This window comes from Bufo bufo, chromosome 6 (assembly GCF_905171765.1).
Source record: "Bufo bufo chromosome 6, aBufBuf1.1, whole genome shotgun sequence".
Lineage (NCBI taxonomy): Eukaryota > Metazoa > Chordata > Amphibia > Anura > Bufonidae > Bufo > Bufo bufo.
In genome coordinates, this window is record NC_053394.1 from 36,620,164 (window position 1) to 36,764,342 (window position 144,179).

The 144,179-nt window shown below is 46.4% G+C and overlaps 4 protein-coding genes across 6 annotated transcripts; 2 read left to right on the plus strand and 2 right to left on the minus strand.

Annotated features, from left to right (window-relative positions):
- The first annotated feature begins 23,295 nt into the window (after positions 1–23,295).
- ENTPD7 (ectonucleoside triphosphate diphosphohydrolase 7) lies at positions 23,296–51,344 on the plus strand. Its single transcript, XM_040438682.1, has 13 exons — positions 23,296–23,464; positions 25,210–25,369; positions 27,028–27,210; positions 39,486–39,691; positions 42,420–42,570; positions 42,648–42,751; positions 42,851–42,910; positions 43,305–43,453; positions 45,039–45,205; positions 47,557–47,881; positions 47,959–48,044; positions 48,814–48,975; positions 50,476–51,344. Exons 2-13 carry the CDS (start codon positions 25,362–25,364, stop codon positions 50,705–50,707), a joined length of 1,833 nt encoding a protein of 610 aa, XP_040294616.1. The 5' UTR covers positions 23,296–23,464; positions 25,210–25,361; the 3' UTR covers positions 50,708–51,344.
- A 6,578-nt stretch (positions 51,345–57,922) lies between these two features.
- Positions 57,923–65,340, minus strand: LOC121005877 (V-type proton ATPase subunit e 2). The gene is made up of 4 exons (XM_040438683.1): positions 65,164–65,340; positions 63,974–64,021; positions 62,327–62,446; positions 57,923–58,617 (listed from the first exon to the last, which is right to left on the minus strand). The coding sequence occupies exons 1-3, from the start codon at positions 65,265–65,267 to the stop codon at positions 62,353–62,355; spliced, it is 246 nt and encodes an 81-aa protein (XP_040294617.1). The 5' UTR covers positions 65,268–65,340; the 3' UTR covers positions 57,923–58,617; positions 62,327–62,352.
- Positions 65,341–77,808: 12,468 nt separating this feature from the next.
- Positions 77,809–100,678, minus strand: LOC121005878 (cytochrome c oxidase assembly protein COX15 homolog). The gene is made up of 10 exons (XM_040438684.1): positions 100,592–100,678; positions 86,566–86,708; positions 86,023–86,213; positions 84,500–84,622; positions 84,061–84,247; positions 83,791–83,958; positions 82,468–82,549; positions 80,997–81,151; positions 78,381–78,494; positions 77,809–78,243 (listed from the first exon to the last, which is right to left on the minus strand). Exons 2-10 carry the CDS (start codon positions 86,644–86,646, stop codon positions 78,112–78,114), a joined length of 1,233 nt encoding a protein of 410 aa, XP_040294618.1. The 5' UTR covers positions 86,647–86,708; positions 100,592–100,678; the 3' UTR covers positions 77,809–78,111.
- A 386-nt stretch (positions 100,679–101,064) lies between these two features.
- On the plus strand, positions 101,065–111,418 carry CUTC (cutC copper transporter). 3 transcript variants are annotated; one of them, XM_040438686.1, is made up of 9 exons: positions 101,065–101,107; positions 101,552–101,628; positions 102,392–102,451; positions 104,978–105,187; positions 106,424–106,459; positions 106,605–106,738; positions 108,327–108,354; positions 110,731–110,836; positions 110,916–111,418. In XM_040438686.1, exons 2-9 carry the CDS (start codon positions 101,556–101,558, stop codon positions 111,025–111,027), a joined length of 759 nt encoding a protein of 252 aa, XP_040294620.1. In that variant the 5' UTR covers positions 101,065–101,107; positions 101,552–101,555; the 3' UTR covers positions 111,028–111,418. The 3 variants fall into 3 exon arrangements, with proteins under 3 accessions (XP_040294620.1, XP_040294619.1, XP_040294621.1); XM_040438685.1 differs by lacking the exon at positions 101,065–101,107 and adding an exon at positions 101,125–101,149; XM_040438687.1 differs by lacking the exon at positions 101,065–101,107 and adding an exon at positions 101,146–101,164.
- Positions 111,419–144,179: the final 32,761 nt, after the last annotated feature.

Genomic DNA, 144,179 nt, shown 5'->3' on the forward strand with positions numbered 1-144,179 from the left:
CATGGCGTGGGCATGTATGGCTGCCAATGGTACTGCTTATCTTGTATTTATTGATGATGTGACTGCTGACAAAAGCAGCAGGATGAATTCTGAAGTGTTTTGGGCAACATTATCTGCTCATATTCAGCCAAATGCTTCAGAACTCATTGGACGGCGCTTCACAGTGCAGATGGACAATGACCCAAAGCATACTGAAAAAGCAACCAAAGAGTTTTTTAAGGGAAAGAAGTGGAATGTTATGCAATGGCCAAGTCAATCACCTGACCTGAATCCGATTGAGCATGCATTTCACTTGCTGAAGACAAAACTGAAGGGGAAATGCCCCAAGAACAAGCAGGAACTGAAGACAGTTGCAGTAGAGGCCTGGCAGAGCATCACCAGGGATGAAACCCAGCGTCTGGTGATGTCTATGTGTTCCAGACTTCAGGCTGTAATTGACTGCAAAGGATTTGCAACCAAGTATTAAAAAGTGAAAGTTTGATTTATGATTATTATTCTGTCCCATTACTTTTGGTCCCTTAACAAGTGGGAGGCACATATTCCTACACCGTTCACCTGATTTGGATGTAAATACCCTCAAATTAAAGCTGACAGTCTGCAGGTAAAGCACATCTTGTTTGTTTCATTTCAAATCCATTGTGGTGGTGTATAGAGCCAAACATGTTAGAATTGTGTCGATGTCCCAATATTTATAGACCTGACTGTATGTTGGGTTCATGTATATTTTATAATAAGTTCTATGTATTTGTTCTCTAGAAACAAAGGTTAGCAAAGCGATCCATGCCCAATTAACTCAATTACATACACCTCAATTTCCACCTTCCCTTTTTCTGATAGGAGGGTGGAAATAAATCTTTATATATGTGAGTCATGGTGCTGGTTCGTCAGTCATGAGTAAGAACAGGTTTGGCTGTGTAGGCTGGCTGCAGGCTCTCTTGCGTACTGGCTGCAGGCTGACTCCTGTGCATGCTGGTTGCTTGGGACTGTGTGCTGGCTGCGGTGGTGTGTGTGAACTGTGGCCTGTGTTTGTGGCTTCCGTGTCTGCATCTCTGTGGTTACTGTCGCCGGTGCCCTGCAGGCTGGCTGCATGCGCTTTGTGTACTGGCTGTGGCTAACCCCATGTATGCTGGTTCTGTGATGCGTGCTGGCTGCGGCCTTGTGTGTGCACATGGCCTTAGTATGGATGCATTTATGTTTGTGTCATGGGTTGTTTGTGCTCTGGCGTACTGGCTGCGGTGGACTCCGTGTATGCTGGTTGCCACGGGCAATGTCATGTCCTGCAGCCTGTGTGTTCTCTTCTCTGTTTGGTTCTGGGGGGCCTGTGTGTGGCTTATCAGATGCCCTCGTTTATCAGCTATATCTATCTGTGAGCTGTGGGACTTGGGGTCAGTCTGTCTTGCGTCTTGCTGGGTGAAGCACCTTGCTGCTGACCCAGGGGGTTTTGCCATTTGCCCTTGTTTGTGGTGTCGCCTGGTAACACATTGTTGTTGTTACCTGTTCTATGATGTTGTTGTTGCTTTGTCTGTACCTGTCCTGTGATGTTATCCTTGCCTTGCCTGTTCTTCTGTACCTGTTCTTTGTCTGGGTCCACTCTGTTCCATGTCTAGCCTAGCAGTGCTCTAACTGCGTCTGATAGCTTCACAGTGCTAAACTGCTTCCGATCCTGCCTGTTTCATGTCCGGCCTGGCAGTGCCTACTGCTTCTGATCCAGTCCGTCCCTTGTCTGTCCTGTAGTGCCTTACTGCTTCTGTTCCTGTGTTTGTCCTGCCTTTGTGAAAGGGCCCCTGGGTTCTTCGGCAAGAGGATCTCTAGTCTGTGTGCAGCTCTGCCTGAGACCACCATGCTTCCATTCTGCTTGGGGTCCAGGCATCTGCTTCCGTGCTGATTCCTGTTTATCTTGTTGTCTCTTCCATGTCCTGTGTTTGCTTGGGTTCCAGTCCTGTTGTCTGCTCCGCTGGTGCTTGCACCAGCGTGGTTCCTTGCAGGTAGGGGCCACCTTGCCAAGTGTACTGGGACCTTCCCTGGAGGTGGGACCAGTGAGTCCTCAGCCCAGTTCATCCCCACCACCAGGGGCTCTGTGAAGAACGGGGCTCACTTGCTCTTCGCCCTCTGGTCTTCCGGTGCACTTGGTTCTGCTGTACTGTCATGTTCTTTTATTACATCTGTAATAAAGTATTCTGTTGGTACCTGGTCTGAATCTTGCCTGTGTCCTGTTTGCAAGATGTCCCGGAGGTCTGCCTTGGGCCTCCGGCAATCCACATTGAGGAGCTATCCAGAGGATCAGTCATGGGTTAAAAAACTCTGAAAACCCCTTTAACCTCCTAAGTGCTCATTCACAAGACCATATCCGTTTTTGCACAGCAGCAAAGCACGGATCCTGGCCGTGCAGGTTCTGCATTTTGCGGATTGGAAGGTCCTGCTGCAGTACGCAGACCTGCAGGGTATTGCGATGTGAGGTCACGGTTACTTAGGCAAACGAGGGTGGCTCTGGGTTACTCACAGTTTGGAGGGAGACCCTGGGCAGGCGTACGGCAGTGATGGAGAGGCTGGCACAGGGGTCCTCTGGGGCACTCTCTGTATTTAGGGACCAGGCCTGATGGTGGGTGAGGTGCCCTGGATGTTGCCGGTGTTTAATGTGCCAGGGGCAAGGTCCCTTTAAGATTCGTGACGCCAGTGCCTGTAACGGTGGTACACCGATTGATAGTGGTAATAAGTGAGGAACACGTTGTTGTGGTGAACAAAAACTTTCTTTACTGGAAACAGTTAACTTTATATAGTCTTTTGTAAGTTCCAGGTACAGCAGTAATAAGCAGGCTTTATATATATATATATATATATGGCAGGCACAATGTTCTTGCAAGATACACAGAGGGTAGAAACACTTACAGACCAGGCTGCACTTTCCTTCAGAAATCCTGTGCACTATTCCTCAGAACTCCTGGCTGTCTCAATCCCAAGGCCCGTATGCCCTAATGTTGGCTTTATCCTTGGTAGAAAACTTCCTCAGATATATATCCTTGCTTTGAGTAAAATCCTTCAGCTCTCCTGTCTGGCTGGTATACTGGCTCTGCTCTGCTTATGGTTATGGGAACTTGGTTTCTCAGGAGGAAAACCCTTCTCCTGGTGTTAATCTTGTGAACTAACTCTGGCTCATGAACTTGAGGCAGGCTAGACTGCACTTACTAGCCTCCTGGACTACACTACTCTTTTCCTGTCTGGGCCTAACTATTTATATTAGGGGTTCCCTAGCTCCCTCTACTGCCTAGGAGGAGGAACTACACCTTAACAGGCCTGATACCCAGATAACACAGGGAAAACACACATAAAACATCATATCCATTACAATGATCATATTAACCCTTGTGTAGTGCCCACATATACCTAGTGGGACACTACATACCCCGTTGCTGTGACGTTGCCAGTCCTCGGCGCAACATAAGGGGCCCGCCCAGCTGGAAACTGCAACCTGAAAGGCAAAAATGAGAAGCAGGCATACACAATAATCACCACTTTTGCAGTACTAATATATCACGCAGTTCCACTGAATAGTATAGGGAACAGGGGGCGCTGACCTGGTACAGCGTATCAAGGATAACCAGGATAGTTCATAATGATAGAAAATACAAACATAACATAAGTTCCTGGAGGCTCAAAGAACAACATGAGTCCGTACCCGGGTCTTGTAAACAGTTAAACAGGGGTTTCCCGGGAGGGGCTACCTTGGCCCATAATGTAGTCTCCAAATCTCACAGGTGGGTGCCCCTTAGTAGACCGCGTGGACCTTCTTACTGGCGGAGATTCTTCCTGCCTTGGTTCAGGAGGGTTGAAGGAGTCCACAGGCTCTGGAGCTCTTTCAGGTACACTCTGGGACAGGTCATCCTGGGGTTGAGGACTAGCAGGAACTGAAGCTGGTTCATCCTGGGGTTGAGGACTAGCAGGAACTGGAGCTGGTACCACCAAGTTCAACCAGGGTGTGAGGAACCAATGAAGTGGCTCTTTGTCATGTATCAGGTTCTCAACAGCCTGCATAGGATCAGCAGGTTGGGCTGGCAACTCGGGCTCAGGAGACTCCGGCTCAATGTCCTCTGCTGCAATTTCTCCTTCTATGCAGGGTTTTAAACGATTCCTGTGTACAATTTGGGAGCCTTTAAATTCTCTGGAAATTTGATAAATGTGGGCCTCAGCATTAGGAATAGCAGAAATGACGTAGGGAGTCCTTTCCCACCTACTGTCCAATTTACTGGTTCGGTGGTTATTTTTCAACCACACCATGTCTCCTATAGCTAGAGGCTCTGCATGAGCAGCCAGGTCATAGTCTCTCTGCTGTCGCTCTCGGGCATTTTCCATGCGTTCCTGAACAATCTCCTTAGCATTGAGGAGACGCCTTTGATGCTCCACTACCCAATCAGTCTTTGGTAGTGGATTGATGACATCAAGCACCTGTACATCCAGGGAGTGGTCCGCAGGTAACCTCCCTTGACGGCCGAACATCAGATAGAAGGGCGTGTACCCGGTGGAGCAGTGAATTGTATTGTTATAGGTATACATGAGTTGTGGCAGCAGAGTAGGCCAATTACTGCTTTGTCTCAGGGGGTACTGCTCTCAGCATTTCAATGAGAGTTTGATTCATCTTTTCACAGAGTCCGTTACCTTGCGGATGATAAGCGGTGGTCCGGACTTTCTGGCAATTATGTAGCAGGCACATCTCTTGGAACAACTGTGATTCAAACGGAGACCCCTGGTCGGTGAGGATCCTCTCTGGGCAGCCGTAGGGCAGGAGGAAATGCTTCCAGAACGTCTCCGCCGCAGTCTTGGCTGTCAGGTGTTTCATAGGCACTGCTATGACAAACTTAGTGATGTGATCAATAATGATCATGGCATAAGTATACCCTGAGCGACTTGGCTCCAATTTCACATGATCAATGGCAACAAGTTCTAAGGGGGTTTTACTCACGATAGGATGGAGAGGCGCCCTCTGGTCATGGCGTTCACTTCTCCCCACAGCACAGGCAGTACATTCCCGGCACCATTTCTCAATGTCTTCTCTCATCCCGATCCAATAGAACCTCCTGCGAATAGTGGCCTCAGTTTTCTGCCCGCCGAAGTGTCCGGACTGGTTATGATACATCTCCAACACCAGACTGGCGTCTCGACGTGGTATGAGGATCTGGTACACCCTATCGCAGGACACTGGGTCCAGGCTCCTTCTAAGCAACAGGCCTTTTTGAAGGAAGAGTTGGTGGCGATGTCTCCACAGTCTCAATAGTTCTGGGTCTGCACTCTTCCTGCGGACTCTCTCAGGAGTTCTCCCACTAGTAAGGAAGTCGAGCAGTTCACCGAGGATTCTACTTTCTGACTGGAGCTTAATCCACCTTTCTTGTTCGCCCCTGGACTCAGGAATGTTTGATGAAGAGGGATCAGCAGCTAAGTGATTTTCAGTGCGAACATTATCTTGTTGAGCAAATTTGTTGTAAAACGCCGGCATCTCCACTTCTTCCCAGGCATCCTTTGGTTCATCTGGTGTTTCTGTAGTGGGGAGCCGAGACAGGGCATCAGCATTATCATTGGAGCGGCCTGCTCGGTATTTCACAGTGAAGTTATAGTTAGCAAGGCGGGAGGCCCATCTTTGCTCCAGCGCCCCTAACTTGGCTGTATTCAGATGCGCCAGGGGGTTATTGTCTGTGAAGGCAACAAACGGAGTGGCAGCAAGATAGTCTTTGAATTTTTCAGTCACAGCCCACACTAAGGCAAGGAACTCCAGCTTGAAGGAACTATAATTCTGATTGTTTTTCTCAGCTCCCCTCAGGGATCTGCTGGCGTAGGCAATCACCCTCTCTTTGTTGTCTTGCACCTGAGCCAACACGGCTCCCAGGCCTCTTTTAGTGGCATCCGTGTAGAGGTGAAACGGCTTCTGATAATCCGGGTAACCCAGGATAGGGGGTTCAGTCAGCTTCTTCTTTAGGAGCTGGAAGGCAATCTCCCGTTCTTCATTCCATTCAACAGGGATAGGAGTCTTTGGACTCTTCTTGGGATGCCCCCTTAGGAGTTCCTGGATCGGATCCGCAATTTGTGCAAAATGCGGGATGAAGCGTCTATAGTATCCTGCAAAGCTGAGGAAACTTCTCACCTCTTTCACGGTGGTGGGAGTCAGTGGCGTACCTACCATATAGGCAGACCACGCAGCTGCTATGGGGCCCGTGAGGAAGAGGGGCCCGCAGTGGAGGAGAGGCCCCGCCCCCTAATTGCTCCGGTCTATCTTTCTAAAGCTAAAGGACCTTTGATGATGTCATCACAGGTCCTGTAAGGGAACTGCACAGTGTAAAGTGTAGTTCCCAGGTTAGAACAGTGCATCTGCCAGGACCTGTGATGACATCATCTTCAACATCACAGGTCCTGCAGGATCTAGCAAAGGAACTGCACCAAAAATGGTGTAGTTCCTAGGTTTGAAAGGTACATCTGCCAGGACCTGTGATGACATCATCACAGGTCCTTCAACCCCTAACAGTAAGTATTAGAAGTTCACAATCAGCTCTGCATTGATCTATACGGACTGGAATGGAGTGGTAAGAGGAGGTCCTCCACTTCTTGTCATTTACCCCCCCCCTCCATGCCCTGTTTTTACTCATTGCTCACTCATGTATAATACTTCAGACAGGTACAGTGACCACTACCTCATGTACCTCCCACACAGTGACCATAATGCATAACTGACCACATATTTCTATAGACAATGCATCTACAGTATTATACCTTGTATGCCTCACATCTATATATATATATACACACACACACACACACTGCATATATTAAACAGTATTATAGATGCAATATATACAGATATATAATATATATTGCAGTGTACTGATATGTGAGGTACGAGGTATAATATATGCAGTGTGTATAGATATATTGTATATACAGCAGTGTACTGATATGTTAGGTACGAGGTATAATAGATGAAGTGTGTACAGGTATATTGTATATACAGTATTGGATTGATATGTGAGGTACGAGCTGTAATTTATACCTCACATATCAGTACACTGCTATATTTACTATATACCTGTACACACTGCATCTATTATACCTAGTACCTCACATATCAGTACACTGCTGTATATACTATATATCTGTACACACTGCATCTATTATACCTCGTACCTCACATTACACTACTGTATATACTATATATCTGTACAGACTGCATATAATATACCCTGTACTGCACATATCAATACACTGCTGTATATACTATATACCTGTACACACTGCATATATTATACCATGTTACTCACATATCAGTACACTGCTGTATACACTATACATCTGTACACACTGCATCTATTATACCTCTTTTGTCTGCCAGGCCTGTTTTGTAATCCCAATCCGGCCCTGATGCATAAATTATAAAACGCAGCAGCAAGAATAGTTCATGGAACAAAGAGAGAGGCCTGGAATGGGTAGTGGGAGGGGCTATAAAAGGGGAATGGGGGCCCAATTTAGATTCTTGCTATGGGGCCCAGTGATTTCTATGTACGCCCCTGGTGGGAGTAGGCCAATTACGGACAGCAGCAAGTTTATCAGGATCAGGCTGGACTCCTTCGGTACTAACAACGTGCCCTAGATACTTTACTGCTGGTTTCAGCAGGTGGCACTTGGACGGCTTGATTTTAAGGCCATATTTAACAAGGACTTGAAACACTTCAGCCAGGTGTTTTAAATGGTCCTCATACGTCTTGGAGTAGATAATGACGTCATCCAGGTATAGGAGTACAGTCTCAAAGTTCCTATGGCCTAAACAACGCTCCATCAACCGCTGGAACGTCCCTGGAGCGTTACACAATCCGAAAGGCATATAATTAAATTCAAATAGGCCCATAGGCGTAGTGAAAGCAATCTTCTCTCGATCTTCTGGAGCCATGGGTACCTGCCAGTACCCACTAGTTAAGTCCAGAGTGGAGAAGTAGGCTGATAACCCCAGGACAGTCAAGGACTCCTCAATGCGTGGCAACGGATAAGCGTCTTTATGAGTGATTTGATCGATTTTTCTATAGTCCACGCAGAACCTAATGCTGCCATCTTTTTTTCGGACAAGAACTAGGGGCGTAGCCCAGGGACTATGACTGTCCCGGATTATATTAGAGTCCTTCATTTCCTGTATCATCTCTTTTACGGACTGATAGGTAGTAGGCGGTATGGGTCTGTATCTCTCCTTGATAGGATGAGAGCCAGTGGGTATGGTGTGTTTGATTACACTGACCTCTCCGTAGTCCGTGGAGTGCTTGCCAAAGGCCTTGTGGTGCTCTTTCACCAGATTCAGGACTCCCTCTATTTGCTCCTTCGGGGTGGATTCGTTCCCCATGAAGTTCTTCCCACCAGGTTACTGAAGAGGCGCTGGCCGGGGCGCTGCTGCTCTGTGCGGTCTGGAACGTCTCCGTGGCAGGCAGACGGATCACATCCTGGAAGGACACCTGGAAAAGCTGAGCAACGGGGCAGTGCTTAAAAAGCATAACGGGGTAATCACCAAAATTAATCAAGCGGACAGGCACTTTACCTTGAGACACGGTCACCAGACTCTTGGCTGTTCGCACGAAGGGATGATTCTCAATTTGAATAGGTTCCACTAGGGCTTGATAGTCCTGGTGTCACGGAACCATGAACCAGACGTACAACCAGAGATAAGTGAAAATAAGAAGGCTTTATTGAAAATAAAGCTGTAAAGCAAAAGTCCAAACGGATGGTGAAACCGAAGCAGAGTCTTTGAGAGGCCAGAGGTCAGGAACCAGAAGGGTAGTCAGACGGAACCAGGATCAGGAACCAGCAGGGTAGTCAGACGAGGCCAGGATCAGGAACCAGCAGGGTAGTCAGACGAAGCCAGGATCAGGAACCAGAAGCAGCAGCAGTCTTAGAAGCATGTGAACACAGGAGGACCAAGCAAGGAACTGAAGCCACAGACCTCCTATATATATGAGCTAGGCATCCAGCTCCTCCCAGTGGGAAGGAGGAGCCGCCGGGTGGAAGGCTACAAGAAACCCAGAAACCAAGATGGCCGCCAGCACATGTCAAACGAAGGAGAACAGCAAGAAGGTAAGACCATGACAGTACCTCCCCCTCAAGGGCCCCTCCTCCGCGGAGCAAAAAACGGTTTCTGAGGGAAGCGTGCGTGGAAGGCTCGGAGCAAGGCAGGAGCATGAACATCTGCGGAGGGAACCCAGGAACGCTCCTCTGGACCATAACCACGCCAATGGACCAAAAACTGCACCCGACCGCGGACCAGGCGTGAGTCCAGGATATTGCTCACCTCATACTCCTCACGATTGCCCACTCGGACCGGACGAGGCCGAGGAACCGAGGAAGTGAAATGATTACACACCAGTGGCTTCAACAGGGAGACATGAAACATGTTAGAGATCCGCATGCCAGGAGGAAGCGCAAGGGCATAGGCTACCGGGTTTACCCTGCGAAGCACTCGGAAAGGACCAACAAAGCGAGGCGCCAGCTTGGGAGTGGGCACTCGAAGGTTGAGGTTGCGGGTGGACAACCATACACGGTCTCCGACCTGGTAGGAAGGAGCAGGCGCTCGTCTGCGATCAGCCTGGAGTCTCTGGCGCTGCGCAGAGACCTCAAGGGACTTCTGGATCTGTACCCAAGAAGCACGTAGGACGGAAAGGTGATCCTCCACAGCCGGAATATCCTGGGGAGAGAATACCTCCGGTAACACGGCAGGTTGGAACCCATAATTGGCCATGAAGGGAGACGTCCCAGAGGAAGAGTTCACCGCCGTGTTCCTGGCAAACTCAGCCCAGGGCAGGAGGTCAACCCAATTGTCTTGGTGATCGGAGACATAGCAACGAAGGAATTGCTCCAAGGCCTGATTGGATCGTTCTGCGGCCCCATTGGACTGAGGGTGGTAGGCCGAGGAGAAGGAGAGATGAATCCCCAACTGGGAGCAAAAGGCGCGCCAGAACCTGGACACAAACTGACTCCCCCGATCCGACACAATCTCCTTGGGCAAACCGTGCAACCGGAAGACCTCCCTGGCAAAAATCGTGGCCAACTCTTGTGCAGAGGGTAACTTCTTGAGAGGAACACAGTGGCACATTTTGGAAAACCGATCCACAATCATGAGAATGACCGTATGGCCTCGGGATGCAGGAAGGTCCACAATGAAATCCATCCCCAGGTGTGACCATGGGCGCTCCCCGGTGGCTATGGGTTGCAGAAGACCCAACGGAAGGTGCCGAGGGGACTTACTCTGGGCACAAACGGAGCATGCCGCTACATATGCGGCGATGTCGGAACGTAGGGAAGGCCACCAGAACAGACGTGAAACAGCCCAGGACAGCTGATTCTTTCCAGGATGCCCCGCGGTCTTGGAGTTATGGTAGGTTCGCAACAACCGAATGCGCAACTCCTCAGGCACAAAACATCTGCCGTTGGGTCTCCCAGAGGGAGCACCAGATTGAGCCGCCAAAATCTGCTCACCCAGGGGAGAGGTCAGGCTGGTGCGAATGGCGGCCAGGATCTGATTCGGAGGTATGACCGAAGTCGGAATCGACTCCTCCCTGGACAGCTCGGAGTACTGCCGTGATAAGGCATCCGCCCTGATGTTCTTGGAACCGGGTAGGTAGGAGACCACGTAATTAAAACGTGACAAGAACAGAGCCCATCTGGCCTGACGTGGTGTCAATCTCTTGGCCTCCGAAAGGTAGGTCAGATTCTTATGGTCCGTCAGGATGAGAACCGGAACCACCGAACCCTCGAGCAAGTGCCTCCATTCTTTAAGGGCCTGCACGATGGCCAATAACTCCCTGTCACCAATCTGATAGTTGCACTCCGCGGAAGACAGTTTCCGGGAGTAAAACCCACAAGGAAGCAGAGGACCCTCTGGTGTTCTACGCTGAGACAGAAGGGCGCCTACTCCCGTCTCAGACGCGTCCACCTCGAGGACAAAGGGCAACCCAGGGTTGGGATGCGACAGAATCGGAGCCGACACAAAAGCGGACTTTAGGGCCTCAAAAGCTCGGATGGCCTCGAGCGGCCAGACCTGGGAATTACTGCCCTTCCTGGTCAGATCCGTGAGAGGCTTGGCCAGCCTGGAAAAGTCCCTGATGAACTTCCGATAATAATTGGCGAAGCCCAAAAAGCGCTGCAGGGAACGAAGACCACTGGGCTGGGGCCACTGTAAGACAGCCGAAACCTTCTCAGGATCCATGGAGAACCCCTCAGCGGAAATGATGTAACCTAAGAAGGTTACCTGGGATCGGTGAAATTCGCATTTCTCAAGCTTACCGAACAGCTTGTTCTCTCGTAACCGTTGCAACACTCGTCTGACATCCAGAATGTGGGCCTCCATGGATTCAGAATATACCAAGATGTCATCCAAATAGACCACCACACACTGCTGCAACAGGTCACGGAAAACATCGTTGATGAATTCCTGAAAGACTGCGGGCGCATTGCACAACCCAAAGGGCATAACCAAGGATTCATAATGACCGGTCCTGGTGTTAAACGCGGTCTTCCACTCATCGCCCGCCTTGATCCTTACCAGGTTATATGCCGCCCTCAGGTCGAGTTTGGTAAAGACCGTGGCCCCTTTAAGGCGATCGAACAGCTCGGAAATCAAGGGTATCGGGTAAGCGTTCTTGATCGTGATGCGATTGAGACCCCTGTAATCGATGCAAGGCCTCAACTCACCGCCCTTCTTTTTCACAAAGAAAAATCCAGCCCCTGCCGGGGACGAGGATTTGCGAATATGTCCGCGTGAAAGCGCCTCCCTCACGTACTCCTCCATGGCCTCATTCTCCGCTACCGACAGTGGATAGACTTTGCCACGAGGAGGAACGGCACCAGGTTGTAACTCTATGGCACAATCGTATGGGCGGTGCGGAGGTAGGGCAACCGCGCGCACCTTATCGAATACATCCTGGTACTCCTCGTATTCAGGAGGCAACAGAGAGTCCGAGGAAGTACACAGCAACTTGACAGACCCATGGATGCAACTAGCCCCACACTGCGGTGACCACGAGAGGATCTCGACCGATCTCCAATCGAAAGTCGGATTATGCTTCTGGAGCCAGGGGTACCCCAAGACCACCGAGTAGTGTGGAGACGAAATAACCTGGAAGCAGACCGACTCTCTGTGAACGGCACCAATGGCTATCCCCACTGGAAGGGTCTCATGAGTCACGTGTGGCGGCAGAAGGGGTCTGCCGTCTATCGCCTCAAGAGCCAGTGGGGAACCTCGAGCCTGCAGAGGAATGGAATTGGCGGCAGCGAACACACTATCAATGAACAAACCACCAGCACCAGAGTCCACCAACGCCTGGGTCGTCACCGAGCCCCCGACCCAGGAGAGGACAACAGTGATCAGTGGTTTGTCAACACGGGAAACCGGGGACGAGGAGACTCCACCCAAGATCTGCCCCCGACAGGATCTCAGGTACGAGCGTTTCCCGGACGGTTCGGACATGCCAACCGAAAATGCCCACCGAGACCACAGTACATGCATCGGCCCTCGCGTCTCCGGAGTACCCTCTCCCCCTCGGACAGGCGAGCAAACCCCAGCTGCATGGGTTCACCCCCAGACAAGTCATCCCCAGGAGGCGTGGGAGGAGAGGGAGGCACGGGTGGGACAGCAAACGTAGACGCCAATCTGTTAGAAGACCTCCGCAGGCTCTGCTTAAAGGAAGGTCTCTCCCTGAGTCTGGTGTCAATCAAAATCAGGAAAGAAATAAGAGACTCGAGCTCCACTGGTAGGTCCTTAGCTGCAACCTCATCCTTCAAGGCATCCGAGAGACCATGAGAGAAAGCAGCGACCAGAGCCTCATTATTCCAGCCCACCTCTGCTGCCAGGGTACGAAACTCAATGGCGTATTCAGCTACGGATCGTGAACCCTGTCTGATGGACATAAGGAGCTTCGCAGCAGAGGCAGCACGAGCCGGCACATCGAATACCTTCCGAAGGGAAGCAACAAAACCGGAAAACTCGGCAACCACCGGATTGTTGTTCTCCCATAAAGGGCTGGCCCAGGCCAAGGCCTTGTCCGAGAGCAGCGAGATCAAGAAGCCCACCTTTGATCTCTCAGTAGGAAAGGCATGTGGCAGCAACTCGAAATAAATGCCCACCTGGTTAAGGAAACCTCGGCACTGAGTTGGCTCTCCCCCAAAGCGCTGTGGAAGAGGGGCAGAACCGGTCATACCCCGAAACACCGCAGGCGCAACAACAGGTGTCGGGGTAGACTCTGGCGCAACAACCGGAGCGGCAGTAGGAGCGACAACCGATCCATCGGCAACGGGAGCGAAATGAGCCGTGCGTTCAAGCAGGGTTTGCAACGCCACAGCGAACCGACCCAACAGGTGATCCTGCTGATCAAGTCTGGCAACCAGCATGGGTAGCGAGGATGGCCCTGTACCGTCAGAATTCATGGCTTGGTCCTAATGTCACGGAACCATGAACCAGACGTACAACCAGAGATAAGTGAAAATAAGAAGGCTTTATTGAAAATAAAGCTGTAAAGCAAAAGTCCAAACGGATGGTGAAACCGAAGCAGAGTCTTTGAGAGGCCAGAGGTCAGGAACCAGAAGGGTAGTCAGACGGAACCAGGATCAGGAACCAGCAGGGTAGTCAGACGAGGCCAGGATCAGGAACCAGCAGGGTAGTCAGACGAAGCCAGGATCAGGAACCAGAAGCAGCAGCAGTCTTAGAAGCATGTGAACACAGGAGGACCAAGCAAGGAACTGAAGCCACAGACCTCCTATATATATGAGCTAGGCATCCAGCTCCTCCCAGTGGGAAGGAGGAGCCGCCGGGTGGAAGGCTACAAGAAACCCAGAAACCAAGATGGCCGCCAGCACATGTCAAACGAAGGAGAACAGCAAGAAGGTAAGACCATGACACCTGGCCCTGGATCCCTAGCACAGCACGGCACCACAGGATGATCTGTGAATTTGGAGGCAGAATTACCGGCCAGTTATCCCGGATCCGGACAGTACAGATTTCTCCTTTACCATTTGTGAACCTTTGCTCAGCACACAGCACACTGATAGTCTTTTGAATGACTTTTTTTGAAGCAGGTGAAGCTGAGGGTATGGACTGATTCAATGCTTCAAGCACCTCGGAGTAACAATTTTTAAAGACATTAGTTCCTAGGATCACAGGGTGTCCCCCTTTATCTCCGGCTTGTACCACGATCACACCTTGCTGTGGTAAGGTGGCTTCTCCCACCTGAAGGGTGGGTTCCCAATACCCATGGACTTTCACTGGCTTACCGTTGCTGGCAATGATATCCAACCAGGATTCTGGCGGCTGGGTGAGGAGACTTGAATCCCAGAATTTGTCAAAGGCGGGTCGTTGGATGGTGGTGACCTGAGACCCAGTATCCAGCAGGGCTTCAAAAGGTATCCTGTTGATGCATATGCAAATTTTTGGGCGAGATTCTACATATCTGGGCATCCAGCTTGGATCCTTTGGACCTATTGTTCTACCTCCCGAGGGGCGGTCCTTGGCCTCGGGGGTGGCCCGTTTAACTGCCAACACGTTGATTCAGTATGTCCATACTTTTTGCAATATTGGCAGACAGGCTGCTTGCGAATCTTAGACAGGTAACTCTGTCGCCCATCCGGTTCTTTGGGGTATACCTCTTTATATGCAGGCGGGAGCCTTGGAGGCAGGAGGCTTTCATCTTCCAGTAACAATGGTCTCTCCCATTCCTCTATTTTCCTGCACACCTTCTCCAGGCTCTTAGTGCGATGGTTTACCTGCTCCATTAGTGCTGCCACCACATCTGTTACTGGAGCCTGCGTGGCTTGACTCCAGGCGGCCTCACATTGACAGTTTTTAGCTGACAGGCCTGAGGTTCAATGGAGGCTGCTGGCCCCGTGGGTAGGTTTTGACCTAGGATACTGATGGCCAGCTCTTTAAAGTCCAAAAACGCACAATTGGGGTGTTGGGCTGACAGCATCCTCAGCTGGCCCTTTAAGTGTTCAGCGTTTACACCCGCAATGAACTGCTCTCTCAGAGTCCGGTCCTGGTCCTCAGCCTCCCGGGGGTCCACCTGGACCACAGCCCTCAGGGTCTCTTGCAGGGACAATGCAAAGTCACGGAGTGACTCACCAGGCTGTTGCTTCCTGCTGAAAAATCGCATCTTAACTTCGGACACCGTTCTGGCCTCAAACGTGGTGCCGAGGCGATCAAAAATCTGTTCTAGGCTACTCTTTTCAGAATGGGGCCATGACATGACTTCCCTGCGGGCGTCCCCTTCTAACTGAGCTAAGAGGATTTCCATTTGTTGCTCAGCAGAGATAGGGTATAGTCAGAATAGGGCCAGGATCTGGTCTCTAAAGTCCTTCAATTTATGGGCTTCCCCGGAATATCGCGGGAACCAGGGGGCCCCAAAATAATATGGCATGGTCAGTGGCATCAGGCTGGAGGCTGCCGCAGCGGCAGGCGCCCTATTATCAGCTGCATGCGCTTCAGAGGGCACATCGGGGGCCGACTGCCTCGCTTCTTCCGGTGCGGACATAGCGTTGCTAAGGGGGCTATGGAATGAGTATGGCCCTTTAAGAAACAACGGAGCGGGCCGGATCTAAGGTGGACGTAATTTCCCCCGAGTTAAGTCTCTTATCACTAGTGGGGGACCCTCCCCGGTCTCTTTGCAGGGATCGGAAACCCCCCCCCGGTGCGGATATATGAAGGGGCCGGTGAATACGAAAGTTTTTACTTACTCCGGCGATGCTCGGTCCAAATCTCGCGAGGTACGTGGTTATGTAGTACGGGAGTCCCACGCTCAGCGTCAGAAGGTAGGCGCAGCCTCTTGGAGCTCCGAGATTCAAGGTAGGCGGTATCTTCTTTACCGACAGGGCGGTGTCTTTCCTTCTTGCAGGCTGGGCGGTACCTTCGTTTTGTCTTTTTCGTGCCAAACAGACACAACGAGGCGCACAAATAGTCCAAACCCCTTAGGCGGCCATCTTTGAGTATAACGCTGTCTATTCACTGACAGCAAGCGGTGACTCAGAAGCGGCAAACCAGTCCACAGCAATACAATCTTCGCACCACGATTATTACAGTTCTTTGGCCCAGCAATTTTTCAAATAAACAGTTAGGGCTTTTCACTTTATGGGCAAATAACGGCACACAGTTTATAATCCACAATGGCGCAGGAATGATCGGATCCTGTTCGTGATGCCAAAATATGCAGTACGCAGACCGATGTGAGGTCACGGTTACTTAGGCAAACGAGGGTGGCTCTGGGTTACTCACAGTTTGGAGGGAGACCCTGGGCAGGCGTACGGCAGTGATGGAGAGGCTGGCACAGGGGTCCTCTGGGGCACTCTCTGTATTTATGGACCAGGCCTGATGGTGGGTGAGGTGCCCTGGATGTTGCAGGTGTTTAATGTGCCAGGGGCAAGGTCCCTTTAAGATTCGTGACGCCAGTGCCTGTAACGGTGGCACACCGATTGATAGTGGTAATAAGTGAGGAACACGTTGTTGTGGTGAACCAAAACTTTCTTTACTGGAAACAGTTAACTTTATACAGTCTTTTGTAAGTTTCAGGTACAGCAGCAGTAATAAGCAGGCTTTATATATATACACTGCTCAAAAAAAATAAAGGGAACACAAAAATAACACATCCTAGATCTGAATTAATTAAATATTCTTCTGAAATACTTTGTTCTTTACATAGTTGAATGTGCTGACAACAAAATCACACAAAAATAAAAAAATGGAAATCAAATTTTTCAACCCATGGAGGTCTGGATTTGGAGTCACCCTCAAAATTAAAGTGGAAAAACACACTACAGGCTGATCCAACTTTGAAGTAATGTCCTTAAAACGAGTCAAAATGAGGCTCAGTAGTGTGTGTGGCCTCCATGTGCCTGTATGACCTCCCTACAACGCCTGTGCATGCTCCTGATGAGGTGGCGGACGGTCTCCTGAGGGATCTCCTCCCAGACCTGGACTAAAGCATCTGCCAACTCCTGGACAGTCTGTGGTGCAACGTGACGTTGGTGGATAGAGCGAGACATGATGTCCCAGATGTGCTCAATTGGATTAAGGTCTGGGGAACGGGCGGGCCAGTCCATAGCATCAATGCCTTCGTCTTGCATGAACTGCTGACACACTCCAGCCACATGAGGTCTAGCATTGTCTTGCATTAGGAGGAACCCAGGGCCAACCGCACCAGCATATGGTCTCACAAGGGGTCTGAGGATCTCATCTCGGTACCTAATGGCAGTCAGGCTACCTCTGGTGAGCACATGGAGGGCTGTGCGGCCCTCCAAAGAAATGCCACCCCACACCATTACTGACCCAATGCCAAACCGGTCATGCTGGAGGATGTTGAAGGCAACAGAACGTTCTCCACAGCGTCTCAAGACTCTGTCACGTGTGCTCAGTGTGAACCTGCTTTCATCTGTGAAGAGCACAGGGCGCCAGTGGCGAATTTGCCAATCTTGGTGTTCTCTGGCAAATGCCAAACGTCCTGCACGGTGTTGGGTTGTAAGCACAACCCCCATCTGTGGACGTCGGGCCCTCATATCACCCTCATGGAGTCTGTTTCTGACCGTTTGAGCAGACACATGCACATTTGTGGCCTGCTGGAGGTCATTTTGCAGGGCTCTGGCAGTGCTCCTCCTGTTCCTCTTGGCACAAAGGCGGAGGTAGCGGTCCTGCTGCTGGGTTGTTGCCCTCCTACGGCCTCCTCCACGTCTCCTGATGTACTGGCTTGTCTCCTGGTAGCGCCTCCATGCTCTGGACACTACGCTGACAGACACAGCAAACCTTCTTGCCACAGCTCGCATTGATGTGCCATCCTGGATAAGCTGCACTACCTGAGCCGCTTGTGTGGGTTGTAGACTCCGTCTCATGCTACCACTAGAGTGAAAGCACCGCCAGCATTCAAAAGTGACCAAAACATCAGCCAGGAAGCATAGGAACTGAGAAGTGGTCTGTGATCGCCACCTGCAGAACCACTCCTTTATTGGGGGTGTCTTGCTAATTGCCTATAATTTCCACCTGTTGTCTATTCCATTTGCACAACAGCATGTGAAATTGATTGTCACTCAGTGTTGCTTCCTAAGTGGACAGTTTGATTTCACAGAAGTGTGATTGACTTGGAGTTACATTGTGTTGTTTAAGTGTTCCCTTTATTTTTTTGAGCAGTGTATATGGCAGGCACAATGTTCTTGCAAGATACACAGAGGGTAGAAACACTTACAGACCAGGCTGCACTTTCCTTCAGAAATCCTGTGCACTATTCCTCAGAACTCCTGGCTGTCTCAATCCCAAGGCCCGTATGCCCTAATGTTGGCTTTATCCTTGGTAGAAAACTTCCTCAGGTATATATCCTTGCTTTGAGTAAAATCCTTCTGCCCTTCAGCTCTCCTGTCTGGCTGGTATACTGGCTCTGCTTATGGTTATGGGAACTTGGTTTCTCAGGAGGAAAACCCTTCTCCTGGTGTTAATCTTCTGAGCTAACTCTGGCTCAAGAACTTCAGGCAGGCTAGACTGCACTCACTAGCCTCCTGGACAACACTACTCTTTTCCTGTCTGGGCCTAACTATTTATATTAGGGGTTCCCTAGCTCCCTCTACTGCCTAGGAGGAGGAACTACACCCTAACAGGCCTGATACCCAGATAACACAGGGAAAACACACATAAAACATCATATCCATTACAATGATCAATTCATATTAACCCTTGTGTAGTGCCCACATTTACCTAGTGGGACACTACACTGCCCTATAATAGAAATTATGGACAAGAATAGGACATGTTCTATCCTTTTTGCGGGGCTGCAGAACGGTGTGCTGTCCACATCTTTTGTGGCCTTGTTGAAATGAATAGGTCCGCATATGATCTGCAAGAAAAATACGGTTGTGTGAATGGGCCCTTACAGTCACATTAAAATTGGAAAAACCCTCCTGAAAATGTCACTTCTTATTGTAGATTTTGAATATATGTCTCACGTAAATCTTGTTGGCACACAACTCGGGGGACACTATGGGATTTTTAACCCCCTAGTGACATAACTTATTTTAGTCTTAAGGACCACTAACGATTTCCACCTCTGTGTCCAGCAGTCATAACTTTTACATTTTTTCGTCTAAACATTTTTCTGTATTTTTCAGGATGAGTTGTAGTTTTTATTTAGGAACCATTTTGGGGTACATACAGTGTATTAAATAACTTTAAATAAATATTTTTAGGGGGATAAGATAAATAAAACTGCAATTTAACATTATTTTGTGGAATTTATTTACGGCGTTCACCATGTGGTATAAGTAACATGATAACTTTATTCTATGGGTCAAGTCAGCTTTAGCTGCTCATATCTCAGGCTTAGTAGCAGCTAGACATTCCAAGCTTTCAAACATGACCAGAATTGCAGCATTATCTCCAATACGTTTGAAGATGTAGCTGTTAGAAATTGTGATGGCAGTGAATGCAGTATGGGCCCCGCGAAAATAGCTGAGCGCTGGTTTGGCTATTTCCGTCGGCCTCATAGGAATGAATGGGAGCGGGGGCCGCGCATGCGCGGTACGCTCCAATTCACTTCTATGGGGAGCCGGCTTGGTGGTGGCCGGACTGGAGTCCTCCAGCCACCACCTTGCTGGGCTCTGTTCTCGATATAGGTGTGGGTCCTGCACCTATTAGACAATGGGGGTATATCCTAGCGATATGCCCTCATTGTTCATGATGAGACAAGCCCTTTAATTATTGCGGCTGTTAATTTCTTACATTAGGTGGTTAGGGTCTCATCTTATTTTGCTATGAGGGGGCCCTATGATATATAGTTACACTCCTGCTGTAGATGGTCTCTTTTATTTCTATGGCTGGCCACGTGGATCTTGTTGGCCACACTCTTGTTTATATCAGTAATATCTATTGATTCCATTGTTATAAAGCCCCATTATCTGCAGAATGTTTACTTTTCCTCAGATTGCAAACATTTAATCTAGAGTCTTTGACCTTTGCTCCAAGAGTAACATCATGAAAGCTTTCATTTCCAACACAATTTGGTCATAACTGACTGTATGCTGCAGGATAAGCCTGTAATCACACCAGCAGTTTTTTGAGCCAAAGCCAAAAAGTGGATTCATAAGGAATGGGAAATATAACGGAAGGAGTTCTTCTTCTCCTTCCGGCCGGATCCACTTCTGGCTTTGGCTCAAAAAAACTGCATGTGTGTCTCTGGCCTAAGGGTATGTTCATATGGCTTAGGCTCCATTCTCACGACTATATCCGTTTTCTGTTCTGCACAGTGTGCACCCACAAAATGTGGATACCGGCTGCGTACATCCAGCACTTTCTGCGGCACCTAGAGCCTATTCTTGAATGCAAAACGGACAGGGATAGGACACATTCTATAATTTGAAGGAATGGCCGCGCAGAGGCGGACAGCACATGGATGACATCTGTCTGCATATTTTGCGGACTCACAGAAATTAATGGTTTCGTATGTGATCCATAAAAAAAGCTGACTGGACGCGGACCAAAACTATGGTCGTGTAAATGTAGGACATTTCTCCGTGTATTACGTGTGCAGCAAATCTGAATCGCATTGTTTTCCATTGGAATCTGGACTGCCGTTCATATGGCAGCTGATCTTTTCCGTGCGGATATGCCACTTCTTGGCGCAGGTTCTACTCCAAATGCGGAATTTGCACGTGGATTTGCAGCGAATCTGAGCTAATATGTGGCAGGACAGATTGAAAATCTGCAGCAGAAATCCAAGGGTCAGTCCCAGATTTTTGGCAATTACGCATCAGATTTTTCATAACCTAAGGCTAGTTTGACAGCATTAAAGCCATCCGGCAGAGGAACAGCCAGCCGGAGCTCATCGTATCCGGTATAGCCAGGAACAGCTGGAGCACTGCCAGGCCCCACTGACTATAAAGGCAGCGACCCAACCTAAGTGACCGCCGTAAAAGGTGAATTGGTGGTCACTAAGGGGTTAAAATGCATGTTGTAAAAGTCTGATGTGTTTGCACTGGAATCCATGGCAGATCCTTTGGGTTTATGCTGCAGATTTGGAGTTTGAATGCCACGGATCCGGCAGCACATTCCACGTGTGGCCCTGCCATGGATTCCATGTAGAAACCAAGCATTCAAGAGATTTTAATATTTCACCAGCCATATGAAAAAATGGGATGCGGATCTGTCCCGGTTTTAATATGTGTAGAATTAAAATCATGTGAATATATCCTTGGGGTATGTTCAGACGCAGGATTTTGGAATCTGGCTTCAGCGCGGATTTGATGCCGAAAATCAAGACCGGGTTCACGGCAAAGTGAAAAAACTGTGGAAGCAACCTGGATTTTGACAGTGTTAAAACCCATATCTCCCAACCATCGCGGATCCAGCGGGACAGTCCAGGATTTCGGTGGCTGTCCCGCGGACATTGAGCGGCTGAGGTATGTCCCGCTCTCAGCTGATTGTAATGGTGAAGCAGGGGGCTGTTCCCCATTCAGCTCAGCAGGGTCTGCCTGAATCAGCCTCTGCTCCTCCTACACAGACCAGGAGCACGCTGGGTAACAGTATCCTGCCTGCTGGGGAGCGCCAGCATCGGAGGAGCTGGGTGAGTACTTACTGTTTGTTTTTTAGTGTGTTTCCTGTGAAGGGGCACATATCTGGGCCTCACTACTGTGAAAGGGTGCAGCTGGGGATAGCAACTGTGAGGGGGCACATACCTGGGCATATTACTGTGAGGGGGCACATATCTGGGCATAGGTACTGTGAGGGGGCACATATCTGGGCATAGGTACTGTGAGGGGGCACATATCTGGGCATATTACTGTGAGGGGCATATATCTGGGCATGACTACTGTGAGGGGGCACATATCTGGGTATAACTACAGTAAGGGGGCACATATCTGGGCATAGGTACTGTGAGGGGGCACATATCTGGGCATAGGTAGTATGAGGGGGCACATATCTGGGCATAGGTACTATGAGGGGGCACATATCTGGGCATAGGTACTGTGAGTGGGCACATACCTGGGCATGACTACTGTGAGGGGGCACATATCTGGGTATAACTACAGTGAGGGGGCACATATCTGGGCATAGATACTATGAGGGGGCATATATCTGGGCATAGGTACTGTGAGGGGGCACATATCTGGGCATAGGTACTATGAGGGGGCACATATCTGGGCATAGGTACTGTGAGGGGGCACATATCTGGGCATAGGTACTATGAGGGGGCACATATCTGGGCATAGGTACTGTGAGAGGGCACATATCTGGGCAAAGGTACTGTGAGGGGGCACATATCTGGGCAAAGGTACTGTGAGGGGGCACATATCTGGGCAAAGGTACTGAGGGGCATATATTTGGGCATATTACTGTGAGGGGGCATACATTTGGGCATATTACTGTGAGGGGGCACATATCTGGGCATAGGTAGTATGAGGGGGCACATATCTGGGCATAGGTACTATGAGGGGGCACATATCTGGGCATAGGTACTGTGAGGGGGCACATATCTGGGCATGACTACTGTGAGGGGGCACATATCTGGGCATGACTACTGTGAGGGGGAACATATCTGGGTCTAACTACAGTGAGGGGGCACTTATCTGGGCATAGGTACTGTGAGGGGGCACATATCTGGGCATAGGTACTATGAGGGGGCACATATCTGGGCATAGGTACTGTAAGGGGGCACATATCTGGGCATAGGTACTGTGAGAGGAACAAAGGTGGGCATAACTGCTGTGAGGGGGCACATATCTGGGCAAAGGTACTGTGAGGGGGCACATATCTGGGCAAAGGTACTGTGAGGGGCATATATTTGGGCATATTACTGTGAGGGAGGCTCTCCCCCCCAATGTTTTGATACACACGACGAGGAGATGCAGCAGCTGCGGCCGTGCAGGCATCAGAGGTGACGCGGGTGCAGCGGAGCGGGGTAAGTACAATCTGTATGAGGGGCCTAGGCATCAGGGGGTGGGGAATTTTTGGGGTTAGATAACCCCTTTAAGGGGACTGGGTAGGTAAAGCTAAGCTTTGGTCGGAGTTAGAGTCTTGTCCTGTTATAAAAAAAATATGCCACCTAATAGATGCAAAGGAAGCAAACGCTTTCAGCCTGTGAATAGATTATGTAGACTAGTGGTCAAGGAGGCTCCAGTCTGCAGGGGTCCTACGCCTCAGCTCTCTACCCAAGCACTGTCTCCTGACAGCCACTGCCTGTCACGTGATGTAAATGTTCACGCGCAATCCTGTGTAGTCAATAAAGTTATCCTGGAAAAAAAGAGAGCTGAAGACGTGGTACCACAGGCACGCAATACCGGCTTCCCACTTCCGGGTGTTCAGGTCGGGGGCATGTTTGTAGATGGCTGTGTGGGCACCGTCTCCATACCCCTGATATGAGGAGAGTGGCGCTTGTGTTGTGGCTGTAAAGTGGAGGCGATCGGACTGTGATAGTCTGTGGAAGGACGTCTGACACGTTGACAGGTAGATTATAATAGCTGTAGAACTACAAGTCACAGCACACATTGCCAGTCTCCTATTCTATTATAGACAAGACCATACTAGTAAGTAAAGGAAAAAACCACACAAAAGGTACAAGGGGTGCCTCTCTACAGTGTAATAGCCCCGAGGCGCAGGCAGCTCCCCCGTGATAGCCCCGAGGCGCAGTCGGCTCCCCCGTGATAGCCCCGAGGCGCAGGCGCCTCCCCCGTGATAGCCCCGAGGCGCAGGCGCCTCCACCGTGATAGCCCCGAGGCGCAGGCGCCTCCCCCGTGATAGCCCCGAGGCGCAGGTGCCTCCCCCGTGATAGCCCCGAGGCGCAGGCGCCTCCCCCGTGATGGCCCCGAGGCGCAGGCGCCTCCCCCGTGAAGGCCCCGAGGCGCAGGCGCCTCCCCCGTGAAGGCCCCGAGGCGCAGGCGCCTCCCCCGTCAAGGCCCCGAGGCGCAGGCGCCTCCCCCGTGCGGACCAAATCTACGGCCGTGTGCATGAGCCCAGAGACGTAGGTGATGCTCCATAAAAGCATTGTGACATTATCCCATTCAACAAAGTAGGGAAAAATAGACGCAGTGTTTTCCCCGGGGTTACTACCGATCAGACGTTTCTAGCATATCAATCATAATATCATACATCTCTATGCTGCAGTCAGTTCGGGGAAAGCTGGAAGAAGCGGCCGACGCGTTTCCTAGGCCAAACGTGTATCCTATTTTTAGGATCAGTGTGGGTCCGACAACTGCCACCTCCACCGATCAGCTCTTTTGAAGAGGTGTGCTGCGGACTCATCATACTGTACCAAGCACAGCGCCATTCTTTGTATAGTGGCTGTGCTTGATATCGCAGCCCCGGCCAGTTCACTTGATAGGAACATGTCACCGATGAATGTGACATCACTGCCCTAGGCAGAGGCCACATTGCTTACCAGAGCCGTGCGTCCTGTTCAAACAGCTGATCGGTTGAGATGTTGGGAATCGGACCCCTCACCCATCAGACACTGATGACTTAGGGCTCACGCACACGACCGTATGTATTTTGCGGTCTGCAGAAAACGGATCCGCAAAAAATACAGATGATGTCCAAGTACATTCCATATTTTGCGGAACTCGAACAGCCGGCCCCTAATAGAACAGTCCTATCCTTGTCCGTAATGCGGACAATAATACCGTAGGACATATTCTATTTTTTTCAGATACGGAATGCGCATGGAGTAATTTCATATATTTATTTTTTGCTGACCCATTAAAATGAATGGTTTCGCATACGGTCCACAAAAAAACCCCAGAACGGACATGGAAAAATACGTTCGTGTGCATGAGCCCTTATCCTGAGGATATTGTACTCCCGGAAAACCTCTTTAAAGGGATCCTGCAAGTTATGAGCACGAGTAATGATTTGACCGGTAGGTCTACAATTATGGTCGTGTATTTTCCTAAAGATTTCTCTGTCCCCCTCTTAGTCTATGATCGCTATGTAATTGTAAAAGAAGTCATGTGATCCCTGTATGACGGGTTCTATGATATCTTGTAGTGGTGCCCCTTTAATGTCTGGCCTACCATTACTGGTCACATAATGGACATATAGACCTGTGTGTTGACGTTGCAGTTGAATATCCACTTTCCTTAATGTTAGTAACGCCCCATCCCCCGCCTCCCCGTTGAATTGTTGTCTCGCTCCGACGTGTCAGCTGCATGTTATCTGGTCGGTTAATGTCCAGCACTTTTGTCACGTCACATTAGGAAGCCTGAGCAAGATGACGGCGGTGATCCAGGTGTAACTCTCCCGCACAGGAGGAGGCGATGCTCGTATATGTGACTCCACTTTCCAGCGGCAGATTGCGTAGGAGGTGACATGTGGACAGCCGACACGAGGAGCAGCTGACTAGGATCCTATGGCCAGGTAATTAAAACAAAGGCAAAACTGATTTTGTCTGGGGAACACAGAGGGTTAGGGGAAGGGTACAAAGTGGTTACACCCATCCTTGGAGAGTTTCACGTGAATATCTGCCTAGAAAACTTTTGATCAGTCTGCACACATCACCGTAGACCAGTTTTCACCACCCTGTGGCTTGGCAGCTGTTGGAAAACTACAACTCCCCAGCATGCCCTGACAGCTGCAGTTGAGATGCTGAGAGTGGTAGTTTTGTCCTATCTGGAGAGCCACAGATTGGCGACCACCACTGTAGTTCTGTGTTCTTTATGACTCTCCAGCTGTTGCAAAGCTATAACCTCCAACGGTAGGCTGTGAGGGGAAGCTGGGGGTAGTAGTTTTGCAAGAGCTGAAGAGGCACAGGTTGGGGAACCCTGCTGTGAGACATTGGTAGACTGTACTTTTGAGGTTAGGTAAGAGCAACTTCCATCGACATCAGTGTAGACCAAAATGTAATGCTCCAGAAGCGTATTTCCGTTTGCTACGTGGCTCCTCGGACTTTTCCAGCCATACTAAATTATTTCTGCCGCTTTCTGTTGTCGGCCCTCTTTTTAAAAATCTAAAATGTTCTAAACCTAGAGACTCTGCTGTGGCACTGCCGCCGCGCCACACATGGGATCAAGGACAACTGTTTGGCTTTACTATACATAGGAAGATTAGAGGATTATTTTAGGTGAATGTCTTTGGATGAGCCAAATATATTGTGTTACAAAAGCGGAATGATGACTGTGACTTTTTGCCAGTTTTTCTTTTTTTTTTTCAGGACCAATCAGAAATCAAATAATGCATCTTTAAAGGGCATCTGTCAGCAGTTTTGTCCCTATGACACTGGCTGACCTGTTACATGTGCACTTGGTAGCTGAAGGCGTCTGTGTTGGTCCCATGTTCATATGGTGTGAACACTTTTACACTGTCTGGTCCTGTCAATCACAGTGCAGAGAGAGCAGAGCCTCTAGGTGCAATGGTAACACCCCCGTTGCACCTAGAGGCTCATTTGCATATAATAAAATATGATTTTTCTCAGCAATGCGGGCACATATGAACATGGGACCAACACAGATGTTTTCGGCTGCCAAGCGCATATATAAGGCTATTTTATCATCTGTGCTTTCCGTCATAGGATCTCAATAGTGGGGGGGGGAGGGGGAGAGAAACGCTACCGTTTTGTCCCCATTCATTGTCAATGGGAACAAAACGGAGAGCTCCAGAATGCATTCCGTTCCGTTTGGTTGCGTCCCCATCGTGGACAGAATAATGCTGCAAGCAGCGCTTTTCTGTCCGCAATGTGGTGCGGAGCAAGACGGATCCGTCCTGACACACAATGTAAGTCAATGGGGACGGATCTCTTTTCTCAGACACAATAGAAAACGGATCCGTCCCCCATTGACTTTCAGTGGAGTGTTAAAAATAATACAACCGGATCTGTTCATAACAGATGCAGATGGTTGTATTATCAGTAACGGAAGCGTTTTTGCTGATCCAGCAAAAACGCTGGTGTGAAAGTAGCCTAACAGGTCAGCCGGTTTCATAGGTACAAATCTGCTGACAGATGCCCTTTAAGAATTCATTCAGGAAGCGGGCGCAAGTGTTGTTTACTTATGATCCAGTTTTTCTTTTGTCTTTTTCAGGATTAGTTTCTCCTGCTTGTTTCCCGTGTCCTGGCACTGCAGCCTGCCCTCGGTCACACAGTTTTCCCGGCAGCGAGTGGCTCTCCTGGTGATTTTTATTGTGATCTTCCTCGTTATTTTGGTGGCTGTTGTAGACCCCACAATCTGGAGCAGCAGAGCTGGGGGTGATCACCAGTTTAGGAGGTCAGTAAAATGTATCATCATTTCATGTGTCAGTCATTTAGCCTGGTACGTCAGTCCAGGCCATTCTATTGCCTTCTTACCCTAAGTTCACACTTGCGCGTTTTACAGCGCGTTCGAACGCGCTGAAAAACGCCCGACGCATAAACAAGTTCTTGAGCTTCTTTGGGACGTTTTGTCGCGTGTTTGCGGCCATAGGACACTGCTGTCAATCACACAAACGCGCGTAATACACGCGTTGACTATGGACAAAATTGCGCGACAAAAATGCGCGTTAAACGCGCATATCAAATACACTCAGGTCTGAACCCAGTGTTAAGGAAAGTTATTTGCAAGTCAGTTGTTTAAAGGGGTTGTCTCTCACTTCAGCAAATGGCATTTATCATGTAGAGAAAATTAATACAAGGCACTTACTAATGTATTGTGATTCTCCATATTGCCTCCTTTACTGGCTTGATTACATTTTCCATCGCATTATACACTGCCTGTTTCCAGGGGTTATGACCACCCTGCAATCCAGCAGCTGTGGCCATGCGTGCATTCTATCAGAAAAAGCGCCAGCCTCTGTGGTTGTTGGGAGCGCACATAGGCACGTATACGCACAGCAGCTCCCATCTTGGCCACCTTGTATCGCCGCTGCAGGGTGGTCGTAACCCCTGGAAACAAGCAGTGTATAATATGATGGAAAAATTAATCCAGCCAGCAAAGGAGGCAATATGAACAATCACAATACATTAATAAGTGCCTTGTATTAGAAACATAGAAACATAGAATGTGTCGGCAGATAAGAACCATTTGGCCCATCTAGTCTGCCCAATATATCTGAATCCTATTAATAGTCCCTGGCCCTATCTTATATGAAGGATGGCCTTATGCTACCATGTCTACATGGTAAATGTTATTTACTGAAGTGAGAGACAACCCCTTTAACTTGAATCGCCAGGCTTTACTTGTCAGTATTAACTGCGTAGGTTACAGATTCACATGAATGAGGTTAAACCCTCCACTTCTCCATAATAAGTTAAAGGGTAACTGTCATATTTTTATTTATTTTTTCTCTAGTTTATTAGAGCTAGGCATGTATACCTGAGTTAGTCTGTCAATGATTGTCAAAAGATCTATAATTACCCTATAATAACAGCTTTCATTAATGTCCTCTGTCCCTTTCCACTGCTCCGTAAAAAAAACTTTGCTATGGCTCATCTGTCTCCGGCTAGGAAGACGGAGGGGCGGTCCTTCACACTGCAGGCCTGCATTAGGCTTCAGAGTGAGGAGGCGTGTCTCTCAGTAATCCAATCTGATTGGCTGGCAGGAAGTGTGTATGGGAAGTGAGGGAAAGCAGTTTTGGCCTCGGAGAACTGGCAGAGGAGCCATCTTGAGAAGGTCCGCATATTGTAAATGTTTAAACAGCCGTAACTAAGGGAAAAACTCAAGGAAAACAGTGGTATGTGAAGAAACTAAAGATTACTTTATGCATAATGCTGCTGCAGCAGTAACATATGCTAAAATTTATTTTTTGATGAAAACATGACAGTTACCCTTTAAAGACTTGGACACCTTTTTTGCAATTTTTTTAAATTTTTATTCATTTGCTTTCTAAATTCAACGCTGAGCAACTTTCTATTATCTTACTCACTTATATAGTGCTGACATATTCTGAAGCGCTTTACAGACATTATCATTGCTTACTGTCTCCAAATAAACTCACAACCTAAGGCTAGTTTCACACTATTGATTTTAGATCCAGCAGGTGTTCTGGCAGGGAACAGCCTGCCAGATCTCTCTACATTCTGGCATTACCGCATAGATATCCGGCCGCATTCACTATAATGGGGGCTGGTGGAGATCCAGCCCCAACCCGGCAAATGTGCCGAGTATCGGCCACACGAAAACTGCTGAGCACAGCTGTTTTCGTGCACCGCATTCTTGCCATGTTTGTCGGGTTGTGGCTGGTTACTCTGCTGGTCGCCATTATAGTTAATGGGGCTGGCGGGTGTCAGGTAGTGTCCAGCAGTGCCGAATCCAGACATCTCCAGCAGGCGGCTCCTTGCTGGAACAGCCTGCCAGAGATGTCTAAGGCAAGTGTGAAACTAGCCTAGTTCCCTATCAGTATGTCTTTAGAGTTAGAAAATCCAGATGACGACGCTCCTTCCCTTCTGAGCCCTGTCGTGCGCCCATACAGCAGTTTACTGTAAACTGCAAATCGTCGTAATAAATATTTAGGTTTGTTTTGTTAACTAGGGATGAGTGAATCGACTTTGGATGAAACATCCAAAGTCGATTCGCATAAAACTTTGTTCTAATACTGTACGGAGCAGGAGCTACAGTATTAGAATGTATTGGCTTCGATGAGACTTAGGTATTGCTTCGTGAAGTCTCATGAGTCTCCGTGCAATAACTTCATAAATTAATTTGTACTGTAAAAAAAACATTTCCCGAACTCGAAGCAATAACTTCGGCTCATCGGAGCCAATACATTCTAATACTGTACGGAGCAGTACAGTATTAGAACTACGTTTTTCGCGAATCGACTTAGAATGTTTCATCCAAAGTCGATTCGCTCATCCCTATTGTTAACCCTTGCTGTGTTGCAGGGAATAAAAATGGATTAAAATGGAAAATCTGCACAAAAAAATGACATTTTTAAATTTCAACTCCATTTTGCTTTAATATCTGTGGAACACCTAAAGGGTTAACAAAGTTTCTAAAATCAGCTTTGAATAATTAGAGGGGTGTAGCTTAAATTTAGTTGTAAGCCCCTCAAAGCGACAAAGAACTGAATTTGTCCCTAAACTTCTGTTTTTAGAAACTTTCTTGAAAATGTGAAAAATAGTTTTATAAAATTCTTAGACTTCTGACATCCTAAAAATTTTACATGAAATTTACAAAATGATGCCGACATAAAGTAGACATATGGTGAATGTTAATAAACATTTTATGAGGTGTCACTATCGGTCTTAAAAGCAGAGAAATTGCTTATTTTTCCAAATTTTCCGTAAATTACTTGCGAGTGCTCATTTGCATATAAATTAAACTTCGTTTTTCCAGCTTCTGCAAGTGTAAAGAAAAAGAGAAAGGTACCATTACATTCCTGTCTAGGTGTGCTATAGGACAATGTAAGCGCTGTATATGGCCATATGGAGGTGACAGACTCCGTTTAACGAGCAGCCGATTGTCGGGAAGTAGCTCTTCCTTCCTGACAATCAGCTCCTCCTCCCAGAGTCTAAATGCACCACTCTGCTCTATAAGGGCAAGGTATATTATACTGCGGGCTCCTATTACATATTGATGCACAGTCCTGTAAACCACTGCCCTGCAGTGTAATGAGCCCCGGGCCGGATCCCTCCCGCCAGCTGCTGCCGTTCCCACCGCCTCCTCACAGCGGTCTCCAGGGTCAGACCTGGCTGGGAAGTCCCATATGCCCAGTTCCTTGAGACTTGTTGAAGTGATTCCCAGTTCAGCAGCTGCTTTTCGGAGGCTTAAAAACTTTGCAGATGATTAAAGTCTTTTGGTAATTACTTTGTCTAACTGTTCACTCATTAGACGTCTTTCCTCTTTGTGGAAGATAATTTTGGAGAAAAACGTAATCTGGGTCATATCCTGGAGCAGACATCAAAGGGCGATGCCAGGCAATGAAATCTTGTGAGGAATTACCATTGTACTTAATGTGCACCTGTCGTCGAGGGTTGATCTGATTTACAGGAGGGGATGCAATTTTAAGGGGTTGTCTCATCAGGTCCTATATATGGATGTCATATGGGAATGGGGGGTCGTAACCCAATTGGGACCCCTGGTACTGGCATGGAAAGTTGTTGCAGATATATTTATATAATCAGAGAGCGAGAGAGAGAATAAAATATAAAATAGTGCCCCATAAGAATGCATTATCTATAAAGATTGCAGTGTTGCATTTAATGAGTGTTGGTGTGGATGCGTTGCGGTACACGACCTAACACGACTTTTGGAGAAAAAATAAAACCTGTTACTGATGGATTTTTGGTTGCATGTGACTTCGTCATCATGAGCTGCAGTGTAGTTCACGTGCTTGTATGAGATTTGGTTGTGTTGATATGTGCAAAATCAGATCTCTGAGGGCCCTTGCACACGACCGTATGCCCTCTGAGATATACGGTCCGTGAGCGGGCCATATGTCCCGTAGCGGCATTGATCGTGCACACGGAAGCACACAGCATCATAGATTACAATGATGCTGTGCACATCGGGCCGCCCGCGAGGCTATTGTCCCGCACTCATAAGATCATATGAATGTAGTCTAAATGTTGCATAATATACAAGTGTATCGCCACTGCAATTTGGAACTGGCAGCAGGAGGAACAGACTAGCGGTGCAGATAAGGGTCCATTCACACGTCTGCAGAATGGGTTCGCAATTTGCGGAACAGGTGCAGACCCATTCATTCTATATGGGGCAGGAATGGATGCGGACACAGTGTGCTGTCCGCATCCTCCTTTCCGGAGCGCGCCCCCCGAGCTTCCGGTCCGCGGCTCCGGAAAAATATAGAACATGTCCTATTTTTGTCCGCAATTGCGGACAAGAATAGGCAGTTCTATGGGGGTGCCGGCCGGGTGTATTGCAGATCCGCAATGCACTACGGACGTCTGAATGGACCCTTAAAGGGATTGTTTGGTTTCAGCAGGATACCAGACAACCACCAGCATTTGCCTGAAATAAAGAACAGACAAGTAACAGATCTCACACCGTGGCTCCGTTATTTTTGCCCGGGCACTATTTACCTGGCTGCAGCAGTGACGTTATGTCGACAACATGTGATCGCTGCAGACCATCACTAGCCACCGAGGGTTACCAAACACTGCTGTCGACATGACATCGCCGCAGCGGCCAGGTAAATAGAGGCCATCTTGGAGAACCAGAGCAGCAGCGGCGTGATCTGTTTGGTAACTACTTACCTGTAATTTATGTCCGCATTATTAAATCTCTGCATTAAGGTCATTCCTGTGAATCACCGTACTGATGGCATTGGCAGTGGAGCTGTGCATGCACCATCATCGGCAGGATGCAGTTACAAATGGCAGACCATATGCTGCTGTCTCAGCGTAGATCTGGGACGACTAGAATCCCAGCCGGTTAATCTCAATATTAAGAGTGGTACCTAAGTTCCCCCATAGAGTGCCAATGGGCTACACCTCATCTTACTGACAGCCGGCCTTCCAATTCAGAATGAACACTATTGATTCTAAAGCAGTCAAGCCAGAAACCGTGCATTGTGGAGTGGATCTAGATGATGGAAGGCCTTGTGAAAATGAAGCGCGATCCACATCTTGCGTGCATCAGACTAGCCCTTGTCGTATGAAAGCAACTTACCTGTAACGTATACGTCTAAGAAGAGTTGGTCTAGACCAGGGATGCTCAACCTGCGGTCCTCCAGCTGTTGCAAAACTACAATGCCCAGCACTCCTGGACAGCATACAGTTATCAGCCTACAGCAGGGCATGGTGGGAGTTGTAGTTCTACAACAGCTGGAGGGCCACAGGTTGAGCATTCCTGGTCTAGATCATGATGTATGAAGGGCACTAGGGTAATGACCTAATCCTAAACAATCAGTCATCACTTCGAAGCCCAGAGCCTCAGCACCACAAACGTGTTTTCATTTACATCATGTGGACATCAAGGTCACGGTGCATGTGGGCTGATAACGGGATTCGCTATCGACGAATCCTGTTATCAAATAATCGGGCCGATTCGTTGCTATGCGGGCAGGAGCGGGCGGTCAGGGGCTATGCCTGCGGGTCCTTAATCGGCAGTAACTTTTACTTGAACTTTAAATCAGCGCATCTTTATTACCTTACAATGAAGCTCCGGTAACAGGCAGAGCGGGCGGCGGCGTAACGTCACTAACTCACGTGACGCGCCTGCTCCACCTTCTTCATTCATAAAGTGGGCGGAGCAGGCGCGTCACGTGAGTAAGTGACGTTACGCCGCCGCCCGCTCTGCCTGTTACCGGAGCTTCATTGTATTTGTAAGTTAATAGAGATCATAGATCTGATTTAAAGTTCAAGTAAAAGTTACTGCCAGTTAAGAAATAGTCTACTGCTGTGAGCGGCGGGGCCGGGCTGTTATGGGGAGGGAGATCTGTGGATGGCGCTGTTATATATGGGGGGCCCCCCCCCCCCTCCATAACAGCGCAATCCACAGATCCCCCCCTCCTCCATAACAGCGCCATCCACAGATCCCCCCCCTCCATAACAGCGCCATCCACAGATCCCCCCCCTCCATAACAGTTCCATCCACAGATCCCCCTCCCCATAACAGTGCCATCCACAGATCCCCCCCCTCCCTAGAACAGTGCCATCCATAGATCCCCCCCCCTCCATAACAGCGCCATCCACAGATCCCCCCCCCCTCCATAACAGCGCCATCCACAGATCCCCCCCCCCTCCATAACAGCGCCATCCACAGATCCCCCCCCTCCATAACAGCGCCATCCACAGATCTCTCCCCCCCCTCCATAACAGCGCCATCCACAGATCCCCCCCCCTCCATAACAGCGCCATCCACAGATCCCCCCCTCCCCATAACAGTGCCATCCACAGACCCCCCCCCCCTCCATAACAGCGCCATCCACATATCCCCCCCTCCATAACAGCGCCATCCACAGATCCCCCCCCCCCTCCATAACAGCGGCATCCATAGATCCCCCATAAGTGTCATCCATAATTTGTTTTAATATGGCCTTTGAACATAAATTTTCAAGTAAAATCATATAAACCCCTTTTTTTGTCATTTTGGTGGTTATTCCCAATTAATCAATGAAATTATCGACAACTGATTGATTATTCAAATAATCGTTAGCCGCAGCCCTAAGAAAAAAAGTAATAAATGAAAAGCACAATTGTTATAAAAAAATACACAAAACCCAGTTTTTTTTAATTAGACCAAAATCATTTAAAGGTAACCTGTCCTTTTTTTTTTTTTTTTGTGCTGTCTGAATCATGGGCAGTATAACATCTCTACCGGATCCCTGATTACATGGAGCTGTGTTTTTCTGAAGTATTTCAGAGATAATGTAGGGAAGGATTGAAATCTCCTGGGCTGAGGGAGGATGTGATTAATTTATGACGAGGTGCAGTCCTCGTCATATATTAGGTGCCTCCTCCGGCAGTCCGTGCTCCAGGATGAGCTACAGAACCTCCGAGCTGATTGAGCAGTCTTCATTTGTCCCTGAAAGCGGGTGCAAATAAAGATAACTGTGGTGGAACCACCGGCCCTGTCTTTGTCATTCCCCCTTTTCAGAGGGCAGCGCAGGAACGACGCAGTTTGCGACTTTTATTCACCAAAAAAGAGGTGCAGGGCAGGGTGGATGATAAATCTCCCCCAAAGTTTTTTATAAACTGGTAAGGAATGGGGAGAATAGTCATCTGTATGGTGTTTCCCCATCCTGCTTGCCTTGACTAAATAACTAAATAACTAAATTAAAAACAAAGGACGGAAGGTATGTAGAAGAGAATAAAGGGCTAGCCGACTGCCTTAATGAATACTTCTGTTCAGTTTTTACAAAAGAAAAAGGAGAAGGACCTCCACTAGAAAGAATGACTAATAAATCGTTTGATGCATGTATCTTTACAGAGGAAGATGTTCTAAGTTTGCTGTCTAAGGTGAAGACAAATAAGTCACAGGGGCCTGATGAGATACACCCAAAATTATTAAAAGAGCTTAGTGGTGAGCTGGCAAAACCGTTAACAGATTTATTTAACCAATCATTAGTAACAGGAGTCGTCCCGGAAGATTGGAAATTGGCAAATGTCGTGCCCATTCACAAGAAAGGTAGTAGGGAGGAATCGAGCAACTATAGACCAGTGAGTCTGACATCAATAGTAGGCAAATTAATGGAAACCCCATTAAAGGATAGGATTGTGGAACATCTAAAATCCCATGGATTGCAAGATGAAAAACAACATGGGTTTACTTCAGGGAGATCTTATAGATTCTTTTGACTGGGTGAATAAAATAATAGACGGTGGAGGTGCAGTAGACATCGCTTATCTAGATTTTAGTAAGGCTTTTGACACTGTCCCATATAGAAGACTTATCAATAAACTGCAGTCATTGAGCATGGACTCCCATATTGTTGAGTGGATTAGGCAGTGGCTGAGTGACAGACAACAGAGGGTTGTAGTCAATGGAGAACATTCAAAACAAGGTCATGTTACCAGTGGGGTTCCACAGGGATCTGTACTGGGACCGATTTTGTTTAATATCTTCATAAGTGATATTGCAAAAGGCCTCGCTGGTAAGGTTTGTCTTTTTGCTGATGACACAAAGATATGTAACAGGGTTGATGTTCCTGGAGGGAAACGCCAAATGGAAAAGGATTTAGGAAAACTAGAAGAATGGTCAGAACTCTGGAAACTGAAATTTAATGTAGATAAGTGCAAGATAATGCACCTGGGGCGTAAAAACCCAAGGGCAGAATATAGAATATTTGACACAGTCCTGACCTCAGTATCTGAGGAAAGGGATTTAGGAGTAATTATTTCAGAAGACTTAAAGGTGGGAAGACAATGTAATAGAGCAGCACGAAATGCCAGCAGAATGCTTGGATGTATAGGGAGAGGTATAAGCAGTAGAAAGAGTGAAGTGCTTATGCCGCTGTACAGAACACTGGTGAGACCTCACTTGGAGTATTGTGCGCAGTACTGGAGGCCATATCTCCAGAAGGATATAGATACTCTAGAAAGAGTTCAGAGAAGAGCTACTAAACTAGTACATGGATTGCAGGATAAAACTTACCAGGAAAGGTTAAAGGACCTTAATATGTATAGCTTGGAAGAAAGAAGAGACAGAGGGGATATGATAGAAACTTTTAAATACATAAAGGGAATCAACTCGGTAAAGGAGGAGAGCATATTTAAAAGAAGAAAAACTGCTACAAGAGGACATAGTTTTAAATTAGAGGGGCAAAGGTTTAAAAGTAATATAAGGAAGTATTACTTTACTGAGAGAGTAGTGGATGCATGGAATAGCCTTCCTGCAGAAGTGGTAGCTGCAAATACAGTGAAGGGGTTTAAGCATGCATGGGATAGGCATAAGGCCATCCTTCATATAAGATAGGGCCGGGGGCTATCCATAGTACTCAGTATATTGGGCAGACTAGATGGGCCAAATGGTTCTTATCTGCCGACACATTCTATGTTTCTATGTTGATTAGCTAATATCTTCCTGCATGAAAATAGACTTGTCAATAAAGCCGAGCCGGAGGATAGGGGCCCTTTAAAAACACGTATTCACTAAGCTAACCCCCCTAACTGTCACAACCTATAATATCAAGATATGCACTTGGCCATTGATGAACATGGCGAAAAAACAAGTGTCAGAATGGTGTTTGTTTTTTGCGTAAAAATGAAATTCAACCATGCCAGCATATATGTACCCCTCGCAATGGTACCGCTAGACCCTGCCACTTTATTCTTGCCTTAATACAACATTAAAAACCTCAGTTTTGATTTAAAAAAATCTAAATTTCCCTGGTCCTGAATGTTCCTAAAGGGGTAACTATTCCACAAACATAATATGGGGCACCCACGACCATGATGACACATTCTCCACCCCATCATGATGATCCAGATTTCCATCATATTCTAACACAAGGATTACGTCCTCTTGGCGATGCTTCTAGGCACAAGTGTCAGCTGCCACGAGATGAAAAGCAAAGGCTTGTCGGGGATCATAGCAAAGCGGATTAAAGGCTAAAATATTAGAAAATACCTTTAACCCCCGGCTGTAGAGGGAGACCCAGATCGCAGCAGTTTTGACGACCGCGTTTCCAGACGTGTTAATGCCCTCATTAACCGTCGAAGGGGGCCCTAACGATGTGCGCTTCCAACAAAGGGATTAGAAAAGCAGCAGCCGTATCCTTCCAAGACCACCGCAAAGGAAGCCAAGACATGATGTAACCACAGTGTAACATCAGACGGAGAAGTGACCAGCCAGATGGGGTCCTGCTCTAATTCCATCAGAGGAGCCATCGCCTTCAGCGCTGTGGTCTGGTTTTTCTTTTCCGCTCACAGGAACAAGTTCTGTTACAGCGTAACCTGATTGAGGTTTTACTTACCAGCTACAACCCGGATCGGTCAATTTCAGTATGGTCACCCCAGAATGCTGGTACAATTGGGTTGAAACGGCCCGGCGCGGGTCCCCAGGCGGCGGGCCCGGGAACATGATGCTCCTGTGGATTCCTAACGACGTTATGTTTATCCTAATGAGCATTGTAGTCTATTATCTCTCCGCCGCGACTTGTTTAACTGGTGGCTCCATTTTAATTTCTGCTCACTAAGCAAGTCCGAGCGCCCCCCCGTATTTTTTTTTTCAGCCAGATGATTTCATATAATAGATGAGCTCGTTGCAGCAGACTGACACAGTGTAGATGTAAGCAGAATATAATCTCGTCTATTGGGATCCCCAGCGGAGTGTTTGGGCCTTCGTCAATAGTTTTCGTGTGCATTAGACCCATTAGCCGATCTATACGACCTCCTCCCAGGACGAAAGGTGGAATCGGATTAGGTGACTTGTCAGTGTATTATTGCATCCATGCGTGCTGTGAGTAGTAGTAGTAGTAGTAATAATTGTTTTACAAACCCCAGTTGATCCAGAAGAAGGCAAAAAACACTATTAAAGGCAGAGATCCAGTTTGCCATAAAGTGGGAAACGTTCTTTTCTGCCCCCTGCTGGCCATCGGACAGATCCCTGCACCAACTTCCTATATAACGTCAGCTGCTGTGAAACTACAACTCCGAGCGTGCACACTAAATTGGCTAGTCTTGTAACTCCCATAGAAATGAATGGGAATTTTTGTTTCGGAGCGGCTGGAGTGCCAGAGGTTGCTGATACCTGTCCTATATTAAAGGGGTTTTTCTGGGAGTAGAATATTGATGACCTATCCTCCTGGATAGGTTGTCAATATCAGATCGGCAATGCCCCCCGATCAGCATCCTAAGCACAGCTCCGTACATTGTATAGTGGCCGTGCTTGGTATTGCAGTTTAGGCCCATTCACTTGAATAGAAATAAGCTGTAACTAGGCCAAGTGGAAGGTGAACATCACATCAGTGGCCTAAGGAGAGGCTGTTTTCAATCAGTAGGGGGCGCTGGAAGTCGGCTACCACCAATCAGGTATTGATGATCTATCCTGAAGATAGGTCTTCAATATTTTACTCCTGGAAAACCCCCTTTCATTTTGTTGTCCGTTTTTTACTTCTCTCTAGCTCTCTGATATCTTGGCTTTTTTATGAACTGGTGCCCAAAAACTGGACTGCATACGCAAGATGTGGTCGCACCAGGGCATTATAACGGGTTAAAATAACACTTTTTCTAATACAGGACGATATCTTGTTGGCTTTTGATGCAGCAGATTGGCATTGAGTTGTGTAACTCAGTTTATCATCATCATCAATTACCCCAATCCTTTTCATTGTCTGTCCTGGCCTAGAACACCGTTGTGTATTATAAAACTGCAACAGCAAATAAGTCTCAATTTTTGTTTTTTTCAGTCGGGACTTGGTCTGGAATTTTTAATTTGCAGAAGTGTCGGGAAGGAATTTACTGTGAAGTTGTACCTTTTCAGGGTCACTTTAATTTATTAAGCGTATCGCATAGAGGTAGGATATGTTGTAACAGTCTGATTGGTTGGGTTCAGAGGAATCGGTCTGGGTTGTATTTTCCGGCACGGTAGACAGCTGGGAGCCTCGCTTTGGGGTGTAATGCTGTGAAGGAGCAAGCACTGCAGCGCTCTCATCCTGTGGATCGGTGGTGCGCCTAGCAGTCACACTCGCAGTAGGCCATCATAGTTGGACAAACCCTTGAAGGACTTGTGTTACCCACAAATCAGTGTTCCCCTCTTTTCTGTTGATGGTTCTGACCATTGTACAAAGACCCAAACTCCTGACCAGGTGGTCTAGTTGGGTTCACATCACCGTTCAGCCGGATTCGGCACATAACTGAGCCGAACGGAACCTAAGGACCTCATAGACTATAATGGGGTCCGTTAGGTTTCCGCTCAGAAGATGATTTTGGAGCGGAGATAAAAGTTGTGCGCGCAGGACTTTTGTCTCCGCTTCAAAAATCTTCCTCTGAGCGGAAACCTAACGGACCCCATTATAGTCTATAGGGTACGTAGGCTCCGTTCGGCTCAGTTATGTGCCGAATCCGTCCTAAACGGAGCAGGAGAACGGAAAGGCTTGAACGCTGATGTGAACGAAGCCTTAGTGGTTCTCCTCCAAGTGACCTGTTCTTCTTCTCTTGCAGATATTTGGATCAGATCGAGGACCTGGAAGCCACAGACACAAAAGACACGAAGCTAAACTATGGCATTGTCATTGACTGCGGGAGCAGCGGCTCGCGGGTGTTTGTCTACTTCTGGCCGCCACACAACGGCAATCCACACGACCTCCTGGATATTAAGCAGATGAGGGACCGCAGCAGCAAACCTGTGGTGAAGAAGATCAAACCAGGTGCGTCTGTAATCCCAGTAATCTGACAGATGTTTCCAGGACAGAACTTCTTTATTATCCAGGATTTCATCTTGAAGCCGGAACTGTCTACATTCCACGGATTGTCACAGACGTGTCAGTTCATAGGTTTATTTCTCCAGGGTTTGCTCAGTTATCTGGCACGTGGCCAAAATAGTAATGTTTAGGAGTTGCCTTAGCGTTACTTCATCCTATGGAAGCACAAGGCGACAACAGACTGCTTAGAACTGCAAGGCGACTCCTAATAGTCGTATCGTTGATAGTAAAAGCCACAATCCTTATAATGCGCCCCAGCTGCTGTAGAACCTCTTCTTGAAGATAAATGGAAACCATTCTGGTCCACGCTATATTAATTGATGTGAAACACCTTTATCTATTCATTAGAGGGGTGTTATATTCGCCTCTTTCTCCCGTGCCGTTCCCTGTGCCTCTTGTCTGGTCCTCCTGTCACTGCTTGTTTACAAACTGCAAAGGTGACTGGCAGCGCCAGGAAGACGGGACCAGAGTACGGCGCTGGAGAAAGGGGCGAATATAACACCGTTTTTTATTTTAGACCTTTCAGGGGGCTTGTCAGAGATTTTTAATTATCTCAGACAAGCCTTTTAAGAAGGTCTACACTAGCGGAGAGTTTTACCATGTTCTGCAGCAGCTGAGGTGTGTATTACCATGTTCTGCAGCAGCTGAGGTGTGTATTACCATGTTCTGCAGTAACTGAGGTGTGTATCACCATGTTCTGCAGCAGCTGAGGTGTGTATTACCATGTTCTGCAGTAACAGGTGTGTATCACCATGTTCTGCAGCAGCTGAGGTGTGTATTACCATGTTCTGCAGCAGCTGAGGTGTGTATCACCATGTTCTGCAGCAGCTGAGGTGTGTATCACCATGTTCTGCAGCAGCTGAGGTGTGTATCACCATGTTCTGCAGCAGCTGAGGTGTGTATCACCATGTTCTGCAGCAACTGAGGTGTGTATCACCATGTTCTGCAGCAGCTGAGGTGTGTATCACCATGTTCTGCAGCAGCTGAGGTGTGTATCACCATGTTCTGCAGCAGCTGAGGTGTGTATCACCATGTTCTGCAGCAGCTGAGGTGTGTATCACCATGTTCTGCAGCAACTGAGGTGTGTATCACCATGTTCTGCAGCAGCTGAGGTGTGTATCACCATGTTCTGCAGCAACTGAGGTGTGTATCACCATGTTCTGCAGCAGCTGAGGTGTGTATCACCATGTTCTGCAGCAACTGAGGTGTGTATCACCATGTTCTGCAGCAGCTGAGGTGTGTATCACCATGTTCTGCAGCAGCTGAGGTGTGTATCACCATGTTCTGCAGCAGCTGAGGTGTGTATCACCATGTTCTGCAGCAGCTGAGGTGTGTATCACCATGTTCTGCAGCAGCTGAGGTGTGTATCACCATGTTCTGCAGCAGCTGAGGTGTGTATCACCATGTTCTGCAGCAGCTGAGGTGTGTATCACCATGTTCTGCAGCAGCTGAGGTGTGTATCACCATGTTCTGCAGCAGCTGAGGTGTGTATCACCATGTTCTGCAGCAGCTGAGGTGGTTCTGCAGCAGCTGAGGTGGTTCTGCAGCAGCTGAGGTGGTTCTGCAGCAGCTGAGGTGGTTCTGCAGCAGCTGAGGTGGTTCTGCAGCAGCTGAGGTGGTTCTGCAGCAGCTGAGGTGGTTCTGCAGCAGCTGAGGTGGTTCTGCAGCAGCTGAGGTGGGTATTACCATGTTCTGCAGCAACTGAGGTGTGTATTACCATGTTCTGCAGCAACTGAGGTGTGTATTACCATGTTCTGCAGCAACTGAGGTGTGTATTACCATGTTCTGCAGTAACTGAGGTGTGTATTACCATGTTCTGCAGTAACTGAGGTGTGTATTACCATGTTCTGCAGTAACTGAGGTGTGTATTAGGAGGTTTTTCAGCAGCTGAGGTGTGTACTACCATGTTCTGCAGCAGCTGAGGTGCGTATTATGTGGTTCTGCAGCAGCTGAGGTGCGTATTATGAGGTTCTGCGGTAGCTGAGGTGTGTACTACCATGTTCTGCAGCAGCTGAGGTGTGTATCACCATGTTCTGCAGCAGCTGAGGTGTGTACTACCATGTTCTGCAGCAGCTGAGGTGTGTACTACCATGTTCTGCAGCAGCTGAGGTGTGTACTACCATGTTCTGCAGCAGCTGAGGTGTGTATCACCATGTTCTGCAGCAGCTGAGGTGTGTATCACCATGTTCTGCAGCAGCTGAACAACTTGATAAAGAGAGGGGGTGCAGTACTTGTTAGTCAATCAGTAGTTAGCACAGGGAGAGGAACTCCTTAAGAAAGTGATCTGTGACTGACCAGTCATGCAGGTAGAGACGAGCAGCGCCTATAGTGCCACTCATCTCTGCCTAATCACCTGCTTCTGATGTCATCACATGATTTGTATACAAATATTACTAACAATACATAATATAATAGTATAACAATGTGTATTATATTGTTATTCTACCTGTTTTGTGCTGTGGAGTTGACCTTGTTGTATAACTCAGTCTGTGCTGCCCCCTAGTGACTATTTTGTGATATTGCAAACAGTGGCAATATAATGTTATCTGCCGTCACATTGGGGTTAGGACTTGCACCCACCGCTGTGACAGCAATATTCTTTTTGCTATGCCCTGAGTAGTAATATCTCCTGTATCAGACGCCTTGTTATGTTCATTTGTCTCCGTTCCTATAGGTATTTCTACAATGGCAGCTACACCGGAGAAAACGAGTGATTACATGAAGCCTCTCCTGACGTACGCAGCATTGTACATCCCCAAAGCCAAGCACAAGGAGACTCCTCTCTACATTCTGTGCACGGCGGGCATGAGGGTCCTGCCGGAGAGGTGAGAGCGCTCTGCTCCCGTCATTACTATGATATTATATACGTTATGACTGCCCATGTAACACGTGTTCTGGTCAGTCAGCAGACCGCCATCCTCCAGGACCTGGTGAAGGACGTCCCCCAGGAATTTGACTTTCTTTTCTCAGAAGCTCACGCTGAGGTCATCTCGGGAAAACAAGAAGGTATCGGATCATGTCTCTGGTATACAGTGCGGTACTTCTGAAGCTTGTCACTATGGACCCCCCCTTGTATATGTGCTTATTATAATTTTTTCTCTACAGGTGTTTATGCATGGATCAGCATTAATTTTGTGCTTGGACGGTTCGACCATGTGGTGGACGGTGAGTGGAGATTCGTCCGCAGGTCTTATATGCAACAAATGTATATTTCTATAATTAAAATCAATGTATAAGCTTGTCACATGTTTGCATGTCTGTCCGCCAGAAATGCAAATTTATGCCAGCTGTGGGGTATCGTAGCGTTGCAAATAGTAGTATCTGTCGGGCCCCTAAGCCCCGAACACTTTCTAAAATGCCCCCAATAGACAATCTATAGTGTATCCATCATGTGTGAACATGGCCTATTGGTTATAGCTCACAGGCTCTGATGTATTCATGAGCTGTGAGCTTCACCCGCTGATTGACAACTTTCTCCCTATGCACACTTATGTTGACATGTCCTTTGGGATACGTGCACTTCAGGTGTAATGGTTCTGTCACTCCTCTGTTTCCATAGAGGAAGATGCAGTGGTTGCGGTGACTGTAGGGACACAAGAGGACACCATTATCCGCAAAAGAACGGTGGGCATTATGGATATGGGTGGCGGTTCACTGCAGATTGCCTATGAGGTTCCGAAAACGATGACATTCCCCTCTGCGGAACATGTAAGTATGGGTCTAGCCTCAAAGCCAGACGCAATGAGATTTATAATCGGTCACATTTCTCATCACCTTCATATTCCGCAGCGCTGTACAGAGGTTGTGATCCCTCGCATCAGTCCCTGAGGCCAGAACGGCTCACATTGCAATGTCATTTCCCCATCTTCCTCACCAAGGCCAATTTCAATCTATCGTGTTTTGGAGGCTTATCTTAAAATGTTACAGCTTGTAGTATACTTCAGTGTGGCATTCACAATTCTGCCGGCTTCTGCATTCCTTTCCGATTTAATGTCTGTACAGAGTTTAATCTGCTGATTTACCTTCTGAGAGAGACACCATACAGAAGCCAGTTAAAGGAAAAAATATCTTCCAGCAACATAGGAGCTCAGCTAAACTATTATGGTTTATACAACAACAAGCTTATCAACTGTTTCCAGTGACAGCGAGCAGAATAGTGAGTGCAGCTCGGGAGACTATAGTACTAGATGTAAATCAGGATCAGTACAGGGTAAGTAATATAATGTACACAGTGACTCCACCAGCAGAATAGTGAGTGCAGCTCTGGAGTATAATACAGGATGTAACTCAGGATCAGTACAGGATAAGGCCTCTTTCACACTTGCGTTGTCCGGATCCGTCGTGTACTCCATTTGCCGGAGGTGCCCGCCGGATCCGTAACACCGCAAGTGAACTGAAAGCATTTGAAGACTGATCCGTCTTCAAAATGTGTTCAGTGTTACTATGGCAGCCAGGACGCTATTAAAGTCCTGGTTGCCATAGTAGTAGTGGGGAGCGGGGGAGGAGTATACTTACCGTCCGTGCGGCTCCCGGGGCGCTCCAGAATGACGTCAGAGCGCCCCATGCGCATGGATGATGTGATCCATGCGATCACGTCATCCATGCGCGTGGGGCGCCCTGACGTCACTCTGAAGCGCCCCGGGAGCCGCACGGACGGTAAGTATACTGCTCCCCCGCTCCCCACTACACTTTACCATGGCTGCCAGGACTTTAGCGTCCTGGCAGCCATGGTAACCATTCAGAAAAAGCTAAACGTCGGATCCGGTAATGCGCCGAAACGACGTTTAGCTTAAGGCCGGATCCGGACTAATGCCTTTCAATGGGCATTAATTCCGGATCCGGCCTTGCGGCAAGTGTTCAGGATTTTTGGCCGGAGCAAAAAGCGCAGCATGCTGCGGTATTTTCTCCGGCCAAAAAACGTTCCGGTCCGGAACTGAAGACATCCTGATGCATCCTGAACGGATTTCTCTCCATTCAGAATGTATTGGGATAATCCTGATCAGGATTCTTCCGGCATAGAGCCCCGACGACGGAACTCTATGCCGGAAGAAAAGAACGCAAGTGTGAAAGAGCCCTAAGTAATGTAAGTACACAGTGATTCCTCCAGCAGAATAGTGAGTGCAGCTCTGGAGTATAATACAGGATGTAACTCAGGATCAGTACAGGATAAGTAATGTATGTACACAGTGACTCCATCTACAAAGTTACTTGACTTTTTTTGCAGATAAAATCTTTATAAACTCTAAAATGGTGCTTATACCCTTTTATATGACTTAAATTCTGTTCGTTTCAGGAGGAAGTTGCAAAAATGATGCTGGCAGAGTTCAACCTGGGTTGTGATCTTCAGCACACTGAGCATGTCTACAGGGTGTATGTCACAACATTCCTGGGCTTCGGAGGGAACTTTGCCCGCCAACGCTACGAAGACATGGTGTTTAATGAGACTGTGACCAAAAATAGGTATGTCGTGCTGAGTCATTGGAGTTTTGGGAATCGGTATATAAGGGAAGGATTGGGGGGGGGGGGGGTTGGGTGCGGAAACTAATTCCAGGGTTTATTAACTTGATTGCAGCCAGTATTGATGATAACATTGCTGACTCCTCAGTGAATAATGTGTCAGTCCACAGTCTCATCTGTAACTCTCATAGACTAGAATGTGGAGAAGTGTGTACATGTACGGCTGTCACTCCATTCATCTTCTGCCCAGATGTGGCATCCAGGGGCCATCTCACTAGATGGATAGTGCAACCTCTTCTGGTGGTGAAGGGGGCATCTATTTTATGGAAATACCGGTACCTTACAGGGGTTTCCCATGAATAATGTAAAAAATTAAAATCAAACATCATATAGGACATGACAACCTCTTTCTAACAAAGCCAGAACCAGCCCTGCACCTCACATGGATCCAGAGATCTCCACATTCATTGCTCTGCTAGATCTATATCAAGCTGGGAGCTCAAGGGGAGGGTCTTTTCTGCTGCAGCTCAGGGGATGTGTCCATGCTCTCCCTATCACAGCTCAGGGGGCGTGTCTGAGCTCTACCTATCATAGCTCAGGGGGCATGTCCATGCTCTCCCTATCACAGCTCAGGAGGCAGATAAAGGATGAAACTGAGCATGTGCGGCCATCTCAGTGAACAGGACAAAGAAATAAAGAAAGGAACAAACAGCAGGTGGCGCTATACAGATACATTTTATTGAATAACTCAGTGGCTATACAAATTTTTTTATTACATGCAATACCAAAAGTATTCAGATCCAGGTTCTGGTTTAAAATCTGTAGAATATTTTTCATGGAACTACCCCTTTAACCTCTTCAGGACACATGACGTATCGGTACGTCATGTATAGTTCCGATCACCGCCGCCCGGTGATCTTAGATGGGGTCACTTTTATAGAGTTTCTACTCTAGGGGTGCATCAGGGGGGCTTCAAATGGAACATGGTGTCAAAAAAAACTGTCCAGCAAAATCTGCCTTCCAAAAACCATATGGCGCACCTTTCCCTCTACGCCCTACTGTGTGCCTGTACAGTAGTTTACGGCCACATATGGGGTGTTTCTGCAAACTACAGAATTGGGGCAATAAATATAGCATTTTGTTTGGCTGTTAACCCTTGCTTTGTTACTGGAAAATATGGATTAAAATTGAAAATTTGCCAAAAAATCTAAATTCTGAAATTTTATCACCATTTGCCATTAACTCTTGTGGAACACCTAAAGGGTTAATGACGTTTGTAAAATCAGTTTTGAATACCTTGAGGTGTGTAGTTTCTATTATGTAAGCCTCACAAAGTGACTTCAGACCTGAACTGGTCCCTAAAAAGTGTGTTTTTGAAAATTTCTGAAAAATTTTAAGATTTGCTTCTAAACTTCTAAGCCTTGTAACGTCCCCCAAAAATAAAATATCATTCCCAAATTGATCCAAACATGAAGTAGACATATGGGGAATGTAAAGTAATGACTATTTTTGTAGGTATTACTATGTATTATAGAAGTAGAGAAATTGAAACTTGGAAATTTGCAATTTTTTTTTACATTTTGTTAAAAAAAAAAAAAAAATTTATAAATAAAAATATTTTTTTTTTAACTTCATTTTACCAGTGTCATGAAGTACAATATGTGGCGAAAAAACAATCTCAGAACGGCCTGGATAAGTCAGTGTTTTAAAGTTATCACCACTTAAAGTGACACTGGTCAGATTTGCAAAAAATGGCCTGGTCCTTAAGGTGAAATAAGGCTGTGTCCTTAAGGGGTTAAAGGACATCTGTCAGCAGTTTTGTACCTATGACACTGGCTGACCTGTTACATGTGCGCTTGGCAGCTGAAGGCATCTGTGTTGTTCCCATGGTCATATGTGCCCGCATTGCTGAGAAAAGTGATTTTTTGATATATGCAAATGAGCCTCTAGGAGCAACGAGGGCGTTGCCATTACTCCTCGAGGCTCGGCTCTCTCTGCAACTGCCTCTCCCTCTGCACTTAGACAAGGCCTGGCATTGTAAATGTCCTCATATCATAAGAACATGGGACCAACACAGACGCCTTCAGCTGCCAAGTGCACATGTAACAGGTCAGCCAGTGTCATAGGTACAAAACTGCTGACAGATGCCCTTTAAAGGTCTTTGGTGCAAAAACCCTAGGAATATTCGTCAAGTCCACTCGTTGATTAGACTGCTGCTTAAATAAACAGCTTGTCCTTACTGTTCCAACATGAACTACTGCCCCCTGTAGACTTCATGCAGAACTGAACAGAAAACATCATACCTGCCTGGAATCGCTCTTCATAGACAACATTTCTCTTCTCCTTTGCTGTAGAGTGTTGGGGGAACAGAAGGGAATAAACCCCAGCACCCCATACATGGACCCATGTTTACCGGTTGGCCATAAGAACCAGATTCAGCGGCAGAACCAGGACTTCCATATCATGGGCAAAGGGAACTGGGAGAGCTGTCGGCAGCTACTGGAACCGCTGTTGTCCAAATCTAATGACACTCAGGCCTATCTGAATGGCGTGTACCAGGCAGCCATCGATTTTCCAAACAGCGAGTTTTATGGTTTCTCCGAGTTTTACTATTGCACAGAGGACGTGCTGCGCATAGGAGGTGTATACGACAATGAGAAGTTTTCCAAAGCCGCCAAGGTACGTGGCAGTGATCCGGCAGTTGTCAGGATTGAGATATTACTTTATACATGTTCCTGTTCTGCTCTTCTCAACAGGATTACTGCAGCATGCCCTGGACAACGTTGACTGAACGCTTTAACAACGGCCTGTACTCTGCTCATGCTGATCAGTATCGACTCAGGTAAGTCTTGTTGGAACTCTGTGTTGTCCTTTTCCCTCTGTTATTCCACCTGGAAATGTTCACCTTGTTAAAGTGTGTCTGTCTAGTCGGTGCTCTGTGGTAGAATCTGTAGGGACACGCACTGTTGGCAAGGACAATGGTTACACCCAGTTATCAGTGTGTGTGTATATGTATATATATATATATATATATATATATAGTAGAACAGACATGCCAGTAGAGGACAGTGGACTTCTGTATGTAATAAAAAAAAAAATAATCACCAGAGGTTGCACTACATTTTTTCCAGAAGAGTAAAAATACTTTATCACCTTTCTGCCTATCTACCTGCCTATATGCTGCGGTCACTATTAACTGCAGCATCCAGGAGGGGAGAAGGTTAAGCAGCCGGGATAGGTGTTATCTACATTTCTGTCTGTTAAAGCAGAAGCCCAGCTTAAAGGGGTATTCCCCGGCTATAACAAGTTATCCCCTATCTAGAGCATAGAGGATAACTATCAGATTAGTGGGTGTCCTACCGCTGGTACTCCCACCGATCACAAGAAAAGGGGACCTGTACCCTGTGGAGTCCCATTGAAAAGGACAGAGTGGCTGGTCGGAAAAGTGCGCCGCCGCTCCATTCATTTCTATGAGAGCGCTGGAGATGGCCAAGTGGAGCACTAGCTGATTAGCGTGGGTCCCGGGTGTTGGATAGGTCATCAGAGTCAGAAAACCCCTTTATACACATACAGGTTATCCTGCTGAACCATCATACGCTTCTGCTTTCCAGGTATCAGTGTTTTAAGTCCGCGTGGATGCATAAAGTTCTTCACGACGGTTTCCACTTTCCATACGATTACCCAAACCTCAAGACTGCCCAGCTGGTTTATGACAAGGAGGTTCAGTGGACACTTGGAGCAATGCTTTACAAAACCCGCTTTCTGCCTCTCAGGTAAGTGACCTTACGTATGGACTATTCTATACTTGGCTCTACCTGTCAGAGGGCTGGTTGTGGATTCACAGTATACAGCAAGTTACAGAATGCCAATAATATTAAAATCCATTATAGATCACTTCTGGTAATTCTCCAACCACACAGTCTAATAATCTGAACTACAAAGCCTACAGATGTCCTCCAGAATTAGCTAGAGGGCCCATAAAGTGGTATTCCCATCTGAGACAATGGGGGCATATTGCTAGGATATGTCCCCATTGTCTGATAGGTGCGGGTCCCGCACCTATATTGAGAACAGAGCGGGGAAGGCAGTGGCCGGAAAATCCAGGGTCCGGCCACCACAAAGTGCTCTCCCCATAGAAGTGAATGGGAGCGCACCGAGCTCGCGCAGCCAACGCTCCCATTCATTTCTATGGGGCCAACGGAAATAGCCGAGCCAGTGCTTAGCTATTTTCAACGGCCCCATAGAAATTAATGGAGGGCGGTTTTCGCATGCGTATTGTGCCCTCAACCACTTTCAGTGCTCTGTTCTCAGTGCAGGTCCCAGTGGTGGGACTCGCACTAGCGATATGCCCCTATTGTCTGAGATGGGAAAACCCCTTTAAATGGATTCTCTGTGAATACAGAAGATTCATACTTACCTGTTCCCCACTTCTCCAGTCCTCAGCACTGCCTCCCGCATATCCACGTTCCGGTCCCTGCATTGTGTTTACATCCACACCAGCATGGGCATGGTGAATATGTTCCGCTGCAGCCAATGATTGGCTTCAGTGGAGACCAGGCCACAAGCAGCACATCACGGCTGAGGCCAGTCATTGGCTGCAGGGAACCATGTGACCATGGCAATGCTGCGGTGGATGTAAACACTGCATGATCCCTGGTAGCACAGTGACGGCTAAAGCAGCTCTGCAGTGTGAGGACTCCACCAAACAGCTCCTCATACCTCAGCTTCCTGCTCTGTACTTTGCATATTAGGCTACTTTCACACTCGCGTTTTGTGCAGATCCGTTCAGATAATACAGGCACATGCATCCGTTCAGAATGGATCCGTTTGTATTATCTTTAACAAAGCCAAGATGGATCCGTCTTGAACACCATTAAAAGTCAATGGAGGACCGATCAGTTTTCTATTGTGCCAGATTGTATCAGTGAAAACGGATCTGTCCTCATTGACTTACATTGTGTGTCAGGACGGATCCGTTTGGCTGCAAGCAGCGTTTTGGTGTCCGTCTCCAAAGCGGAATCGAGACTGAACTGATGCAAACTGAGCAGATCCTTTTCCATTCAGAATGCATTAGAATGCAAACTGATCCGTTTTGGACCGCTAGTGAGAGCCCTGAACGGATCTCACAAACGGAAAGCCAAAACGCGAGTGTGAATGTAGCCTTAGCTGCACAGTCTCTGCTTACAGCCTGAATATGCCAGTAACCGATCCCTTGTCCATACATCCTTTGTAATCGTAATTTCACCACCTTTAACAGAACTTTCTTCTTGCAGGGATATCCGCCAGGAGAGCTCCCGTCCCGCTCACGTCAGCTGGTACAGGATCTCGTTTGTCTATAACCACTATCTGTTCTTCGCCTGCATCCTGGTGGTGCTGCTGTCCATTATTCTGTATATTCTCCGATTGAGACGCATTCACAGGAGACTGGCGCGGGCCTCTGCCCTGGACTTGTTATTGCTGGAGGAGGGGGTGCATGTAGTGGCAGAGCCTGCTATTACCAGATAGTGCTGATCCACAACTGGGTATTGGGTTTAATATTGGTATTAATTGTTTTCTCTTTTGCTGACTGTCAGGACAAGCCTCTACACTCATGTGCACTATTTTTAATCAAAACGCAGCATGTGCTGGGTATGTTTTTTTTTTTTTTTCAGTTTTTTTTTCTACATAGGTCTTATTTTAGGACTTGAAAAATGCCAGACAAAAACATATTAAATTAAAAAAAAAGGCACAAAAACACATGTAAAAAATATGAACACATACTCTCTTTTTAAAAGCTTTAAAACTCTTAAAGCGTTAAAGCCCTTAAAGGGTTTGTCTCATTCAGCAAATAGCATTGGTCATGTAGAGAGAGTTAATACAAGGCACTTACTAATGTGTTGTGATTGTCCATATTGCTTCCTTTGCTGGTTTGATTTATTTTTCCATCACATTATACACGGCTCATATCCAGGGGTTACAGCCACCACAGTGGAGCACGATGCGAGGTGGCCGGGACAGGAGCTGCTGCACCTGCACGCTCCCACAGTACCGGCCACCAGAGAGGCCGGTGCTTTTTCCTATAGTGTGCAAGCACGGCCACCGCTGCTGGATTACAGGGTGGTCGTAACACCTGGAAACGAGTAGTGTATAATGTGATGGAAAAATGAATCAAGCCAGTGAATGAGACAATATGGACCATCACAATACATTAGTAAGTGCCTTGTATTAACTTTCGCTACATGATAAATGCCATTGGCTGAAGTGACACAACCCCTTTTAAAGGATTTGTCTCATAATTGACACTTATCAACTATCTTGTCTTATCGCTGGGACCCTACTGATCACACGTGTGTGCTACTGCTCCATTTAAAATCTAAAGGCCTGATAGAAACAGGTGAAATACAGACGTCCCACAGAGATTGAATGTAGCGGTAATGTGCTGTGGAACTGACGGTGATAGCGGAGTACAGCGCTCAGGGTTGTATCTGTCAGGCCGTAGCCTTTGAATGGAGTGAGAGAGCACATGCGTGACCACTGCTCCATCACACTCCCCATTCTTGAGATTATTGGGGTGATGAGGGTTGATCATGGGACATCCCCTTTACTGTTATTTTAACTAAAATCGGTAATCGCTCCAGACTTCTCAGCAGAAGAGAAAACACTGTGTGAAGGCAGCCATGTTGTCCTATATCTCTGCAGCCAGTCACTTAACTGACACGGTAAGCTAGATTCTGATACTGGTTCGGCTCATGACTTGCAGCCATGCTTCTGCCCCCAGCGGGCACTGGCTCAGACCACACATTGGCTGCCTATATGCACTTTGTATTGATGACCTGCATAAACATGTCCCTTATTTCTGCCTTGAGGCAGTAGATCACTTTATTGGGCTCGTTTTTTCTGAGCTGAATCTTTACATTCCAAGTATCTTGTGTATTTATAAGCTAAAGAAAAAAGTGAAGTTTTTTATTAGAATTATGCACCAGTAGTGATGTACGCGCTACCTTGTGTATACTGGTATGTTCCCCAGTGCCAGCCTGCGTTCTGTCTACATTAGCTGGCTGACAGTGAGCGCCAATGAGACAGGACGTGTGATCAAGCGTACAGTCCATGGTTCAGTGACCGCTCCTGTGTGACATTGTATGTACTCCAGTTTATACCAAACTGCAGCCAGCTGATATTGTGTGAACTCACTCCTGGTGTATGTATGTATATGCTGCCTTTGTTGTAGCAACTAGGGATGAGCGAATCGACTTCGAATGAAACATCGGAAGTCGATTTGCATAAAACTTTGTTTCAGTACTGTATGGAGCGAGCGCTCTGATGAGCCAAAGTTATTACTTTGCGAAGTTTCGTGAGACTTTGTGTAATAACTTCAGAAATAGATTTATACTGTAAAAAACCATTTCCCGAACTCCTGGTTCGGTTCCAAGGTACCACTTGGAACTGAACCCGTTTCCGCCAAAACAGAGATGTGAATGCAGCCTAAGACAGTGTTCTTGATTTTCTCCAGTGTGTCCTAGACCAGGCAGCCATTTTGCCAGGGTAAACCATTGACCTGGTGTTTCTCCCCCATGCTCTGGTCTTAGGCCTTATGCACATGACCGTATGTTCGGTCCGCATCCAACCTGCATTTAGATCCATTTATTTAAATGGGGACACTTGTCCATTTTGAGGGCAAGAATAGGCATTTGTAGCATACAGTAGCTCAGGACCTGTGGAAGGGAAAAAATGCGTGATGCACACAGCTGGGATCTGCGATTTGCGGACTTCAAAACGGATACAGTTGTGTGCATGAGACCTTAAGGGACACATGTTGAGGCAACTGCAAATTAATTGCTTGAAAGCCGCCCACCTGCGATGGCCAATAGCCGCACAGTTTAGAAGGTAGTGCCCACCAGATCTAAGTGCGGTTGCCTCATCTTCGTTCTGTCTCCTAATTATTCCGTTCTTTTTTTTTGTTATAGTCGTTCACCATTCACAGTCCAACATTTCACCTCCACTTTAGTCACCACCTTTCCTTTCGGCAGGTACCCCGGTGACTGAAAGAGTCCTTTGCTCAACGACTGCTCCTTTCCCAGCAAGCATTGTAATTAGGGATGAGCGAATAGACTTCGGATTAAACATCCAAAGTTGATTTGCATAATACTTCGTTTGAATACTGTATGGAGCGAGCGCTCCGTACAGTATTAGAATGTATTGGCTTCGGCTCATAGGAGCCAGTACATTCTAATACTGTACGGAGCTCTCGCTCCGTACAGTATTTAAACGCCGTATTATGCGAATCAACTTCGGATGTTTCATCGATTTGCTCATCCCTAATTGTAATCAGTGGGCAACTATAGATTTCAACAATAATAATCAATGTATCGAGTTCACAATCTAATAATACAATTTGATTCTCACCCTGGTTAAAATGTTAGAAAGAAAACAAAAAATTATTTATTGGTAAGAAACTAAAAACAGGGCAAACAAGCCCCTCACCAAGGTGCACTATTGGGGAGGGGGACAAGGTGTGTGTATATGTATATGTGTATATAATATTGTAAGGGATCGCTCTCCCTCAGGGGGTCGCAATCACAGATTTCTCGTCAGACAGTGGATTTACAGTTCAAATAATCATTTATTTTGGTATCAGCACAAACCTAACCATCAAAATAAACACCTGCCCGTCTGGGCTCTAACTAATACATAGTTTGTTTCCCTGACTCACCTCTAAGCTCAACTTGTACACAGAGTCTTAAGGTCCACCCTTAGCACATCTGGTCACGGAACACAAGTCAGGATAGGGAAGAGATTTGGCTACACATAGCCTCGTGGCCCCTCAGCTCTCCTGGCTGAGACCACCCAGAGCCTTTGTTTCCAAGTCTTCTCTCCACAGACTAACACACAGAGGGTTGGTTTTTACCCCTCCTTGATTACAGCAGGCCTCACCTGTGATCAACACCTGTACTGGAAGATCCCACTACCAAACCTATCCACCAGTCCAAATAAAATCCAGCCCAGAAAAAAAACGTAAACAAAACTATCTCAGCAAACTAAGCTTTGCTGAAACCTCTGCAGCTTTCTGCTTCAGGTGCACCTTAGCCAATACTCTGTGCAGTAATAACATAAGACTCACTCTTGTTTCACACAATGAGTGGATGTCTTGCACAGTGTGAATAAACAATCCACTGAGCAAAAGGCTATAGATGTACAGCCAGGGGCATTACTAAAGGCTCATGGACCCTTGTGCAAGAGTTCAGCTTAGGCCCCCCTTCCATCAGTGCTTTGTGGTCAAGGGCAGGGAAGCACATAGCCTTCGTGCTGCCTGAGGCAAAAATTGAATCGCCAGCCAGAGGTGTAACTTGACCTGCATGCACTTTCTATAATACAGTTATTATCTTATGCGGCACAAGGGTGTTTGGGCCCGGTAGAGACTGCTACCTCTGCACCCCCTATAGCTACACCCCTGCGTACAGCTCCAAGCGCATGGTAACCGGCATAGAGCTAAGCGATGGAACCGAAAGCAAATCACCCTGCCTGATGGTATCTAAATTGTCGTGCTCGACTCGTTTCCATGTGGGTGAAATTCCACGTTTCATCAGGAGCAGCAAAAAAGATGGTGGCTATTTGGATAGAGCTATCCGCTGATCGTTTTTGTAATAGTTTTTTACGCATCCTCTTTGTGTTCAGGAAAAATCACAGCATGCTCTATATTGTGCGATTTTTCACGCAGCTCTGGCTCCATAGAAGTGAATGGGGCTTGCGTAAAAAAACGGAAAGCATCCGGTTGCTTACTTTGCCACTACAGTCTAATGTACTGCAATGTGATATGTTCACCAGAAATCACGTGATTGCAGTTGTACAGGGTGGGCCATGAAGTCAGATGCGTTTCCCTTGTGCGGTTTGTACAGGATAATGCTTTATCGGGCCTCATTCATCAGCATGTCTCTATTGCCCATAGAACGAGATTCCTGGTAGTCTAGTGTTCCTGTGTATGCAGGTCAGTGGCGTCATGTGTGAATGTATTCAATTCCATGATGAATTGTGGGCGAGGAGACAGATGTACGCACAGGACTGCTTTGCTGGTCGATTTCTAGACCTTCCCCGTTTTGTCTTGGTGCAAAAGTGGTGTAAACACAAGATCTGTGTTTTTTTGCAAAAAAAAAAAAAAAAAAGAGACAACTGCAGGTTCAGGCACCCGTTATTGTCACAAACATCGATGAGAAGGGGGCGTTCACATGACCGTATCTGTTTTGCGGTCTCCAAAACTTGGATACCGCTCATGTACATTCTGCATTTTACAGATCAACACATCCCTTTGTAAGAAATGGCTACTCTTGTCCGACTCCCACTGATCAGCTGTTTTATGAGACCACAGATCTCTTACGAGTGATGCCTTCTCTTCACCCTTTACCTGCTCGCCGTTGACTTTGCAATGAAATTATAGTTTCTCCGTCCCTGCTGCAGTGCCGACGGTGAGCAGGTAAATGTCGAAGAGAATCCAGCATGAGTTCTGCGATCTCTTCAGAGATGCTGAGAGTTTGACCCCTGCCAAGCTGCACCCACAGCCACTTCATGAGCCAAAAAAATAAAATCTGCAAGATGGGCGCAACTAACCGTATGTCACAGGCAGAGTCCATGCAGCATTCACAGGAGAACCTACGTGAGCAGAGAGTTGTGGCCTCCAGTCACCAGAACTAACTTTAGGGCCATGTTCACATCTCCATTTTGGAGATCCGGTCAAAAAAAAGTCACATGCAACGTTTTTTGTCTAACCGAAACCTGGCATTTTTGCCTGAAAATGGCCAGATCATCGCCGGACCTCATTGCAGTCAATGGGGATCTGCCGGTGCCAGAACTGCAAGGTCTAATCGGTGGAGTGACCTGAAGGGTTCATAATTATAATGTTCAGATGTCTGAACTATGGAACATGTGCTGTCAAAGGTGTTCCTCCTAAACCTGACGGGCATAGCCGCTGGTGGAAACAACTTTCAGCGTCCTGTACAAACCACACAAGGATTCTCTTCTTTTTTTTTTTGCGGTCCACCCTGGATGTTTTGAGTCCAACCAAGCAGACACCAGCTGTTAGTGAGAGATTTGCTGCCGCCATCCACCTTTCTAGGTTGTATCATTACAAATTATACAGTTTTCCTATATACTTTCTGTATTGATTCTGCATAGTTTACAAGATCTCTGCTTTCTGTCATAAAAAAAAAAAACACACATCATCCGAGGTGTGTCTCATAACGAAGCCCGACAAGATCAGGACAGGTTTTAACTCTGAATATAGATTTTTTTCATTCACTGACAACAAGCAGAGATCGGAATTCCATTAGAACAGTGAATAGTTTACAGAGTGAATATGCTTTATGTACATAAAATGGGGAAAACCCCCTTTAATTTTAGGGAGGGGGTGTGTGTATGAACCTTCTTTCCGCACACAAGCCAGTCCACTGCCATTTGCATACTTGTCGGGAGGGATCAGTGTGATGGGGATCAATAAATGGATCATGTTCAGCCATTATCATCTGAATCCACCTCATATCTGGTATTTCATGTCCATGCTGTGAAATCTCATTAACTGCCATGTTAAAAGGGGTTACCCAGGAATATGAAAAACATGGCTGCCTTCTTCCAGAAACAGTGCCACACCTGTTCACAGGTTGTATGGGGTATTGCACCTCTATCACATTGTAAGGAGTTTTCCAGGAGCCCTGCCAATCAGCTGTATGAAGAGGCTGTACATCGGTCATGTGGCCTAGGTGCAGATCAGCCCCATAGAAGTGAATGGGGTTGAGCTGCGATACCGAGCACAGCCGCTATACAATGTACAGAGCACTGAGGAAGCTGTGGGGCTCACTGTAGCTCCTGGGGGAGCACCGCAGCTTCTTCAAACAGCTGATTTACTGGTGTCTCGGGAGTCAGACCTCCGCCGACCTCATATTTATGTCCTATCTTGAGGATCAATATGAAAATCCCTGATAACCCCCTTTAAATCCACTGCAATACCAGACAGGGTCTGTGGAGCGGTTTCTGGAAGAAAGAAGCCATGTTTTTCTAACCCCTTTAAGTGAAAGGGAACATTTCTTCTGAGCCGGCTTTTAATTTAATGTGAAATCTGTCCCGTGTTCTCATTGTTGTAATCATCTGATTAAAATTTCTTCAATTTCGAAGTCTCCTGGTGTCTGCATTTATACCTCTCCACGTAGGCCGCACAGCGAAATATCTCACTTAGGCCTCAAGGACATGACCGTGGCTGTGATCCACGTTTTTTTTGTGGATCGGATCAGGACCCACGCATCTCAATGGGGCAGCAAAAGATGTGGACATCGCACCCCCATGTCTGTGCTGTGGCCCCGCAAAAAAAAAAAAAATTAGAACATATCCTATTCTTCTCCATTTTGCAGACAAGGATAGGACATTTCTATAGGAGTCAAACATGGTGGCATGCACTCGGCCAGGATCCATGACCACAAAACACAGCCCTAAGGCCTCATGCACACAGCTATGTCCATAAGTCGGTCCGCAAAACGCAAATACCGTCCATGTGCACTTTTTTCTCACTCCCATCAATAGAAATGACTATACTCATCCGCAATACAGACCAGGATAGGATAGGAGATGGTCTGCAGAATGGCCCCATAGAAATGAATGGGTCAGTTTACATCCGCAAATAACACAGGGAAGAAAAATATGGCTGTGTGCGTGAGGCCTAAAATTCTATCAGTATTGTTAGTGGGGAAAAACAACGAGTTCTTCACATTATTATTTATTGCACTGTCCAGAAATACACAAAATAAGTTAAATCCACAACATGGCTGGAGAATCGTTGGCAAGATCCGAGCCGCCTCTACATTGGTCACACGCAACCGTATCGACAATGGGGGAGATTTAATCAAAACTGTCTGACTGAAAAAGTGGGCCTTGTTGCCCATAGCAACCAGCCAAAGCTCAGCTTTTATCTCAGACTACTGAGGAAAAAAGGAAAGCTGCCCTGTGATTGGCTGCAACGGGTAACAAGGACCCTTCTCCGCTAAGACGGCCCCAAGTAGCATTCATTTTTTACTACACATTTCATTCAGAACACATAGGGGGAGATGTATAAAAGCTGTCTGAAAGAAGAAGAAAAAAAAAAAACTGTCTTTGTTGCCCATGGCAACCAATCACAGCACAGCTTTCATTCCATATTTGGCCTTGATGAAATGAAAGCTGTGCTGCGATTGGTTGCTATGAGCAACAGAGGTTTTTCTTTCAAACAGTTTCAAAAATCTGCCCCATTACAAACTCCAGTCCATGTCTCCTAGGCCCGGGCTGTGTGCGCGCTGTACGTGGGACGGACTTGGTTTCCATTGTGGGACTGGTCAAAAAACGTACTGGGGTGTGGAAAATTCTCTCAGGTTGTCTAATAGATCCTGAGTGCAGGAGGGGGATGAGGATGACATCAAAGTGGAAACCTGCAACGAGAGGAATTAGCGTATTAGGCTCAAAAACACTAGGCGCAGGTCTGATGTTACTGTCCAAACGCATTACCTGTCACCAGCAATTTCCTATGTAAATCCCTTGTTGTGCAGAAAGAGAAAAACCCATGGCTGCTTTCTTCTAGAAACAGTGCCACCCCCTGTATTCAGGATGGGTCTGGTATTACAGCTCCGCTCTATTGAAGTAAATCAGACTAAGGTCGCATTCACACGACTGTATTGCCGTGCCTTTGTTGCAAACCCATTGACAGGGGAGGCACAGTTCAGCATGGACAGTGTAAAAATCCTATTCAATATTAGGGTGAATAGGAGAAGGGATCAAAAGATCCCATGTACTTGCCCCCTAAGGGGGCTAATAGATATTAAATAAAAAGTGGGGGGGGGAAAATATACACTGCTCAAAAAAATAAAGGGAACACTTAAACAACACAATGTAACTCCAAGTCAATCACACTTCTGTGAAATCAAACTGTCCACTTAGGAAGCAACACTGAGTGACAATCAATTTCACATGCTGTTGTGCAAATGGGATAGACAACAGGTGGAAATTATAGGCAATTAGCAAGACACCCCCAATAAAGGAGTGGTTCTGCAGGTGGTGACTACAGACCACTTCTCAGTTCCTATGCTTCCTGGCTGATGTTTTGGTCACTTTTGAATGCTGGCGGTGCTTTCACTCTAGTGGTAGCATGAGACGGAGTCTACAACCCACACAAGTGGCTCAGGTAGTGCAGCTTATCCAGGATGGCACATCAATGCGAGCTGTAGCAAGAAGGTTTGCTGTGTCTGTCAGCGTAGTGTCCAGAGCATGGAGGCGCTACCAGGAGACAGGCCAGTACATCAGGAGATGTGGAGGAGGCCGTAGGAGGGCAACAACCCAGCAGTAGGACCGCTACCTCCGCCTTTGTGCAAGGAGGAGCACTGACAGAGCCCTGCAAAATGACCTCCAGCAGGCCACAAATGTGCATGTGTCTGCTCAAACGGTCAGAAACAGACTCCATGAGGGTGATATGAGGGCCCGATGTCCACAGGTGGGGGTTGTGCTTACAGCCCAACACTGTGCAGGACGTTTGGCATTCGCCAGAGAACACCAAGATTGGCAAATTCGCCACTGGCGCCCTGTGCTCTTCACAGATGAAAGCAGGTTCACACTGAGCACATGTGATAGACGTGACAGAGTCTGGAGACGCCGTGGAGAACGTTCTGCTGCCTGCAACATCCTCCAGCATGACCGGTTTGGCATTGGGTCAGTAATGGTGTGGGGTGGCATTTCTTTGGAGGGCCGCACAGCCCTCCATGTGCTTGCCAGAGGTAGCCTGACTGCCATTAGGTACCGAGATGAGATCCTCAGACCCCTTGTGAGACCATATGCTGGTGCGGTTGGCCCTGGGTTCCTCCTAATGCAAGACAATACTAGACCTCATGTGGCTGGAGTGTGTCAGCAGTTCCTGCAAGACGAAGGCATTGATGCTATGGACTGGCCCGCCCGTTCCCCAGACCTGAATCCAATTGAGCACATCTGGGACATCATGTCTCGCTCTATCCACCAACGTCACGTTGCACCACAGACTGTCCAGGAGTTGGCAGATGCTTTAGTCCAGGTCTGGGAGGAGATCCCTCAGGAGACTGTCCGCCACCTCATCAGGAGCATGCACAGGCGTTGTAGGGAGGTCATACAGGCACGTGGAGGCCACACACACTACTGAGCCTCATTTTGACTTGTTTTAAGGACATTACATCAAAGTTGGATCAGCCTGTAGTGTGTTTTTCCACTTTAATTTTGAGTGTGACTCCAAATCCAGACCTCCATGGGTTGAAAATTTTGATTTCCATTTTTTTATTTTTGTGTGATTTTGTTGTCAGCACATTCAACTATGTAAAGAACAAAGTATTTCAGAAGAATATTTCATTAATTCAGATCTAGGATGTGTTATTTTTGTGTTCCCTTTATTTTTTTGAGCAGTGTACATATATTAAACGTTTAAATCACCCCCCTTTCCCAATTGAACATATAAAAATATATAAACAATAAAGAAAAAAAAAAAAAAAAAAAAGATATTAGGTATCGCAGAGTCTGAAAATGTCTTAAAGGGGTTTTCCCATCCCAGACAATGGGGGCATATCGCTAGGATATGCCCCCATTGTCTGATAGGTGCGGGTCTCACCTACAACGAGAACGAAGCAGGGAGATCTGTGGCTGGAGGACTCCGGATTTCCCAAAGTCCGTCCACCACCAAGCGCTGCTCTCATAAAAGTGAATGGGAGCACACCGCGCATGCACGGCCCACGCTCCCTTTCATTTCTATGGGGCAGACGGCAATAGCCGAGCCAGTGCTCGGCTATTTTCGCCGGCCCCATAGAAATGAATGGAGGGTGGCTGCGCATGCGCGGTGCGCCCTCCGTTCATTTCCCGGCTCCGTTCTCATTGTAGGTGCGGGACCCGCACCTATCAGACAATGGGGGCATATCCTAGCAATATGCCCCCATTATCTGAGATGGGAAAACCCCTTTAACTATTAAAATATTTCCTGTGCGGTGAACATTGTAACAAAAAAATTGAATAACCGTGATCAAAAGTCGCACAAAAACTACAGTTACACAAAAAACAAGCCCTCATACAGCTCTGTAGACGGAAATATAAAAAGTTATGGCTGTCAGAATATAGCGATGCAAAGAAAATTTAGATTTTTTTTCAAAGGTTTCTAAACAAAATAAAAACTATACTATACCATAAGTTTGGTATTGCCGCCATCGTATCGAGCCGCAGAGTAAGGACGTCAGGTCATTTTTAGAGCATAGCGAACGCCGTGATGTCAAAACCCCAAAAATCTTGGCGGAATTCTGTTTTGTTTTCAATTTTACCCCACAAAGAATTTTTTCTCCAGTTTTCCAATACAAGAAATGGTAAATTAAATGGTGGCATTAAAAAAAATGCAGCTTGTCCCGCCTAAAAATAATGGCTATGTGAACAGAAAAATAAAAATGTTATGGCTATTGGAATGTGGGAAGAAAAAATCCAAAATGCAAAAATGAAAATAGGGACTCCTATGTGTCTGTGGAAAGGGTGCACATGCGCAATTTCACCACGTGTTCAGCCTTAGGCTGGGTTCACATCTGAGCGTTTTACAGCACGTTCCTACGCGCTGTAAAACGCTCAACAGGCAAGAACCAATGCTTCCCTATGGGCATGGTTCTCACCTGAGCGTTTTACAGCGCCTACGAACGCGCTGTAAAACGCCATAAGCCCCAAGAAGTACAGGAGCTTCTTTGGGGCGTATGGTCGCGCGTTCCCGTACATAGACTTCCGGGAACGTGCAACTATGGGCGTTGCTTGTTGCCGTGTCTGTAAACGCGCGATTCAATCGCGCATACAGAGCGCTCCTTCGGTACGCTCAGGTCTGAACCCAGCGTTAGGCCTCATGCACACAGCCAGTGTGGGACTCCGTGTGCCGCCATACAGTGCTCCATTGGGTGCCGTATGTAAAGAGATGAGGGGGCACCACCTCTGTACATACGGCATCTCCTGGAACATACCACAACGGTTTCTTTGGCTCCATACAGAAGAGAACCACAATACGGCCGTGTGCACAAAGCATTAAACTTTTGGATCTAATTCCAGTCTTTTGCTTTAAAACGTATTAATTCATTGTGTGAACAAGGCCGTATGCGGGCCACGAGACATTACCTTATAAGTTTGCCGTTCCAGCCTCTTCACTCCCATAGGAACCGCACATACCAAATGGTGTCATTTTTCAACTGTGGTCCAAATAGTGGATTGACTTGGGATAAGATGGTCACCAGCCAACTACAGAGAAGAGACATCAGGAAGTCTTTACTGGTCCCAGTATAATCACATCTTGTATGGTTTCTCATCGTACCCATGTCTGAGCACGTGGTGCATGACACAAAGGGATCAATGAAATGGAGAACCTCAGTCATGCACTGGGTGGTACAAATACAACCAAGGGGTCTCGCCATGACTATCCCCTGTACTGCCCGTAGGTGCACATGCTTGGACAGCCCTCCATGGTCATCCAACTGAAATCCGAGGTGGAGATCCACACTGTAGGTCAATTTACACTGGAGCTGATTTTTGCAGCATCTGGATGAGCCTTCTTGAAATCTCAGCCGCTTTGCTGGTACTGTACAGCACTAAAGATTTGCCTTCAAGGCTATGGACACCTTCAGGACAATATTTTTATTTATTTTTTATGATTGCATTTTACTCATTTTGGGCTAAAAATCATTTACTGAATTGGTGTTTATTAAAAAATGTCATTGTCAACGGCTCATGTGTGGTCCTTATCTCTGATCTCCTGACAGCTCTAACACTATTTAGGCCATATTCTTTTCAGTTTGATAAGAGTTAGGCCGAATGCACACGACCGTGTTCCACGGCCGTGAGCGGTCTGTGGTATCCCGGCCTGGCATCCTGCTGAGAGCAGGAGTGCACGGTGTCATTGGTTGCTATGCCGCCGCTGCACTACAGTAATACACTGGTATGATCTATACGAGTGTATTACTGTAGTGCAGCGGCGGCATGAAGCGCGCGACCTCATAGCAACCAATGACGACATGCGCTCCTGCTCTCAGCAGGATGCCAGGCCGGGATACCACAGACCGCTCACGGCCGTGGAACACGGTCGTGTGCATTCGGCCTTAAGCTATAATGAGTGTTTATGAGGTCAGGAGATCAGAGATAAGGCTTTACATGAGCAGTCAGCTGACGGACAGTCCGCAAATAGACCCCTGTATCTCAAAAACTGCTGGAATTTTTTTTTTTTATAAAGACCAACTGAAAAAAATTGATTGATTTTTAGCCCAAAATGAGTAAAATACAATCATTAAAAAAACTGCCTCAAAGATGTCCACAACCTTTAAAGTAGTGCGGCTTTTTACAACTCATTAGAGTCACTTGGTAGGTACCTAATTAAAGGGAAGGTACTGTAATCTGCAGGCAGCAGGTTATAGAGCAGGAGGAGCTGAGCAGATTGTGTATATCTTGTATTTTGTTCATTTATATCCCTGCTCATTCTGAGCTTTGAAGTCCAGGAGGCGGTCCTATCAGTGATTGACAGCTCTCTCTGTATACACAGTCATAGAGGGAAGGCTGTCAATCACTGATAGGACCGCCTCCTGGACTTCAAAGCCCAGAATGAGCAGGGATATAAATGAATAAAATACAAGATATACCCAATCTGTTCCCATGAAATTAGACATCAATCTGCTCAGCTCCTCCTGCTCTATAAGCTGCTGCCTCCAGATTAGACACCACGTGCAACGTGACGGGTTCCCTTTAAAGATCAGCCCTTTCAGAAGAGCAGATACTTACAAGAGATAGCAGCATACGGCTGTGGTGACCAACATGGTGATGATGACCCTGAAAGAGGGGAAAGAAATTGGTCAATATGAATGCTCATCTAATATAATTAAAAGTAATACCCCACCTATAAAATTATGGGGGCCAATACTGTACCCCCTGCTCCTGTCGGTGCAGGGACCGGCAGGCAGCACAGCCCATAGACTTGCTTGGATTTGGGCAGCACAGCCCATAGACTTGCTTGGATTTGTGCTGTGGTTCATGCAGAGAAGATGGCCTGGGAACACCCATGATAAGAGAAGATCAAGAAGTGGATGCCGCCATAAACCAGCGCTGTGTCCCCTTCACGCTCAGGATCGCGGGAGTCCCAGATGTCGGACCCCCACCTTTCATAAAGTGATGGCATAGTTTATCTATCCTAGCTATATGCCGTCACTTTGTATTACAGCTCATGCACACGACCGTATGTATTTTGCGGTCCGCAAAAAATGCAGATGTCCGTGTGCATTCCGTATTTTGCGGAACAGAACAGCTGGCCCCTAATAGAACAGTCCTATCCTTGTCCATAATGCGGACAATAATAGGACATGTTCTATTCTTTTGCAGAACAGACATATGGAAACGGAATGCACACGGAGTAACTTCCGTTTTTTTGCAGACCCATTGAAATGAATGGTTCCACAAAACGGAACGGACATGGAAAGAAAATACGTTCGTGTGCATGAGCCCTAAGTCGGGAATACCCCTTTAACAAAGGATTTGTCAGTATGGATAGGGCCTGGGCTTGTAAGGATTTCCTATAGGTACCCCAATAGTCCCCCTCTAAAAACATACCCCAGCGTGACTCAGACTGGATGGTAGACTGCACTGGGGTCAGAGACTGATTACAAGGTGATCCATAGAAAGAGATGTAGCAGAGCTGAACTGGTGATTTAACAGCCCCTTCTGTGCACAGCCAGCTCTTGTTACTCAGCACTGCTACATCTGAGAATGTAGGAGAGGAGGTTACAGCAGGACTACTGCCTCCCATCATTTATAGATGGACCTACTACTACACCAGTCATCCGCACAGACGTGCAGTCATGGCGGTGTGTGTGGAACTACAAGTCTAAGCATGCAAAGATCTGGCGGAGAGTTAGGTCTGATCGCAGCCAATGGCCGGCGGCTCCATCACCAGTGATGCTGAGGAGGACCCCGCTTACCCTCTGTTAGGCCCTTTCGGGACGAACCAGGGGGCCGCGATTCCGATGATGCCCCAGAAGGTGGTGAAAATGATCATGGGCACGGTGAAGGAGTGCGCCGTCATGTTGGCGAGGATTACCGTCCGGACACAATGTATCGCCGCCGCACAGACCGCCGCTGTCACCTGCACTTCCTGCCGCCCTGCTATTGGCTGCCGCTTCTCCGTAGTCTGATCCTATTGGCTGCCGCTCCTCCGTAGTCTGATCCTATTGGCTGAGTCTCGTGTCAATCCTCACTGAGCATCTCTGATTCATAATCTACATCCAGGAGCATCATGTCCTCTGTAGAATAATGTACCTGCAGCCTGGGGAACTACAACTCCCAGCATGTCCTCTGTAGAATAATGTACCTGCAGCCTGGGGAACTACACCTCCCAGCATGTCCTCTGTAGAATAATGTACCTGCAGCCTGGGGAACTACAACTCCCATCATGTCCTCTGTAGAATAATGTACCTGCAGCCTGGGAAACTACACCTCCCAGCATGTCCTCTGTAGAATAATGTACCTGCAGCCTGGGGAACTACAACTCCCATCATGTCCTCTGTACAATAATGTACCTGCAGCCTGGGAAACTACAACTCCCAGCATGTCCTCTGTAGAATAATGTACCTGCAGCCTTGGAAACTACAACTCCCAGCATGTCCTCTGTAGAATAATGTACCTGCAGCCTGGGAAACTACAACTCCCAGCATGTCCTCTGTAGAATATTGTACCTGCAGCCGTGGAAACTACAACTCCCAGCATGTCCTCTGTAGAATAATGTACCTGCAGCCTGGGGAACTACAACTCCCATCATGTCCTCTGTAGAATAATGTACCTGCAGCCTTGGAAACTACAACTCCCATCATGTCCTCTGTAGAATATTGTACCTGCAGCCGTGGAAACTACAACTCCCAGCATGTCCTCTGTAGAATAATGTACCTGCAGCCTGGGAAACTACAACTCCCAGCATGTCCTCTGTAGAATAATGTACCTGCAGCCTGGGAAACTACAACTCCCATCATGTCCTCTGTAGAATAATGTACCTGCAGCCTGGGGAACTACAACTCCCAGCATGTCCTCTGTAGAATAATGTACCTGCAGCCTGGGAAACTACAACTCCCAGCATGTCCTCTGTAGAATAATGTACCTGCAGCCTGGGAAACTACAACTCCCATCATGTCCTCTGTAGAATAATGTACCTGCAGCCTGGGGAACTACAACTCCCAGCATGTCCTCTGTAGAATAATGTACCTGCAGCCTGGGAAACTACAACTCCCAGCATGTCCTCTGTAGAATAATGTACCTGCAGCCTGGGGAACTACAACTCCCAGCATGTCCTCTGTAGAATAATGTACCTGCAGCCTGGGAAACTACAACTCCCAGCATGTCCTCTGTAGAATAATGTACCTGCAGCCTGGGAAACTACAACTCCCAGCATGTCCTCTGTAGAATAATGTACCTGCAGCCTGGGAAACTACAACTCCCATCATGTCCTCTGTAGAATAATGTACCTGCAGCCTGGGAAACTACAACTCCCAGCATGTCCTCTGTAGAATAATGTACCTGCAGCCTGGGAAACTACAACTCCCAGCATGTCCTCTGTAGAATAATGTACCTGCAGCCGTGGAAACTACAACTCCCAGCATGTCCTCTGTAGAATATTGTATGTGCATCCTGAGTAACTACAACTCTCAGCATCCCCTCAATAGAATATTGTATGTGTACCTTAAGAATCTACAACTCTCAGGATGTCCTCTATAGAATATTGTACCTGAAGCCTGGGAAACTACAACTCCCAGCATGTCCTCTGTAGAATAATGTACCTGCAGCCTGGGGAACTACAACTCCCAGCATGTCCTCTGTAGAATAATGTACCTGCAGCCTGGGAAACTACAACTCCCAGCATGTCCTCTGTAGAATAATGTACCTGCAGCCTGGGAAACTACACCTCCCAGCATGTCCTCTGTAGAATATTGTATGTGCAGCCTGAGTAACTACAACTCTCAGCATCCCCTCAATAGAATATTGTATGTATACCTTAAGAATCTACAACTCTCAGGATGTCCTCTATAGAATATTGTACCTGAAGCCTGGGAAACTACAACTCCCAGCATGTCTGTAGCGTATATACCACTGAAAGCCATAGCTGGAAGACTAGGGTTGGAAATGGCCCATTCATTCCTGGCCCAGCGTCTATAAAGTAATCTGTGCTGACCACAGTCCGGGGAAGTAATGGGGTTTTGGGGGGCTGTAGGGAAAATAAATGATTTTCCGTGAGGCAGGGTTGTCTGCGGCCACTGTTCCCTCTATCTAGGCTGTGCACTCTGGAAATGATAGAGTTAACCATTCTGCAGACAGGTAGAGCTGTTAGGGCTTGACAAATTTCCTTGGAATCTAGGAGCCAGGCAGAGCCGCGTCATAAAGCCCCCAGTAGATGCCCCCATAGTGCTCCTTCCCCTCTTCTCCATAGTGCCCCCCATAATGTGCCAGTATATAGGGCCCCCATAGTGCTTCCCCTCTTCTCCATAGTGCCCCTCCCCCATATTGTGCCAGTATATAGGGCCCCATAGTGCTTCCCCTCTTCTCCATAGTGCCCCTCCCCCATATTGTGCCAGTATATAGGGCCCCATAGTGCTTCCCCTCTTCTCCATAGTGCCCCTCCCCCATATTGTGCCAGTATATAGGGCCCCCATAGTGCTTCCTCTCTTCTCCATAGTGCCCCTCCCCCATATTGTACCAGTATATAGGGCCCCATAGTGCTTCCCCTCTTCTCCATAGTGCCCCTCCCCCATATTGTGCCAGTATATAGGGCCCCGATAGTGCTTCCTCTCTTCTCCATAGTGCCCCCCCATATTGTGCCAGTATATAGGGCCCCCATAGTGTTTCCCCTCTTCTCCATAGTGCCCCTCCCCCATATTGTGCCAGTATATAGGGCCCCATAGTGCTTCCTCTCTTCTCCATAGTGCCCCTCCCCCATATTGTGCCAGTATATAGGGCCCCCATAGTGCTTCCTCTCTTCTCCATAGTGCCCCTCCCCCATATTGTGCCAGTATATAGGGCCCCGATAGTGCTTCCCCTCTTCTCCATAGTGCCCCTCCCCCATATTGTTCCAGTATATAGGGCCCCCATAGTGCTTCCTCTCTTCTCCATAGTGCCCGCCCCCCATATTGTGCCAGTATATAGGGCCCCCATAGTGCTTCCCCTCTTCTCCATAGTGCCCCTCCCCCATATTGTGCCAGTATATAGGGCCCCATAGTGCTTCCCCTCTTCTCCATAGTGCCCCTCCCCCATATTGTGCCAGTATATAGGGCCCCATAGTGCTTCCCCTCTTCTCCATAGTGCCCGCCCCCCCATATTGTGCCAGTATATAGGGCCCCCATAGTGCTCCTTCCCCTCTTCTCCATAGTGCCCCTCCCCATATTGTGCCAGTATATAGGGCCCCCATAGTGCTTCCCCTCTTCTCCATAGTGCCCCTCCCCCATATTGTGCCAGTATATAGGGCCCCATAGTGCTTCCCCTCTTCTCCATAGTGCCCCTCCCCCATATTGTGCCAGTATATAGGGCCCCCATAGTGCTTCCTCTCTTCTCCATAGTGCCCCCCCATATTGTGCCAGTATATAGGGCCCCATAGTGCTTCCCCTCTTCTCCATAGTGCCCCTCCCCCATATTGTGCCAGTATATAGGGCCCCCATAGTGCTTCCTCTCTTCTCCATAGTGCCCGCCTCCCATATTGTGCCAGTATATAGGACCCCGATAGTGCTTCCCCTCTTCTCCATAGTGCCCCTCCCCCATATTGTGCCAGTATATAGGGCCCCCATAGTGCTTCCTCTCTTCTCCATAGTGCCCCTCCCCCATATTGTTCCAGTATATAGGGCCCCCATAGTGCTTCCCCTCTTCTCCATAGTGCCCGCCCCCCATATTGTGCCAGTATATAGGGCCCCGATAGTGCTTCCCCTCTTCTCCATAGTGCCCGCCCCCCATATTGTGCCAGTATATAGGGCCCCATAGTGCTTCCCCTCTTCTCCATAGTGCCCCCCCCATATTGTGCCAGTATATAGGGCCCCATAGTGCTTCCCCTCTTCTCCATAGTGCCCCTCCCCATATTGTGCCAGTATATAGGGCCCCATAGTGCTTCCCCTCTTCTCCATAGTGCCCCCCCATATTGTGCCAGTATATAGGGCCCCATAGTGCTTCCCCTCTTCTCCATAGTGCCTGCCCCCCATATTGTGCCAGTATATAGGGCCCCCATAGTGCTTCCCCTCTTCTCCATAGTGCCCGCCCCCCATATTGTGCCAGTATATAGGGCCCCATAGTGCTTCCCCTCTTCTCCATAGTGCCCGCCCCCCATATTGTGCCAGTATATAGGGCCCCATAGTGCTTCCCCTCTTCTCCATAGTGCCCGCCCCCCCATATTGTGCCAGTATATAGGGCCCATAGTGCTTCCCCTCTTCTCCATAGTGCCCCTCCCCCATATTGTGCCAGTATATAGGGCCCCCATAGTGCTTCCTCTCTTCTCCATAGTGCCCGCCCCCCATATTGTGCCAGTATATAGGGCCCCCATAATGCTTCCCCTCTTCTCCATAGTGCCCCTCCCCCATATTGTGCCAGTATATAGGGCCCCCATAGTGCTTCCCCTCTTCTCCATAGTGCCCCTCCCCCATATTGTGCCAGTATATAGGGCCCCATAGTGCTTCCCCTCTTCTCCATAGTGCCCCTCCCCCATATTGTGCCAGTATATAGGGCCCCCATAGTGCTTCCCCTCTTCTCCATAGTGCCCCTCCCCCATATTGTGCCAGTATATAGGGCCCATAGTGCTTCCCCTCTTCTCCATAGTGCCCGCCCCCCCATATTGTGCCAGTATATAGGGCCCCATAGTGCTTCCCCTCTTCTCCATAGTGCCCCTCCCCCATATTGTACCAGTATATAGGGCCCCATAGTGCTTCCCCTCTTCTCCATAGTGCCCGCCCCCATATTGTGCCAGTATATAGGCCCCATAGTGCTTCCCCTCTTCTCCATAGTGCCCGCCCCCCCATATTGTGCCAGTATATAGGGCCCCCACCCCCCTTCTTGCCATACTGTACTATAAATAATAAAAACAATAAACTCATATACTTACCTTATGCTGCTGTCAGCGATGCGATGCAGGCCTCTTCCGGCCTGTGTCCCGCACTGTACGGCTCAGGCGGCGCGATGACGTCATCGTGCCGCCTGCACCGGCCTCTGATAGGCTACAGGCACTAGGCCTCTCCCCTGCTCCTCCGCACCATTCACCTGAGGACGGCGATACAGATGAATATGGAGATGAGCGCTTCCACAATGGAGGCGCTCATCTCCACTCCTGCTGCCTCCAGACAAAACGGGCCCCCCTCCGGCGCTCCGCAACCGTCGCCTGGGCACCTTTGAAAACGGGCTGACAAATACCCAAGCACCAGGACCAAATTCCTGATCGCCATGGCGACCTGGGATTTGTCGAGCCCTGTGTTAGGGTACGACCAACCGCACCTTATACCTAAAATAGGGGCAACTGTGGCCTACTTGGCCGCACAGTTCCCAACCGCAGACGGACACTCCTCAAATAGCTGACAAGTGCGCAGGGCGGCAGAGAACAGCCTGGTCAGAAAGTGCCGGATACAAATGGAATGCCCGCCGGCCCTAATAAGTATAACGGGGTCCAGTGGAGATCCATCTGCTGTGTCCAGCATTGTCTGCCAGAATTCACACCGCAGGTATGAAACTAGCCCTAGGGCTCATTCACACGTCCATATCCGTGAAAAGGTGGTCAGTGATGCCTCCGTGAGTGTCATCCGTGTTTCACTGACACTGCACAGCTGAAAAATAATTTTCAAAAGCATCTCTTCCCAATGATCCGTGAAACACGGGTGGCATCCGTGGTTTTCACAGACCCATAGACTATAATGGGCGTGATGGATCCGTGACAAAATACAGCATGCATCCGTTCTAAAAAAAAAAAAACGGACCCACGCACCGTGCTAAAACACTGATGTGTGAATACAGACATTAAAAGGAATGGGGACGTGTGCTGTCCGTGGGGAACGCTGACGGGTGAACGAGGCTTTAGGCTGGGTTCACATGTGACTGATTAGCCGCAGATTTTTGTACAGGGCCAGCAAAGTGAATGTTTTTAGCTATCCTCATTCATACATGGCAGAAAAGAAATCTGCAGCAGAAACTGACCTCCGGCGCGGATTGTTAATCTGTAGCAGTGGATTTCGTAATTTCCAATGCAAAGAGTGAAAACCATTTTTGAGGGACCCGTTGAAATAAAAAAAGCCTATAAAATGGACAAGAATTATAAAGGTTCTATCAGTTGCGGCCCACCCAGCACAGCCTGCAGGGTCACATAGTTCTCGCAGCACCGCGGCCACTTCTCAATCACCGCATGGCCATGCCAACCCATGAAAACCAGTGTATGCACAATTTTGTGGTAAAATCTGCAGGAGACAGAATAGAGCTTGAGTATATGTTAGAGAGCTGCCCATAACCTATTTACTCTGGTTGTTTCCATTAATAACTAGCAGAATAGTGAGCGCAGCTCTGAAGTATAATGAGGGATGTAACTCAGGATCAGTACAGGATAAGTAATGTAATGTATGTACATAGTGACTGCACCAGCAGAATAGTGAGTGCAGCTCTGGAATATAATACAGGATGTAACTCAGGATCAGTACAGGATAAGTAATGTATGTACACAGTGACTGCACCAGCAGAATAGTGAGTGCAGCTCTGGAATATAATACAGGATGTAACTCAGGATCAGTACAGGATAAGTAATGTAATGTATGTACACAGTGACTGCACCAGCAGAATAGTGAGCGCAGCTCTGGAGTATAATACAGGATGTAACTCAGGATCAGTACAGGATAAGTAATGTAATGTATGTACACAGTGACTGCACCAGCAGAATAGTGAGCGCAGCTCTGGAGTATAATACAGGATGTAACTCAGGATCAGTACAGGATAAGTAATGTAATGTATGTACACAGTGACTGCACCAGCAGAATAGTGAGCGCAGCTCTGGAGTATAATGAGGGATGTAACTCAGGATCAGTACAGGATAAGTAATGTAATGTATGTACACAGTAACTGCACCAGCAGAATAGTGAGCGCAGCTCTGGAGTATAATGAGGGATGTAACTCAGGATCAGTACAGGATAAGTAATGTAATGTATGTACACAGTGACTGCACCAGCAGAATAGTGAGCGCAGCTCTGGAGTATAATACAGGATGTAACTCAGGATCAGTACAGGATAAGTAATGTATGTACACAGTGACTGCACCAGCAGAATAGTGAGCGCAGCTCTGGAGTATAATACAGGATGTAATTCGGGATCAGTACAGGATAAGTAATGTATGTACACAGTGACTCCACCAGCAGAATAGTGAGTGCAGCTCTGGAGTATAATACAGGATGTAATTCGGGATCAGTACAGGATAAGTAATGTAATGTATGTACATAGTGACTGCACCAGCAGAATAGTGAGTGCAGCTCTGGAGTATAATACAGGATATAACTTAGGATCAGTACAGGATAAGTAATGTACGTACACAGTGACTGCACCAGCAGAATAGTGAGCGCAGCTCTGGAGTATAATACAAGATGTAACTCAGGATCAGTACAGGATAAGTAATGTAATGTATGTACACAGTGACTGCACCAGCAGAATAGTGAGTGCAGCTCTGGAGTATAATACAGGATGTAATTTAGGATCAGTACAGGATAAGTAATGTAATGTATGTACACAGTGACTGCACCAGCAGAATAGTGAGCGCAGCTCTGGAGTATAATACAGGATGTAACTCAGGATCAGTACAGGATAAGTAATGTATGTACACAGTGACTGCACCAGCAGAATAGTGAGTGCAGCTCTGGAGTATAATACAGGATGTAACTCAGGATCAGTACAGGATAAGTAATGTATGTACACAGTGACTGCACCAGCAGAATAGTGAGTGCAGCTCTGGAGTATAATACAGGATGTAACTCAGGATCAATACAGGATAATGTAATGCAATGTATGTACACAGTGACTCCACCAGCAGAATAGATAACGGAAGATTTCACAGCAGCATGTCCAGTGTGACTTTTATTGGGGACCAAGAGTGCACACAAAAATACGACGTTTCGGCTACGTAGTAGCCTTTCTCAAGTATACTGGTACAAAATTAGTCAAACATATAAATACCCTGCTAAGCCCCCCATGTGGATATGCTGCTGTGAAATCTTCTGCTATCTACTCATATACATGGGACAGCGTTGGATTGGCGGTTCCATCACGGCTGATGCATTTCGGACAGGTCAGAAGGTCCATTTTGTGCTGTTCTACAACTATTTCTTATTACTGCTTTGGATCCGAGGAGCGTGCACTGGGGACACGGTCATTGTACACAGATGGAAGTACCCCCTGGATCGGGTAAGACCTCTGAGAGGACCAATATGAGTGCATACCTATATATACTGAAGAGGACATTCACAGGTTGATTAATGAGGATGCCAGTGATGTGACATTCCTCAGCACACCATCTATCGACCTGTTAAAAAGGAAATGGGAAAATGAGTCGAAAAGACTTACTACTATTGAATTGCATCTCAGTACGCTGAGGGAATACTACAAAGCACAACGTGTACCCAGAGGCTTAAGATCGCACCTCCGTCCTAATCTCTTTCCCAACAACGATGAATTTTGTAAAAAGTTTGAATCTGTCAAAAAGAAGTATTCTTTTGAGTTGATGCTTCTCAATATAGAGTATCTGCAAAAAGAAGCTGAGAGTATTAAAAAAAAGTCCCTGTGCCTTTGGAGACGCAGATTCAGGGTCTGATGTCTGCGGACGATTTTGCTGTTCACAAGGAGAAACTTACTCTACATGTACAACGACATAAAGTTGAGGTTGAAAAAACCAAAAGGGATAAGTGGCACCGTGATCTGGAGGACTATCAGTCTGGGCGGATTATATATAATTGGCAAAACCAACAAACCCGCACTAGACCCCCAGGAGAAGGGGTAGAGGGAGGAGGTTTGACCAGGGTCATTTTGGATTCACAACAGGCGAGTCAGAATCTACTGACGAATCTACTAAACCGGCTTTTTTAGGGAGAGCAGGACATGTAGGAGGAGGAAACTCCGACGTGGTGGCAGAAAAGACCACAGAGTCCAGAAAAGACCAGCCTCCACCGATGTACCCGGGATACAACCAGGGAGCCCGAGAGAGGGTGACGAGACGCATGCACAAGAAATAAATAATCTGGTGGTGAACATATCATCGATAGAATTGAATGATGATCAGATCAATGTTTTAGCACATGGACTTTCATTTTGTCTTGTGGCAGACACCGATTGGTTTGAGTTGGAACTTGATTTACAGCGTTTTTTCAGGCGTCTTAGATTGAAAGCATTTTTTGACAATAGGGTCCACAGTGCGGTTATACCTAGCAAGGAAACTGCTGAATTGTCCTTGGCCAAATTTGAGCTGAGATAGGCTATGTTCACATCAGCGTTCAGCCCTTCCGCATGCAGGACTTTTGTCTCCGCTCCAAAATCATCTTCTGAGCGGAAACCTAACGGACCCAATTATAGTCTATGGGGGTCTATTAGGTCCGTAGGCTCCGCTCGGCTCAGTTATGAGCCGAATCCGTCCTTTCCGTTCCTATAACGGAGCAGGAGAACGGAAAGGCTGAACGCTGATGTGAACAAGGCTTAACAAGAGCAGCTTCATGCCTCCACACAATAACCACATTGTGGAATCTTATATCCAAATTGTTACTAAACACATTAGAAGTTTGCAGGAATGTAGTCTGCAGCGACATCATAGTCCCAATTTATCATATAAAGAGAGACGGTCCCTTAAGGCATTGACTTCCAACAGAGACATCACCATCAAACCGGCCGACAAGGGGGGAGCTGTGGTGATCATGGACACGGATGGTTATGTTCGGGAGATACGTAGACAGCTGAGTGATGGGGAGGTTTATGTGAAATTACAACATGATCCTAAATGGGAGATCGCTGGAGAAGTGACGAACATTGTTGACACGGCATTTGCACGGGGTATCATTGACTCAGATCTGTGTCAGTTCCTCAAGATACCTTTTACCATCACTCCGCTGATCTATGTTCTCCCTAAAATACATAAACGGCTGGTAGATCCCCCGGGCAGACCTATAGTGTCGGGCAGGGGATCTATTTTCAGCAATATTGCCATATTTTTGGATAGACTACTCCGTGTCCATGCGACCTCAGCTCCCTCCTATGTCAGGGATACGGGACATTTTTTAACCAAACTTAGTGGGATCATTTTACCCACCCATTTCTACCTGGTAAGCTTTGACGTGGTGTCTCTGTATACGTCTATTATGCATGATTATGGATTAAATGTCGTCGATGTGGCCCTGGCCGACACGGGACTCACTTGTGATGCGCGACGCTTTGTCCTCGATCTCCTAGAGTTGGTCCTCAAGAGGAATTATTTTCTCTTTGGCAACACCTTTTACCAACAGTCACGCGGTGTGGCCATGGTGTCCAACGTGGCACCCACTTATGCCAACATGTTCATCGCGGAGGTCGAGGACAAACTGGTATACGCGTCTGAGTATCACCAGTGGGTCCTGTGCTGGTGGCGCTACATCGACGACATTTTTATGATTTGGAGTGGTTCAATGGACGATTTGAATGAATTTCATCAACATCTCAACAATAGGATGCCCGGGCTGGAATTTACTGTGACTTCCTCCTCCGAGGAGTTACAGTTTCTTGATGTCAGGGTATACCTAGAGGGAGGCCAATTAAAAACCGATTTATACAAGAAGCCTACAGATAGGAATAATCTTTTACGATATGACAGTAATCATCCACGCCGTATGCTTGACTCCTTACCCTGGAGCCAGATGCTGCGTGTGAGACGAGTGGTGTCAGATGATGATGTATTCACGAACCGTATTGATGAGATGTGCAATAAATTTGCCAAGAGAAAATATCCATTCAGGCTGTTACACCGATCGAGGGCGCGGATCTCCTCGGCTGACAGGGTGTCCACCGTTCAGGCTTCCTCTAGGAATAAGAACATGGGACGAATCCCGTTTGTATCTACCTATGGCCACCACAGTGTAGATATTGCACAGATCCTGAGAAAGGATTGGCATATTTTACACAGTGGTCTTCCTTCAGTAAGTGAATTTGATAAACCGCCATTGATGGCATACAAACGTGGTGTTAACTTACATGACAAGCTGATTAAGACCGACATAGGTGAAGTTAACAAAGGAGGTCAGACATATTTAAAGCCTAGAAAGACAGGTAATTTCCCTTGTCTGGGCTGCTGCAACTGTGGAAACATGTTGAAAGGGAATACCTTTGTTCATCCATACAGTGGTAAGAAATTTAATATCAGAGAGTACTACACATGTCGGTCTAAGTATGTCATCTACATGATCGTCTGTCCATGTAGTTTAATCTATGTGGGAGAGACGACCATGGAGGTCAGGGAGCGTATCAACAAACACAAAAGCACTATAAGGAAAAAAATGCTGGACAAGCCGGTGGCCGAACATTTCTCTGACTGTGGACACTCTGTCAGCCAACTGAGATTCCGGGTCATAGACTCGGTGCAGATTCCCAAGAGAGGAGGAGACAGGGAGCGTATGCTAAAGAAAAGAGAGCTAAAATGGATTTTTACCTTACAAGCTCTACAACCCCAGGGATTGAATATTGAGTTTAATGTAGACAGGTAGAGCATTTTTTTATATGTTGACGTCCAATTCAGTATATCATGTTTTTACTGGGTATTTTAAGACCCCTTTATTCACATACAATTTTTTTTTTTTTAAGTACATCACTTGTATGATCATCTGCTCCCTAATGTACATGGTTACTCATTGTTTTATATATACTTTTTCTGGCATCCGAATTATGGTAACACTTGTGGATAATGGTAGTGCTATTTTTTCCATATATGATTGAGTGGCCGATTATACCGGCACTTTGCTTTACAATCTACTTTATGTACAAACCACATATGGGATATATGATTGCTTTTTTTTTGTGCATTAAACATAATATATAATTGTGGTTTACATGGTAGATCTATCATTATCTTTTCATTATCAGGATCCTGATCAGTCTGAAAAATGCCAGATCAGTCAGAAAAATGCATTGCAATACCGGATCCGTTTTTCCGGTCTCACCAGGCAAAACGGATCCGGTATTTTTTTTCCCCTCATTTTTAAAGGTCTGCGCATGCGCAGACCGGAAGGACGGATCAGGCATTCCGGTATTTTCAATGCCGGATCCGGCACTAATACATTCCTATGGAAAAAAAATGCCGGATCCGGCATTCAGGCAAGTCTTCGGTTTTATCTCCGGCGAAAAAAACTGTAGCATGCTACGGTTTTCTCTTTTGCCTGATCAGTCAAAATGACTGAACTGAAGACATCCTGATGCATCCTGAACGGATTACTCTCCATTCAGAATGCATGGGGATATAACTGATCAGTTCTTTTCCGGTATTGAGCCCCTGTGACGGAACTCTATGCCGGAAAAGAAAAACGCTAGTGTGAAAGTACTCTAATATACATCATTATATAAAGTCACTGACAAAACATTATGTCACAACTTAAGAAAGACGTTTATTCTGACTCCCCCAATCGCTCTGCAGACAGAAGTGAAGATTTTTATAAACATTAAAAATGTATATATTTAGAGAAAAAAAAATAGTATATACAAATGCATTATTATAAATTAGGAGGCATAATCTATGTACAGGGAACTCCTTTTTAGACTTAATCAGACAGAGTTTTTATGAAAGAAAAAAAAAAAAAGTTTTCCATCCCAGAAAAAATATAATATTATGTGAACTGAAGAAGTTATATTCGGAAACGTGCGATGATCCCATGTGTACTTTCACTTCTTGGTCACTATTTTGGAAGACGTCTCAGTTCATTCATGAGCCAGATAGCCATACTGAGGAGAGCGAGCGAGCCAGACTGGTGGGTGGCAGCTAAAGGTGTTGGGACGTACAAGAGCAACGTGCTGATGCCCAGCGTAACCTGAGAAGAAGGAAGAAACACTGTAAGGTGGGACTGCTGTTCTGCACCATGTGATTGAATTACCTCCAGTCAATGATATACATGACAGCAAGTCTGTGCTTTCCACAATAGAAATATACAGAGATGTAACTGGCTACCTGTAAATAGGCCACAGCAATGAGAGAATTCACAGCGAGCCTTGCTCTTCGAGGCAGAGGAATCTTCCGAGAATAGTAATATAAGCCAGTGATCGCTGCTACAGAGCTGATCCCCTAGAAAAAGTCATAGAAAAGATTGCAAAAATTATAAGTAAATTAATGAAATTAACCATTTTTTGTAAACTGATGCACCAAATGACACCACTTATTCAAAATATTTTTGATGCAGATACATTAGTATATCTAGGCCATTGTATTCAATCCTAAGTGACTTTTAGTAAATTTAGGCCACTGTGCCTCTTGGCTAACGCGTCTGTGCCAAAATTCTGTCTAAAATTGGTGCATCTTGGGTTTTTACACTTTTTTTTGCCATGCTCGAAGGGGTAAGGATTAGAGAAAAGGGAAAGGGTGAGACCTAAGATGGGTCATGATTCTGGCATAAAAATCTGTCTTAAAGTAAGCCAACCAATAGTTGGTGTAGAGCCAGAGAAAAGTGTCCATCCCTGCACCACATTTATCATCCAGCCTGAGCCCCTGTAATAAATCTGGCAGAGGTCCAGACCGCCGGTCGGTCTACGTTTATGCCATCTTTAGGATTAGTCATTCTGGGTCAATATCTTTTGAGATGTTTGGTGTTGTTACACCTCAGTGTACCACCCGCACCCCGATAGTCTTTACACTTTTGACAAGGTAAACTATTTGCATGTGCTAGTGGTTACCATTTAGTTAAAATAGTTGCTTAAGTTTCATGACACAGTCTCCACTCCATCACTCATTTTCAGGCCCCCGATATTCAGTTCACAACCTGCTCCTAGTTTCAGGCTTTTCTCATGTGGGCATGTCTCTCCCAGTAAAACATGCTGGACATGAGGCCTGTGTGTCCATGATGCTGCTGGCTTCACCAGCTCCCATGTATCAGCACAGCTTCATTGCTTCACTGATAACCATTCACTTGGACTGACAGCCACTTAGGCAGATGCGTCTGTGATTTCCCTGCCCTGTAGAGTTTGCCGCAGGTTCTATCCTCTCTCTACACTAATATAAAGCTTGTGTGATCTGCCCCCTTTGCAGACAGCCTTTTATTTGTGTTCTCGTCCCTGTCTACAGCCTGTATGAGTTGCACTCTTTGGATGTTTTTCTCCACACTGATCTGCCGTCTACAACTTTGTCTCCCACCTGCAGGTATCTCTAACAATAAGAGGGAGAGAGCAGAGAAAGAGGAGTGAATGGGGCTGAGCTGCGATACCACGCACGGGCGCTATACAATGTACGGCGGTGTGCTTGGTGAGCTGAGAGAAGGCTGCACCGCTACTGCGAGCGCCCGTGGCTTCTCAAACAGCTGATCGGTGGGGGTCGAAGGTTTCGGACGCCCACCTATTATATACTGATGAGCTATCCAGAGGATAGGTCATCAGTAAAAAAAAAATAATAATTTAACACTTTAATTTAGCATTGAAAAAGCAAATGAACAAGACAGTTCTAGAGCAGGAGGAGCCCAGCAATTAGTCAAAATAGATGCAGTAAAAGGTGCAATTTTTTCAATATAAATCCCTGCTCACTCTGGGCTTAGGAGTCCTTTCAGTGGAATGACTCATGTGTATTGTTGGAGAATTAGCATTAGATCTGATAGTCAGCCATGTTGTATCAAGCAGACATCTTGTGTCCTTGCTTTAGAAAGGAGTTCAGTTGAGGAATTAATTCTCTTGTTGGAGTACACTGTGGTGTGTCCTAGTGGTAGGAGATAGAGTTTTAAGTAATGGATTAAAGCAGGCATGGACAACCTGAGGCTCTCCAGCTGTTGTAAAACTACAACTCCCACCATGCCCTGCTGTAGGCTGATAGCTGTAGACTGTCCGGGCATGATGGGAGTTGTAGTTTTGCAACATCTGGAGAGCCTCAGGTTGGCCATCCCTGGATTAAAGGGTCACGATATAAGGGTGACCTTGAGAAAGTAAGCGAATGGTATATGTATTAATGGAAGACGTCTTGGCTGGAAAAAAAAGGAACTTGTTTACTGAAATTGTAGAAGTTCATTGAAATGTTTATGATTATGTTTGACCCTTGGTGTTGGGATAGGTAATAAATAAGGATGACCAATTCTAGTGTTAATGGAGAAGGAGAACGGAGACAAGGACTAAGACCGGGGAATACTGATGAATGATGTGTTATGATAAGAAAGTTGTCCAACTGAAAGTTGGTGGCGGTGTAACTTTTGTACGTCAATGTATATGAATAGTAAAATATTTGTGATGACATATGTTATGTATAATAATGATTTAGTGAAGTATTTTGTGTGTAAACATTTATGTCTATGGACTGCGAAATACTGCGGAAAACTTGAATTATAATACTAATTATTCCTTTGTTCTTTGGGGACATAGGCACACAGCACTGCCGCTCCATACTTCCACCTACCTCATGTCATATTCTGCTTGACTTTTATATTTATTTCTACGCTGTCTTGCTCCTCAAGAAGTCTGGTGTTGCTGCGGCCAATTTCCAACATGTATGTGCATACAGATATAGCTGTCAGCTACTCACGCTGATCATATACATTACAAACTCAATCTTTATGACTTTCATATGTCAAGAGACGAAGCATATAATGCCACTTACAAGGATGCGGTGATCGAACTGTACTGTTGTTGGATTTTCAAAGACGTTTCTCAAGGTTGGAGAAAAAGCAAGTAGATCATCCGGGATCCAACGCTCTCCCATCTTAGGAAAAGAATTGTAAACGAGACCGGCATCTAGTCCTGCCACAAAGGCTCCTGATGTCAGAGAAATGACTCCTATTAGTCATTAGTTAGACAATGACTATCTTTACTGACACTATATACTAAAAACGCATTTCCTTCAATCACTTTCATAAGTCACACACCAAAGACAATCTCATCAAAATCAAAGGGGCATTTTCATCTGGCCATTTAAGGCATATCGACAAGATATTTTGAGAATTGGGCCCCATAGTGAATGGAGAGCAAGCCGCGGCTATGCGGCCACCCCTCTGTTCACGGCTAGTACTGGCTTGGCTATTTTCAGAATTCCTATAGCAGTGAATTGAGGAGTGGGCGCAGGTTGCTCTCCATTCCCTGCTATGGGAATTTCAAAAATAGCTGGGCGCACGCTCAGCTTTTTTCAGCAGAGAATGGAGAAAAACCAGGCATGCACAGCGTTCATGGTGGGGCCCTGTTCTTGAGCTAGGAGTGGGTCCAAGAGGTAGGACCCACACCTGACATTTATAGCATATCCTATCGATATACCATAAATATCCAGATAGGACTCCTCTTTTAAAGGGTCACTGAGTTTTCATAAAACTTTTGATATGTTCTAGAGAGACATAGCAAAGGTTTTGATTGGTGGAGGGCTGAGTGTTGGGACCCCCACCAACCACTATAACAAGGAGACAGAAGAGCTCGCATATCTCGCTCTCCCTCTCCTTACAGCAGGGGACAGAATCAAGACAGGCCCAAAGGCTTTGTATTGGGTCAGTCTCCTCTCTCCTCGCTCTAGTGATCAGTGGGGGTCTCAGCACTCAGACCCCCCCACAATCTGAAAGTGCCTACAAACTGCTCAGCTAAAATGGGAGCCAATGGATGCACTAGGGGTATCAGGAGACTGACTTGAATTAGAACATTTGGAACTTTATCAGTTCATTCAATTATGTGTATTTATGTAAAATCAGCCAAGTATTTTAAAGCAGAAAAAGTCAATAATGGCTATGGACACCTTTACAGTGGTTTTATTTATTGTTCATTTACATCCTAACCATAACATTACTTTCTAAATAGTCTTTGTTAAAGAATTCTCATTTTGATTCTGCAGAGTGAGTGTATGTCCTTCACCTAATGCTGGATTTACATGGCTCGATTTTCGGGCTACTATTACGTACGAACGCTCGTTCCTGATAATTGGCCTGTGTACAGGTCCTGCAGATCACCCAATGAATGAGCAAAATGCTTGCTCTTCGGGTGACATGATCTTTTGTGAGGACATCTCAATCATGGTTTCTGGGCAGCAGATCATGCTGTTTAAGACACTAAGTCAAACGGTCTATAGCCTACAAATGAAACTGTATATGAAGTACCTGACAGCGCTGTTAGGAAGACGAGACCTGTCGTCCAGTGCGTAAACTTCCTTAGCTTCAGCAGCTGAGTTGTTTCAATCATCTTTGGAAAAAAAAAAAAAAAACAACGTTATAATATGCACAGCCCATGGCACATCATGAAAAAAATGCAGACCCTTTTCCTGATGTCATACAAACCCTTGAGGCTACAGCAGCACAGGATGGATTTTGGTGCAAAAACTCGGCAATGAATCAAGGTCAAAATCTGTTTAAGTTACATGGGGATTATGCTGGGAATTCTGGCTGCAGAATTTTATCCTCTCCAGTGTAAGCAACAAGGTATCTTCTCTTTTCTCAGGAAGTACCCCTTTGCATTTTGTTTTCCCCTGGAGCATTGCCAATAAATCTCCATACTATGCAGCACTATCGGTAAGTCTCCTGCCTAAGCTGAAGCCTCTCCATTGCAAAGGGTCAAGTCTGCTGAGAAAATCTGCAGTATAAGGCCTCTTGCACACGATCGTTGTGTGCCCATGGGCTGTGTGCACTCCGCGTCACGGATGCGAACCCGTTCACTTGAATGGGTCTGCAATCGCGGAGATGAGGAACGGAAGCACGGATCGGAACCCCCTGAAAGCTTCCGTGGTTTTTCTGTCCGTGCCTCCGTACCGTAAAAAAATAAAAAACTTGTTCTATTTTTTTTTTAGGTGCGGACGGATCACGGACCCATTCAAGTTGAATGGGTCTCGATGCGTCCCGGCCGCCCACGGACGTTGCCCGTGCATTGGGGACCGCAAATGCACGGAACGGATGCACAGCGTTTGTGTGCAAGCAGCCTAAAATGAAATGTGGATTTAAAGAGGACATTTTACCACAAAATGCAGTGCAATCTGACAGCACCATGTTATAGAGCAGGAGAAGCTGAGCAGATTGATATACACTGTATTATTGTAGGAAAAGATTCAGTAAAACTTGTAATTTATACATTTATATCTTTATTGCTTTCCCTCCTGTGAAGGCCTATTGGTACAGGAGGCTGGTGTGTGTAAGTGTGGATACAGAGATAGCGGTCAGTCACTGATAACACCTCCTCCCTGTACCAATAGATTTTCACAGGGGCGCAAAAAAAACAACAATATAAATGACAGGTTTTACTGAATATTTTCCCCACACGCTATATATCAATCTGCTCAGCTTCTCCTGCTCTATAACATGGTGCTTTGAGTTTGCATTACATTTTCGGGTGACAGGTCCTCTTTTAAATCCACATTTCATTTTACAACAGCGTATTTCTGTTACTGTATAGGCTGTGGATTTCTCCACGGCTGAAAATCCTTTGCCAAATACCTTTTGTTTAGGAAGCAGAAGAGATAATCCTGTCCAAAGACTTGCACAATAGAGAACAAGTGCAGAGCCTAAATGTGCGGCCAGGCGATACTGACTGACACGGGGCACATCATAAGAGTCCGGTTTCTCTTCTAGTCCACTCTTCACCATGTACCAGCCCAGCAGACCCTGTAAAGAGACAGACACATACGTCAAGATAAACTAACTCTCTCTCTGAGAGGAGAACAATTCCTTTATCCCTCTCTGCCCTTCCTTTTTTTTTTTTTGTACCTGGAAGCAAACAAATCCGCAGAGGCCGAGCACACGTCCTTTCATTCCCCGGTTAAACCATCCCTTTCTCCAGAAGTAGATGGCAGGTAAAATGTAAGCCAGGCCCACTGCTCGTCCCCACATCCGATGGGAATACTCCATGTACCAAATAAACTTGAATTCGTTCAGGGTCATGTTGTGATTCAAACTAAAGGAAATAAAAAAAAAAAAAAACAAAACAAGATATCAAGTCAGGCCTTTCGAGACTCTATGGGAGAAATGGTTAACTGGGAGACCAAATCATTGGACCCCCACCAATGACACATGTATGCCATAAATGTATGTGACTGAAAGCCCCTAGTGTTTTCCTCCTATGCCCTCTGTCCCCTCCCTGCTGTAAATGCTACAGGCCCAGCTTGTTCTAGGTCATTGCCTCTTATATATTTGCCACTTATCTTACACTTTGAATTCTGGGAACTGCTGGTATTTGTGAAACTCTGCCTCCCATTCTTCCCGAGTTCTCGGTGGCTTCATTTCTTTCACCAGGTGCCAATCGACCATCGACAGCCCGGACTCTGTTAACCTACGGAACAAAAAGTGGGAAAAGGTTTAATTGTCTGTTGGTTCTTCACAATATCCATTTCTGCGAAAGAGTAACAACCAGGATGAATACTGCAAAATTGACCACATGGATCGTCACCCCTGCTTTCCTAAACTTGTGAATGAAACATTTCAGGAGCTTTAGGCCCCTTTCACACGGGCGAGTATCACTTGTGCGTTGCGTGAAAATCGCAGCATGCTCCTCTTTGTGCATTTTTCACATAACGCAGGCCCCATAGAAATGAATGGGGTTGCGTGAAAATCGCAAGTATCCGCAAGCAAGTGCGGATGCGGTGCGATTTTCACGCACGGTTTCTAGGAGACGGATGGGGACCTGATCATTATTATTTTCCCTTATAACATGGTTATAAGGGAAAATAATAGCATTCTGAATACAGAATGCAAAGTACAATAGGGCTGGAGGGGTTAAAAAAAAATAAAAAATAATTAAACTCACCTTAGTCCACTTGCTCGCGCAGCCCGGCTTCTTTTCTGTCTCCTTCTTTGCCGATTGCAGGAAAAGGACCTGTGGTGACGTCACTCCGGTCATCACATGATCCATCACCATGGTAAAAGATCATGTGACGGACCATGTGATGACCGGAGTGACGTCACCACAGGTCCTTTTCCTGCAATCAGCAAAGAAGGAGACAGAAGAGAAGCCGAGCTGCGCGAGCAAGTGGACTAAGGTGAGTTTAATTATTTGTAATTTTTTTTTAACCCCTCCAGCCCTATTGTACTATGCATTCTGTATTCAGAATGCTATTATTTTCCCTTATAACCATGTTATAAGGGAAAATAATACAATCTACAGAACATCGATCCCAAGCCCGAACTTCTGTGAAGAAGTTCGGGTTTGGGTACCAAACATGCGCGATTTTTCTCACGCGAGTGCAAAACGCATTACAATGTTTTGCACTCGCGTGGAAAAATCACGCATGTTCCCGCACCTTTTCCCGCAACGCCCGTGTGAAAGAGGCCTTAGAGAGCTGGGTGAAAAACAATGTCATCAACCAGCATTCCCAGACGCATCCGCTGAAGAGAATTACAACATATAGCATTTAACTAAAGGGGTTGTCTAGGATCAGGACTATATGGCTGCTTTCTTCCAAAAACTGTGCCACAACTGTCCACAGGTTGTTCGTGGTATTGCAGCTCAGTCCCATTTACCGGAGCTGAGTACTCATACCAGTGTGGTGCTGTTTCTGGAAGAAAGCAGTCATGCTTTTCTAATCCTGGGCAACCCCTTTAAAGGATTTTGCTTATTCCCAAAGATGCTGCAGCATTACCTCCTGTGACCATTCTGCACGCTCAGCAGAAGAAGCTGATGTCTGTATTTGGGGGTCTTGCTGCAATCATGGATTATACTAAAATAGCACTTACCTAGTTACTCCACCAATGATCACAGCTCCGGCTACCATACCGCTGCACACAAGAAGCCAGCGACCCATGACACGTTCGGCAGCAGAGTTTGGTACAGACCCGACCGCAGCTCTGGATGGAGCGGCCACCTCCGACACCACACTGCTCTTCCATCTTTTCTGGACTGTGTGTTTCCACTGAGTGCCGGGATGCTAATACAAGTGAGAGACGATGCAGAGCGATAAACTCAATAAGCCACAAAGTACATGATACAAGAAGACTCGCTACATGTATATAAAAAAAAAAACAACATATAAAAGGGATGCAAAACCAGCTACACAGTAGAAAGGATCAGATGCATATAAAGGGGATACAAGCACTGTATAGCCATAAGATGGGGTCCACAGATTAATATACTCCACCATTTCCGTGGTAACCCACCATACATAGGTTTAACTTCAGACATAAAGCCGAAATCCTTTAAACTGGATAATCATGTATAGAGGACATAATCATGTATAGAGGAGGCCAAAATACATAAGAATAATACAGGTGAGTATTTACCTTTGCGCCTGCTGAGTGAATGTAGCGCACAGCTTGCACTCTGCAGTGTGTCAGGCTGGAGCGAAGACTCAAAAGAAGCATCTTTGGTTCCTTCTAACACAAGATCAGCTGATACAATTTTACAATCTCCACTAAAAATTCACCTATAATGGAAAAAAATATTATTAAAAAAACACATGAGAAGTCGTAGCTGTTGGATGGCGATGTAGAACGTTTAACGTTACACCTTAGGACGGCCAGACTCCGCAAGCTGAGTGTCTTCGATAATGACTAATGTATGGCAGCCTAGCAATCTCAGCAGCATCGCTGAACAAGTTCACATCATTTGATTTGCTTAGGTGAAGGCTGGAAAAAAGGTCTCATGCACGTGGCTCTATCTGTTTTTGCGATCCGCAAATCACGGATCTGCAAAACAGGGATACCGGACGCGCGAGTTCCGCATTTTGCCGATCAGCGCGTCCTGCCCTCTTAAAAACTCCTATTCTTGTCCGTAAAATGGACATGCAAAAATAGGACGTGCTCTATATTATTTGCGGGGCCACAGAACGGACATATGGATGCGAAGACAGAAATGAACCGGTCCACATCTGATCAGCAAGAAATGTGGACTGAAACTACCGTTGTATCCATGAGGCCTTGTTCTGAGGATGCCAGTGGTCAACCCCTATTTTAGGGGTCCAGGATGATTGTTTTTTTAAAAGGCTATGTACACCTTTGGGGGCCATTTTTTTTTATTATTGCATTGTACTCATTTTTAGCTAAAAATAACTTTTTAAATTAATATCTTTATTAAAAATATGGTTGCTTTTTTTGTGTAAATAGCCGAGATGCTCTAGCAGCAGCATTCGCGTTTTACAGCCTTGTAAGTATTTATAGAAACCTGTGCGGGGGAAACCCAAATTCTTGTTGAAGATTAGTAAAGGACTTTATTTGCCCATTACTATATAGTTGTGAAATCCACCGAAGACCTTGTGATCTCCAAGTTAAGAGAGCTTTGTTAGGAAGTTTCATCTCTAGTAATTGAAGGGGAGATATAGCTGAAGCGTTGATATGTCGAAGAGCACTTCTGTGGTGGAATGAGCGCCAATGATGAAGAGCTGCGTCTATAACGTAGGGTAGGTTAGAGAGCTTAGTTGGGGAAGGGTTTTAACAATCGATTAGTAAGGTTCTGAGATGTTTCGGTATGGATAAGGAGGATTCTATTTGAATCCATGGAATGGAAGTCTCCCCCTCCCACCACCTAAAAAGCAGATTGACCTGTGTTGCCAGGAAATGATCTGCCAAATTTGGTAATCCCGGACCGCCACCCCTTTTAGCGAGAAGGAGGAAACTCGTGGTTTCCTTCCTGCCCAAACAAAGGAGCTGAGAAGACCCTGTGCTGAGAAGACCCTGTGCTGTTATCAAGAAGTGAGAAGGTATTCTGATGGGGACTGTGCGGAAAATGAATAAAAGCTTAGGTAGGGTCATCATTTGAAAAGTAGCAATATGGCCTACCCATGAGATTTCAAATTTACCATAGGAAGCTATATAGTTTTTGATGGTATCTGATAGCTTGAGCTAAGGGTTCTATGTCTGTAAAGAATAAATCAAGGCAATTGGACTTACTGTAGATTTCTTGAAAACGTTTCACTCGTTCTAGTGAAACGTTTTCACTAGATATACTAAATATACCATGACCTGGATAAATGAGAACCTTCACAGACATAAAGGGTTCCATGGCTAAAACAAAAACGAGGGGGGATAAAGGAAATCCCTGACGAAGCCAACCAAGTTGATACCGCTCCATTTACAAATACTTTTGCTGTAGGAACGGAATACAAAGCTTTAATGGCTGTGATTAGAGTACTTCCTAGGCCTAGTCTTTCCAGGACTGAGAAGGCATAAGACCAGTTTAGGCGATCAAACGCCTTCTCAGCGTCTAGCGTGACCAAGAAAGCAGGACTTTTATGACGTACAATATGATCAAGGATATTTAACGCCCTTCGTGTGTTGTCCGTGAGCTGCCTGCCCCCAACAAACCCCACCTGATCTATATTCACTAGTGATGGGAGGACTTTTGAGAGTCTGTTCACGAGTACCTTAGCGTAAATCTTTATATCTGTATTCAGGAGAGAAATGGGTCTGAAATTTGGGGGGTTTATCTTGCGTCTTGCTGGGTTTGGGTAGTGCCACAATGGTGGCAGACATTTCCCGTGGGAATGCTCCCCCTCCTGAAATGCTTGTGTAAACATTGACGTCATATTAGATAATAAATATGGGGTAAAGGTTTTGTAATAAGCGTTGGATAATCCATCTGGGCCCGGGGATTTATGTAGAGGTAAGGATGAGATGACTTGAGATATCTCTGCAGATGTGAACGGAAGCGATATTGAGTTTTGTTGCTGTTCCTGTAACATGGGAAGATTAAGGGAAGATAAGAAGGAGTTTATCTCCTGTGGGGTGGCCTGATGGGTTTGTGGAGATGTTTTCAGGTTGTATAGGGATGAATAATATTCCATAAATTGATTGGCAATATCCTTCGGGTCATATAATTTGCTCTTATTGTCCGAATTAAATAGGAAGAGGATTCTAGATTTAGCTAGCCCCTTTTTTATCCTGTTAGCTAGTAGCTTTCCTGCATTATTATTCTGGTTATAATAACGAGCTTTAACCAAGAGGAGTTGTTTTTCATATCAATAAGGTAGACCGTCTTTTAGTTGTAATCTCAGGGAGTCAATATGAGTTTTTCGGTCCTCAGTAAAGATGGTTTTGTTCAGAGCCTCTAAAGCTGCCAGTTTAGAAATAATAGAGTCTAATTGCCGTCCCCTTTCCCTTTTTCGCACGGTGACCCAACTTAATAAAAATGCCCCTTAGGAAAGCTTTGTGAGCATTCCAGAGGCTGAATGGGCTGCTAGACACTGAACCTATTATTTAAGGAGAAATACTCTGATAATTCTCTCTCTAGCGCGCACTACATCGCCACAGAATATCCTTGACGTTGTATGTTTCTGTAATAGATAAGGAAATTGCGGCATGGTGGATTGAGAGGCTAGCTGCAATAAAGATCGTCCTAGAAGAAACAGGTCTATGTGGGAATACGTATTGTGCACTGAGGAAAAGAAGGAAAAGTCACGTTCTTGGAGGTGGTGAATTCTCCATATATCATATACAGTGGATATAAAAAAAGTCTACACACCCCTGTTAAAATGTCAGGTTTCTGTGCTGTAAAAAAAAATGAGACAAAGATAAATCATTTCAGAACTTTTTCCACCTTTAATGTGACCTATAAACTGTACAACTCAACTGAAAAACAAGTCATTTCAATAAACTGAGGTGTCTCACACGTGATTAGCTCTGGTGTGGTGCTACAAGCCCAAAAAAGGGGAACACCCAACCCTTTAATAGTAAGTATTTGTATATATGGAAAAATGGGCGAGCACTCATGCATTCGGCATCCAATTGAAATATGCAGAAAATGTATTCAATGATAAGTTCACATATACGCATAAAATCTTTAAAATCAATTTAAAAATAACAATAAAACAATAAAAAATAGTATATAATACAATACAGACAAAAAAAATTATTGTGCAGATGGCTATGTTTGAGCAACCTGTGTTTGGTCTGCCACCATTTCACGCTTGCTATTGTTAAACCACTTTAAGCAATTTCATCTGTGGCCGCGTCAACGGATATTTCTCCTATATTAGAATCACTAGTAGAATGTCACTTTTTGGGTGCGCACATTGCACCTGTTGCAAAGTCACAGAAAAAGCACATAGTGTATTTCCCGGTGAATCGTATGACACTGCACATAGAGTCTTTCCTTATATTTCTTAGACTCCCATTTTGCCAATGTACAGGGACAATCTTCAAGGATGTTTGGCTTACCTCCTTCCAACCGTGTAGTTCGGATGTCTGCCGATCACTTGGCGAGGAGCGAGCGCTACGGATTGTTACCAGCGTATCCCGCCGCTCTCCTCGAGCCAAGAAAGTTCGGATCTCGCGGGAGTAGCACAAGTCTCGCGGGAGCTCACGTGCTCTTCCACTGTGAATATATTCAAGTCCTGGGATCAGAGGAAATATACACTCACCTAAAGAATTATTAGTGCCCCCATACTAATACGGTGTTGGACCCCCTTTTGCCTTCAGAACTGCCTTAATTCTACGTGGCATTGATTCCACAAGGTGCTGATAGCATTCTTTAGAAATGTTGGCCCATATTGATAGGATAGCATCTTGCAGTTGATGGAGATTTGAGGGATGCACATCCAGGGCACGAAGCTCCCGTTCCACCACATCCTAAAGATGCTCTATAGGGTTGAGATCTGGTGACTGTGGGGGCCATTTTAGTACAGTGAACTCATTGTCATGTTCATGAAACCAATTTGAAATGATTCGAGCTTTGTGACATGGTGCATTATCCTGCTGGAAGTAGCCATCAGAGGATGGATACATGTTCTCATTCTGTTTACGCCAAATTCGGACTCTACCATTTGAATGTCTCAACAGAAATCGAGACTCATCAGACCAGGCAACATTTTTCCAGTCTTCAACAGTCCAATTTTGGTGAGCTCGTGCAAATTGTAGCCTCTTTTTCCTATTTGTAGTGGAGATGAGTGGAACCAGGTGGGGTCTTCTGCTGTTATAGCCCATCCGCCTCAAGGTTGTGCGTGTTGTGGCTTCACAAATGCTTTGCTGCATACCTCTGTTGTAACGAGTGGTTATTTCAGTCAACGTTGCTCTTCTATCAGCTTGAATCAGTCGGCCCATTCTCCTCTGCCCTCTAGCATCCACAAGGTATTTTTGCCCACAGGACTGCCGCATACTGGATGTTTTTCCCTTTTCACACCATTCTTTGTAAACCCTAGAAATGGTTGTGCGTGAAAATCCCGGTAACTGAGCAGATTGTGAAATACTCAGACCGGACCGTCTGGCACCAACAACCATGCCACGCTCAAAATTGCTTAAATCACCTTTCTTTCCCATTCTGACATTCAGTTTGGAGTTCAGGAGATTGTCTTGACCAGGAACACCCCCCTGAATGCATTGAAGCAACTGCCATGTGATTGGTTGACTAGATAATTGCATTCATGAGAAATAGAACAGGTGGCACTAATAATTCTTTAGGTGAGTGTATTTGTTCCTTGTTCTTTACTTTGTTTCTTCAAGATTCTTTCTGTATGGCCATACAGTTTTTTTACGTCCACTTGTTGCACCAGACGCGTTTCGGGATGGTACGCTATCCCTTCCTCAGTGGTCCTACTGTACATATGCCTACATATGCCGTTCGGCATCTATGTTCAGAAAAGCAGTCTCTGCACATACAGTGGATATAAAAAGTCTACACACCCCTGTTAAAATGTCAGGTTTCTGTGATGTAAAAAAATGAGAAAGATAAATCATTTCAGAACTTTTTCCACTTTTAATGTGACCTATAAACTGTACAACTCAACTGAAAAACAAACTGAAATCTTTTAGGTGGAGGGAAGAAAAAAAAAAATAATAAACTAAAATAATGTGGTTGCATAAGTGTGCACACCCTCTTATAACTGGGGATGTAGCTGTGTTCAGAATTAAGCAATCACATTCACAATCATTTTAAATAGGAGTCAGCATACACCTGCCATCATGTAAAGTGCCTCTGATTAACCCCAAATAAAGTTCAGCTGCTCTAGTTGGTCTTTCCTGAAATTTTCTTAGTCACATCCCACAGCAAAAGCCATGGTCCACAGAGAGCTTCCAAAGCATCAGAGGGATCTGATGGGAGAAGGGTACAAAAGAATTTCCAAGGCATCTACCATGGAACACAGTGAAGACATCATCAAGTGGAGAAAATATGGCACAACAGTGAGATTACCAAGAACTGGACGTCCCTCCAAAATTGATGAAAAGAAGAGAAGAAAACTGGTCTGGGAGGCGACCAAGAGGCCTACAGCAACATTAAAGGAGCTGCAGGAATATCTGGCAAGTCCTGGCTATGTGGTACATGTGACAACAATCTCCCGTATTCTTCATATGTCTGGGCTATGGGGTAGAGTGGCAAGACGAAAGCCTTCTCTTATGAAGAAAAACATCCAAGCCAGGCTACATTATGCAAAAACACATCTGAAGTCTCCCAAAAGCATGTGGGAAAAGGTGTTCTGGTCTGATGAAACCAAGGTTGAACTTTTTGGCCAAAATTTCAAAAGATATGTTTGGTGCAAAAACACCACTGCACATCACCAAAAGAACACCATCCCCACAGTGAAGCATGGTGGTGGCAGCATCGTGCCAAGGGGCTGTTTTTCTTCAGCTGGAACTGGGGCCTTAGTTAAGCTAGAGGGAATTATGAACAGTTCCAAATACCAGTCAATATTGGCACAAAACCTTCAGGCTTCTGCTAGAAAGCTGAACATGAAGAGGAACTTTATCTTTCAGCATGACAACGACCCAAAGCATACATCCAAATCAACCAAGGAATCACCAGAAGAAGATTAAAGTTTTGGAATGGCCTAGCCAGAGCCCAGACCTGAATCCGACTGAAAATCTGTGGCGTGATCTGAAGAGGGCTGTGCACAGGAGATGCCCTCGTAATGACAGATTTGGAGTGTTTTTGCAAAGAAGAGTGGGCAAATCTTGCCAAGTCAAAATGTGCCATGCTGAGACTTATACCCAAAAAGACTGAGTGCTGGAATAAAATCAAAAGGTGCTTCAACATAGTATTAGTTTACGGGTGTGCACACTTATGCAACCACATTATTTTAGTTTTTTGTTTTCTTCCCTCCACCTAAAAGATTTCAGTTTGTTTTTCCATTGAGTTGTACAGTTTATAGGTCACATTAAAGGTGGAAAAAGTTCTGAAATTATTTATCTTTGTCTCAATTTTTTAAATCACAGAAACCTGACATTTTAACAGGGGTGTGTAGACTTTTTATATCCACTGTAGTTCTTCCCTATGCAACAGAGGGCCTAGAACTGCTTTGTGAGCCCTGGAGGGGGCTGTCGAATCCACAGCCGCATCTGGAACCATATTGAAATCCCCACATAGTAAAACATGACCTTGCTTTAACTTATTCACTTTTGCTGCGAGTCTATTAAAAAAATTGGTCTGATGCTTGTTAGGAGCATAAACTACTACTATAGTATAGGTGATATTGTTTAGACTACATGCATGAATAATAAACCTTCCATTTGGATCCACAGAAGATGCAATAGGTGACTAGGCAACTGAGGATTTAAAGGCTAACACAACCCCTCTCTGCTTCTTATGGGCATCTTGAGGTATAATGTGCGATTCTTGAATACACAGAACATCAGCGTGTAGTTATTGACATTGAGGGATACTAGTTTAAAGGAATTCTGTCATCAGATTTTACCCTTATAACCTAAAGATATCCTCATGTCCGGACTAATAAGAAGAATCCTGAGCTGGCCTTATTAAACCTCACTGTAGCTCTATTTGTCCAAAAAACAGGTTTTTATAACCTGCCAATCACTTACTTAAGGTGCCCAAGGGGAGGTCCGTTAATACAGGGTGCCCGGCCGCACCCCTCGCCGCCCGGTGCCCAGCGCCGCCTTCCGTCTTCAGCGCCGCCTTCCCTGTCTTCAGCACCGCCTTCTACAGCTCAGCACCGCCTCCGCAATCCTCCCGTCCCTCTGCCAGATCCCGCGCCTGCGCACTAAGCTCAGCCAATCTGCAGGTCAGAAGTGCGCATCAGGCCGGCGCATGCGCACTTCGCTCAATGAAGCCGCTGCCAGGAGTCCGCACGGGCGCATCAGGCCGAGCCTAGTGCGCAGGCGCGGGATCTGGCAAAGGGACGGGAGGATTGCAGAGGCGGCGCTGAGCTGTAGAAGGCGGTGCTGAAGACAGGGAAGGCGGCGATGAAGGCGGCGCTGGGCACCGGACGGCGAGGGGTGCGGCCGGGCACCCTGTATTAACGGACCTCCCCTTGGGCACCTTAAGTAAGTGATTGGCAGGTTATAAAAACCTGTTTTTTGGACAAATAGAGCTACAGTGAGGTTTAATAAGGCCAGCTTAGGATTCTTCTTATTAGTCCGGACATGAGGATATCTTTAGGTTATAGGGGTAAAATCTGATGACAGAATCCCTTTAATCACCACGGTGCCGCCCCATTATGCTATAATTGCTTTGCGAACTAAGAAGTATGATAGACGACACAGACCTGTAAAAATGGATTGCAGAGGGAAAATTTCTATCTGAAATGACAATCATCCAAAATGACCCCGTAGTAAAACTGTGCATTAAAAGAGAAATAACATAAACAAAACAAAAATGCAAAATTTTGGGCTGAACGAATAACAATTCAAACTGAAGTTGACCTGTATTAGTCACCCTATTGTCGGATGAATAGAAACTTGGGGTCAGAGTTCGTGCTGTTGCCCTTAACCGTCATAGCGGTCTATGGCACTAATGAAAGATCAAGATAGTCCGTGTTTGGTCGCCGTTCCGTTTTCAGGTGGTATTGTGGTTGATAATGAGGAATAATAGCTTCCGCAACTGAAATGTTCCAGGATTACGGTAATTTACGGCCCTCTTCCACTGTAGTAACGATAAGTTGTTTCCCTTCATGGATGAGTAGAATCTTCACCAGAAAGCCCCACTTGTACGCCATTTTATGTTCCCTGAGAGCTATAGTGATTGGGGCGAACACACGGCGTTGGCTTGAGAGATCTGCATACAATTTCTCTGTTTGATATGGTGTCGGCAAGTTTGGCATTTGCCTTGCCGCAGCTAACATGATAAAAATGTATGCGCGCCAAAGTGTCCCTGGGAGCTGTGTCAAGAAGATGGCTGGGATTCGGAATCCTGTGAGCCCTGTCTATGGTAAAGTCCATGTCTGAGCAGGAGGGGAGAAGCAATTTAAGAAGGGCTTGCAAATATGGAGTTATCGCAGATGGGCTGATATCTTCAGGTATCCCCCTAAACGTGATATTATTCCGCCTAGAGCGATCCTCTTACGTCTATTATTTTAGCTTTCATGGCAACATGTGACACTCGTGACTCAACCTCAGCAATGGAGGATTTTATAGGGGTTAATAAGGAGGAGAAGTCCTTATGAACGCAATCAGCATATCTTTCAGTAACTTCCCAGAAGCAGGTTGATCTGATATAGAGATAGATTGGAGTGCCCCAGCCAGATGGCTCGTCTGTAACAACTCAGACTCCGGGCTTACCTCTTCTGCGTGCTCGTCTTGTAGCCGCGGCCTCTGCTTCACTGGGCTTCTGGAATTACGGCTTCCTTCAGACGGTGAGGAGTTCGCTGATCCATGTCGTGACTCTTTGGAAGAGCCTGCTACTGAAGATATGTGTTGGTTCCGGCAGGGAGATTTAGTCTCTGTGGGAGGTATATGCGGGGCTGTAGGTAACTGCTGGGAAGATGGCGGGAGCCCGCGCCATCTGCTTCTTCCTCGAAGAACTCCAGCTTGCCTTGTTTTTGAGGAATTTTCTTCCCTCTAGGCATGGTGAAGACTGTTTTAGATCTTAAGTGGGGGGGTGAACAGGTCGGCGAGAGGCTAAGGACCACGCTAAGAAATCGATGTGTGCCGGAGCTGAAGGATTATGCTGCCATTCCGCTCGGCAGCCACGCCCCTCGACGGCTCCTTATCTCTGACCTTATAAACACTCATTATGGCTAGAATGTGGCTTCGTTTATGACTAGGGATGAGCTAGGGTACCACTTGGAACCGAAACCAAGTTCGGTAAAAGGTTTTTAACAGTAGAAATTAATTTCTGAAGTTATTACACAAAGTCTCGAGAGACACTTCGTGAAGTAAAAACATCGGCTCATAGGAGCCAATACATTCTAATACTGTATGGAGCGCTTCGCTCATCCCTATTTATGACCTCTCAGTAGTTTAGAGATAAGGTTTATTAGATGATGGCACAAAGTGAAAGTACCAGTCACACAGTTGGAAAAACAATTAATCCTTTGTGACAGAACGGCTCAATATCTAATATATAAAACTTTATGTATGTATGTATGTATGTATGTATGTGTGTGTATGTCTGCTAAAGGAATCCGCACCGTCGCATTTACAATTATGAAATTTGGCAAACTGGTACATTAGTTTAACTCCAGGTTTCCATAACAACCCAGCCATTTTTCTTCACTGCTGTAGGAGAGCTTTAAAGGAAATCTGTCATCAGCATAATCGCTATTGAAGTAAAGCCATGGCTTTATAGCTGTGGATGACACTGTTAAGGGAGCGGAGTGCTGTGGAGGTCACAGTTCAGGGGGCAGGTAGGGTGGCCTTTCAGGCTACCCTGAAAAGACGGACTTAAAACCCCGCCACCAGGTCCCACTAAGCCACGCCCCCCACTCCTCAGCCGACAGGGATTGAAAAAATTAAGTTAAAAATCAACTTCTAGGTCCCACTAAGCCACGCCCTGATCCAGTTAGGCCACTCCCCCTCCCACTCCTCAGCCAACAGGGATTGAAAAAATGAAGTTAAAATCAACTTCTGTCACCTGCAGAGGTGGGAGCGAGAGTGACCTTCTCCCTGCAGCTTACACTCAGACAGCACAGAGCTGCTGTCTGAGAGTGAGCTGTTCAAAAGGACATCCCTGTGTCCGTCCAGGCCCTACGGAGGACAGGGAGTCTGAAAGCTGGATTGTCCGGCCTCAAACCGGACCTCTGGCCACCCTAGGGGCAGGCTGCTGTGGAGGTGTAATGACCGGCGTCACGCACAGGGAGGAAAACAGGGAAAGCCCTGCCCAAGGGAGAGGGAAAGGTGGTGACCTCTAACTCACCTTGCGGCTGGCACCTGACTGCCCTGACGTCCCTAGACGGGTTCCTCACCCGTGCGGCGATCACGTGCCTAAACCCTGGCTTTCCCTAAAATGAGCCCTAGATAGTGAACGGGCCGGTGGGATCGCTAGTCCACACCACTGTCACTAAGAGGGAAACACCAGGGAGAGGACAGACAATACAGACAAACACATACACCCAGGTGGGCGACCACAGCAGACCACAAAGGTCCAACAGGGATCCGGAGGGTAGCGTTCTGGACCAACTACCAGAGAACGCAGCAACACAGCTCCAGAGGGTCAGAATAGATGTCCAGGCAGGAAGTTCTATCTCTGGCAACCAGAGAAGTGTGAGAGAGGAATATAAGGAGGTCTGGGAGTGCTGGACAAGGAACAGCTGAGGAGAAGGAGCTACGGATCCCTGAGTGAGCCAAAAGGGTTTGCAAAGCAAACCCAGAAAGCTACCATAAGGAAACAGCCCTATCTTACATAGAGCGTGCAGCCAACCGCTGCGACTTCCTGCCCCCGGGTATAACGGAGTCAGGCGTGGTTCTTGACACCCTCATGACAGGAGGTCACAGTTAAGGGGACGGTCTGCTATGGAGGTTAGTGTTAAGGGGGCAGGATGAGGTGCAGGTCCCTGTTAAGGGGGCAGGATGAGGTGCAGGTCCCTGTTAAGGGGGCAGGATGAGGTGCAGGTCCCTGTTAAGGGGGCAGGATGAGGTGCAGGTCCCTGTTAAGGGGGCAGGATGAGGTGCAGGTCCCTGTTAAGGGGGCAGGATGAGGTGCAGGTCCCTGTTAAGGGGGCAGGATGAGGTGCAGGTCCCTGTTAAGGGGGCAGGATGAGGTGCAGGTCCCTGTTAAGGGGGCAGGATGAGGTGCAGGTCCCTGTTAAGGGGGCAGGATGAGGTGCAGGTCCCTGTTAAGGGGGCAGGATGAGGTGCAGGTCCCTGTTAAGGGGGCAGGATGAGGTGCAGGTCCCTGTTAAGGGGGCAGGATGAGGTGCAGGTCCCTGTTAAGGGGGCAGGATGAGGTGCAGGTCCCTGTTAAGGGGGCAGGATGAGGTGCAGGTCCCTGTTAAGGGGGCAGGATGAGGTGCAGGTCCCTGTTAAGGGGGCAGGATGAGGTGCAGGTCCCTGTTAAGGGGGCAGGATGAGGTGCAGGTCCCTGTTAAGGGGGCAGGATGAGGTGCAGGTCCCTGTTAAGGGGGCAGGATGAGGTGCAGGTCCCTGTTAAGGGGGCAGGATGAGGTGCAGGTCCCTGTTAAGGGGGCAGGATGAGGTGCAGGTCCCTGTTAAGGGGGCAGGATGAGGTGCAGGTCCCTGTTAAGGGGGCAGGATGAGGTGCAGGTCCCTGTTAAGGGGGCAGGATGAGGTGCAGGTCCCTGTTAAGGGGGCAGGATGAGGTGCAGGTCCCTGTTAAGGGGGCAGGATGAGGTGCAGGTCCCTGTTAAGGGGGCAGGATGAGGTGCAGGTCCCTGTTAAGGGGGCAGGATGAGGTGCAGGTCCCTGTTAAGGGGGCAGGATGAGGTGCAGGTCCCTGTTAAGGGGGCAGGATGAGGTGCAGGTCCCTGTTAAGGGGGCAGGATGAGGTGCAGGTCCCTGTTAAGGGGGCAGGATGAGGTGCAGGTCCCTGTTAAGGGGGCAGGATGAGGTGCAGGTCCCTGTTAAGGGGGCAGGATGAGGTGCAGGTCCCTGTTAAGGGGGCAGGATGAGGTGCAGGTCCCTGTTAAGGGGGCAGGATGAGGTGCAGGTCCCTGTTAAGGGGGCAGGATGAGGTGCAGGTCCCTGTTAAGGGGGCAGGATGAGGTGCAGGTCCCTGTTAAGGGGGCAGGATGAGGTGCAGGTCCCTGTTAAGGGGGCAGGATGAGGTGCAGGTCCCTGTTAAGGGGGCAGGATGAGGTGCAGGTCCCTGTTAAGGGGGCAGGATGAGGTGCAGGTCCCTGTTAAGGGGGCAGGATGAGGTGCAGGTCCCTGTTAAGGGGGCAGGATGAGGTGCAGGTCCCTGTTAAGGGGGCAGGATGAGGTGCAGGTCCCTGTTAAGGGGGCAGGATGAGGTGCAGGTCCCTGTTAAGGGGGCAGGATGAGGTGCAGGTCCCTGTTAAGGGGGCAGGATGAGGTGCAGGTCTCTGTTAAGGGGGCAGGATGAGGTGCAGGTCCCTGTTAAGGGGGCAGGATGAGGTGCAGGTCACTGTTAAGGGGGCAGGATGAGGTGCAGGTCACTGTTAAGGGGGCAGTCTGCTATGGAGGTCAATGTTAAGGGGTGGGGTGCTGTAGAGGTGACTGTTAAAGGGGCGGGGTGTTGTGGAGGTCATATTTTAAAGGGAACGGTGCTCTGGGGAGGTCACTGTTAAGTGGCGGGTCATTGTGGAAATCACTGTTAACGAGATGGGGTACTGTGGAGGTCACTAATAAAGGGGCAGCTGCTGTGGAGGTAACTGTTAAAGGAAAGGGCGCTGTGGATGTTGCTGTTAAGGGGGCAGGCCGCTGTGGAGGTCCCTGTTTAAGGGACGGGGTGCTGTAGATGTCACTGTTATGGGGATACTGTCAATATCTTAACGACACACACAAACATTAAATTAAATAGATGAAATATACCCGTGCGAAGCCGGGCAATTGAAAAAAATATTTTTAGCCAAGAATGAGTAAAATGCAATCATTGAAAAAAATAATAATGTTTACCTCCGAAGATGTACAAAAAATAGCCACAAGTGACTGTGTAAACATTACACAAAAAAAGAGGCTATGGTCACAAGGAGGTCACTTGAATCGCAGTCTAATCCTGTGACATCTCAGCGACTCGCCGGCAAACTCTACTAATTCAAAAATATACAAAAACAAGCAAACAGCCAAAATAAATCTAAACATAATGATATATCCAAGTGATAAGCTATGACGACAGCCCCTGTCATGGTGGGACAGAGGTGCTGCTGCTCATTACAATTCTATGGGAGCTGCCGGGTGACTGCACTCACACCTCCGATATATCTGTAGGGGCCTCAGTGCGTGGACTTAGACCCCCAAGGACCCTACGATACCTTCCTATGGATGCACCTGGTGCAAGGGCAAAACGAAGCATCAGACAACCAATCAGATTGCAGCTTACATCTGCCAGCCTCCTTCTGGAAAAAGCAAGCAGCATCCTGATTGGTTGCTATGGGCAACCGCACTTTGTATTGCACTGGCGACCCCCAGCATATAGCCCGGGCTTAGAAAGCACTCAAGTGTTTCGGTTGTCGGTTTTCAAGGATCTAGAAATCCTAACGGACCAAGAATTTTCTCGAATTTGGGCACTTACATTCCCTCATCACACTCGGATGCAATCCAGTGAAGACCGAAATGTCACTCATGGGCGCAGCCATGTTGGGCGCGACGTCATGACGTAAGACGTGTACGTCAGGAATAAACGTCAGACCAGCTAGCGTTATTATATTATAAGTCGGAGGTGGCCGAAAGTGGAGGAATACGTGTACGCTGGCACCAAGCCGCTGTTTTATTATACAATATGATAGCCCTACCACATACCTGAACCAAAATGGCGCCGCCTGTAAAGCCGCCGCAAGACGCACGCTAAAGAGTTTTGACCAATCGCAGAGCGCCGCTGTCAGACGTTCAACCAATGAAACACAGCTAGTGAGAGGAGCTTTCCCGCGGAGAGCCAATCAGCGCTGACGCTCACGTCTAGGGAGCTAATCAGAAGGAGAGTAATTGAATAGGCATTTAAAGCGGAAGGAAGTTAGAAGGAAAGGGTGACCTATCAGGAGCCAGTGGGAGGCGCTGTCAGGGAGGGAGTGGGGGATGGTCATACAGGGAGGTAAACATGCCATTTGTGTGTGAGCTGCATGTGTGACCCGTTGTAAGGAGGCAGGATGTGTGTGACTTCCCCCTAGATGCCCCTGCCACCTGCTGCTGCCATTGCCCATAGCTCCTTATTGTGCCCATATATATAATGCAAGATACAAATGAACCCTGGAACCAGTGTGCCATGATGTGCCAGGAGCCGTGCATTGCAGTGTAGCAATTCTTGATTTCCATGGGGGAGGGGGGGGTCAATAAATGTGAAATATTCCACATCTGCCACATCCAGCGCAAAAAAATAAATATAGCATTACCCATGATGCACCTGGGTAATGGTGCATTTTAGGGTGTTACTGATTTGTCATCTTAATATTCTGCAAATAAAGGTCGGGGTTCCTAATTTTTAACTCTTCATGTGCCCTCATCGTGTCTGACCCATTACCTGTGTGTTCTGATGCAGAGAGATGGCCGATCAGGGGTTCCTTATGGAAGTCTGTGTGGATTCGGTGGAGTCTGCAGTGAACGCTGAGAGGGGAGGTAAGAGAGAAGTCTATTCTCATGTATTGTCTGTTAGTGATGAGCGCCATAGTTAATATTCAAATTCGCAATATTTCGTGAATATTCGCCATAAATTTGAGAATTTGTGATCTCCAGTCATTGTTTACTGGATTGCGAAAATCGGCAGTATAATAGATTCGCGATTAGAATATTCAACACTATTCGCGACTACGAATATATAGCACTATGTTCTAAATATTCACAAATTCTCGAAGTGGCGATATTCGCGATTCGAATATTTGCGCTCAACACTATTGTCTGCGGCTTTTATTACATTATTTGGTTTTCTTTCTATGCAGAGACCTAGATAAGGCTCCGTTCACATAACCGGTAACTAGTGTTGAGTGAACTTCTGTTTTAAGTTCGGCTTCCGGTTAGCGGAGAATCCCGATATGGATTCCGAATTCCGTTGTGGTCCGTGGTAGCGGAATCAATAATCGGCCATTATTGATTCCGCTACCATGGACCACAACGGAATTCGGAATCCATATCGGGATTCTCCGCTAACCGGAAGCCGAACTTTAGACGCCGAACTTAAAACAGAAGTTCGCTCAACACTACCGGTAACCTGATCTGGCAGAGAACAGCCTGCCACTATAATGGGATCTGGCAGGGATCCGGTCACTTTCTGGCACAGAGTCGGATCCAGTGAACTCTGGCAGGCTGTTCTCTGCCGGATCAGGTTACCGGTGATGTATACGCATCCTTACGCGGTGTTATTCTGCTTTTCTCTCCCTGCTAGGCGCTGGACGTATAGAACTGTGCGCCAGTTTGCTGGAAGGAGGAGTAACCCCCACCATAGGTGAGTATTACGAGACCCAAGGACCTGTGGGGTTGATGCTCAACCTTCCTAAGTGCTGGAGGTTTCACCCCAGTGGTGTAAAATGGTGGTTCTAGGGCAGCTGCTCATGAAACTACAACTCCCAGCATGCTCACTTACTCGGCTGTTCTTATTACTCCCATAGAAATGAATGGAGCATTCTGGGAGTTGTAGTTTCAGAATGGCTGGAGTGTTGGAGGTTGCTGATCCCTGACTTACATAAGAGTTTCTCCAAGTTCCAATTTTTGAGGGGCAAACGGCAGCGAGGCAGTTAAAATAATAATAATAATAAAAAAAAACGAACTTGCCAAATGAAGTCCCTGCTCCCTCACTAGCTACAGTGGTTTATGGCATGAGGCTGGTGATTGACTGCAGCGGTCATATGTGATATAGGCGACTGCGGCAGTTAACTGCCTCCCTCCCGTTTGGACCCTGGACAACCCCTTTAAGTATCTTTGTTCATATATTGCATTTATCCTGCGTTAATTCTTATATTAAGCCTCAGCAGCATTCACAGTTCTGGTTGCTTTTAGAGACAGTAGACAAGCTTGTTGTCAGGAATACCCCTAACAGCTTAGTCTACTTTTGCGTTTTGGCTTTCCGTTTCTGAGATCCGCTCAGGGCTCTCACAAACGGTCCAAAACGGATCAGTTTTGCCCTAATGCATTCTGAATGGATCCGCTCAGAATACATCAGTTTGCCTCCGTTCCGTCTCCATTCCGCTCTGGAGGCTGCTTGCAGCGTTTTGGTGTCCGTCTGATGAAACTGAGCCAAACGGATCTGTCCTGACACACAATGTAAGTCAATGGGGACGGATCCGTTTTCTCTGACACAATCTGGCACAATAGAAAACGGATCCTTCCCCTATTGACTTTCAATGGTGTTGAAGACGGATCCGTCTTGGCTATGTTAAAGATAATACAAACGGATCCGTTCTGAACGGATGCAGACGGTTGTAGTATCTGAACAGATCCGTCCATGACTGATCCGCGCAAAACGCGAGTGTTTTCTATGATGCAGTGACAGCTAGTTTGTGCTACATCAGATCACTGTATGTAGTGAACAAGAAATGCTGGGAGAATTCTGTTACGAAGTTGCAGAATTGGGAATACAGCTCTGGAGTTTAGTAGAGGCTGTAACTGAGGATCAGTGCAAGATAAATAATAATAAGAAAATCCATGGCACCCAATATAAGCGTCGGAATTCCATTTATTGTAATCCATACAGTGCAGGGGGACATCAGGAGGATAGCCCACAGCACGCGGCCTACGGCCGTTTGGGGGGGGGGGGGGCGCACACTGGCCACCAATGATAATACAATAGAGGGGGGGCCGGAGGAGGCCGCACACTGGCCACCAATGATAATACAATAGAGGGAGGGAGGGGGGGCCGCACACTGGCCACTAATGATAATACAATAAGGGGAGGGAGGGGGTCTGCTCCCTGCTGCCTGGCAGCCCCTGATCTCTTACAGGGGGCTATGATCCGCACAATTAACCCCTTCAGGTGCGGCACCTGAGGGGTTAATTGTGCGGATCACAGCCCCCTGTAAAAAATCGGGTGCTGCCAGGCAGCAGGGGGCAGTCATGTACACAGTTCGTAGTATATTCTAACTTGAAGCGTCCCCATCACCATGGGAACGCCTCTGTGTTAGAATATACTGTCGGATCTGAGTTTCACGATGTAACTCAAATCCGATGGTATATTCTAACATAGAGGCGTTCCCATGGTGATGGGGATGCTTCAAGTTAAAATATACCATCGGATTGGAGAAAACTCCGATCTGATGGTATATTAATAGGGACTCCTGACTTTACATTGAAAGTCAATGGGGGACGGATCCGTTTGCAATTGCACCATATTGTGTCAACGTCAAACGGATCCGTCCACATTGACTTGCATTGTAAGTCAGGACAGATCCGTTTGGCTCCGCACGGCCAGGCGGACACCAAAACAACTTTTTTTTTTCATGTCCGTGGATCCTCCAAAAATCAAGGAAGACCCACGGACGAAAAAAACGGTCACGGAAAAACGGAACCCGTTTTTGCGGACCGCAAAAAAAAACCGGTCGTGTGCAGTGACTAGTATAGTGAGTGCAGCTCTGGAGTATAATACAGAATGTAACTCAGGATAAGTAATGTATGTACACAGTGACTGCCCCAGCAGAATAGTGAGTGCAGCTCTGGGGTATAATACAGGATGTAACTCAGGATCAGTACAGGATAAGTAATGTAATGTACACAGTGACTCCATCAGCAGAATAGTGAGTGCAGCTCTGGAGTATAATACAGGATGTAACTCAGGATCAGTACAAGATGAGTAATGTAAATGGATGTACAAAGTGACTTCACTTTTTATGTAGAATTATTCTGTATGTTTGGGCATATCAGACAGAGATGTAGATCACCAGCTTTGTTCTTCGGCTGTGTTTGTAAGCGTGTGTCATTCATCCTCAATCCTTTGAGTGTCCGGAGAAGGGGTGACACCAGCTGCTTGGTTATTTTACAGGTCTTCTGCAGGTAGTGAAGCAGTATGTGCAAATCCCTGTATATGTGATGATTCGGCCGCGAGGTGGAGACTTTCTCTACTCTGACCGAGAGGTGGAAGTCATGAAGGCTGACATCCGACTAGCAAAAATACATGGGGCCGATGGACTGGTGTTCGGGGCCCTGACAGAAGATGGCAGAATCGATGCAGAACTGTGTATGGATTTACTTGGTAAGGAATATACAGCAACCAGGATTAGGTTTAGGCTTGATCTTGTGTCTTCTGATATTTTTGTGCTTTAAAGACAAAAGGAACATTAAAGGAGTATTCCCATCTCAGACAATGGGGGCATATCGCTAGGTCCCAGCCACCTCTGGGACCCGCACCTATCTCGTAATCAAAGCCTTGAAAGTCACGGAGGGCGCACAGCACATGCATGGCCACCCTCCATTCATTTCTATGGGGCCGCCGAAAATAGCAGAGCGCCGGCTCGGCTATTTCTGTCAGCCCCCTAGAAATGAATAGGAGTGGTGGCCACAGATGCGCGGTAAACTCCCCTTCATTTATATGGGGCCGAAATGAAATGTCCCCATTGTCTGAGATGAGACAACCCCTTTAAGACCCAGAAATGAATGATAACGGTTAACAGAAGATAAGGTTACTCCCAGTGTTTTTCTTCATGTTCTTGGAACAGTTTTGTAGACATACTGCAGAGAACAAAGGGTTAAATATCCTGCTGATCAGCTCCATTTTTGGCTGGGGAACAGCTGAGAATACAGGGCCTTGGGGGGGCACCTGCTGCAGCTCGTTTTCTTACAGCTTGTCACTAACAAGCTGCAGTTGTCGAAAACAGCTGATTGGCGAGGCTGACAGATGTGGGACCCCCACAATTCTGATGTCAGTGACCTATCCTGAGGAATACATTAAAATTAGCATTAGGGGGGTCATTTATTATTCTGAAATATGCCTAAAAATCTGCAACTTTTCCCTCTCACGCCAGGTCTAAATAGGTGGGTTGGGGAGAGGACGGCCGACAGGCAGGCCCATCTCCTTTACCATTTTCTATGCCCGTTTTAGGCCTAGAAAAAGGTCTAAATGTCAGACAGCCCAGAAGCTGTTTTAGATTTAGAACTGGCGAAGGATCCGATGTGCTCTTCAAAACTTCGGCGATGGGGTTCATTAAGACTTAATGTGCCCCTAAGTTCCCTATGGGGATAAAAATAAAGATCAAACATGAGAAAACGATACATCAGTGATTACAGTTTCGGCGCTCTTTCTTCCCGTTTTCATTCCAGTGAATTGTAGGGATCTCCCAATGATGACAACATTTTGAAAAGTCAGTTATCCTTTAAAGTTGAGTATTTCATAAAAACAAAAACAACAACACAGTAGCTCATCTATATTCAAGAACTATAGAAATTTTTCAATAATCTGTATAATGTGATGTTCCTGTGTTTAATTTTCCAGCCGTCTCTCGCCCCCTTCCCGTCACTTTCCACCGAGGTAAGCATGGTAACGTTGGGCCATGTTAGTGTGTGTCAAAGGTTCATGTAAATGGAGTTACAATGGCTCATGAATTACAGATTTATGATGTTAGAAATGATATATATATACTTCCAGTGCGGTGCTCTGTGCTATTGTATTGCAGCATTTGACATGGTCTACGATCCTCTGCTGGCTATGGAGACGCTGATCTCACTAGGGTTTGAGCGGGTGCTGACCAGCGGGTGTGACAGCTCAGCACTGGAAGGTCTGCCTTTAATAAAGAGGCTCGTGGAACAGGTAATGTAAGGGTGCTTAATTCCTGCACACAACTGTATCCATTTTGCGGTCCGCAAATTGCGGATCTGCAGAACACAGGTACTGGCCGTATGCATTGCACAATTTTTTTTTTTTAACACTTCTATAGGAATGTCCTATAAAATAGAACAGGACATGTTCTTTTTTTTTTTTTTTTTTTTTTGGGGGGGGGGGGGGGCAGAGGAACACACATACAAATGTGGACAGAACACGGTGTGCTACCTGCATTTTTCGGCACCAATAAAATAAATGGTTCTGCATCCGATCCGCCAAAAATGCGTATTGGATGTGAAAAAAAAAAATCTGGTCGTGTGCATGTGGTCTAAAAATTTGCATGAACATCCTATACCTGTCAGGTGTCCCTTGTTGGCAAGCAAGATCTTTGAACAGGAGGAGGATAGGCTGCCAGGTGCCTGTGGTGTTGCTTATCATGGGGAAGGAAGGATTTGGACCTGTTTAGGTGCTGACACCACTAGGTAGGGGTCAGGAAGAACAGTACAAACATTCTGTTTAGTAGTAGTGAGAATATGAACTTTTATTCTGCCAGATTCTGCTCAGGCAAGTGCCCAGGAGGTGAAGTGCCCTCTGCATTGAGCGGCTTCACAGCCCTCCCCTCTGCTCTGAGTGACAGCTGTAGTGGTCTCCTTCATTGGATGCTACAGTTGTCAATCAGAGAGTCTATGCTACTGGGAACCCTGCCACTTCAGTCGCTGCCTATGACTTCTCTGCAAGTTTTTAGGTCAACATCTGAAAAAGGGACATTCTGATGCATGGGAGACAGGGGCGTAACTACCATAGCGGCAGACCATGCGACTGCTATGGGGCCCAGGGCAAGGGGGGGCCCCAGTCTTAGTTGGGATCATCTCCTCTTCTGCTGGAGGTGAAAACTTGGCCAGGACTCTACCCTCTAAAGGAACAACTTTTAGCAAATGAGGCAGTGGAAAGATGGCCCAAGGGTCATTGAAAAGGGTTTAGGCAGAAACCCTTCTGTCCTGTGTGGGGGGGCTCGTTTGATCCTTGCTATGGGGCCCTTACTTCTCTTTGTACTATGGGGCCCTTACTTCTCTTTGTACGCCACTGACTGAAGATAAGGTTGAAAGGGCTGAATTCATTGGTCTCAATTAATTGTGCCCATTATATTTAATTTGCCTCAGTGCAGGGTATAGTATTAAATGGGTTATCCCTGGAAAACAGCCACAATAAATGACCATTTTGCATTCGCAGAGGTGGAGCCGCTCGGAGGAATAGTCATATATCCATGCTCTAAATTCACCCACCGCAGCTTGATTTACGTCCATCAAGATAGAATACGTCACCTCAAGCCAGCTCTGACAGCATCCTATGGGAGCGTAGTGGAGCCGGCACCAGCATGCCTCACTACACTGCGCATGCGCTGGATATCATCAGAGCTGAATGTATTTAGGGTATGCGTGTCATGACTATTCTGCTCAGCGTCTTCATCTCCATGATGACAATTAGGTACTATGCATACATTCTCCAAGTATTCTGTTTTGCCATTTCATTTCCATCGTCCTCTTATAAATCTCATGACGTTACTTTTCTCTTTTAGGCTAAAGGCAGGATCATAGTGATGCCAGGTAGGTAAATCACAAGCTGCCCGTCCATTGTAAGACCCTAAGTGCACACCAGGAAGACTGCCAATACTATGGCTGGGCTGTTGATGGGACTTTTGATTCATGCATGTTTTTATTTAACCTGTTGGGAAAGTCTGAGTTAAAGGGGTTTTCCCATGAACACCACGTATCCCCTATTCACAGGATAGGGGACAAGTGAGTGAGCGGCGGCCACCACTGGGACATCATCTGATACTTGATGCAACTATATGTGGCTGTCAGTGGTCATTCCCATCCCTGATTTATTCAAACGTATACACTGGACCCCATATCTTGTGATCAGTGAGGTTCTTCCCAGTAGTAGGACCTACATCGATCAGACACTTGCACCCTATATTGTGGATAGGGGGGTCTTCTGTTCAGGAGAGTCATCTCTTGACTAGAGCACACATTTGTTACATAAAGTGTCTCTCGCTCGGAAGGGTCGTGTCCTGTCCTTCATTACACTAACAACCATATTGATTTGAATGAGTATGGCGTATTGCTTAATTTCTCTTGTGGTGGCGCTGCAGGGAAACTGATCACTTACTGCCAGGTTTCAGTACAAATTGCAGCTGATTTACTAGGGGTCCCACTTTGTGATCACCGGATAGATGAGAAGGGGCAGGTAATGAATGGTGAGGTGACTGCACATGTGCATAGATTTCTCCGTTCACTTCTATAGGAATTGAGCAAGCATGTGGGACAGGAACCCCAGTCTTAGGGCTCATGCACACGGCTGTTGCCTGGCCGTATTGCGGGCCGCATACGACGGGTCTGCAATACACGGGCACTGGCCGTGTGTATCGCGGATCCATTCACTTGAATGGGTCCGCAATCCGGGAGATGCGGAACGGAGGCATGGATAGGAAGCACTACGGAGTGCTTCTGTGGGTTTACTGTACGTGCCTCCGCACTGCAAAAAAGTAGTGCATGCACTGCTTTTTTGCGGTGTGGATCGTCAGATGCGGATCGCGGACCCCATTTAAGTAAATGGGTCCGTGATCCGCATGGGGCTGCCCCACGGTCAGTGCCCGTGCATTGCGGACCACAAATTAGGGTCCGCAGCACGTGCACGGAGCCCTTACGTTCGTGGCCATGAGCCCTTAGAGGTAGGACCTGCATCCATCAGACATTTGTGACTTATCCTATGCATATTTCATAAATGTCTAAAGTGGAAATACCCCTTTAAGCCTAGGGGAGTGAGCTATAGGTCTTCGAAAACCAAAATGTTCACAAGAAACAAGATGAAGTTGCATTGAGGTTGTTTTCCACTGTGGTTAACCCAAAAGGCACCATTTATAACCAGTTCCATTGAATGATTCTTTTAACCCCTTCCCATCACTGCCTTTGTTTATTCTTACATTTTAGTTTTTTCATCCCCACATTCCAAGGGCCATAATTGTTTTACATTTTTCTGTCACCATATCCAGCTTGTGTTTTTTGTGTGGAAGAGCTTGTATTTTTAATGGCATAATTTAATATATTATGTATTGAAAAATACAATTCCACTTTTGTTTTTGGGCTTCTTTTTACTGTAATCCTACCCATTCTGTCTTTTATCTGACTTTTTGTTACATTTCGTATTATAGTATGCATTATATATTTAATTTATTTTTAATTTAACTTCTTTAATGTATTTATTCCACTAGGGAACTTGAACAGTATATTGATTGTGATACTACTGTATTGCAGTGTATTATGATTTTACCTTTATCCAAATTGGAGCCCTTTCCCTCTGTCTAAGGGCTCATGCACACGACCGTATGTATTTTGCGGTCCGCAAAAAACACGGATGACATCCGTGTGCATTCCATATTTTTAGAACGAAACAGCTGGCCCCTAATAGAACAGTCTTATCCTTGTCCGTAATGCAGACAATAATAGGACATGTTCTATTTGCTTGCGTAACGGACATACGGAGACTGAATGCACACAGAGAAACTTCAGGTTTTTTTAGTTATTTTTTGTGCTGACCCATTGAAATAAATGGTTCCGCATACGGTCCGCAAAAAAAACAAAAACTGAATGGACGCGGAAAGAAAATACGTTTGTGTGCATGATCTCTAACTGCTTAGATGCTGCGGTTGCTATTGATTGTAGCATCTAGGGGGTTTAACTGCATCAGCTGTTTAGTACAGCCAGCACTGGAACCATACACTCCTTTACAACATGTGACATACCTGTATATCACATATTGGGAAGGGGTTAATGAAACCCAATACATTCCTGCGTGTCTAATTGCTCATCATCACACATGCACTCTCTTTCCCCTACCCCTGTTTCATGTAGCTAAGGTATTCAAATGTGATCAAAATATCTACATTTATTTTTTATCTTTTTTATTTTTTGGTCCTGTAGGTGGCGGCATCACAGAAAGGAACCTCCACAGAATTCTGGAAGGCGCCGGGGTTCAGGAATTTCACTGTTCTGCACGATCTACCAAGGAGTCATTAATGAAATACAGGTACAGATCTAAGATCGTATTGCACCTTGCCATTTTCACACTGTACTCCTGGTCATATGGTATGTGCTTTCTCCATCAGAAACAACTCTGTGACCATGGGAGCTGCACTCACTACCTCCGAGTATGCCATCAAGGTTGCCGACGTGACCAAAGTCAGGACATTGAATGCTATGGCAAAGAATTTCCTCTGAAACAACCTCCCATGGAGCCGCAGGGAATGTGGTGTTGCATCAACACAGAAGATTGGTACCTGGAATACTGTGCTGACTGGTGGTTGGGTAGCTAAAGGGCCGGCCATGGTGTGGAGGCGATTGCATGATGGATTTGAGGTTTATTTGTTCTGATTGTCCACTATAGGTGAAGATGTGATTGATTGGAGATCTCCTGTAACACAGTCCTGTGATGTTCAGACCAGCTCTGTGCCAAGGAGGGAATACACACATTGTTCTTTTAAGGGCTGCATTCACACGCAGTGGAAAAATCCATGCTGCGGATCTTAACATCTGCAGTATGTTGATTATTGGAAAGGCTGCAGATTAGCCCCATTGATTGACAGTGGGGCTAATCCTTGTGCAGATCTGCAGGTACAGTACAGACCAAAAGTTTGGACACACCTTCTCATTCAAAGAGTTTTCTTTATTTTCATGACTATGAAAATTGTAGATTCACACTGAAGGCATCAAAACTATGAATTAACACATGTGGAATTATATACATAACAAACAAGTGTGAAACAACTGAAAATATGTCATATTCTAGGTTCTTCAAAGTTGCCACCTTTTGCTTTGATTACTGCTTTGCACACTCTTGGCATTCTCTTGATGAGCTTCAAGAGGTAGTCCCCTGAAATGGTTTTCACTTCACAGGTGTGCCCTGTCAGGTTTAATAAGTGGGATTTCTTGCCTTATAAATGGGGTTGGGACCATCAGTTGCGTTGAGGAGAAGTCAGGTGGATACACAGCTGATAGTCCTACTGAATAGACTGTTAGAATTTGTATTATGGCAAGATAAAAGCAGCTAAGTAAAGAAAAACGAGTGGCCATCATTACTTTAAGAAATGAAGGTCAGTCAGTCAGCCGAAAAATTGGGAAAACTTTGAAAGTAAGGGCTATTTGACCATAAAAGGAGAGTGATGGGGTGCTGCGCCAGATGACCTGGCCTCCACAGTCACCGGACCTGAACCCAATCGAGATGGTTTGGGGTGAGCTGGACCGCAGAGTGAAGGCAAAAGGGCCAACAAGTGCTAAGCATCTCTGGGAACTCCTTCAAGACTGTTGGAAGACCATTTCAGGGGACTACCTCTTGAAGCTCATCAAGAGAATGCCAAGAGTGTGCAAAGCAGTAATCAAAGCAAAAGGTGGCTACTTTGAAGAACCTAGAATATGACATATTTTCTGTTGTTTCCCACTTGTTTGTTATGTATATAATTCCACATGTGTTAATTCATAGTTTTGATGCCTTCATAGTCATGAAAATAAAGAAAACTCTTTGAATGAGAAGGTGTGTCCAAACCTTTGGTCTGTACTGTATATCCGGGCAGAAATCCAAGTGTCAGCCTGGATCTCTGCTGCAGGGTGAAAAAAAATATATATTTGCCTTTGACAGATCCTGCACGTGTGAACCCCAGCATTGAAAAGTATTGGGATAAGGGTTGGTTTAGGCTACGAATCTGTGACCGGCAAGCTGCACATGAACTACTACTTTGATACAACCACCATCATCCAAGATACATTAGTGGGATATAGTTGGAGGCTGGACCATAAATGAATAAATTGCTTGTGAGCTGTTGGACAAATTAAAGGGAAAGTCCACATAAAATACTTATTTTGACTCAATATATACTCGTAACAGGTTTAAAGGGCTTGTCTGGCCCAATAAAAAAACACTTTCAATCCAGCAGGGACTTCAGGGAACCATGGCACTGGAGGCATCTGGAAATGTGAGAGAGTTTTTTTTAAACAGGCCAAACAACCCCTTTATTTCGCTGGGCATCTGTGAACTAAGAATTTTTCCGATTCCTTAGGTGCTGTCCATGGATTTTTGTCACTGAAACTCAAAGTAATTGGCACTTTATCACAATCATTAAAGAGTTTGGTTCTCCAAAAGCGGAATGCTGGGTCAGTAAGGATCCAGGCTTGTGGACGGAAGATACATATTAGTATTATTGATTGGCGAGCGGCATAATAGCCTGACCAGGGCGACCCTACCATCCATGTGGATGGACCCTACAGAAGTCTGCTATGTCCGCAGCCAGCAGTTTGTAGCTATATAGAAACCAACTAGGTTTTATACATGTGACCGTTTTCTTTCACATGGAAGCCCTAAAAGTAGGTTAAAGGAAACTGTAGTGGACTTCTCCTAAGCCTGGATCTATACACGGCTCTAATGTTTTCATTACTATTTTTTTAAAGCAGGGTAGACACCAGTGCTCCTAGAAATCTGCTACTGGAGCTTAAGCTTTTGGGTGGTTTTCTTTAAAATGTGTTCCTTTTCTTAGATATAAGAATACCAAGAATACCCGCGATACAAGCTGTGGCTGTCCATGCGGATGAGCCACTGTGCCTGTCTAATCAATACGTTACGCCCCTCATGTCTAGGCTGGCCCTTACGTCTATACCCCTCAAGGTGTCTAACTGCCCTGGAGTGCCCATCCCTGGCTTATAGGACCTATAATCCGCCTTCTATTCATATTTTGGGGACAATAGGCAACATGTCCTCATTGAAGGAGCATTCCCATCTGAGACATTTATAGCATATGAATAGAATATATTCCATAAATGTCTGATCTTACCTCTGAGACCTGCTCCTATCTGAAGAACAGGCTCCGCAGGGGACGGACAGCACACAGCATGCGTAGCATCCTCTCAGTTAACTGCTATGCTGTAGAAATATTTAAAGGGGTTGTCTGGGCTTTTACTATTAATGACCTCAGGATAGGTCATTAATATCAGATCGGCGGGGGTCCGACGCTCGGCACCCCCGCTTGATGCGCTGTATGAGGAGACGGTGCTCGCAGTGCGCACGTGCCGTCTCCAGTCTCTCTTCCTGCTCTGCCGCTGCTGTTTATGGCAAAGACCATAGACCGCAGCAGCGGACAGGAAGAGAGAAGGGAGACGGCAAGTGCACACTGCGCGCGCCATCTCCTCATACAGCTCATCAGCGAGGGAGCCTGGTGTCGGACCCCCGCTGATCTGATATTAATGACCTATCCTGAGGATAGGTCATCAATAGTAAAAGCCCAGACAACCCTTTTACATAAGCAGGCTGGCTATTTTTTAAAGTCTAATAGCAGTCAATGGAGAGTGAGCTGTGCAGGCTCTGCCACCCCTCCATTCACTGCTATGGGACTTTCGAAAAGGAAGGAGTGGAGGAGTGGCTGCGCTTGCTTGACTTACTATCCATTCACTTCCAGGTCCTATTCTTGAGATAGTTGTTGGTTCCTCCTCTGGGACCCAAATCCTATCAGACATTGGTGGCATATCCTATAGCAGGGATGCTCATCCTGCGGTCCTCCAGCTGTTGTAAAATGACAACTCCCACCATGCCCTTCTGTAGGCTGTCTGGGAATGATGGGAGTTGTAGTTTTGCAACAGCTGGAGGGCCGCAGGTTGAGCATGCCCGTCCTATAGATATCATAAATGCCCCAGCTGGAAATGTACCTTTACGGAGACTATTCCTTTTGAACACCTTGATTTTGTACCTGAATTCATGTGTTCAGTTCAGTTTGTTGAATTCTACCATAATTCTGATTACCATTATTGTTTCCATCTCTAGTGTGGTGATTACAAATGGGGGAAGGGCCGGTAAGATTACAGAATTGGTTAATGAGTCTATTAAGTGTTCTGGATATGACAGTATGGAGTATTATGGATTTCAAAGTTTTATTAAATTAAATAGTATAAAAAAAATTACGTGCATTTAGTTGCTTTATAGTTAGACGTGATTTCGCTTTATACGTATTACACAGTTGAGTCCCATTATTCTGACCGCCAGACAGTATCCAGAGTAACCGCTGCGTGTAGCATGGACAGCAGCTAGACGGGCAGGGAGTGACTCAGTAAGGTCCTGGTATCTGGAGCCATGCTGACTGCAGTGCATCCCACAACTGCTGGGGGGGGGGGCATGATCCTAGAGATGCTCGCTTGGGTTCAAGTCTGGAGAATTAGGGGGCCATGGTAATACATGGAAGTCTTGGTTATGGTCTTCCAACCAATGTCAGGCTTTTCTATCTACGGGACATGTCGCAGTGTCTTGCTGGAAGATCCAATCTGCCCCAGGAAAGACTATCGGCACATATGGGTGTACATGATTCATACCCAAATCAGTCCAGAGTGCCTTCCACATGGATAAGTGGAGCCAGAGAATGCCACAAAAACACTCCCTGGACCAGACGACAAGGCTTTTCAGTTTTGTCGCCATTTGTTGGATGCCCCGCCACCGCGCTATTCCTGCCCCAGGAGCGATAGTGACACTCTACTACCCTACAGGCTGGCTGCTACTGTACCCCGCCGCTGCGCATCTCCACCTCCTCAGGACTGCCAGAGGTATTTAAATGTACTGAGAGTTTGTGTGACCGGATTGGCGGTGGGCAGATGAGGGGGAGACGGGAAAACCAGCATGTGACCTGTTTGGGACTGGGGGCAGGAAGGTGAGCTTGGGAAGATGAGCATGTCACCAGATTAAGGGAGGGGGAGGTTGGTAAGCCTGGACAAGATGGCGGGGGGGGGGGGGGGGGGGAGGGGGTAGGGGAGGCTGGTTATGAAGGGAAACCAGCTTTCTGACTACTTTTGGGGGGAAGGAGTGATGAGCCTGAAATGATTTCTGGGGAGTTGGGGAACAAGCTAACTGACTACTTTGGGGGGTGCGGTGGGGATGGTGAGTCGGAATGTGATTAGTCTGTGGGGGGGGGGGGGCGAGATCGAAGTGTGATTGGTGCAGCTCTGTGGGGGTCACCAGTATATGGGGTACCAATTAGAAATGAGCTAATTTTTTACAATTTTGGTTTGCCGAATTTTTCATGAAAAATTCGATTCGATCCGAATATATTTGTGTGAATTACGTCAGAAAACAGCTATTTCCTGGCTGCAGAGAGCCTGTATAGTGGTGTAGAACACTGTGCCTTGCAGTAACACACATAGGGAGTCTGCTGTGGTGGTGAAATAATACTGTGAGTCAGTATGACATGTAGATGACAGGCGTCGCTCTTAGAATCACTGCACACTTCACTTATTTGGGCAGTCACAGGGCCAAAACTGACCAAATAACTCAAGTGTAAACTCAGCCTTACAGGTTGATGTTATTGTCAAGAAGAAGCGCACTCCTTTTACACCATCGCCAGCTGATTCCACATAGAGGTCTACAGAACCTGTTCTATTAAACGCTTATACAAGTAGAGCCCCTCCCCCCCCCCCGACAGAGTGGAGAGGGTGTCAGCAGTAAGTTTGTGTTGACATCACTGATTATTTTGCCCTTCCTCTGATCCGTCAGAACAATAACCCCCAAAAAACTGATCCAGTCTGTTGAGCATCCACCTTCACTCGCTCAGCATTTTCTCAATAATCCATCAGTATTGCTAATGCCCAAAAAAAACAGGAGTGGATGCAAAACAGAGATGACACGTGAATGGAATATCTGCATGTCTTCTGTGTTTTGTACCCACTCCTGCTTTTGGCTACTAAATCATAAGCCAATTCTGATGGGACCATACAGGCCTTACAGCTGCTACACAGACAGGATCTGTTGTGTGTCTCTTTTCCTTCCTTCTGACAGATCAGAAGAAAGGTCAAATAAATGGTGATGTCAGCCAGGCCGAAAGGCAAAATAGTGGACCAGTCATGAAGTGGGGAGGGTGGGAACAGCATGAAGTTCACAGAGTGGCCCTATGGCATAGTGGTGAGGTGAAAGCAGCATCAGGATACCACAGAGTGGCAAGGTGACATAGTGTGGAGATGGCAGCAGCATCAGGATACTACAGAGTGGCAAGGTGACATAGTGTGAAGATGACAGCAGGAGGAGACCACAGAGTGGCAAGGTGACATACTGTGGAGATGGCAGCATCAGGATACCACAGAATGGCCCTATTACATAGTGGTGAGGTGGAAGCAGCATAAGGATACCACAGAGTGGCAAGGTGACATACTGTGGAAATGGCAGCAGCATCAGGAAACCACAGAGTGGCAAGGTGACAGTGTGGAAATGGCAGCAGCAGGAGGATACCACTGACTGGCAAGGTGACACACAGTGTGTGCAGCTGCATCAGGAGACCACAAAGTGACCCGGTAACAGAGTGGGGCGGTGTGTGGCATCAGGCGGGTGGCAGCAAGAGTAGTAGCTGAGGCAGGTAGTCAGAAGACAGCAGTCTCTTTTATCAAAGTGTTGGTGTGGCATCATAGATGATCTAGTCTGATGTGTCAGGAATTGGTGGTTGGAAATCCTGGCTGATGCACGCCTGATTCATCTTGACAAAGGTCAGTCTCTCCACATTTTGGGTGGACAGACGAGTTCTCCTTGGGGTAACTATGGCCCTCTGCCGCACTAAACACCCACTCTGATGCCACACTACTGACCAGGCAGGACAGCTTTTCCAGGGCATACGCTGCTAGTTACGGCCACAAATCCAGTTTGGCTGTCCAGTAGTCCAGTGGATCTTCAATGTGGGTTGGCAGGGTGCTGTCCATATATGCCACCACCTGCTCCAGGTCCACCTGCTGCTGCTGCTGGTGAGTAGTTTCTTTACTATGCGAGTGAAGAAAGCTACTCATCAGTGACTGTAGACTCAGGCTGCTGCTGATGGAGCTGGTACTGCTCCTACCTCCCCACCCTGCCACAGCAGCCATGGCAGAGGAACGTGAGCGCAGAGGGCCCCCCCCCGGTCAGACCTGCGAGAGGATGGACGATGGCGCAGACAGGCAGTGGCCAACTGACTACATAGGATGTCTCTGTAGTAGTTTAGTTTGTCCTCCCTCTCAGTGGGTGTAAAAAAAAAAGGCCCCCATTCTGGACCGGTAGCGAGGGTCCAACAAGGTGGAGAGCCAGAAGTCATCCCTCTGCCGAATGGTGACAATTCGACTGTCACTACGCAAGCAAGTGAGCATGGATCGTGCAATTTACGCAAGTGACTCAGAGGTGACTCCCTGCCTCCATCTCCACTGCATACTGACACGGTGTGTCTGGGTCCTCTGTCTCGTCTTCCTCATCGCCCTAGAGCTCCTCCGGCTGCTCCTGTTCCTCCTCTCCTGTCACCTGAGTAGAAAAACCACCCATTTGGCTACATATTGCCTGTGCTCCAATGTCCTCCTCCTCTTCCAGTTCAGCCCCCACAGGGCTCATGTGGCCGTGAGATCAAGGCGCCACGTCTCCAGTCCCCTGACCAGCCATTGTTACCAGCATCTGTTCCAGGACATGATAAAGCAGTGGAATGACGTCGTTCAGCCCATAGTCCTGGCGACTGACAAATAACGTGGCGTCCTCAAATGGCCTGAGCAAACAACAGGTGTCACGCATGAGCTGCCACTGGCTAACATCGAAGTTACACAGGGGAGTACTCCTATCCGCTTACATAATCAAGAAATCGTTGATGGCCTTTCTCTGTTCGTATAGTCGGTCCAACATATGGAGGGTGGAAACGTCGCAGATCAGCCTATGTTGGGGAATGCCGTTCTGCCGCTGCAGCTCAAGGAGGGTGTGCTTTGCGGTGTACGAGTGGCTGAAGTGCATGCAAAGTTTCCTGGCCATTTTTTGGATGTCTTGCAGATGGGTGGTATACTTCATAAACCGCTTGACAACCAGATTGAACACGTGTGCCATACAGGGCGCATGGCTCAACCCTCCTTGACGCAGCGCCCCGTTGTCGGTCACCATGGTTCCGATTTTGAGTTGCCGGGGAGAAAGCCAAGATTTTACTTCTTGACGAAGGACACGGAGCAGTTCCTCCCCTATGTGACACTGTTCGCCCAGGGAAACGAGGTGCATAACAGCATGACACCGCCGTGCCCTGCACATGTGGTATGCTGGAGGGGCCCTGTGAATTGTCCCTGCAGTGGAGGCTGAGGACATGGTGGATGATGAGGAGACAGAGGCTGACATTGTCGCAGGACCAACATCGTGACAACTTGGAGGCAGAAGCGGTGTGATCTGGCCAAGTTGCTGGTGTGGCTTTGCAGGAACCACATTCACCCAGTGGGCCGTAAAGGATATGTACTGTCCCTGACCGTAGTTACAGCTCCACACGTCGGCGCTGCCGTGCACTTACAGGCTCAAGGACTGGCCCACCTTCTGTTCTACATGTGTGTGCAGGGCTGGTACTGCCTTTTTCGCAAAGAAATGACAGCTTGGGACTCTCCACCTTGGCTCAGCACAAGCCATCAGTTCTCTGAAAGGTGCAGAGTCCACCACTTGGAAAGGGAGGGACTGCAGCACCAGCAACTTGGACAGGAGCACATTCGGCTTCTGCACCGTTGGATGCGTGCACGTGTACTGTTTTCTCTTGACAATCGCTTCGGTGATCGATTGCTGACGGAATGACTGACGAGGAGTAGGAGCAGGAGCATCTGGACCAGCAGAAGATGGGATTGACAGACAGCTCCCTTCGGCTGAGGTGGTGGAGCCTTGACTGGCTGAAACCGGGTGCGTGCCACTGGGTGATGCCGCGGTAGCTGCGGAAGGCTGGACCACCACATCGGAGCCACGGTTCTCCCAGGCCACTGCATGGCGATGCTGCATATGTTGACGCAGGGCCATAGTGCCAACATTGGCACCCTGGCCACGCTTCACCTTCTGCCCACATATTCTACATATGGCCACGTTAACCTCCTCTGGCAGCTTAAAGGGACACTGACAGGCCAAATCAGCATATTTAGTTATATATATGACATTACAGGTCTTATACAGTCTATTAAAAGCATCTAAGTATCCCCCCTGTCCACCTTATAAATACCGAAAACTAAAGTTTTATAAGCTGCCTGTCTCGTCACCAATCTGCCCAAGGGGCGGCGTTTCATCTCAAAATGCGCCCAGCCAGCCGCTCCCAACTGCCGTTCTGAAGCCCCGCCCAGCTCATCAATATTCACTTCGCTGGGCGGCGGCTACAACTCTCCCCAGTCACGATCCTGCGCATGGGCAATTGAATCCTCCTGGCATCGTTCATGTCTAATCTTCTGCGCCTGCGCCCCGCCGTGGTTACATCGCGCCTGCGTACACACCCAGCCTGCGTCTTCGAGGCCGCTGCAGCCTCTGCCTCATGCGCATGCGCCAGGCACTGTTCAGAGCAGACATGAACGATGCCAGGAGGATTCAATTGCCCATGCGCAGGATCGTGACTGGGGAGAGTTGTAGCCGCCGCCCAGCGAAGTGAATATTGATGAGCTGGGCGGGGCTTCAGAACGGCAGTTGGGAGCGGCTGGCTGGGCGCATTTTGAGATGAAACGCCGCCCCTTGGGCAGATTGGTGACGAGACAGGCAGGTTATAAAACTTTATATTTCGGTATTTATAAGGTGGACAGGGGGGATACTTAGATGCTTTTAATAGACTGTATAAGACCTGTAATGTCATATATATAACTAAATATGCTGATTTGGCCTGTCAGTGTCCCTTACACCGCTGAGTAGGTGATTTTCCCCCCAGCAGTCAGCATTGACTGACTGCTACCGTCGCTGCCTCCGTGAACCCCTGCACCACTACTTCCCGGGCAGGTAGGCTTCTGCGAAGCAGGTGGTCTACCACGGGCATGTTTGGCTCCCGACCTCCCACTGCTGCCACCCTGCTGACTCCTAGCCATGCTACCACCTTGCTGGCTCTGCCGCTGCCTCATGGGCAAGCTGCCACCCTCTTCTCCTGATGATGATGAAGCCCCTTCTGCACCCGGCTCCCAAGTGCGATTGGCTTCATCATTATCGAGTAGTGTCTTCACGTCACTGATTTCCTCCTCAACAGTCTCTGGGTCAGGAGCCTGACAGCTCGCAACACCATTTCCCACGCCACTCTCCTCACCCCTACTTGCCTGCCTAGCGGTGGAAGCGGCAGATGTCTCCTCCAGATCTTGGCTGGGCAGTAGCTGCTGAATGTCCTCTAGTAGCTCGTCCTCGCTGTATAGTGGAGCTGAGCCCACAGCATACATAACTTCTGTGGCTGAGGGAACAGAAAAAGACAGAGGCAAGTTGAGGACAGGTGAGGGAACAGGGCCTGCTCCCGGGCCATGCCAACTAAGGGTTGTGTGTGACGAACACACCGTCTGTTGGCTGGAGGTGTCTGATGTCACTTGGGATGAAGTGGTTGACCGAGTTAACCAATCAAGAACTTCTGGGTTGCTGGTCAAGACACACCCGCTAGATGACACCGGGAGCTCAGGCCTCTTGCTGCGACTCCTGCTGCCACTCCCTCTTACTCTGCTGTGACCTGTGCCTGCGCCAGAAACATTTAGGCATCTTCCCCTCCTCTGTGCATGGCCTGGCACTTCTCTGTCTGACATACTTTTAGCTGAACTAAATAAATTATAAGCAAATTAAAACACCCCCAAAAAGCGACGAATATATTTTTCTTTCTGTACTGAAATAGGCCACTAAACGCTTTTGCCACAAATAACTGCAACAGTGATGTGCGTATATATTTTTCTTTCTGTACTGAAATAGGCCAGTAAACGCTTTCAACACATATAACTGCAGAAGTGAACTGAGAATATATTTTTCTTTTTGTACTGAAATAGGCCACTAAACGCTTTTAGCAGAAATAAATGCACCAGTGAAATGCGTATATATTTTTCTTTCTGAACTAAAATAGGCCACTAAACGCTTTTGCAACAAATAAGTGCACCAGTGAAGTGCGTACATTTTTTTCTTTCTATAATTAAATAGGCCACTAAATGCTTTTTCCACAAATAACTGCACCAGTGATGTGCGTATATATTTTTCTTTCTGTACTGAAATAGGCCAGTAAACGCTTTCAACACCTATAACTGCAGAAGTGAACTGAGAATATATTTTTCTTTTTGTACTGAAATAGGCCAATAAACGCTTTTAGCATAAATAAAGGCATCAATGAAGTGCGTATATTTTTTCCTTTTTGTACTAAAATAAGACACTGAACGCTTTCAACAAATATAACTGCAGAAGTGAAATGCGTATACAGTGGTCCCTCAAGTTACAATATTAATTGGTTCCAGGACGACCATTGTATGTTGAAACCATTGTATAGGTATGTTGAGTAATCGGTTCCAAAGCCCCAAAATGTCATCCAAGTTTAGAGAAAATTATGATTTAAGAAAAATAAGCAGATAACTAAGACAGATAAAACAAGTCCTTACTAGCATCTAATCCAGCTATTTTATCAGAGAAGTGGCCTTGATTGGTTGGATCCAAGTCTGAGAAATTGTATGTTGAGTCTGGTTTCAATTTACGATGGGTCAGAAAAGACCATTGTATGTTGAGAATATTGTATCCTGAGGCTATTGTATCTTGAGAAGTACTGTATATTTTCCCTTTTTGTACTGAAATAGGCCACTAAACTCTTTTACAAATAAATGCGGAAGTGCGTATATTTTTTCTTATTTGTACTGAAATATGACACTGAACATTTTTGCCACATATGACTGCAGAAGTGAAATGCATATATATTTTTCCTTTTTTGTACTGAAATAGGCCACTAAACTCTTTCACAAATAAATGCACCAGTGAAGTGCGTATATTTTTTTTCATTTTTGTACTGAAATAGGACACTGAACACTTTCAACACAAATAATTGCTGAAGTGAAATGCATATATATTTTTCTTTTTCCACAGATATAAGCCACAAAATGCTTTTCAACATAGCACTAGCACCCCAATTACAAGTACAAATTGCTAGAATGCCAGAGCTGTATAATGGCTATTTGGATCCCCAAATAATGTTTTCCTGCACTTGTAAATTGCTTATTTTTTTCACAATGAGGTTTTTCTTGCACTGTCCCTAGCGCCTTCTGACGTCTCTCCCTGTACTAAGATGCTGTGAAATGATTCCTCCCTCTCCTTTCCCTACACTTATAAATAGTTTTTTTCATATTTTTTTTCACAATGAGGTTTTTCCGATTGCTGTCCCTGGCGCCTTCTCACGTCTGTCCCTGCACTCTGAACGCTGGAAAATGTCTGACTCTAAGATGGCCGCCGTATTTATAGGTCTGTGACATCACAGGGCTGGCTGGCTGCTGATTGGCTGCATGCATGGCATTATGGGTCAGCCCGCCTTCCCAGAGTTCCTTGCCCCATGTCCTCACACATATAGTCGCCATTTTAGGAAATATTGGGATTTGTTACAACCAAGCGCGAGAAAATTCGCATTCGTGGCTAATCGAATGTTTCCTAAAATTTGGCTCGAATTCCACTTTGTGAGCTTCGATTCGCTCATCTCTAGTATCAATGTATGTCAGACAGTGGTGGGGGAGGGCTGCTCTTCCCCACTATCAGTAAGTGTTTGGTTGGGGGGGGGGGGGCCCATATACTGGTTCCCCATATATTTGTCCCTTAGGAGGATTCTGAGGAGCAGTGACAATATTTACTATCTATTTTTCTGAAACGTTATAAACCTCTTTAAGCCGTGCAGGTCAGGCAGTGTTGTTGAGAATTTTGTGACATTGCCAGTAAATACCTGGTTTATGTCACATATTTGAGTTATATAACTGTCCCGTATGACTCGGCACACCGAGCGCTTCAGCTATGATTTTTTTTTTTATCGGCACTCCTGCCCTAGACCATAACGCTGCCACCACCAGCTTGTGTTCTTCCAGCAATGGTTGCAGGGTGTTTGTTCTCTGATGCTTCTTTCCTGACATGCCAATGTCCATCGGCAGTAGGGTTCACTCAACTGTTGCTTAGACATGTCTGGTAGCCCCCTGGTTCATTTTGGGGTGAGCTGCTCCACTGTATTGTGTTGGTAGACCTTCTTAACTGACGTTCACCTCTGACATCAATGGCAAGTTGTGCTCCGCAGTTTCCATGTAGCTTATTCACAATGGTGCCATTTGTCCACGATACACTTTCACCGCAGCAGCACGAGACCAGTTCACACACTGGCGTTTCAGATACAACGCCACAGCTTATATACCCACCAAGCCAGCTCACCACACCTTATATACCCACCAAGCCAGCTCACCACACGTGACTTCCTTAATGGGCTACACACTGCAGACGTAGGAAGTGGTCAGAATAATAGGAGTTGACTGCGTATTGTTCTGTGCTTTCCACCAGGCCCCTTGTATCATCCAGGCCAATTAAGTTTCTGCTAGACATTTCAGGATGTTATACTGTAATCAAATTACATCTTTGTAATTACAGTAGAAGACACAACGGGCCAAATGTATCATTTAAATGTGCTACTTTTGTGGCGTGAAAAATTTGCAAACTGCATTTTTTTTTCAAAGTGCCGTTATTCCACTGGCCTCGCCACTTTCTTGAAAAGGGGTGTGGCATAGGAGGGGAGGGGGTTGGATCGGTGGCCCCGCCACATTTTCCAGGTCATCTGGTGGTGGTGAAGTCCACAAATGTAGAGGAATGGAAATACAGGACAGCAGTCTTTCTTTATGTAAGCAAAAGGAAGGGTCACTGAAAGAAGGGAATGTAATGGCCCTGAATGGGCGTCCCATAGGATACTTTAGTGTGATGAAAAACCATACACAGATGGGGCCTGTAAAATGGTGAATTAGAGAACTGATATGTGACCTCCAGATTCCCAGAGCTGTCCATGGAAAGCTACAAAATCTTCCAATCTGTATTGATCTCAGGGATGTTGGGCCTCCCCCTCCACGATTATCACGCCATTATTTTATTTATGCGGTAAAACTGTTAAAGGATTTGTCCAGCATATTACATTTATTTTTATATATGGCTCACAGTGGGCGGCTCTACACTTCCTGAACCTGGCTTGACACACAGGAAATGCCTGCACAGCCAATCACTGGTCATCGCGCTGACCCGCCGCTTCTTCTGGCAGTAGTGGGCGATCAGTGATTTACATTTAGGTACTTTCTTCAGTTACTGCTCCTTGGCTGTTAGCTCACCTCCATTAGGGCCGAGCTGTGCCTTCAGTTTAGCTACAGTGTCTGCAGCGAGTCTATGGTAGGCTGAGACACAGTCCATGTCTCATCATTAGTTTAGGACTGTAAGACCAGTGAAGACAGCTTAGGACCCGCGGAGCCAGAACGGAGCGAGGGGAAGCAGGTAGGTATAGTTGTCTTCACCAGTCCCACTGGGACCCTGCACTAGGCAACAGTGTTTAAGAATATTCCTTTCAGTGCTCACGCACACAACCGTATTAATTTTGTGGTCCACAAAACACGGATAAAAAAAAATGGATGACGTCCGCGTGCATTCCGTATTTTGCGGAACGGAACATCTGGCCCCTAATAGAACAGTCCTATCCTTGTCGGTAATGCGGACAATAATAGGACATGTTCTATTTGTTTGCAGAACAGACATATGGAAATGTTATGCACACGGAGTAACCTCAGTTTTTTTTTGCGAACCAGTTGAAATGAATGGTTCCGCATACAGTCTGCACAAATAAACGGACTCGGAAAGAAGGGCTCAGGCACAGGAACATATATTTTTTCCGTGTCCGGCCCGTATGCAGAATCATTCACTTCAATGGATCCGCAAAAAAAACTGATGCAATACACAAAGAAAAAGGGGTGTTTGTCAGCAAATCCCAATGGCTAGAAACACAAAGAAAAGAAAATGTCTTTGATGTCATCCGTATTTTTTTTTTGATCCGTGTTTCACTGACCGCAAAATACATATGGTGCATGAGCCCTAAGGAACATCTAAAACATTTGTTTCCCTTACATTATATAACTATGTGTAATATTTGTACATCAGCGGGTCTTGACCTGACCTGACAGCGCAGTGTTTGTAGGTTACGTACTAGGACTGATGGATTAATTATTAGCATGGATGGATGGTTCTGTTTAGTTTAGCTAATGACTGATACATTTAGTGGTTACAGTAGCTTTTTTGGGTAAGAGAAGCAATGAAAAAATGTCAAGTTGGCCATTATGACCCTTTTTTCCATTACGTAATTTGCCATATTGGAAAAATATTTTAATAGTACGGGCGTTTTCGGTCGTGGTGGTACCTCATGATGTTTATATTTTTTGTTATTTATGTATTTATTTTTTTATTATACGAAAAGGGTGGTGATTTAAACTTTTATATACAGTATATATATTTTTTTTACTTTGTTGTAATGATTTTGAAGCTCATATTTCAGCGTACAAAATCCCTTTTTTATTTTGTTATTCTGAACAATCATGTATTTTTAAAATCCATTTAATAAAAAAAATATGAATTGCAACTTCAATGCCCTCAGCTTCTTCAGCGAGGCTGGCAAGAAGCGCAAGCTTGATCACGGCATCTAAAGGCTTTAATTACTGCGATGAGCTTAGCCACGGGTCTCCGCTGTTTGAAACGGCCATGAAAAATGCACCATGTTTGCCTATCGCTTCAGCTCTGTACATGTACGGCGCTGGTAGCGAAAGGGTTAAAAATTACAACTTGTCCCTGCAAAAAAGAAAAGGCAGCCAGGCACTGGTCTCAACCTTACGGCTGCATAATCTTTTGTGCTCCATTATAAATGCCTTAAAAACAGGGTGCTGTGGAATAATACCGCTGTGGAATAAAAAATAAAAAATAATATGTATTTTGCCAGTCTTATTGAGGTAATTGGGAGCAGCGCTTCAATTACCAGCTTTCTCACTACACAATGGATGGATTGGTGTCATTCCAGCCTCCAGCTACTCTGAAACAGCTGATTGGCATAGTGCGGGGTAGGCTTGAGCGAATTGAGCTTTGGATCATAGATCTGAAGTCAATTTGTTCAAACATTTTGTTTTAATGCTTTCCGGGGACCTGTCTCTGTACAGTATTAAAATGTATTGGCCGGACTGGGGGGCAGGGCCTTTAGGGGAGGCCAACATGATGGGGGTTTGGTTCAGGGAGGCCCTGGGAGGTGGGATAGGTTAGTTTGATTAAAGGGGCGGTTTTGAGGAGACCCTGAGGGGTAGGGATTGGCTAATTTAATGGTGGGAGTGTGGATTAAGGGGTTAAATTGCTGTGGCAGGAAGAAGGGGGCCATTTTAGGTTTGATCAGAAAGAACTCCCACCCACCCAACCCCTGTTTTATTGGAGTGGTTCGGGTCATTGGTAGGTTAAAATAGATACGGAAAGGGGTAAGGGGCTGGTGGAGCAGGGTGTTAGAGAGTTGGTAATTTTATTGTGGCGGGGGGAAGTCCTTGAAGTTGGTTATATTCACAGGTGAGGATGATGGGAGGGCTCCTTGGTCGGGGCTGGACTCCCAGTTGTGGCAAAATTAAAATGGGCCATTCAGTGGTGCTTCTGAGCTGGTGGGCAATGGCTGGAGGCAAAATGGCTCACCCCGGTGGGGTAATTTCAGTTATTTGGGGCTTCAAGGACCTCCCCCTGGGTGGATTTATCATTAAGTGTTATGGTTTTTGTATATGTTTGTTGTATGTTAATAAAACGGCTGCTGTGGTCGGTTCATTCCAGCTTGGTGTCCGAGTTTTTTTTTAAAGGTTATGGGTAGTTCAGAACAGTGGGCTGAGAATGTATCAGTGGGGTGAGGGCCGGACGAGAGGTAACCAATACTTCCGTCATGATTGTGTTACGGCAGACAGGATCTAAGATACACAGATAACAAAACAAACAAGTATCTAGGCGAGAAGCTGGGGATAAGGTCACCTCCTAGCAAATCCCTAACAGCTCTCCCTATACTGCTAAGCCCACATTCAGACCCTTATGGTAGGAATAATGTGTCCTCGTGCCTGGGCTGAAAATACCCTAGAATCCCTGAGATGGTGAAAGGGGAAAAGGGACAGCCTGCTCCCTCAGAACCAGGAGGGGACAGACGTCACTCAAACAGCCAAGACAGCAAACCAAAGAAATCAGAAACCAACTTATCTTATCAGAGCAGGAACAGCCAATTCTTCCTTCCTTGCTTCCACAGCCTGACAGAAGCTATAACCCGCACGGAACCCTGGGAGTGAGAGCAATTTAAACCAACGACCCCACCCAGAGCACCTGAAGGGAGGCGGATCTAGCACGACTCCAAAACAAAACAAATGACTAGACACGTGCTGCTAATCTGGCAGACCTCCGCACATCGTCTGAACTGGCATGACAGATTGGCTCCGTGGAGGCAAAATTAGTTTCACCCAAAGTCTCGGGAGACTTCGGTGAATTAATTTGGTATTAATTTCTGCATCTTTAAAAATATTTCAAATTCGGAATTCGAAGTCCAGTTTGGTACCGGCTGGTACCTCGGTACCAAACCAAACTTCGGATTGCTACTGTATTTTAAAATGTTTTTAAAGACGCAGAAGTGAATACCAAATTCATTGACTGAAGTCTCATGTGATGAAACGAATTTTGCCTCCACGGAGGCAATACATTTTTAATACTGTACAGAGACAGGTCTCCGGAAAGCAATAAAACAAAGTGTTTGAATGAATCAACTTCGGATCTACAGTGCCTTGCAAAAGTATTCACCCCCCTTGACTTTTATCGTATTTTGTTGCCTCACAACCTGGAATTGACATGAATTGTTTGAGTATTTGCATCATTTAATTTACAGAACATGCCCACAACTTTGAAGATGTTTGTGCTTTTTTTTATTGTAAAGCAAACAACAAATAGGACAAAATAACAGAAAAAGTTAATGTGCATAACTATTCACCCCCCTAAAGTCAATACTTTGTAGAGCCACCTTTTGCGGCAATCACAGCTCCAAGTTGCTTTGGATAAGTCTCTATGAGATTGCCACATCTTACCATTGGGATTTTTGCCCATTCCTCCTTGCAAAACTGCTCCAGCTCCTTCAAGTTGGATGGTTTGCGCTTGTGAACTGCAATCTTTAAGTCTGACCACAGATTTTCTATTGGATTGATATCTGGGCTTTGACTAGGCCATTCCAACACATTTACATGTTTCCCCTTAAAACACTCGTGTTGCTTTAGCAGTCATTGTCCTGCTGGAAGGTGAACCTCCGTCCTAGCCTCAAATCACGCACCCTCAACTCTGACCAGTTTCCTAGTCCCGGCTGCTGAAAAACATCCCCACAGCATGATGCTGCCACCACCATGTTTCACTGTGGGGATGGTGTTTGTGGTGAAACTAACCTTGCCACTGGGTTTTGGAGGGGCCTGTTTGCCAGCCTCAGGATTATGGCCCATATACTAACTTTGAAGGAGAAGACATACCGGCCGCACAGCCTAAATCTGTGGAACTGTTTTGGGCAGGAAAGCCATGCTTGCGGTCGGCCAAATGTGACTTCCATGGAATTCGGGAACCCCTGCCTGGATCTGGGTGATTTTTGGATATGTTGTTCACCCAGATCAGAGCTATGCATGGATGTATAAATTATGGGGATATGTGGGGTTTTGAGGTGTTTTCTGTGTTTTGGGGAAAAATGTGTGTTTTCTGCCTGTGAGTGATTAAGTTAGCCCATTATGTTTGGTAATTGTATCACAGGCAGAGTCCATTGTGTTTTGGTAATTGTATTTTGTTGATTACGTCAAAGACTATGCCTATTCTGTTATTGAGTGCATCACAGGCAATGCCATTGTGTTTGCTAATTGCGTCACAGACAATGCCCTTGTGTTTGTTGAATGTATAGTTTTTGTGTTTAAACTGTAAGGATTGGCTGCTATGTTATGTCCTCAGTTCCCAACCAGGTCCACGGGGGTGGTACCCTTGTTGGAAAATGTGTATATAAGTCAATGCTTGTGTGTTCAATAAAGAGTTCCTGTTTTACCCTTCATCATGTTGAGGCTGGTGTTTGGGTAACTGATCGACACTGGGGATTGCTATACGCTGAAGATTTGCTATACTCCCCTGGCTATAACTACTAGCTCTTGTAAGAGCTGTTCCTGGTTCCTGTGGTGGTTACAGTGTAGAGCGGAGTGCTTGGAGTCCTTGGGAAGCGCTAGGAGCATCCATCAACGGAGGTACCCGGTCGGGGTGCCAGGAGATCCGTTACAGTGTTCTTTGGGTGATGTGATGTGTTGGGTTTGTGCCAGACACAGCGTTTTCTTTGATGGACGAAAAGTTCAGTTTTAGTCTCATCAGACCAGAACACCTTCCTCCATACATTTTGGGAGTCTCCGACATGCCTTTTCGCAAACTTACAACGTGCCTTTTTGTTTTTAGCTGAAAGTAATGGCTTTCTTCTGGCCACGCTGCCATAAAGCCCAACTCTAAGGAGCATATGGCTTATTGTCGTCCTATGTACAGATACTCCAGTCTCTGCTGTGGAACTCTGCAGCTCCTCCAGGGATAACTTAGGTCTCTGTGCTGCCTCTCTGATTAATGCCCTCCTTGCCCGGTCCGTGAGTTTTGGTGGGCGGCCGTCTCTTGGCAGGTTTGCTGATGTGCCATGTTCTTTCCATTTGGTTATGATAGATTTGATGGTGCTCCTGGGGATCATCAAAGATTTGGATATTTTTTTATAACCTAACCCTGACTTTTACTTCTCAACAACATTGTCTCTTACTTGTTTGGAGAGTTCCTTGGTCTTCATGGCAGTGTTTGGTTAGTGATGCCTCTTGCTTAGGTGTTCGCCTCTGGAGCCTTTCAAAAAAGGTGTGTATATGTAATGACAGATCATGTGACACTTAGATTACACACAGGTGGACATCATTTCACTAATTATGTGACTTCTGAAGGTAATTGGTTGCACCAGAGCTTTTTATGGGCTTTATAACAAAGGGGGTGAATACATACGCACATGCTAATTTTCTGTTTTCTATTTCTAAACAATAGTTTTATTTATATATTTTTCTCATTTCACTTCACCAACTTAGACTATTGTGTTCTGATCCATCATATAAGATTCAGATTAACAAAACATTGAACTTAAGGCTGTAATGTAACAAAATACGAAAAAAGTCAAGGGGGGTGAATACTTTTGCAAGGCACTGCATGATCCGAAGCTTGATTTTCTCAACACCAGTGCAGGGTGTTGAACTCAGGCCAATCAGATATTAATGGCTAAGTCTTAGGCTACGTTCACACGACCGTATGAATGAGTCCGCATCCGTTCCACAATTTTGCAGAAAGGGTGCGGACCCATTCATTTCTATGGGGCCGCAAAAGATGCGGACAGCACATCCGTAGTTCCGTTCCGTGGCCCTGCAAAAAAAATAGAACATGTCCTATTCTTGTCCGCAATTCCGGACAAGAGTAGGCACTTTCTATGATAGCGGCACCATCCGCTAAATACCACGTTTGTGTGAATGTAGCCTTATTCACACATCACTGTTCCACATATGTGTTCGCCGCAGACAGCACACGTACCCATTCATTTTAATGGGTGTATTCACACATCAGTTCAACATACACATGACAAAAAGAATGGGATGCGAAGGTTAGTCTAGAAGGGGAAACAAAACAAAAGTTTATAGAAAATTGACTGCCACTGCTTCATTTTCCACAAAAAATTAAATAAAAGTGATCAAAAAGTCATGCACACCCCAGAATGGTATCAATAAAAAGTATAGATCATCCCAGAGAAAATGAACGTTCATACAGCTCCGTTCACATAACTACAAAAAAGTTATAGGTGTCAAAATGTGGTGATGAAAAAATAAAGTTTTTTCCAAGGTTTTTATTATTTTATCAGTATCAAAATGCAAGAAAAACTATACATATAGGGTATCTCCATATTCGTACTGACCTGTGAAAAAAAAGTAAGGAGGCAAAGAGTGCAAAACGAAAAAACCCATCCTGTTTTAAGGAATTAAGTCTAGGGCTACACGACGACATGTGTCGCGCGACACATAGGGCACAACTACACTACTGCGTGTGTCGCGCGACATTGATGTCGCACGACAATTTTTATAATGATAGTCTATGGTGTCGCACTGCTACATGTGACATGCTGCGACTGCACTGAAAATCCATTTTTCATGGGTTTTATGCGACTGTCGTGTCGCTGTCGCAGCATGTCGCAGTGCGACACCATAGACTATCATTATAAAAAATGTCGCGCGACAAATGTCGTCGTGTAGCCCTATCCTAAAAAAATCAATTCTAGGAAATATTTAACATGATTTTCCTGGAACGTTTTTCCAACTTCCACATAATAATGCATCCACGGTACAAATTCTATAATTATGAAACAAAATATGTAGGGGGGCAAATGTGCAGTGTGCGCAATGGCGGATGCACATTGTTGAGATTCACACCAGTACTCTAAATCCTCTTGCACACAAACATTTTTTTTTCAGTTTTTTTGCGTTCCATATATGGAACCATTCATTTCAATGGTTCCGCCCAAAAAAACGGAATGTGTTCCATATGCATTCCGGTTCCGTATTTCCGTTTTTCCGTTCTGTCGAAAGATAGAACATGTCCTATTACTGCCCACAAATGATGTTCCGTGGCTCCATTCAAGTCAACGGGACCGCAAAAAAGAAACGGAACACATACAGAATGCATTCCGTTTTTGCTGAACCATCTATTTAAAATTTTATGCCCAGCCCAATTTTTTTTATGTAATTACTGTATACTGTATATGCCGAACGGAATAACGGAACGGAACCGGAAACAATACTGAACGGATAAACGGATCCGGGAAAAACAGCCCGCAGAACACTAAAAAAGGCCTCTTGCACACGACCGTATGGCTTTTTCAGTATTTTGCGGTCCGCAAAAAATGGATCTGCAAAAAATACGGATGACGTCCGTGTGCATTCCATTTTTTGCGGAACGGAACAGCTGGCCCCTGATAGAACAGTACTATCCTTGTCCCGGCGGCACCCCCATAGAACTGTCTATTCTTGTCCCCAATTGCAGACAAGAATAGGACATGTTCTATTTTTTTTCGGAGCTGCGGACCGGAAGATCGGGACCGCGCTCTGGAAATGCGTGCTCTCCGCATCCATTCCTGCCCTATTAAAAATGAATGGGTCCGCACCCGTTCCGGATATTGCGGAACGGATGCTGACCCATTCCACGGACATGTGAATGGATCCTTAGGGGCCAGATGTTCCGTTCGTCAAAAAACGGAATGCACATGGATGTCATCTGTATTTTTTGCGGATCCATTTTTTGCGGACAGCAAAATACTGAAAAAGCCATATGGTCGTCAGCAGGAGGCCTCAGGCAACATGCACACGAACAGTGTTTGTCCGCAAAAAGTGCAGACCTGCTCCACCGTGTGTTGTCCGCATCAGTATGTCCGTTCTGTAGCGCCGCAAAAAAAATAGAACTTGTCCTATTCTTGTCCGTTTTAGGGCTCGTTCACACGAACATTTTTTGGGTTCTGTATACGGCCATTTTTTTTGTTCCGTATACGGAACCATTCATTTTAATGGTTCCGCAAAAAAAAAAACAGAATGTACTCCGTATGCATTCCGTTTCCGTATTTCCGTTCCGTTCAAAAATATAATATGTCCTATCCTATCTGTGGCTCCATTCAAGTCAATGGGTCCGCAAAAAAAGGAACACATACGGAATGTACTCGGTATGTTTTCCGAATCCGTTTGTTTTTGCGGAACCATCTATTGAAAATTTTATGCCCAACCCACTTTTTTCTATGTAATTACTGTATACTGTATATGCCATACGGAAAAACGGAACAGGAAACACTACTAAGACAAAAAATGGAAAAATGGATCCGTTAAAAACGGACCGCAAAACACTGAAAAAGCCATACGGTCGTGTGAACAAGCCCTTAGGCATTGTTACAATAGATCCGCAAAAAGAAAAAAACAGATGGAATACGGATGTCATCCGTTTTTTTTGCGGACCGCAAAACACATACGGTCATGTACATGTAGCCAAAGGCATCAGTTCAGTCCCTTTTACGTTTTTTGGACGGTGAAAATACCGCAGCATGCCGCAGTTTTCTCTCTGGCCAAAAATACTGAACACGTGCCGGAATGCCGGATCCAGCATTAATTTACATTGAAATGTATTACTGCCGATTCCTGCATTTAGTGTTCCGGCAAAACGGACCCGGCTTTCGCGTGCGCAGACCTTTAAAAATGCAAAAAAAAAAATACCGGATACATTTTTCCGGATGACACCGGAGAGATGGATCCATTATTTCAATGCATTTGTCAGACGGATCCGCATCCGGATCCATCTGACAAATGCAATACGTTTGCGTCCAGAATCCTCTGCCGCAAGTGTGAAAGTACCCTATTGCCTATCCTTGTCCGCAAAACGGACAAGATGAGGACATGCTTTTTTTTTTTGCGAGGCTTTGGAACGGACATACGGATGCGGATAGTACACGGTGTGCTGTCAGCATTTTTTGCAGACCCATTAAAATGAATAGGACCACATCCTATCCGCAAAAAAAAACGAACGGACACGGAAACAAAATACGTTTGTGTGCATGTAGCCTTAGGCCTCGTCCACATCTCTGTGTCAGTGACACGTCTGTGAAAAAAGCGTACGCGTTTCATCCGTGAAGGATCTGTGGTTGGTCTGTGTGTCTCTTTTTACCATCGTGTGTCATCTGTAATTCACTGATGTTGCTCAGCTGAAAATTCATTTCCAAAGAATCTCCTATCTGTCTTCAGTGAAAAACAGGCGCCATCCATGGTGTGTCAGTGATTTTCACGGACCTATAGACTTCTATGGGCGTGCTTGGTCCGCATCACGGATCAAAGTAGTGCATGTCTCCGTGATTTTTTACTGACTCACGGTCAGTAAAAAAAAAACTGAAATGTGAACAGACACATACTTTAAATCAATGGGTACGCGTGCTATCCGTGGAAAATGCGGACAGCACACGTCAGTGAAAAACAGGAGTGCAGACGAGGCCTAAAGCATCCGTAAGCCTCATGACCAGAGAGAGCCAGCAAATAAATTCAGCCGCATAAAGACAAAATGGAGGTAATTTATTAAGATACTTGCTAGGGATGAGCGAACTTCTGATTTCAAGTTCAGCGTACAAGGTTCGGGTTATCTAAGAATTACGTTATGGATTCCACTACCACGGACCATAACTTATGATCCGTATTAGCGGAATCCATAACGGAATTCTTAAATAACCCGAACCTTGTACGCTGAACTTGAAACCACAAGTTCGTTCAACACTAAATATGACGCCATCTGTTTATCCACCACAAACAGAATAGTCAGCCATCTTGGACAGAACATCCACCAGCTGGACCTCCTCCATTTCTCCTCCAACATATCCACACCTTATTCTGATGACAACTCACAGCAGCTGCAAAAGACATTTCTAACCAGATCCATGGGTGGCCTATCCAAAGTTTGGATTTGAGAATTGAACATATGACCCTCACCTGCCCTCCCAACGTGGACATTAAGATCCCTTGAGGAGGTGTACAGATAGCATTTGGCAGCTAACATCTCATAAGACCCAATCTTGGTTTAGGTTTCAAGATCTCAATACCCGTCCCGCAAATGGTCCTTATGAACCTGGCCTTAAAAACCTTAAAGGAATACTTCTCCAGCAATACTGGATTAAAATAAACCTACCCTGCGACCCTCTACATACTGTAAGTATCCATCTTGTCATGCTCTGGAGGACAATTGTTTGGTTGAAGACTAGAGTTACACAAGATTTCATCTACTGATACCTCAAGGCTAACTCCATTATCTATAACATATCATCCTTCTTCTAGAATACTCTGTACCAGGGGCGGATTAAGGGCATGCATCATAATCTCGGGGCTATCTACCCAACTTGGGCCTCCCCCTTTCCGCGTGCTGCCCAATAGTTATTTTTTTTTCTGTCTGAAAAGGTCGCAGCTATCCATGAGCGCCACAGCCTCTTCCTAGGCCAGTGACGTCACGTTCACGTGGCCTAGGCGCAGCTCAGTTCCTTTCAAGTGAATGAGGCTGAGCTGCAATACCAAGCACAGCCACTATACAACGGACGGCGCTGTGCTTGGTAAGCTAGGAGGAGGCCTTGGCGCTCATTGGAGCACCACGATCTCCTCAATCTGCTGATAAGCAGGGGTGCTGGGGCTTGTACCCCCACCAATCTCATATTGATGATCTATCCTGAGAATAGGCCATTAATATGTAAATCCTGGATAAAATTATGTTATCTGTGGAGTTACATAGGACTGCAGATGACATCTACTACATTATCTGTACTCAGAGAGATCACTGTGTTATCTGTGGTGTTACATAGGACTGCTGGTAACATCCACTACAATATCTGTACTTGCAGAGTTATCACTGTGTTATCTATGGTGTTACATAGGACTGCAGGTGGCATCCACTACAATATCTGTACTTGCAGAGTTATCACTGTGTTATCTATGGTGTTACATAGGACTGCAGGTGGCATCTGCTACATTATCTGTGCTCCGAGTCTGAATACAAATAAGGGAGCGTTCACATCACCGTTATTTTTCCATGCTTCTCACCTGTCACAAAAACTGAAAAATAAAGAAAAAAATGGGACCTGTAAAAAAACGGATCCGGATCAGTTATGCACATTTGGCATCCGTTTGAGCCATTTCTGCCTGAGATCCGTTTTTTTGCATGCAGTACTCCCCCCCCCCCCCCCCCTTCTAAAAAAAAAAAAGGATCTCAGGCGGAAATGGCACAAACGGATGCCAAATGTGCATAAGGGCTCATTCAGACGGCCGTATGAGTGAGTCTGCATTCGTTCTGCAATTTTGCGGAACGGGTGTGGACCCATTCATTTCAATAGGGCCGCATAAGATGCCGACAGCACACCGTGTGCTGTCCCCATTTGTGGTTCCGTTCTGCGGAAAAGATAGAACACGTCCTATTCTTGTCTGCAGATAAAAATAGGCATTTTCTATTTTGGTTGCGGCCATGTGCGGTCCGCAAATTGCGGAACGCACATGGCTGGTATCCGTGTTTTGTGGATCCACCAATTGCGGATCTGCAGCGCACAACGGCAGTCTGAATGGGACCTAAAGCCTCTTGCACACGACTGTGTGTCCCCCGTGGCCATATTGCGGCCCACATATGGCGGGTTCCGCGATACACAGGACACCGGCCGTGTGCATTCTACATTACGGATGCGGACCCATTCACTTTAGGCTACTTTCACACGAGCGTTCGGGTGTCCGCTCGTGCGCTCCGTTTGAAGGGGCTCACGAGCGGCCCCGAACGCATCCGTCCGGCCCTAATGCATTCTGAGTGGAGGCGGATCCACTGAGAATGCATCCGCCTGCCAGCGCTCAGCCTCCGCTCCGCTCAGTGAGCGGACACCTGAACGCTGCTTGCAGCGTTCGGGTGTCCGCCTGGCCGTGCGGAGGCAAGCGGATCCGTCCAGACTTACAATGGAAGTCAATGGGGACGGATCCGCTTGAAGATGACACCATATGGCTCAATCTTCAAGCGGATCCGTTCCCCATTGACTTTCAATGTAAAGTCTGAACGGATCCGCTCAGGCTACTTTCTGACTTAGAAAATTTTCTAAGTAATAATGCAGACGGATCCGTTCTGAACGGATGCAAACGTCTGCATTATCGGAGCGGATCCGTCTGATAAAACATCAGACGGATCCGCTACGAACGCTAGTGTGAAAGTAGCCTAAGGCTGTGCGGAACGGAACCACGGAACGGAAGCACTACGGAGTGCTTTAGTGGGATTCCGTTCCGCAAAAAGATAGAACTTGTCAAGTGAATGGGCTTGCGATCCGCATGCCGCTGGCAGCACGGGCAGCACACGTTCGTGTGCATGAGGCCTAAGGCTGAGTTCACACTTATTTGTCAGTTCAGTTATTTGGTCAGTTATTTCCATTAGTGATTGTGAGCCAAAACCACATAGTGAAGCCGACTGAGAGATAAGGTATAATGGAAAGATCTGCACCTGTTCTGTGGGCTCACAATAACTGATGGAAATAACTGACCAAATAATTGAAGTGTGAACTCAGCCTTACTGGATCAGAAGAACAGAAAAATAACGGTGATGTGAACTCTCCCTGATGTAGTAGATGTCACCTGCAGTCCTATGTAACACCACAGTGATCACTCTCTGAGTGCAGATAATGTAGTAGATGTCACCTGCAGTCCTATGTAACACCACAGTGATCACTCTCTGAGTGCAGATAATGTAGTAGATGTCACCTGCAGTCCTATGTAACACCACAGTGATCACTCTCTGAGTGCAGATAATGTAGTAGATGTCACCTGCAGTCCTTGCTTCCGTCGGGTTCAGTGCCAACGTTCGGCAGCGGACCTTCCAGATTGTGGACCCATTCAAGTGATGCGGGGCACAAACGGCCGGTGCCCGCATATAAGGCCTAATGATGGATTTAGACATGCCGATGAGCAGCAGATTGTCAGGAAGGAAGCGCTAGTTAATCAGGGGATCGGCTGCACCTTTAGACGCGTAGATTATCGGGAACGAGCGTTTGAAGATACGTTCCCTCCCAATAATCTGCCCAAAGGGTACTAAATATCTAAAAGCCCCTCCCCCATAGAAGTGAGAAGATTGTGATATAGTGGACGGCTGGATGCAGGTGAAAGTTTGCAACCTGTAAACTAACTATATAGGAAGAGGCGATAAGAGTTATTTCTTTCCCGCTCTAATTATTAACAGATGAATGACTCGCCTGTCTGCACATTGGACCCCAAAGTCTTGCCTCCTCTTTATGGTAGCCACTTTTCTGACAAAGGATGACATTGCAGATCTAAGAATATCACTTTTTGATTGCTTGTTATTCCATAAAACCCTTTTGAAAAGCATGAGTCAGCAGGATCAACCCTATTAAGGCCTCTTTCACACGGACGTATTGGTTCCGTTCCGTGCATTGGGGACAGCAATTTACGGTCCCCAATGCACGGGCAACGTCCGTGTGGCGGCTGGGACGGATCCAGACCCATTCAACTTGAATGGATCCGTGATCTGTCCGTTCCGCAAAATAGCTAGAACAAGTTCTATTTTTTTGCGGAACGGAAGCACGGAACGGAACCCCACGGAAGCACTCCATAGTGCTTCCGTTCCACACAGCATCTCCGGATTTGCTTGAATGGGTGCGGGTGCGGAATGCACACGGCCGGTGCCCTGTGTATTGCGGAACCGCCGTATGCTGCCCGCAATACGGCCACGGGAGCACTACGTTCATGTGAAAGAGGCCTAAACCAGACATACTGCATGGCAGGGTTCATCCTGCGGACTAAAATGACACCTGTCTTGTAAAAAAATAGAAATAATGTATGCAAATGAGGGCTTCAGTGCACTGAGGGTGGGGCCTAGCCCCTCAGCTTTCCAATGCATGCCCCTCCCCTTGGTGTGCTGCAGACCTCAATTGAATAAAGAATATATATATTTTTTTTATTTATTTATTTTCTTGGGAAAGCCACAACTGATTTTTACAAGACAGATATCATTTTAATCAGCAGGACCAACCCTACCTGACAGTATGACTGGTGGAATAGGGTTGATCCTGCTGACAGGTTCTCTTTGCTGAATTATCTTTGTTTTTATGATGCTGACAATGACTGCAGTAAGTATGGCAGGAAACCCACAAATAAAGGCAGAAATGGTATTTGACATCATTGAGGCAGCAAAAGACTGGTCACATGTCCACGATAGCGGGGTCTGGACATGATCCGGGCAATCTTATGGGGGACACGTCATAAAATTTTTTTTTAAAGTTAAATGGTAACGCTCCCATACTTACATTGCAGTTGGTAAATTAGACACAATCAGATCCTGTCCCAGGAGCACTACCAAACCATGGGCAGGGCTTACATGAGCCCCACTAATTTTTAGCCCAAAACAACCCTAATTTTCAGGGACTGGGGCTCATGCACACGACCGTATGCATTTTGCAGTCCACAAAAAAACGGATCCGTAAAAAAATACGGATGACGTCCGTGTGCATTCCGTATTTTGCAGAACAGCCGGCCCCTAATAGAGCAGTCCCATCCTCGTCCGTAATGTGGACAATAATAGGACATGTTCTACCCCTTTGCGGAACGGACATACGGAAACGGAATGCGCATAGAGTAACTCCTGTTTTTTTTGCGGACCCATTGAAATGAATGGTTCCGTATACGGTCCGCAAAAAAAAATGGAATGGACACTGAAAGAAAATACAGTTGTGTGCATGAGCCCTATGGCCTCTTTCACACGAACGTGTGCGCTCCGTGGCCGTGCTGCGGACCACAAATTGCGGTCGGCAATGCACAAACACCTACCGTGGGGCAGCCGCAGCAGATCGCGGACCCATTTGCTTGAATGGGTCCACGTTCTGCTCGTTCCGCAAAAAGATAGGACATGTTCTCTCTTTTTGCGGGACGGAATTACGGGACGAAACCCCATGGAAGCACTCCGTAGTGCTTCCGTAGGGTTCCGTTCCGTGCTTACGTCCGGCACCATTCCGGCATCTCCGGATTTGCGGACCCATTGAAGTGAATGGGTCCGCATCCGTGATGTGGAATGCCCACGGAATGGTGCCCGTGTATTGCGGATCCGCAAATCGGCCACGGAGCGCACACGTTCTCGTGTGAAAGAGGCCTAAGGCCGAGCTCACGCTTTTAGTTATTTGATCAGTTACGCAGGGGAGTCCTTTCCTGCATAACGGAAACGGGACGGATCCGTTATTCAGGCCATAGACTTCTATTATAACGGAATGCCTCTAAAGGCTTTATGCGTTCCGTCATAGAATTGCAACGGAATCCATAACGCAATTCATCTTTTACCACCAAATGAAGTGTAAACGAATTTCATAAGCGGACATTCGCTCATCGCTAGTGGCGAAGCCTCCACAGAGATCAAGTGTATTGGAAAGATTCCCTCCTGTTCCGTGTTTTTGAACCGCTCCTGGTTTTCGCTCACAATCACTGATGGAAATAACTGAAGTGTGAACTTGGCCTCACAGTTTTATGCCCCTTTTTGGCTTTAAATTGTTGCACTACCCCCTATTTTGTAACTTTTTTTAGGAGCATTGCTTGTGGTTGTGCATTGCACCACCCTGACATGTATCTTTCCAGTCTGGTCCTTGTGGGGTTAATTCCACTGTCTGATTATGCACCGGTTGTGCTCCTTCAGTCTGCTCTATATGTTCCTAGTCCTGTGTCAGACTGATGTATGTTGCTGAGCTCTGTGTCTTGAGTTCTATAACCTGCCCTGGTTGTGCAACTTTAATATCTACAGTCTTTGTGTACTTTTCTGGACTCCCAAGTTTAAGTCTGAATTGCGTCTTATCTGTGTGTGCGGCTTTTCGTCCGTATTCCTGTAACTGTTGTGTCTGTACAGTTCCCTGTTACACCAGTGCGAGCATCTTGTGCATGTTTCTACCTAGTCGTCTTCACCATTGTTGTCCAGTATCCAATGGCGGGACTCCAGCCCTGGCAAATTTACTAATTGTATGCCAGGAAAAAGGCGTAAAAGTTGCTAGAAAACCACCCCAGCTAGGGGCTGGCATAGATTTTCCAGCAGGTGCATCTTCCGTCGGCAATCCATGTGGCTCAGAGACTTAATTGGAGGGTGATCGCCCCACGATTGTATTATCTTTATCCTTTTTGATGATTCATGATTTCACATGTGCATTTGACATAGTCAATTGGGATACAATCACGAATTTTACATATTCCACATATTATGGTCCCTTTTGTATTCACTATTATATATCTATGAATTATGGATACTTGAGATGTCAAGATGAAATGTTTTTGTGTAACTGATAATATTTTTATTATTTTGATCATGTTTATTGTTTGGGCTCATTAATTAATAATCATGTACACATTGATGTTCACCTATTTAAATTCACGCGGAGCACTGATATCACTGCTGGACAGGCTCCATTGAGATGAAATGAAACGTTGCATTTGGTGTAATAAAGGATCCACTTTTTTCTTCAAGTCCGGAGTGCTACTATATATATAGGGTTTTGCTCTGGTAGACAGGCTGGTGGACGCAGTATAGAGGCAATCACAAAGTCTTTAACTTAAACAGTTCGGTGTTTATTCACACACAAGGAAAAACAAAAATGACCGTTCAGTCTTGGTGTTTGTTCACACCATGCAATGTCCATAGAACAAAATCTTCACCTGGTTAGCAGTTTTTTCACCTGCAGTCCACAGCAGGCTTTAGGGGCCGGTTTCCTGGCATGCGACTCTCAGCCCTTTAGCACAACTTCACAGGTCCCAAAACACAGACTCCCCAGCTTCTCTGTCAGATGGAGGATAAGCCACACCCAGCTGAGCTTGCTAGCTGTTTTTTTTATATAGGCCAAAAAGACCCGGCCTGGAGCGTGGGGAGAAGCCACCCACCCAGCACTTTGGCAACTCCCAGTAAGAGCCGGACCGGATCGGCTTTACCGCCATGCTAACAAAAACAGTGTCAGTCAGCACTAGCTGCCGCTGACACTTAAAACTACCGGCTCTTACCTCACCAAGGCCAGGAATCCCGGTGACACATATCTTCCATCAATGACGGACCCTTGTGCCTTCCTACAATATATATATATATATATATATATATATATATATATATACACAAACCGGATTCCAAAAAAGTTGGGACACTAAACAAATTGTGAATAAAAACTGAATGCAATGATGTGGAGATGGCAAATGTCAATATTTTATTTGTAATAGAACGTAGATGACAGATCAAACGTTTAATCCGAGTAAATGTATCATTTTAAAGGAAAAATACGTTGATTTAAAATTTCACGGTGTCAACAAATCCCAAAAAAGTTGGGACAAGTAGCAATAAGGGCCTGGAAAAAGTAAATTTGAGCATAACGAAGAGCTGGAAGACCAATTAACACTAATTAGGTCAATTGGCAACATGATTGGGTATAAAAAGAGCTTCTCAGAGTGGCAGTGTCTCTCAGAAGCCAAGATGGGTAGAGGATCACCAATTCCCACAATGTTGCGCAGAAAGATAGTGGAGCAATATCAGAAAGGTGTTACCCAGCGAAAAATTGCAAAGACTTTGCATCTATCATCATCAACTGAGCATAACATCATCCGAAGATTCAGAGAATCTGGAACAATCTCTGTGCGTAAGGGTCAAGGCCGTAAAACCATACTGGATGCCCGTGATCTCCGGGCCCTTAAAGGACACTGCACCACAAACAGGAATGCTACTGTAAAGGAAATCACAGAATGGGCTCAGGAATACTTCCAGAAACCATTGTCAGTGAACACAATCCACCGTGCCATCCGCCGTTGCCAGCTGAAACTCTACAGTGCAAAGAAGAAGCCATTTCTAAGCAAGATCCACAAGCTCAGGCGTTTTCACTGGGCCAGGGATCATTTAAAATGGAGTGTGGCAAAATGGAAGACTGTTCTGTGGTCAGACGAGTCACGATTCAAAGTTCTTTTTGGAAATCTGGGACGCCATGTCATCCGGACCAAAGAGGACAAGGACAACCCAAGTTGTTATCAACGCTCAGTTCAGAAGCCTGCATCTCTGATGGTATGGGGTTGCATGAGTGCGTGTTGCATGGGCACCTTGCATGTCTGGAAAGGCACCATCAATGCAGAAAAATATATTCAGGTTCTAGAACAACATCTGCTCCCATCCAGGCGTCATCTCTTTCAGGGAAGACCCTGCATTTTTCAACAAGATAATGCCAGACCACATTCTGCATCAATCACAACATCATGGCTGCGAAGGAGAAGGATCCGGGTACTGAAATGGCCAGTCTGCAGTCCAGATCTTTCACCTATAGAGAACATTTGGCGCATCATAAAGAGGAAGGTGCAACAAAGAAGGCCCAAGACGATTGAACAGTTAGAGGCCTGTATTAGACAAGAATGGGAGAGCATTCCTATTTCTAAACTTGAGAAACTGGTCTCCTCGTTCCCCAGACGTCTGTAGAGTTGTAAGAAGAAGGGGAGATGCCACACAGTGGTGAAAATGGCCTTGTCCCAACTTTTTGGGGATTTGTTGACACCATGAAATTCTGATTCAACATATTTTTCCCTTAAAATGGTACATTTTCTCAGTTTAAACTTTTGTTCCGTGATTTATGTTCTATTCTGAATAAAATATTAGAAGTTGGCACCTCCACATCATTGCATTCAGTTTTTATTCACGATTTGTATAGTGTCTCAACTTTTTTGGAATCCGGTTTGTTTGTGTATATGTATATGTGTATGTGTGTGTGTGTGTGTGTGTGTATATATATATATATATAAGCAGAAGGACCCAGCTTCGCACAGTTATATTTAATTTAATGTTTGTGTGTGTCGTTGAAAGATATCGACAGTGAACTCCACAGTCCCCCACCCCTTAAGGGCTCTCCGAGATACACTGTCCGTGAGCGGGCCATATGTCCTGAAGCGGCATACATCGTGCGCATGGGAGCACACAGCATAATGGGTTACTATGATGCTGTGCGCATCGGGCCGACTGCGGGACTATTGTCCCG

What these genes read in the sequence shown, in the direction of transcription:
- LOC121005877 (XM_040438683.1), bottom strand. Translation starts at nt 65,267, where the DNA reads ATGACGGCGCACTCCTTCACCGTGCCCATGATCATTTTCACCACCTTC. An exon ending in CCGAAAGGGCCTAACAGAGG is followed by an intron (nt 64,022 to 65,163) that starts GTAAGCGGGGTC and finishes CCCCTCTTTCAG; the next exon opens with GGTCATCATCACCATGTTGG. An exon ending in GCCGTATGCTGCTATCTCTT is followed by an intron (nt 62,447 to 63,973) that starts GTAAGTATCTGC and finishes TCTTCTCTGTAG; the next exon opens with TTGGCTGGTGACCATCTTAT.
- LOC121005878 (XM_040438684.1), bottom strand. Translation starts at nt 86,646, where the DNA reads ATGCTTCTTTTGAGTCTTCGCTCCAGCCTGACACACTGCAGAGTGCAA. An exon ending in GCGGATTTGTTTGCTTCCAG is followed by an intron (nt 83,959 to 84,060) that starts GTACAAAAAAAA and finishes GTCTCTTTACAG; the next exon opens with GGTCTGCTGGGCTGGTACAT. An exon ending in CTTCCTAACAGCGCTGTCAG is followed by an intron (nt 81,152 to 82,467) that starts GTACTTCATATA and finishes CTCTGACATCAG; the next exon opens with GAGCCTTTGTGGCAGGACTA.
- ENTPD7 (XM_040438682.1), top strand. An exon ending in GGTGATCACCAGTTTAGGAG is followed by an intron (nt 27,211 to 39,485) that starts GTCAGTAAAATG and finishes CTTCTCTTGCAG; the next exon opens with ATATTTGGATCAGATCGAGG. An exon ending in GGTGAAGAAGATCAAACCAG is followed by an intron (nt 39,692 to 42,419) that starts GTGCGTCTGTAA and finishes CCGTTCCTATAG; the next exon opens with GTATTTCTACAATGGCAGCT.
- CUTC (XM_040438685.1), top strand. An exon ending in AGTGAACGCTGAGAGGGGAG is followed by an intron (nt 101,629 to 102,391) that starts GTAAGAGAGAAG and finishes TCTCCCTGCTAG; the next exon opens with GCGCTGGACGTATAGAACTG. An exon ending in TCCCGTCACTTTCCACCGAG is followed by an intron (nt 106,460 to 106,604) that starts GTAAGCATGGTA and finishes ATTGTATTGCAG; the next exon opens with CATTTGACATGGTCTACGAT.